Source organism: Agelaius phoeniceus, chromosome 2 (genome assembly GCF_051311805.1).
Source record: "Agelaius phoeniceus isolate bAgePho1 chromosome 2, bAgePho1.hap1, whole genome shotgun sequence".
Classification (NCBI taxonomy): Eukaryota; Metazoa; Chordata; class Aves; order Passeriformes; family Icteridae; genus Agelaius; species Agelaius phoeniceus.
Genome location: NC_135266.1, coordinates 48203535 through 48347713, shown reverse-complemented (window position 1 = coordinate 48347713; position 144179 = coordinate 48203535).

Here is a 144179-nt window from a genome sequence, read left to right as displayed (position 1 = left end):
TGAAATAATAAAACATGCTTTAAACATGCTTCCTTTGGTACTTCTGAGCAAGAGAGATGCATAGACTATCTACCATGCAGTAAAGGCTGTGTACATGCAGACAGGCCAGCCTGTTTCTGAATTGTTTGTTCAAAATTTCTGCTTCTTTTTCCTTCTGTGAAGGCACAGATTGGGATTTCTCTGTATGCCATGGTGGCATTTGTCACAGAAGTTTTAGGAACTTAATTATGTTTAAGATTTCTAGCTCTTTCCAAAATGTGATTGAAGCTGTCCCAGAGATCAAAAATAACTTGCAGATGTAAAGCAAGACAGAAAATTGTATTACTCATGCGTGTAACAGTTAGATAAGCAGACTATTACCAAACATGACAAAAATAAAGGTTTTATAAGGCACTTAAATAAATATATACATTAGTATACTATCTAAATTTACCTTGCCAGATTCAGAAGAAAAAATAATGATAATTATTAAAAAGAAGACGGAAACTACAAAAAAATAGCACAGAAAAATACTGTGTACCACATATTTTATTTGGGATGTATGATGCAGTATTTCCTTGACTCACAATAATACTTTTATTGCCATAAACAGCTCAGCTGTGGTCTCCATTATCTGTTCTACTGCCTTTTGAAGTTGTGTATAATTTCACACTCAGTTTCCTAAATTGGATTAGCTGAAAGACTTTTTTAGCCAGAAAAGCATGTTCATCTCTGTTTACCTTCTTGTTTTCCTAAATGCACCCCTGTAGAACCTGACTAAAACAAAAGGATTAACTGAAATGGAGCCAACTCAGCAGATGAAAACTGCAAGAATACTGGCAGAAATAGCACCCAGCTTCCCAAGTTTGACAACATAAATAATTTTAACTGTTATGCAAATTTTTTCATGAAACTGTTGTTTATTCTGCAAACATTTGTGCAATTCATGGAGGCAACAGCTGGTAACCATTGTTAAAGCACTTGAAAACCTAACTGGGAATATTAAAAGGAACTGGACTTAATGAATACACCAATTTGTGGGTTTATTAATTTGTTTCCTCTAAGCACTTACTGGATAACATCACTTCTTTGTGAATAAAGTGATGCTGATGAGTTTCTAGACAAAAAGGTTTGAAAGGATATAATTTACAAGCAGCTCACATAAAACCTTAAATTGTCTTGGTCTAACAGGGGCAGTATCAAACATTAACTCCAAATAATGATTGGCACACTAAAGTGCTTTTGGAAAAAAACAGAATAAATGGTGACCTGCAAGATCCGTGTGTCTCCGGGCTGTTGTATGGGTCCAATCCGGCTAGCTCGGGCCCTGGCCCACACGGTCTTAGATGAACAAAGTTACAGATGAGAAGCGCTCTTCTCCACGTGGGGACGAGTGTCCTGTTTATTGGCTTGGGACTGGACCCTTCTGGTTGCGGTGACCACCCAACTAGAAAAGAGAGTGTGATGCACCTGCAGTGGAGCTTTATACCCGAGGGGATGGGGGCGGGGAAAGAGGACTGCGGCCAATGGGATACCCTTGGGGCGGGGCGAGGGGCGGGGTAACCAGGGAACAAACCACCAGGGGGTGTTGTTTGAGGGATAGACTATGTGATGTGGGAGGGGAAATAACACTCTGCATGACATACCATACTCAGTACAAATTTCCCAACACCCAGTGCAAAACAACAACTAAATAAACTATTTAGTGCAATACAGCAGTGACCTACCTACCTCAGACAGTTGTCTGACGTTTGAGAAAGGTTTATTCTGCCACCTCGATATCCCATTTCATAATATGAACTCACTTCTCTGTCTTGATGATCCACTCATTTGCAAGATTTTTTAGAGATTTCAGATGGGTAGCTTCTAAGCTAGCTCTTTGGGAGGAAGATAGGAGGTGGGTGTTGTTCAAGAAGTGCAAGGAGCTGGTATATAAATTGTGTGCATCTCATGGATGTGAAAATGTCCATTTATGACTTTCCCCCATCACAGAACAAGTGCCATAAATACTATGTGTACCTCCTATGCGCAGCAGTGGTGAAGTTGTTTCAGTGACATATATTTTGGAAACAGTAATTCTGAAAATAACATTCATACATAGCAGCAAGAAAAGGAGAAGATACTTCTTACTGCTCCTGCAGGAGTCAGAAATAGAGAAGAGACCAGTAGCAAATTCAATTTTGATGGAATTTTTTTGCAGACTGCCTGATCAGGGCAAAGAAGTGGATGAAATTTTCTTAAACAATTTGAAAAATTTCTGTATCACTGCACTGGAATAGATTGACCAGGACTACACTTTTGAATATCTCCAAGGGTGGATATTCCATTTTCTTCTGATAAAAAGTTATCAGTGAGAACCTTGAGACAGGATCTGCTATTCAGTGAAAAGGAAGAACTGGTCAGTGACTGTCTTGTCAGTAGTGGCCACAAAACGCTGGAGTTCATGATCACAGATTAGACATGATTCTTAGAAAAATATCAGCTGGACTTCTGGATAATTTTTTTCTTGCCTTATTCATCATGTGAATTAAAAGACAGTTACAGTGCTAGGTTAAGATCTGCATTTCATATATCTATTCCATGGAATTGAAAGCAAGTTACTTATTTCTTACATCATTATTATGGTGGAGATTTTTAATAGGTCAAATTTATTGACTCTGATGTTGAAACCTCTGTTAAAAAAATCCAAATGATACTGCATGCTGTGGTTTGTAAGATCAAGTTAGCAGTTCAGTTTTTTCACAAATAAATGAAATGTGTATTAGTCATCTTGTTAAACTCTCACATCAAAAAATTATTATGTAGAGATGAATACTGAGAAATCTAGCCTGACTTGCACTGATACTCTAGTTGTCATCTTAATGCTCCTTATTCCAAAATAAGACAATGTCTGTATCTGTTGATCCCTACAAAATTTAATATTTCTTCATTGTAAAAGTTAGTTTATGTTCATAATCTTGGTTGTCAAATTTTGCTTTTCAGCAATATATGACAGGGGATAACAAAATTATATCTAAAGAGCAAACACCAGTTTAATAGAAGTGCTCATTCTTCTTTTTTTTCTACTGTGTTTAATCCATTTCCAAACACAAAATAAAGAGACTAAAACCAACCAAACAAAAAAAATTAGTATAAGGAATGTATTCTTACATGCAATCTTATAAAAATATCCTTCATGGGGGCATGAAATGGTGTCAGACCTGTGTCTATTCGGTTTTCAGATCCATCATGATAAATTTTCCTTTATAATTTAATTAAATTTACTAAATTTACTAAATTAAATCTCTATTCTTTGGTTATGAGATCAAGTAAAAGTAGTTAACCCTCCCTGGTATGGATCCCAACAAAAGTTTTACATGGAATTAGACAGTATTCTGTTCTTTATTTTGCTATTTGTGAAGGTTTTTAGATGGTATCATGATCCCCCTAGAGTCTAAAACCATGATTTTCTTATAATGAAAAAAATTCTATGCATAGTGGAAGAGAAAAGAAAAGCTGGGCAGCTTTCCCTTTAGCTTTCTACTTTGAAATTTCAGCTAGGAAATATATCTTGACCCAGTACTTCAAGGTTCCCCAGTTCAGATGAGACATCATAGAAGTGTCCATGCATTTTTTTTCCTGTTTCATTTTGTTACCCCACTATAACAACTTCCCTAGAAAATCTCAAATTCAGCAGCAGATAGCAAGTGAAAAAAGTTATTTCTAGTACATATCACATACTATATGTGTAGATCAGTAAGGAAAACGTGATATTTAAAAACCCCATCTTTCATTATTACTGCATTTTTGCTGCCTCCATTGATTCATGACACAGTACGCAGCACACGAGAGCATCAGTGACGAGAGATCTGGTGTGGTATCATAATGAAAACTCTAATCCTAGCAATAATAATAGAATTGATTTAAGGTTGCTTAGTAGCACCTTAAGGAGTGCCATGTAACTCAAATTTCCTTAATAGAGATACAGATAAGCTACATTTTATCTGTATGCGTTTATTGCTGAGACCAGTTTTTAAGGGCTATAGATACTGAGAAGTGTACACTTAAAGATTAATAGCTAGATCCAGTGTTAACATAACATGATTTCCACCAGGGAACTATAAAGCTTCAAGGAGGAGATTATAATGAGGTAGAGAGATATTATGGGTATTATTTACTGTATGCTATAAGGTGTTATTATCTTGTACATAAACAAGGGTGTACTCATTATTTTACTGTCCTGAACAAAGGGAAAGCACAAGAGAGGCTGATGTGACTTGGGTGCTGCCAGAAGCACCTGTGAGAGATTTAAATGGCCCTATGGAGCACCAGCAACCGGGAGCATGGCAGGCAGGGTGGGCAAAGAGGGACTGAGAGGCCACTGCAGCTTGTGCAGAATACACACAGAAGGGTGTGTGACAAGGGCTGTGCGCCCTGTGCAGCAGGTCCAGAGCCCCGCAGGGGAGGGCTCCACATCTCTGCCATAGTGGTGGGCACTCACCTTGGAGCAGAAACCAATAGTTCTACACAGAAAGCTCCTGAGATGTCTGGAGATAGGCAAGGCCCCAGAAGACTAGAGGAATATCTACCTCCTCATGCCCATCTACAAGAGCATAAAGGAGGATCCACAATACCATAGCCCCATCCATCAGTCTTACTCCAGTTCCTGGGAAAGTTCTGGAATGCATGCTTATGCGGGCTGTTAGACGTCCAATAAAGCATGAATGGCTGGGAAAAGTCAGAATGGATTCACCAATGGCAAATTGTGCTTGACAAACCTGTACATCTCTTATGACAAAGTATCCTGCTGAGTTATGTAGGGCAAGTGGGGGACACTGTTTTCTTGGATTTCTCCAAGGCTTTCCATATGGTTTCCCACAGCTGCCTCTTAATGAAACTGATGCATTACCTGTCTGGGGAGCAGATCTGTGGAAAGGGACCTTGGGGGTCCTACTGGATGAACAGTGTGCTGTTGTGGCAGAGAAAGCCAACAGGAAGCTTGATTACATTAACAAGGACATCACCAGCAAAGACAAGTCATTATCTCGCTTTGCTGCTCAGGGCCTGCCAGGCCACACCTGGAATACTGTGTTCAGTTTTGGCCTTGGCTCTGCAAAAGAGATGTGGACAGGCTGGAGAGGGTCCAGAGAAGGACCACAAAGATGATCGAAGAAATGAGAAGCCTGCTATGCAAGGAAATACTGACAGAACTGTGTCTGTTCTGCCAAAGACTTTGGAACATCTTACCACCATGATCCAGTTTTAAAAGGGTGACTAGAAATAAGAAGACTCCTTTTAAGAAAGGAGTCACTTGGTAAGGGATAACAGCTACAAATTACTCCTGTGGGGATTCTAACTGGACAGAAGAGGAAAAATTTTCACAAGAGCAATTAGCCATCATAATCTCCCCAGCAGTGGCAATGTTGGACACTTGTATGATTCAGCTGGCCAGGGTGTTGGGACATATTGTCCAGACCATACTTTTGACAAGAAAGGTTGGTCCAGGTGATCCCTTCCTACCTGGTATTCTATGATTCTATCAAACATTAAAGATTTTCCTGTACTGAATTTATATTAAATTCAGAAAAAGCACTGCAAGAATTTAATGTAATACTAGAACTTCAATTTCTTTTCTTTACTTTTAAGTGGCTGTGAGGCAAAATAGCATTTTCATATATATGGGTATTTTAACAAAAATTAGTGTATCCACTTGAATAAATAAAGAGCTAACCTAGTATTTGTTCATTCCTTGAATTAAAGTCCTGTTGATATTTGGAAATGTCATAACATTTTCATGTTTTCAAACCTGCATGTTGTCTGATCTTGACTCCTGCTTTGGTATTATCAGACCAGAATACTGTGAAAAAACTCTGTGTTCCTATACCCTGAAATAAATCTGGTTTTGTCCAAAAAGGTACAAATAGAATTGAGCAACAAAAAGTTTGGGTTATTATTTCCAACCTACAGCAATTCCCTACTGTATAGCAAGATGGATGCCACAGCTTTCAAAATTTTATTTGGAAAAACAGAGGCATCAGACAAGGCACTTGCCTGGGAGATTTTGCTCATGTTTGTCAGTCTCAGCCAGGTAAGCGTGTATTTGAAGTTGACTTTTCTAATTCCATATAATCTATTTGAAGTGCTAAGGATATCCTTTCCTTTCCTTTTGAATAGAAATATTGTCCATATTGTATATGAAGAAGTTTCTAATACTAGCTACTATTGAAAACCCTTTCAATTTGATAAATTTGTATTTTAGATTAAAAACTATTCATTGGAAAAAAGTCTATTTCTTCATCTCAAGAAAAATTTTCATATATGTCACAAAAAACCTTAGTTTAGTTGGGATTTTTCATCATATTAAATGAAAACCAAAAAGATCTTGATTATTATTTCTTTGAGAAAGAAATGAAACCATATAGTAAAAAAAGCCACAGATAATCCAACAAAACCCAATAAACTTACCTCTCTCTCCCTCAAGTTATTTGGAAGAACAGGTTCTGATCAAGTCATTTGGTATGAGTTCCACCAATGCTTTTACAAATCTTGTCTGCATTATAGATGAGAGTTATGGTGGGCCAAAAGTACCAGTCTGGTGCTTCAATAATGTGTCAGTCATAGTTTAATCAAGTTAAATGCCAAACTGTTTTTCCTGGGAGAACTGCAAAACTGGCTTCTACTTTATATTAAGTTTGAAAAGTAAATAAGCTTTGAATAGAGGATGCTCTTCATATACCAAATTTTTAGTGGTGTTTGAAGGTTTGTTTATTTGTTTTGGAAGCAAGAAGAAACCTGTGCAAACTCATAACTATTTTATTTTAGAGCTATGCTCTAAAGTCAAGTTCTATTTGGTCTAGAGTAAGAATTTTTCCCCTTGTAATTCCATTTGGTTTTTTTTTTCTTTTTTTTTTTTTTTTTTAACTGTAACCAATTAGAATTATCATCTTAATAGTAGCCAAAAGGGTTGGACACCTGAATCTTTACAGTTGGGATTTACCATCAGACTTCTAAGATTTGTTTTCATGGGAAATACATGGCTTTTGGAAGAGAACTCTCAATTTGTTTTATAATACTGAGCCAAGACTAAACATAGGAAAGATAACAAAACCAAATTCTTTGGCTTTGTGCCATTATTTCTGAGCTATGAGCAAGTGCAACCATTTACTGCCAAGTTTAAAGGAGGAGAAAGAACAAATGTATTTATCAGCCTCAAGCAGAAATAAGCTGGAGGGTTTTGCATCATTATATTAATTTCTGGATGAAAATCCACTATAATAAAATTTGAAAACATAATGTAGCAGACATAAATTGGATCTGAAATATTTATTTTGGACAAATGAAATATAATGGCTACTAAAAGACAAAGTGAATTTGTGCATTGTATCTGTTGCCAACTTCAAGAAAGGGGTTTTTCAAAGAAGGGGGTCTGTTTTTTTGTCTTTTATAGGCATTAATCTGAATTTGATTTTTACCCCTAATTTTGTACAGATGACATTGCTTTTTTTTCAGGTTTCCCAAAGAAACTGTTCTGCTACAAATGGAAGGAAAAGGATGAAAAATATGAATAGTTAATTTTTGTACAAAGGAGAATTTATTCCTGCCTGCTCATTATGAAGATTCTGAAAGAGGTTCACTTTTTTGGTCTCACATGTGCTTCTCACAGAAGGCACCTTGATACCCTGCTGCTACCAAAACCTTGCCATGCAATCCCAATACAACAGAAATTAACCATTTAGAGGATCATGTGAATAATTCATCTAGGACAGCAGCAAGCTGAGGTAAAGATTTTGGAGGATTTCACAGCAATGAAAAGGCCTTGTTTCTGTGTTAACACTGCTCAGCACTACCAAAAACATCTCTGTAATCATCACTGCATTCAGCACAAATCCAAAACAAAGACCCATATTACATATTGTAGCCACTGTGAAGAAAATTAACTCTGCCCCAGCCAAAACTACAACAGTGCTTAACAAGAGCATCCCATGACTTTGGCATTGTTTCAATGATTTAAATGGATAACGCAGGTGTTTTATAAAGCAACCTTTGAGTTCTTCAGACTCCTGTTGCTTAACCTCCCTTTTGTATTCCTCAGTTGAATAAAAAAACCCCAAAGACAAGCAAAAAATAACCAAATGAAATCCAGACAACAAATGAACAAGAAATCTGAATCTCTTTCTTGGCTTAAAATTACACTGCAATCAGTGTTGCTCTGGATTCTACCATGTGAGCACAATACAGTAATGTCCTATGCTTGCACTCAGTTGTTAGGCACTATGGTGTGAAATCTGCTATATTAAATGTTAAATAAAATACTTTCAATACCAGAGTTTTTTGACAGAACCAGGTATAAAACCAGTACCTATTAGAATATTTTAAGTAGTGTAAGTGGAGAAAACTCTTTTAGAAAAGGGGTTAAAATCAGGTGCTGTGGGGCAGCAAGAGCCACCTTCTCTCTTGCTTCAGTTGCAGCCACAGAAACATTGCTTCTTAAACCTGTAGTTTTATCAGGAACACCAGGAAAGTAAATAAGATACCTCTGAAAATGCATCATGAGTGACAGCTTAATGGTATGCAGGAAGACCCAAGAACTTTGCTACTCTTGAAACCAGCTGTAGGTGCATGCAGATGCTTATAGTGGTTATTATACTAAATTTCATGACAAGCAGCAGAAGCACTGCTAGCAGAGCCAAAGCTAAACTACAAAGAGGGCTACTTTTGCGAGGCAGATTGACATTTCCTTCATCCTAGCAGAGCTGATACTTTAATTTTTTTGGGGGGGGAGTCTTTTGGTAATTCTACTGAAATTTAACAATCAGATTATCATATGAACCAAGGAATGTTAGATTGAAAAAGAAGTATATTTAAAAAGAAATATATTTTAAAAGAATAAAATTTTAAATTTATAAATTATAAAGAAAATGCAGAAAACAATTGAAAGATGAGCCTTTGAGACAATGGATTAGTTAGAATGGCATTTATTTAGTCTGTGGAGTGGTAGAGAGGAGAGGGGAAGTGAGAGGAGAGAGAGAGAGAGGAAGAAGAAGAGGAAGAGGATGGGAAGGTCATGCCTAAGTTAAGGTCTATTATTAAAGCCTATGTGTAAAAATACAGAGAATATATATATAATTATACATATTAGGAATAAAATAATTAGCTCTGAAGTCACCTTTTTTCTCATTTTTAATAAATGTGTATATACACAAACAAAACTCAAAAGAAAAGTGATATGAATGAGGAAAATATCACTGATCTAGAGCAATTGCTGCTGAGAGCCCTTGGTCTGACAGGTAGTTCATCAGATGGTGTCTGGCTCATTTCTCCAGTCTGTATTATGACATGGCTGAACTTTCTGGGTCTGAGCAAAACCCTGTTGGGTCTTTTATTGTCTTTTTTTTTTTTGTTGGTTTTTTGGGTTTTTTCAGTAAAGCATCACAAGCTAGTGAAAAGGAGACAGAAGAAAAATGGCCCTTTTCTCCTATATGACATTTACTCTATAAGAAAAGACAACAGTGAAACTCAGTGTTTCTTACTCGTATTCTTATGATTAGTTGAGTAGTTTCAAGTTGTTCCCACTCATCAGCCAAGGTCAAGATATAGCAGGAAGTCCTAGTGGACTCAAAGAGGGTCCCAAGTAAGCCAAGACATCAACTTTTCAATCCTCCTGAAATTTTCCCATCTTCAATTTTTCCTTTTATGAGAATTCTCAAATTCATGAGAAAGAGAAGGTCTTATTATTTTATCTAATGTAGACCTACTTTTCATACCTTAACTTTCAGAGTTTTTACTTTTTAAGAGCAATCTAGATAGAGAAGATATACAATTAATAAATATTACGTAGATACAATTAATAGATATTATATAGATATTATGATTTTGAATTAATATTAATTATTATTAGTAGGTATTATGATTTTTAATTAATATGTGTTGCTTCTAGCTCTGCCTCTCTTCTGAGACATTGAGATGCAGTCCCAATTCTGCTGTTTGTGTTGTCTTTTTTTTTTTCAGATTTCTCATCCCCCCTTTTTCATTATATTTACTTGGGATATTTTAAAAATTTCCCCTTTTGTATGCAGAGTCCTCTTTGCAGACTGAGTCTTCACACAATGAAATACATCCTTTATCTCTCTGTGAAAGCAGGGCATTAACAAAGTTTCATGTTCTGTCCTTCCACACATAAACTAAAACCTAATTCATTGCTTATCTAGCTTTCAGTGATTTCTAACCTTAGATTTCATCTTAAAATTTTTAGACCTCCTCCTAAATTTGCTCAGTGCTTAAACAATAGGTTAGAGGAATTAGCAAGATAAACTACTACTGTGTGAGAATTCCAGCTGTGCATGCTATTTGAGAAAGCTTGTAATTACACTAAGCCTAAATGATGAATCAGTAATGTTCAGAAGAACAAAGACAGCATTTCAAATACTGTGTTACTTTCAGCTGTCATCTAATTTTGTACAGAACAGAATAAATATCTCCTACTGACCCCATGCTCCTGGTGAGTCTTGAGCTCTTCTACAGCTCATCACAGAGTATATTGATCAGGACTGCCATCTCAGTGTTATGCTTAGAGTTTAGACGTGATATGGGGGTTCAGCTGCAGCCTCATGCAAGCCCATTAGTGAAGGACTGATGGAATAGTCACATGATACTTCCTTTAGGAAGCATGAAAAGACAGACAATGATCCCACTTCAGACAGCTGGTCTTGCAGAGAAATGCAAGATAATTAATATGTGGGAATTGATGGATTCACATTTAGTTTAATTATGTTTGAGAAACCTATATCTCATAAAAATATTTTAATGAAGATCAGAGAGGATAACAGTCTGTTTTAAGAGACTGTTATGACAGTCTCTTGGGTGAGCAGTCTCTCAATCCTAAACAATAGCTTCTAGAGCCAGAGTGTAAAAGCCATAACCTGAAAAAACTCCGAAGACATTGACAAAAAGTCATCAATATACTGTGAGGATACTGTGGCATGAGAAGTTATTAAAGAGTTCATGTTCTGTGGGACTGCCAGCTCTCTGTGTTAGATGTAGTCTGCCTAAGAGCAAGAGGCAGCAGCTGCTGGCAGAGCTGTAGTGTGGGAATGGTAGCAGAGGGAGAGCAGCACATGAAATTCAGGCTGTTGTAGCAAAACTTCACAACCACAATATTCAAGTCAAGTGTCAGTGCAGGAGAAAGCAAGCAACCAGCTGGCCTCAGAATTGCCTCACCAAAGGAGAAGACTGTTAATAATAGATTATGTCATAGGAATTAAATATGTTCTGTCTACCTTTAAATATTTTCTTTCCCTCCTTCATGAAATATTGTTTGCTTAAATAACTGACTTCTATTTGCAGTAGAAGAAAAATGATCTTCACACTGTATAGTTTAGTCCTCTGATGTCTTTGGGTGGAGTCCTGAACCAGTGCTTTATCAGCTACTCAAATTACATGAAAATTGTTGTGTGAAAATTGTCGTGCTTGTTGCCAATCAAGTATTGGAAGAAAGGTTACTATTACTTTGTACGCAAAAAAGGGATGAAGCCGACTTTTTTTCCCATTCTATTTATCTGTAAAGTTTTTTTTATTATTAATATATTAGCAAAAAAAGCCTTCGCATGAAAACAACAAACTGGCAGAGATGTGAGAAGAATAGAACAAGGTGTAAATAAAAAAAGTTAAAATCTAAATGTTATGCCAATTAAATGAGAAACAGAATACTGTCAGCAACTGCTTGCTCCCCATTGTTGTAGAAAATGATAGTAGTGATTGGAATTGAAAGGAGGAAGATGCTGTAAATGAAAAGATGCACAGGTGGTAAAATGATTAATGTTGCATCTAAACAGTACAGGTGTCTGGCATTTCTTGAAATGCCCGAGAAATAAATGGGATATATATTCTCCTTGACAGGAAGAGGAAAAGTTTGTGCTTGATTCTCCATCTCAACAAATGAAGTGTTGAATGAACTGTTCTGTTGATTTATTATAGTGGTATCAGCTAACACTGTTATTGAAAAATTTCCCTTGGTATTTTCTGTATGAGCCACTGTTTCACATATTTCCTCTCTAACCATAAACATTTAAATTTAGAATACACTGCATTCAATCTGGTAAAGCAGATGGACATGAGAGATCTCTGATAGAGCTAATTCTGCTCTGTCTCTGTCTCTCTCTCTTACATTGTGGTTTAATCCCAGCTGGCAACCAAGCACCATCCAGCCACTTGTTCACCTTCCCCATGCTGAGCAGGATGGTGGAAAGAATGAGAAGGATAAAAGTGAGAAAACCTGTGGGTTGAGATAAAGACAGTTTAATAGGTAAAGGAAAATGCACACACACGCAAGCAAAATAAAAGAAGGAATTAATTTACTACTTCCCATGGGCAAAAAGGTGTTTAGCAAGCTCCAGGAAAACAAGGCCCCATCATGCATAATTGTGACTTGGGGAAACAAATGCTGTCATTCCAAACATCCTACTTCCTACTTCTCTCAGCTTTATATGATGAGCATGATGCCATAGGGTATGGAATATCCCTTTGGTCACCTGGAGTCAGCTGTCCCGACTGTGTCCCCTTCCAGCTTCTTGTGCACTCCCAGCCTTGCTGCTGACAAGATGATATAAAAAACAGAAAAGGCCTTGACTCTATGTACAAAGCACTGCTCAGCAATAACCAACTAATCTCTATATCATTGACATTCTTTTCAGCATAAGCACAAAATATAAACCTGTGAAGAATATTAGGCCTACAGTAGCCAAAATCAGCACATATGTAAAGCAAAATATGAATCCAAAGCTTGCATATTTTCTTATCATTTGTTTTTGTAATTATTTGATTTAGAGGATCTTGATCTTGTTCTTCTGCTCTAGATCAATAGGTGCATCAATATCTATTTAGATTTTAGTACAGACCATAGTCCTCTTCCAATGACTTACTCATCTGAACAGTTTTTCTTCTGTTGCTTCATCATGAACAGTCTGGAACTCAGTCACTTAGGAATTCTGCTAAGGGAAGTTAATCTCCACCACACTTTCTAAAAATTCATATGCTTGAGAAAATTGCATCAGTTCTTGGTTTTACTAGTCCATTTTTGAAAAACAAACAAGCAAACTACTATAACAAAATCATTCTCTGATGTACAGTAGCTTGAAATTTCACTGAGAAATAAGTAATTCACAGATGTAGATATATGTTAAACCTGCCATCCATTAATATTGTTGTAGACTCACAAAAGGTGTGCATTTCCATTTTTCTATTCAACAACATAGAAAATTAACTTTTGTTAGGAATATTGTTATGTGAAAATAAATGTGGAAATCTTGGAATAATTCATGAACCTGGCCTGATAAATCTGCTAATGTAATTGTCATTTGCCTTTGTAGCAGACAAATATTTCAGAGTATTAGTATTTCAAACAAAAGTTATTTGTATTAGGTTTGTTTGGTATTTTGTAGTGAGTTTGTTGTTTGTTTGTTTGTTCTTCTAATAAGACATCTGTTCCCTTTTTGGATAAATCTTTAATATGGAGTGTAATACCAAGAGTTGGGAGTTCATTTATGTGTTTTGCAGGATTTTCTTTCTATTCAGGTTCTGTTAGTTTCTCAGAGAAACAGGAAGGAAGGAAGGAAGGAAGGAAGGAAGGAAGGAAGGAAGGAAGGAAGGAAGGAAGGAAGGAAGGAAGGAAGGAAGGAAGGAAACAAGGAAGGAAGGAAGAAAACTATCTATTAGGAATCTATCTCTTATCTATTAACTATCTATTATCTATTTTGCTCAGAAAGGTATATTGTGTATTCTGCTCAGAACCTACCAGAATCTTCTGGAAAAAAGTTGTTAAAATGCTTTATTTTAACAGTTTGATACTAAAAAAAAGAAAAAAAAAAAAGAGAAAGCTTGTTTTTATTAAGAAAATTAATTGAATAATTGATTATAGGCACATTTGATGAAATAGATATGTTCTAGCAAAACAGTATTTTAATCCAATTATTATTTTCCAAAGACAAATCTCTCCACACAGACATTTTAAATTACTTATTTTTCTAATATTTAATAACATTTTTGAATTATTTTGAGTGTATAATGATTTCTATATTTTTCAATATAACAAATGCACTCTCTAGATACAACCTTTTTCTCTAACATGCATTGAAATAAGAGTTTAATTGATAATGCTAATTAATTTTCATGTAGTACTAATTCCTTGTTATTTGAAAAGGATCTCTACCACTGCTCAATTTTTGAAGTAACACATCACATATACCCTGTTTACAACAGTCCTGTGAAACACCTCTTAGTGTTATTTTTTCATAAGGATGATGAAATTGTCATCCTGTTATATTATATAATCTCTAAGTAGGAAGCTCTTCATAACCTTGCTATTGTTAGTCTGATTAAGTCCTATAATTAAAAACCTTTAAAGATAGTGATTGACAAAGGAAACCTGTTGTGAGAAAATGACAGATGCCAGCAGGGCTTTCAATCAATGTATTTGCAAAAGTTTGGTGCATAGTCCTTTCTAGAATTGCCATTTGCTGACTTTGTTATTTGATATTGGTCCCCTTTCATTACATTATTTCCCAACAGCAACCACATCCCATGATACTGTCATGACCCACTTTTTTCTTGACAGTTATCCTGGTTGCTTTGTGTTAGTGTCAAAGTAAACTGAATCACTGCCTCTGTATTCCAACCTTCTTCCAATCTACTGAGCAGATGGTTTCACTATAGCTTTGTCTAACATTTTCAGTTGAAACGCCAAACATTTTGGAGAACAAGGCTAACTTTTTAGCTATTCTGTCTCTTTTTTCCTTTCTTTTTTTCCTTTTTCTTCTCTGATTTTAGGATGCAAAACTAACACAAATCAGTATATTTCTTTTTATGCTTCATTAAGTTTGACTCAGCTCATAGTTATAGCTCTTTTTTTTAGAAGTTTTCCTTTTGTATGCAGGGGAGGCAAAGTTTACCTATGGATACAACAAAGAAGTGCAGCTTTTGGTGATGCTCTGATGTCACCAACTCTGTAGAAATCTGAATTTAAAAAAAATTAGCTAATTATTGTGTTGGATACTAAACCAAATCCAGGTTCAGTCAGGATTGAGAGATTTGAGCAAAGGTGCATGGTCACAGATTCATCGTAGCCAGCTTTATTCTCTCATTATCCTTGTGCTAGTGATTGCAGTCTCCTGTCATAGTCCACGTAGAGAGATCAGTTCTTCAAAGAGAGATAAAATTGGCTTAGGAAGTTTCTGAAAGTTTGTCTAGACTGCAGAATTTCTGAACATATTCTCAAACCTTATTGTGACCTGCAAGATATGCTATTAGACATTATAGAACAGTCTTTATCTAAGTAATAAATGCACACTCTATGCTTGTACATCATTCTCATATTAAATCCAAAACATAGCACTGTACCACTTACTAAGAAGAAATTCAATTCTATTACAGTGGAAAACAAAAAAATCTAGGAGTTATGTGACATAAATTATATGACCATTTAGGTGTTGACAAGGTACTAATAAGACAACTATTTAAGAGTGTTGTGGCAGTTTTTCATAGTAATATTTCTGGAAAGCTACAGGGAATTTATGAGCTAGTATCCTCTATAAAAGATTTAAGTGTCAGTTAGTTTTTAAATCATGATTGCAAGTAATTCACGGTAAAATGACCTCTACAAATATGACCAAATCTTAGTGCTATTGCCCACTCATCAGGGATAATACAATGGGAATCATATTCCCTCCATCATACATTTCACTTCAGCATTTTGTAGAATTTACTCCATTAACTACAAATACAAATCTTAGGCATGACCTTATGGGACTGAGGTGAAGACTTGATATAATTTTTTTATTATCCTTTCACTGTAAATAGTAGATTGAGGAAACTGTTTAGGCCTGGCAGTCAGGGACAATAATTTACTTAATCACCCTCTCAATAATCAACAAAGCCTGTCTCCTGGACCATTAAAAAAAATCAAATCAACAGATAGGAACCTGAATATTAGACAACAAAGACAAGATCTGTAACCTAAAACATTTTAATGAATCTTTTTTCTAGGTTTCAGAGAAATGGCACTTTGCATGGATTTGAGTGAGATATGGTGTCATTGCCATTTTCAGACAGTAATACTGAATAATTCTTTACTGTTTGTATTGGTGTAAATGGGAAGATGTTAGCCTGCAGGTGTGGCAGAGGGAACATGAAGATCAGAGCCAAAAAAGAGAAGGTGCTCCATGACACAGGAGATACTACAGCCAATGGAGAGAATGAGCTAGAGCAGATTTTTTCCTGAAGGATCTGTGGCATGTGTGAGAACCCACTATGGAGCAGATATTTTTTTCCTGAAGTACTGCAGCTCATGGAGAACCTACATTGAAGGAGAGGAAAAGTGTGAGGAGAAAGGAGAAACAGAGAGGAGCTATTATGGACTGACTACAACCCCATTTCTTATTCCCTGCAGTGATCAAGATGAGGACAGAAGAATCAGGAGCAAAGAAATGAAGCTGAGATTAGAAAAGAGTGAAGGAAAGTACTTTGTCTTTTTCTGTTTTCCATGACTCAAATTAATAATTGTATTTTTCTTTCAATCGCTTGATTATTATATTAATACTCCCCTAGTAAAGTCTATTTTTCCTGCAGTGTCAAACTTGTAATCTCTCCATCTTTCAATCTGTGATCTTTTCCTACTTGTTTGTCTTATTTTCTCCTGCTGTCATGCTAGGAGAAGGTGTGAGCAAGCAGTTGGGGTGGGCATTTGTTATATAATGGAGATGCTCTGGATAATTTTCCCTCAGAAGATTTTGTCTGCATTTAGAAACTTTAAAGACACTTTTACCCATTTTTTCCGTCTCCCCTTTGTGTCCCACTTTTAGTTTTCAGCAAGTATATACATCATGGTGAATAAACCCACCACCAATAGTACCTAAAGGAATATTTTCTAAGTTCCAGTTCTGATGCAGTTGAAGGAATACATGTAAAATGTAAAATGTATTCTGCTTTTCTCTGTCAGAGACATGCATCTGATTTGGACTGTTTTATCTTACTACTTGTGCAAAAAAATGCAAATAACTTGACTTTAAGATGTAAGAATAATAATACCTCATTAATATTGTTGCCTGTGTGCTTAAATACTGAAGCTTAAAAACTGAAGTAGTTTAAGACTTGGGCAAATATATTGAGTTTAAGAAGTTAGCAGGATCATAATTTTTAGAGCAGCATGTTCATGCCACAGTATGTGAGATGGTGTTACCATTTCCATTATAAATAATTTAAGCGGTTTTAACTCAGTAAGAGAAAAATCAGTAGTCTTACTGCATTTTAAAGAAATTATTATGCTTATGGCATCTTCCAGGCTGCGGGGAGCATATGATAAAATTTGACATTTTCCTCTAGGGGCTTTAGTAAAGAATCTAGACATTCAGCTTTAACCAGACAATTTAAAAAGGTTTCTAAATACTACTTTAAATGTAAAGTTTATTTAAATGCGATGCAGTTATGTGCCAGGATAGGATGATTTTGAATGTATTTCTACAACATACACTGCAATGACTACCACTATTTGTCAAACAATGAGTGATAAGAGTAGCGTTACTCAGAGGACAAGAGAGAAGTCACAGGAAGGAGAGGATATTTCTTGTCATCCAGGAATCATGGGTGTGCACTAAAAAGGAGAAAATACAATTCCAAGGCTTTAAAAGAAATACCAAAACCACTTAAATGTTGATTTATTTGTGTACTAGTAAAGAGTCTTACTGATTTCTTCTGAAATACTCATTTGGCTGAAGCAGACATTTAAAGAATTCCTGGATTTTTTGCTGACAGTGAGATGTTTTCAGTATTCTCATCCATCTTTCCTAAAGTCTGGAACCAAAAGGGAAAAAGCAAATCAAGAGAAATTGAAGAATGAGTGCTTGCCTGGCAAGCAGGTTTCATGCTTTGGTCTACTTTTTTAACAAAATGAGCTTCGAATTAGAAATAATTTAAACAGTGTAGAGACCTTCTTAAACGCTGAAGATTCTTCTGGAGCCATCTAAAGTTCAGTGATATGAGTTCTCTATTTGATTCTAAAGCCCAATTTTTTAAATTCTCACTTTCTTTCATCAAGGCTCTGCAGCAGGATTAATGAAGGTAAAGTTAATATTGATAACTTGATTATGACTGTTTAGAAACAAAGCTGGAATGTTTTGCAGTGGATGAGTTATTGTTGGTCAAATGCTACCTGTGCCATTAAAACAATGACACTGACTACACCACAGTTTCTGGATTTAAACTTGACTTTTCTTTTTTTTTTGGTCCCTAGAGTGTTAATGATTATACAAAAATTGTACATACAGTGCTCTAAAAGAGCAGCAAACACTTCAAGTAAGCTTTGCATTAGGTAAATACTAGGATAAAAAAAAAAGACCTGCAGTGGGCATATCTAGCCTTCACAAAATCTGAGCAATTACGACACTATTCTACATTTCTTATGAGAGGTTTTAGTTCAGGAAACATCAGGTGTTGCATTTTTGTATGGTTGGTTTGGAGCTTTTCCCTCTCTCCTAAAGAGACACCGCAAAATCCCATTTTGTTAAACACCCTTTTGTTTTGTCTTAAATCACAGTCAGTTTTGTCCACTTGGTATGCCCAAATCACTTGAAGGGCTATTGTATAAAAAATTTAAATTATTTCAATCTATTGAAATCAGCATGGTCAGATAAGAGGTTTTAATTTGTAGACTTGATGAAGAGCTTATTGGATAACCTCAGAAAAGTTTTGCAGACCCTGGGAGGTTTGTAGTACCAAATTCTTGCACGTGTTTCAGGTGGACCACCTAAGGAGCTAAAGGGGCACACCTGCCTTGAAGAAAATAAAGCTTTTGAGCTGTTTTTTTTTTTCATTTTTCTCCCATAACATCCTATTGAGCCTTCAAAAATAGCTGCAGCTTGCTTTACTTTTTGATACAGTATCCTGTCTTACTGTAATTATATCTGGAATTTTATCCTCCACAGTCTTTGAAAATCTCTAACCATATTTCTTGTTTGTGAAATAATCATCCAGGTTTAGGGTTTTAATTTAACACTGCTTTTGTACTTTTAGAAACACTCCATTTCTAATCACAGTGCATAGAGCTGTGATTTAAGTATCTATTCCTCTTACAAGAAAGATTACTATAATGTTAATTTGCCTAGTGTGCACACTGCTTTTAAGCATATAATATAGATTTTAATATCCTATTTATCCTGATTGATTTTTCAGAAGAAACTATCTAATTCTCAACAAACTCACAAGAAATGGTTTTCTCAATTTAAAAAAGTACATTCTCATCTAGTCCTGGCTTTAGGAGCATGGCAGCTAATTTGTAACAGTGCTCATTGATTCTAACCTGACTCTGATTGTTACTGTTAAGCCTTACATTTCTGGAGAAGGTTGGAAAAGCAATAATATAAAATAAAAAAATTAAAAAAAAAAAAAAGGGAAGCAAAGGAGATTTAGGTTTGGTCAGTAGATGGCAGTAAGAGCTAGCAAGAAGCCTGTAGGCTCAGTTCAGACCTTTAGCACATTAATCATACATACAGCAAATTCCACACAGTACAAGCTGACAAAGACCTTGCTTTGCTACAATCAATCTTTATTCACCACTAGATTACAGTGGTTAGATATACTTGATTGCCTCAGATTCAGGATAAAGCTTATAAAAAACTATATATGCAATCGGCTTAAATTTTTGCTATTGTATTTTAGATTTTGTTTTTATTTTCAACCGAGCTTTGGATGAAATTGGTTTATTCTTATCTCTGCTGTGTGACCAGACAGTCCATCTGTTACCTTGACTGAGAAGTTGTAATTTTAATGTTTGGCTCAGTAAATGTTTAAAGTGTCATTCTATTATTTGCAAAGGGAAGTATGCAGCTAATAGACTGTGGTTGAAGGAGAACGTCTTAGCTCACTTGTCTTTATTCCAAGACTTTTACTGCTGCATGTCTATGCTATAAGCTGAAATAGCACCACAATTGTGAACTAAATGCTATATTGCACTGCTGAATCCATTTTGTTCAGCTCTATTCTCTGCTCTCATTTTCTATTTCAAAAACTCAGAATGTATCAAGGATGTTCACTTTGGAAAGTTAACAATGCAAACATTCACCGAACACACACTTGACAACAGGAACTGCATATATATATTTCAAACAAAAAGGAAAAAAATGGAATAATGATGCAGATTTTTTTGCATTTCATTCTATAATGAAAAAACTTATTTAGAAATATATATTTAGGTTTGTGCAATCTTGCAGATTTGAACTGCTTCGATAATATAAAATTGAACTCCATGTTATATTTCTTTATTTGGTTCTATTTGTGCAATCTATGTACTTGTGTAGCACTTCCATGATGTTTGGTTATTTAACAGCCCTTTCTCCATGAAAGAAATAACTGTTAGTTCTCTGCTTCTCATTTAGTAATGCAAATATGCAAAATAAAAGAAAATATAGTCCCAAACCATCTTGCTGCATGCAGTAGTGCATTGTATTTTCACATAATAACACCTAAATAACATTCTGTAAGATTAAAAAACAATACAAACATATCAAATGTTAGAATAGAAATTATTTGTTCTATTCAGTTATAACTACAGAGGTTGATGTGCGGTATAAGAGAGAAAATAATCACCTTGGGTCTATTGAAACAGATAGATAGATAGATAGATAGATAGATAGATAGATAGATAGATAGATAGATAGATAAATGTAATTAGAGATGGTGACAGGATAAGAATTCTTCTAGTACTTTTTCAATATTAGGACTCCCTACAGGGATTCTGAGTACCTGCCTTTTCTGTTCGATGCTTCCTTTAAAAACTCAGCTGCCACAGTTCAAATGCAGATGCACAAGTGAATAAGCATCTTCCCCAAACCCCTCTCCCTGGGCTACAATGCTGTTTTATATTCTGCTGAAATCAGCTGAAGTGTGTCATACTGGCATAGAAAGAAAACAACAGGTGGTGATTTCAGATTTCCCAGGTGAGGACTGCAATCAGTTGATCAAACTGCAATTGCTTTTTACTCCAGGGTAAACACAAATACATTTGGATTGTTCGTCGGGGTGTTGTTTCTCTGGGGTCTGGTTACTTCTGAGATCATCAGCTTAAAACACATCTCCTATAAAGGCAGATTATGTTGTCCTTTTGCCAAGGACACCCACGTAAGTCACAGTGTTCTGTGCATGCCTGGGCTGTAGAAAAATCATTTGCTTTAACTCTTTGAGAAATAAATATTTTTTACTGACAACTTCTCCATTCTAACATCTGTGAATTGTTTGTTTTTCTTTACTCTTTTATTTGTCAGTTTCTCGTTAAACAGAGTGTTCCTTAAAAAAAAAAAAAGGACAAAAATGAAAAATTGTCTTGCTGATCAATTGCTAAAGAAAATACACAGTAGAATTTTAGTAAAACCTGTGATTTATTAATTGCAATTATAAGCAGTATTGAGCAACCTGTAATCTAATCCTTTGGTTTGTTTATTTTGATTTTTGTTGGTTTCTTTGGGTTTTTGTTATATTTGGAGTTTTGTGTGCTTGTTTGGTTTGTTTTTTTGGGTTTTTTTTGTGTTTTCCTTTTCCAAGAGATTGGTAGGCTGTGAAAATCTCTATCCATTTTCTTGATTAATACAGTAAAATATTAACTTTGTTTCTCCACCAGCATGAAGGTTGACAGACAACATTCAAAGAGAAGAATGATAAATATGTATAAAACTGTTGATGCTGGGCTGAAAAGGAGCGTGAAACACCATAATAATATCAAAACTTTGTAGGAAGATGTTATAATTTTGTTTGGTTTTTTTTTTTTTTAATTTAGGGGGCTTTCTCTTAGCCTGTTTGTTTTTTAAATTTGTTTTACACCATCAGAATGTCTGGGGCCTGAGTCTCTTAAGAAAATGTAAAAATCTCACTAATACCTCTCCTGAATTTGTAATCACAGCTTGAAATTGGTTGGAATTGTGAAGGTCAGCAGATCAGAGTGCACTTCATTAAGTTTATATGAGCAAGAATAATCACATGGATTGAAATTAATTCCACCTTATTAATTCTGAATGTAATCAGATAAATATGGGCTTAACAGCTTCTTTGTTTAACCCCAAATTCAGAAAGCTGTTCTGCTAGGAGCTTGTTATGATGGAGATATTTAGAGTCATCTTCTTCTCCATTGCAGGTTTTGTATGGCAATATTATAATGCAGTATGCCTTGCTTGGGAAAAAGGTGTGTTTATGATGTTAATTTAGTTCACTTTAGTATCAGAACTTCAGAGCTAGTGACAGAATGATGTAACAAGTTAATAGTGTCTGAAAAGAACAAAGTAAATAATGACCTACAGTTCAAGTAATATCAATACTTTTGAATATTAAAAAGGTAAAAGGTATCTCAAATCCGAAAACCCACCTTGAGTATTTGGCAATGAAAGAAAGTACAGAAGAAAAGAGAGAACTGCAAGTACAAAAAGACTACAGAGAAGTGATTTTCATGTAGCATTCCAAATTAAGGAATTAGTGTTCCTCTTTATTTCAATACAGTAAAACAATCAACTCACTATCAAGAAAACTGATTTTTTTAAATGAAGGTTCAGGTATCAACAGCATGAAACTATATAATTATTTTGTCAAAGAGAAAAATATTTGAAGCTTCATTAGTCCTTCTGAGAAAGTTATACAACTTTTTTATTTAACACAAAGGCACTTGCTGCAATAACCTCCTGCAATAACTTCCTGTGACCCAACTGACAGTCCTTTATATACACGGTTCTTTGTGTTGAATGCCCTTGTTAAGACAGGTAATTTAGCAGTAGAAAATACCTTTCTCCACCTGTTGGCCAGTGTATTCATCCATCATTTGTGAAATATACTGTCTCTGCTTTAGACAGAAAAATTCATTGTAATAGTGTATTGAAACCACTGTGACTTGTTAGGTTGTTACAAGAGTTACAGGAACAAAATATGGTATGTTGTGATTAATTATTTTTGCTTGTGGATGCCAGAGCATCTAGGCTGCCTGCTTGCAAAAACAATTCTGTTTTAAGTGGTATTCTCTGATGAAAAACAATATGGGCTGGGTGTAGGACAAAAGTGGATAAAAAAGCAGGTGGCAAAATGAATTCAGACGGTCAACTGAATAACTGGCTCACAATTCCTAGTGATGCCTCATAGGGATCAATAACAGGGTCAGTAGCATTCAGCAACATTTATAAGGGCCAGTCTGCTCCCTCAATGAGCTTGTTGAAGATACCAACCTGAGGGAAGCTTCTGACACTCTGGAGCTTAGGACTGATACCCAGGGTGACCTGAACAACCTGAAGAAGTAAGCCAATAGAAAGGTTCTGAAGATCACCAAATGTAAATGCAAAGCCCTGTACCAGGGAAGAAAGGAGCGCCTGCGATAGTGCAAGATGGGGACTGGTGGGCTGGAAAGCCACATTTCTGAAAACATACCCAGTCTCAACAATAAATTGAAAGAATCAGGAATGTGCCCTTCTGGTAAAGAAGGCCAAATGCACCGTGGGAAGAGCTAGCAAGAATGAGCCTAGTGGGCCAAAATATGCCATTATTCCTTCCTAGCACTTGTGAGATTGCATTGGATTTATGATTCTGCCTTTGGGCTACCCATTCCAGGAAAGACATTAACATATCTGAGGGAGTACAAGAAGAGTCCATCAATATCAGGAGCTGGAGCACATGAAGCAGAAGAAGATGAAGAAATTTGGTTTGTTCAACCTTACAAAGGGAAAGCTGACAGGGGGATCTTATCTTATATTGTCTTCAAACCCCTAAGAAAAGAGTGTGAAGGAGAGTTAAACTTTTCTCAGAATTTCACAGCAGAAAAATGGGAGGCAACAGATTCAGGTTAGAATATGGAAAATTCTCAGCAAAACAAAAAATCAGATGGGTCACTTTAACAGTGATCAAAAACCTTGCTATATTTCCTGCATATACTGTGGAATATCCATCCTTTAGACACATTCAGAATTTGACTCTAAACAATGTTCTTTAGCTATATGAGTTTATAATTCTTTCTATAAGGGGTTTAAATTAGAAATCCTTTGGAGGTACATTCTGAGTTTTAGAGAGGGAAACTGCATTTGCTGGTTCTGCATGTGAAAAATTGGGCTGGAAGGGAAAAAGAGCTATTTCTTCTCCTCTGAACAAGAGAGATCCGAGTGAAGATGGTGAAGAGTTTTCAGAGGTGGGCTTTTAGAAATGCCAGGACAATGAAGCTTTATCAAAAGTAAGTGCTAGCTGTTTCTGTGAGCAGTAAACAGTCTCTGGTGAATTTAAACAACATATTTCTGTACTGTAAGTGACTCAGTGAGGCATAGGATATTTTAATTTTACTTTATGATTAATGAGTTGCTTGTGAAGATCACACTTCTACATATTACTGAACTGCATTCTTAAAAGCTTTGGTGCATTGCTCTTGGCATCTATAATTACTACAAATATTATGAGAGCATGTCTCTCTTACATAAAGCAATACCATGTGTACAAAAATATCCTACTGTTTGACATGCCAGGTTCAATAACAGTTAGTCTGTATATAATTCCATATGCATATAGTGTTGATATCTGGGAAGTTGAAATATCGCATAAAGATAAGGAAGACTTAAAAAAAATGAAGTTAGAATTGCAGTAGATTGGAAAGGTACATACTCAACTTTCTTGTTCTCTACCTTTTTATTGCAATTATTCTTGGACTTTTTTTTTTTTTTTTTGCCTAAATGTCATCTGAGACCCTTTAGGTACGCAAAGTATTCACCCAGAGCTCACAGGTATGAGAGAAGACTTAGAGGAGACTCGTATCTTTCTGAGCAGCAACTTGAAATCTGAAAGACTTCTCCATAGCACCTAAAGCTACTCCAGATAAATATACTCAGGCAGCTGATTCTCATCCTTCCTCTTCTATGCTTTGAATGTTATTTTAGATGTAAGCTCCTTAGAGGTCTTGGTTAGTTCTTTCAACTATTACTGTTAGTCAAGCCACTGTGAATGTCTGAGCTGGGAGATAAAGTTGCACAGCTTTCCAGTGAGATCAAGCCTGCTTTTGTCCATATTAGTTTGAAAAATCTCAAAGGCAAGATAATAGTTTCTTTCCAGAAAACACCCTGCAGCCTGTTGTTGCTGTCAGAGCAAATGCTTCTAACAAAATGGTGGGAGATGAGACCTCAAACTTAGTGTTTAACTGAACGATACAATAAAGGTATTTTGGAATGTGAATTTTAACTACATGGAAAATTTGAAGCAGCAGCTTATATTGAAGGGAAAAGCTTTTCCTTTTGATGCAAGATATGCTGACACCATAAGATAATAAATTGTGCATTATGACAATAGAAAAAGAAATGCATTCCCAATTAGCCATATACAAGTCTGCAGTTTACGCCCTTTTAATCAACTAGAACTCTAAGTTGTCTCTCAAGCTCTTAAGGCTCTCAGGGGCAGAATAGCATTTAACATATGCAATAGAAGAAAAGTACTGTGGAAAAGACAAATATAAGTGCAAGGTGACTCTTCTATTAAGCCCTGAGGGATTTTACACATTCCTTATATATTTTCTTTCAGTAACATTTGGATAAAACACATTAAAAAAACAGGGAGAAGAAACCTAGCATTCCCTATTTCAGAGGTATATCACTTTTCTTTCCCTTCCTTCTCTCCGTTTTTCTGTATTCTTATCCGTTTAAGTCCCTCATAGTAGAATGAGGGAGCAGTATTCTTTGTGAGCTCTATTACAGTTTTTTACTGTTTGATAAATGTTTTCGACCTGAAATTCATGCTTTCTTGGCAATCAGTGTTAGCTAGCTATAAGCTTTGCATAAAAATTATTTAACTGTCTATGAGAAAATTTGTTTATGACTGCTGTGTATCATACTGAACTCAAAGTTAGTATGTGTTGGTGTACTTTTTACTACAATACCATTACTGACACTTTCTCAGGAAAAAGGGCCAGGAGCACAAAATCCTGAATGATTGCTGTGATGTGTTGACCTCAGCTTTTTGCAGGCACACACCTGGCTGCTCTCTCACTTCCCCTTCTCATCAGAAAAAAAGGAAGAAAATAAGATGAAAGAGATTTAGAGTTGAGATAAAGACAGTGAGATCATTTATGATGTGGGAAAAAAGAAACTGATTGATAAAAATTTATTTAGTTTATTGTACATTAAAATAGATTGGATAGTGAGAAACAAGGACAAAAGTTAGAACAACACCTTTCCTCCCCACACACTTTACTCAGGATCACTTAGAACTTTGTTCCTCACCACTTTGCCTTTCCCTTCCTCCAAGCTAAGAGGAATAAAGGGAATGGGGAACTGGGATTTGCAGTCAGTACCTAATGGTTCATATCTTCCCGTCCTTATTCTTCCTACTTTTCCCCAGTTCCAGTGTGGGTTCTGCGGGGGAAGAAGGCCAGTCTGACTGAACAAAGAACTTTGGCTTGAAGTCAGGAGAAAAAAAAGAGTGTATCACCTTTGGACAAAGAGCAGGCAACTTGCTAGGACCATAACAATGTCATGAGTTTATATAAACTTAGAAGGTCCAAAGCCCAGCAAGAATTTGCTCTGGCCAGTGTTATAAAAGACAATGAAAAACTTTTTTTACAAATACATCAACAAAAAAGCATGGCTAGGGAGTATCTTCATAATTTACTGTCTGCCTGGGGAAACACAGTGATAAAGGATGAAGAAAAGGCTGAGAAACTTAATGCCTTCTTTGCCTCAGTCTTTAAGAGCAAGACTAGTTGTCCTCACGGTATCCAGCCTCATGAGCTGGAAGAAAGGAGCAGGGAACAGAATGATGCTCCTATAATCCTAGGGGACATGCTGCACTACTTAGACACACAAAAGTCCATGGGGTCAGATGGGATCCACCCAGGAGTACTGGGGGAGCTGCAAAAGTGATTATCAAGCCACCCTCCATCATTTAGCAGCACTCCTGGTTAACTGGAGAGGTCCCAGTTGACTGGAAGTTAGCAAATGTTAGACCCATCTACAAGGGTTAGAAGGAGGATTGATCTGACCTATTGGCCCCAGAGCCAGGGAAGATCATGGAGCAGATCATCTTGAGTGCCATCACACAGCACATACACAGTAATCAGGGGATCAGGCCCAGCCAGCATGAGTTTATGAAAGGTCCATCTTGCTTGACCAAACTGATCTTCTTCTATAAGAGGTTTACCTACTTAGTGGCTGAGGAAAAGGTTGTGGATGCTGTCTGCCTCGACTTTACTAAAGTTTTTGACTCTCTTTCCCACGGTTTTTCTGGGAAAAATTGCTCATGGCTTGGATGTTCATATTCTTCACTGGATGAAGCACAGCTAGATGTCCAAAAAAGGATCTGGGGATCCTGTTCGACAGTCACTAGACATGAGCCAACACAGTGTCCAGATGGCCAAAAAGGACAAAGGCATCCTGCCTGTATCAGGAATAGTGTGACCATCAGTGCCAAGGCAGGGATCAACCCCCTGTAGTCAGCACTGGCCAGGCCACCTCTTCAATCCTGAGTTCTGGGCCCCACACTGCAAGAAGGACATTGAGGTTAAGGGTCTGGAGCACAAATCCTGTGAGGAGCAGCAGAGGGACCTGGAGGTGTTTATCCTAGAGAAAAGACTCAGGGGGGATCTTCTCACTCTCTACAACTACCTGAAAGGAGGTTGTAGCCACATGGCAGCTGGTCTCTTCTCCCATATAACCAATGACAGGATCAGAGGAAATGCCCTTAAGTTTCACCAGGGAGGTTTAGATTCCATAGTAGGAAAAATTTCTTCCTGGAAAGGGCTATCAAAAATTGGAATAGGGGCATAGTCATGCATTCCAGGAGTGGTGGTATCACTATCCCTGGAAGTGTTCAAAAGGTGTGTGGATATGGTTTAGTGGTCAATAAGACAGTGCTGGGTCAATGGTTGGACTTCATCATCTTAGAGGTCTTTTCCAACCTAAACAATTCTAGGATCCTATAATTCTGTATAGTGTATGGATTTCACTCTTATGCGCAGGTTCTAAATATTTCTCATGGATTCAAGGTTTACTTCATAAATCTCTCCATTCTTATCAAATGCTACCTCAATTCAGGAACCAAATGAAGGTAGAATCCTTATTTCATCACTGAAAATTATGTCTGCTTCTTGAATCTCTGTTTTTGGGTCCCTTGGTGAACAAATAATAAAGTGAAGGACATTTCAGAAATCCTAGCTGACAGACATACAGTGACTTGGGAAATCAAATTTTCAGTTTGCACTGCTTCAAATAGATCAAGTAATCAGCTTATTCCTTCTGAAGAAAACCAAAATAATCACATACGCAAGTGAATTTTTCAGTGGACCAAAGACCTGATGTTGCTTTCAACAGCAACTGTTTTACAATGCAATTCTGAATTCTTAACTTAGTTTGATTTGCTTCAACCTGAGAGGACTGTAAATCCCTAGGTTGTTCTATAGAATATGCAATTTTGTTAAGTATTCTCTGAATATTACAGAATAAGATAAGATGCATAAAGATTCTTTTTCTCTGCCTTAGATGTTCCTTGTGAAGGGTATGAAATATTTGCTTCAACACAATAAGTATCTTTCTAAGGGCTATAGTAAAACTCCCTCTGTCATTGGCTCTTTTGGTATTAAGAGTTTATTGAGACACTTCCTAAGGGCTTTCTACGCCAATAGATCCAGACACCTTTTTGCAGTATTTCTAGGTGATTAAGATTCTCTATGAATTTGTACTTACTTTGTCCTTTTCTCTGCACTTTCTGTGTTCAGGCTGCTTTTTATGCTACTATCTACTCTTTGACAGGTGATGATGCAGCTTAACTTGCAAAACAAGTTATTTACCCCAAAATGACAGCCCAATCATAACTCCAAAAGTTGAAACTCATAAAAGATGGAATGTGTTTTCTCCATAACTCTTTCCTTTTTTTTATGAACAACTTTAATTTAAAGTCTACACTTTCTGCAAATATCAGCTATAACTTTCTCATCTGAAAAATAGCTGACAAATTAGCAGTTAAAGTGTCATATACTTCAGAGAACACATGGCAGTTATTAAAATTCATAAGAACTTCACAGTGGTCACAGATCGTGTCTTTCATCTACGCAGTGCTCTGCACAATTTTCATCAGACATTAAGAGAAGAATTTCTTCAATCCTCTCTGCTCAGAGCATATGCTTTCTACCTGACTTCTGGAAAGTGAGCCTGTATAGGTTGCTGTGACTCATTGTAAAGCTCAGTGGGGACATGAGGCAAAAACTGAACTTGTAGCATGCTCTGAGTTCTTAATGAACTAGCAGCAACAGCCTGTGTGCTTATCAAAGTGCGATGTTTTCTCTTCCCAGCTTAATCAATTTGTGTGTTAATGTTCCTTGCTGACCGGCCAGCCTAGCATCTGTCTGGTACACTCACCTTCCATTGAAATAATCTAATCTATAAGTACAAAAGTATAAAAGGCCATCGAAAACCTGACACAAAGGGAATTTATATTAGATTTTTATACAATGCAAAAGTAAAATAGCAGTAGCTGAGAGAGAAGGCTACAAAATACTGCATCAGTAAAAAGCTTCTATTTAGGATTCTACAGTACTATATACCACAGTTGATACCTGGTTTAGTGGTTTATAAATCTGCTTATATTAGGTCTGTCTGGTGTCATGTATGTAAGAAATTAACCATTTTTTAGTTTCATAGACCTTTTTATTACAACTTGTAATTATCTACAGGAGGAATACTTTATTGTCAATTTCATCTGTGTAAAGGGAAATTTTGATACAGAGGCTTTACTGATGAAAATATTATTTTCTCTTTTGAAAGCAGTTGGAAAAGGAGATACCAGTATTTCTTTTAGTAATTTTTTGTTGCTGCTTGTAGCATATGACTAATGAAGCTCTCATTCTTTTTGTTTATCTGGAAATATTTGGCTGATTGTATTGCATCAGCAAGAATATCAACACTTCAAAATCACCAGTGACTCTCCTAAAAATGATGTTTTGTACTGATTTCTGCAATCAGAACAAGTAATATTCTTATTATGCATGCCTTGATTATCTTTGTGAGATTTTCCTAACATATTCCTCAATTATTATCAATTTCAGAATGAATTGAATTGACATGAATATGTATTACACATATTTACAAGCATCGAAGAAAAATATTTATAGAATTATTTCTTCCTGCTTTTGCCTTGTCTTGTATTTTTGTCTTAGTTTCTCCTTCCCCTCCTTCTTCTTCACCATTTTTTCTCCTTCCTTCCTTCCTTCCTTCCTTCCTTCCTTCCTTCCTTCCTTCCTTCCTTCCTTCCTTCCTTCCTTCCTTCCTTCCTTCCTTCCTTCCTTCCTTCCTTCCTTCCTTCCTTCCTTCCTTCCTTCCTTCCTTCCTTCCTTCCTTCCTTCCTTCCTTCCTTCCTTCCTTCCTTCCTTCCTTCCTTCCTTCCTTCCTTCCTTCCTTCCGCCACTTCCTTCCGCCACTTCCTTCCGCCACTTCCTTCCGCCACTTCCTTCCGCCACTTCCTTCCTTCCTTCCGCCACTTCCTTCCTTCCTTCCTTCCTTCCTTCCTTCCTTCCTTCCTTCCTTCCTTCCTTCCTTCCTTCCTTCCTTCCTTCCTTCCTTCCTTCCTTCCTTCCTTCCTTCCTTCCTTCCTTCCTTCCTTCCTTCCGCCACTTCCTTCCTTCCTTCCTTCCTTCCTTCCTTCCTTCCTTCCTTCCTTCCTTCCTTCCTTCCTTCCTTCCGCCACTTCCTTCCTTCCTTCCTTCCTTCCTTCCGCCACTTCCTTCCTTCCTTCCTTCCTTCCTTCCTTCCTTCCTTCCTTCCTTCCTTCCTTCCTTCCTTCCTTCCTTCCTTCCTTCCTTCCTTCCTTCCTTCCTTCCTTCCTTCCTTCCTTCCTTCCTTCCTTCCTTCCTTCCGCCACTTCCTTCCTTCCTTCCTTCCTTCCTTCCTTCCTTCCGCCACTTCCTTCCGCCACTTCCTTCCGCCACTTCCTTCCTTCCGCCACTTCCTTCCTTCCTTCCGCCACTTCCTTCCTTCCTTCCGCCACTTCCTTCCTTCCGCCACTTCCTTCCGCCACTTCCTTCCACCACTTCCTTCCGCCACTTCCTTCCTTCCGCCACTTCCTTCCTTCCTTCCGCCACTTCCTTCCTTCCTTCCTTCCGCCACTTCCTTCCGCCACTTCCTTCCGCCACTTCCTTCCTTCCGCCACTTCCTTCCTTCCGCCACTTCCTTCCGCCACTTCCTTCCTTCCTTCCGCCACTTCCTTCCGCCACTTCCTTCCTTCCGCCACTTCCTTCCTTCCTTCTGCCACTTCCTTCTGCCACTTCCACCACTTCCTTCCGCCACTTCTGCCACTTCCGCCACTTCCTTCCTTCTTCCCATTTTAGTGTCCACCTACTAATGATCTTCTCTTTGGTGTCATTACAATATTTTTCCTCATAGAAGATTTTGGAAAATCTTATATTTAGTTATGCCAACCCTGGTTTCCTCTTAATTTTTTTTCCTTACAAGTCCATTTGCCATCATTCTTAATTTATATTTAATTTTCCTCTTAGCATCTCATTTTCTTCTATTGTATTTATATTTTTAATTGCTGCCTTCACTTTAGAATGAACACAGGCTAGGATTTTAGGAAAATTAGCATATATTTATATATGCTCAATTTTCTATTAAAATTAATCTCTATTTCTTTTCCCTACAAAAGAGAAAAAGATAAGGCCTGTAGAAAGAGGGCTCACAGTCCTTGTCTTTTAGATATAATTTTAATATGAATTTGTGAACCAACTTGTGAAAATAAATTTTGGGTGAATTAATAGAGAAAGTTTAGCAAAATATCGCCAACAACACATTCCTATATTGGAGTACCTTGTTGCATATTGTGATATAAATAAGTGACTTTGTGTTTTTGCTTTATCTACTGAAAAGGAAAATATAGCAGGAAAATCAGTCAGTCATCCAAAATAAACTCTCTTTTTCCTCCTTATGTTTATATTTTTTTCTAAATATGCATGCTAATTAAAAAAAATATAAGGGATATAATCCGTCTTTTCAGGACTTCACTATTAAACACAAGGAATTTATGCTAAATGCATAATCTCTATTAGCTGTACTCTGAACCCTTACTGGACTTTTATTAAGGAGCAATTAAGGAAAGATTAGAGGGAATAAAATGTGAGAGAGGTTGTGGCTAAAAATATTTGACCCTCTTCCATGGAAATGCAAAAGCTAGCTGAGGACAAAAAGTTACTGAGCAACCTAGGAAAAAGGATTTATGGTTATCTAAAGATAAAGACTTAAGGAATCCCACAGCAATTATTTTTTAAGCAAACTGAAAGGCTGAATTGTCAAGAGGTCAATACTGATAAAACCCCACACTAATTGTGAATAATTTTGCTGATGTTGACAGTCACTATCAAAGGAAATTTTCTTATTAGTAGAATTTTTTACATCTTATGTCTATAACATTCATGTAGGCCAAGTGCCCCCTTTCTGAATATACTTCTAGCTGCAAGTCTTAAATATATAATACATAAAATATTTATAGATTAGGCATTTCATTTTCTTAAGAAAGAGTTGCAAAATTTTACTTCTCCTTGCAACAGTAAACTTCTCCGTGTTTTAATACTAGCCATGATTTTAACAAAATAAGAAAAATAACATCTCAGAGAGAACATTTATTTACCATCTACCACATCTCACAAAAAAAAAAAAAAAAATTGGAAGAAGCCTCTGTAAACCATCTAGACCAAAATCCTACTTGGACAGGGATATATTTGAATTACAGAAGGTTGCTTAAAGCCATGCCTTGTTTAGTTCTGAAAATCTCTAGTCAAATTTCCCTTAATGTTTATTTATTCTTTTGTTTTACTTACATGTGTATCTCAATATCAGTTGTGGCAACTATGATCATTGTCTCTCCTCCTTTTACTTTGCTTCTCTGAGAAAAAGCTGGCTTTATATCTTTCTGAAATGAACACCCACAGTCAGATCTGGTTTTTTCCTATTCTGTCTCCATGTGCGTGACGCTTGAGACAAACCCCTCTCACCTCACTTTCTCAGCACTGCTGGAATTCCTTTATTTCATCTTCTCCCTGATTTATTTTCCCCTTCTACTAGTTTTCTACTTCTTTGCTTATCCATGGGCTAACTTAATGTCATCACCTAGTATGCCAAAGCATAAAGTAAAACCTCACAATAATTAAGAAAAAAAACCCCTGTGTGGGCAAGTATATGGTAAATTGATAATCTCTTAAATCAGTACAAGGTTCAAAGTAGTATATGTGTCCATGAATTTACTAGAGCACAGAAAACATGCTGTTGCCTGAGCTAAATCTGAGGGGAGGTAAATCTACCTATTTTAGAGTAGGAATTCAGAGAAAATAAGTCATTCAAGGAGAAAAAACAATTAAATAGGAATACAGATTTTGCAGACAAGTGCAGACAATTGCAAAAATTGTCTTTATTGAGGGGAAGAGAAATGTCTAAGCCAAGATTTCCCTGTTCTCATATTTATTCACATATAAAGTGTAGTATCATAGAAGAAAAGCTGAGTTGTATCATTCATTTGGTAAGCACCTTGACATGAAGAAGATATCAAGAACAATAAACAGAATAATAGAAAACAGAACAATAGAAACTACACCTTAGACTCAATCTAAGGATGATGCTCAGGCAACCTCTCACTGGGTAATATTCTAAAAGTCTGTGTTGCTGGTATTTACCTCTGGAATATTTCCTAAACATGAAAAACAGAGAATGATTCTTGTTTCTTAAAACCCACCTAAAATCCTTTTTAAATCTCATGTGCATGAAATTAATATTATGTTAACAGAGAGAGGAGTTGGAAATATAGTGCATGAATTTTCTTTTGGCAGTAAAAGATTTTCTAAATTTATTGCAAGTAATATTCCTCTTAACTCATGTAACTCCTTGTTAGGAATGCAGTTTGTGGGTGACATTAATAATGCAAATAGCCAAACCAGTCTTTGATATGCAGGCACTCAAACTTTTTTGCTTCACTGCACCCAGTTCAATAAGAATATTACTCACAAAGAAGTTCTGAGCAATTTCCTATTTTAAAGCATGAAAATTAAACATCTTTCAACTAGGTAATTACTCTACATTTGCTTTTAGACTTTCTTAAATTGTGACAAAGTTAAATAGTGACATCTTTTGCTCTTTACTGTTGGAAAAACTATAAAATAACTATAAATACATACAAAAATATATTAATAACAAATATTTGCATCTATTATGAAATAATTCAATTATTCCGGTTCTTAAGGTACTTCCGTATATGTTAAATGGGGTAAATATCTGCAAAAAGAAGAAAATATCCACTTAGTTTAAAATAAAAATAGAATTAACTTTATTTCTGGTTTCCAGAGCATGGAAGGTTTTTCATTTGCCCCTTTTTTTCATTTGCCCCTTTTAAAAGTTTTCTGTGAATCTCAATAGTATTTTGCTGACATCACCAAGCTGAACAATAATTTAAGAAGCACAAATGCTGAAAAATGTTGTTCATATTAACCTAAATTTTCATGGTTATCTGAACAAGTCCTGGGTTTTTTTTGTTTTTTCTTCTTTAAATTGCTACTGAAATTGGTGAAATTATAACTGTGAGATGACTTTTAGAATAAAAAACAATTCAGAGTGAATTTCATCCCTGTCTTTCTTCCAGCCAAAACCTTTTGCTTGCCTTACTAGCACATCCTGTCCATCTGTGAAGAAAAGGTAAAAAACAATTAATTAAATATTACTAAAATCACAGAAATAGTCTTCATATTAGAGACATATTGTAAACTAACACACTATACACATGATTTACCCATATTTTATTTTGAAGACAAAGTAGCACAGATTTGTCTCCAGTGAGAGATGAGACATCAGCTTTCCTTGGTATCTCTTTAGGTGTCAGGCAAGAGGCTGAACCATGAAAATTATCTGCTGCTTTTTTTCAAATACCCTATTTCTATACAACATGCATATTTCTAAAAAAGCTGGTCTGCTTTTGATCCTATTTTGAAAAAAAATAGATAAAATATCAGGGTACTTTCTTTCTCACAGATTATACTACAATCTTGATATTGTCAGGTTTTCTCCACTTGTAAAGTCTTCACAGATATACTGGTTTTATCTGCATGAGATATTGTAGTCAGTATTTTCACCAAATTAGAAGATGATTTCTCTGTTCTTATAAAGTCTAGTTAAAATATAGAATTATTATTTTAAATCCCATTATTCCATTTTAAAAAATAGCCCTCAATAATGATTTTTTTTTTTCATTTTAAGGCTTTTTTACTCATAAAAATGCAATTTAGAAGGGAAGGAAAAAGAAAAAAAAAACCTCCTAATCAAATAAGGAAATAATCTTACAGGTCTAACTGCATATTTTTCATTACTTTAAGAGACAGAAGATGGGTTAAAGCACATGAGAACAAGAAACTGACCTTTTATAGCAACAGATAAATAAAAGTTTATCTCTGCAGAGAATATTCTCCCTAAATCTTATTTTCAATTCTGACTTAATCAAGGAGTAAATCAGTTGTTTCTACAATGAAAAGATACCAGCTTTCTACATCACAATCACATCATGACCTAATACCATCTCATGGAACCATCCCCTAGTTCTGCAGGATCCTATATTCCATTACGAAACATTCTCAGTTCAGAAGGCTGAATTTGAAAGAGGGTAAGATGAAAAATACAAATGAGGAGCAAGACTAACAAATTTTCAGAATACTGTTTTTCTGTTGCTAGATCCTACCCATAATATGATATGAAGAGTAGATGACCCTACATTTACTTGTGACCCAAAGAGGGCTCCAGTTATCTCTTAACCTCTTATGAAATTCTGTAGTGCAAGGCTAAGGTCTTGTTCCATTTTCCATACCAGCAATACAGTTTTCTAGTTTCCCTTTTAATTTTTTATATAAATAGCCATTTATATATAAGCAAAGGAGAAGGACAGTTTTAGATTTTGAAATACTGTGTGACTTCTGAGAATTTGAAAAGTGTTGTAAAAGGCAGTTCAAAAAAATAAACCTTTGATATTGCTAAATCAATGCTGTGTTTAATTCACCTTCAGCATTTTTAGAGGCTTCCACTCACACAACTCCTCCTCTCCCAGAACAATGGCATTAGAGAAACAATCATATTTGGAAAGCAGAGGATGACTGCCTTCAATGTTTGTGAATGATGTCTTCTGGAAAAAGATACCTCAGAATGAAACTATTTAATTAAGGCTGCATCTAAATCTGAGATTCTGAGAAAAGTGCTGTATGTGCTAAGTCCATGTATTTTTAATAGACTGATCATTAAAATTTCAAACCTGTTTCATTATTGTGCTGCATGACTGTTGTATCCAAAAAATACTGAGTCTTCCTAATTGATGATTGTCCAGTAATTGGACCAAATAAGCTTAGTTTCCTTGGCTTTGTTATTTGCCTTACAGCTGAAAGTGAAAAAGTTATTTACATGACTGAAACTGAGACCCTTGCAAAAATCTTCCTCTTTCCATTAACTATGTGGGATTTTACTGTATGCATTTTTCTTTATATCCACTTAGATGACTAAATGTGGTGGTTTGACAGGAAATGTGTTTTTTGGGATGCTGTGTTTGGGCCAATGGATATTCAAATTTTAATATTGGCATCTAACCTGGCCATTAGGACATGGATCTGCCTCTGAGAACACGGGGTTAAAAGCAGAGCTCTCCCCTGGGAGGCTCCTCTTGCGTTCTGGTGAGGAGAGTTCGGGTCTTTCCCCCATTCAGCTACTGCCGGCTGGGCGGGGCAGGGGAGCCATGGGGCCGGGTGAGGTAGGCCGAGGCCTGGACCGAGAGGGGAGGCGAAGAGGCCCCCGAGGATGGAAGGGTGGGAGAAGCACCAGGAGGCATCGGGCAGCCCCCCCAAGAGAGAGAGAGAGGGAGAGTACAGCCTGTGCCTGAGACTGTAACCTTGAAACTTGGTAACTTGTGCTGGCAGCACGGCTGAGAAGGAGAAGTGGAGCAGGTGGGGGGGGGGGGGAGGGGGGGGGGGGGGGGAAGGGGGGAGTATGCAGCGAGAAGGCCTCCGGCCGCTGTGGGAGTTCCTGAGAAGGCAGAGCCCGAGTTTTTAACCCTTTTTGGACAATGAAAACTTTACAGAACATTGACCTTTCCTAGAAGAGAGATGGAGTGGAAGATGAGGAAGGAATGTGCAAGTGTGAGAGAGGTCTGGGCAAGTGAGAGGTAGTGGAAGAATAGAGAAGAATCCTCGTGGGAAGAGATGATGGAGTGGCTTTTGCTGGACTCTTTTTGTACAGCCATAGACAGAACCATGTTCCTTGTGATACAGAGACTGCATCTAGAGGGAGGCAATGGCTCAGAACCAAGAGGGTTCAGTGTTGGTGCCCCTCGGCCCCAGGGGGTGAAAAAATATGGGGGGGACAGGTGTCTCAAAGGAGAGATTGTGGGGACAGGTGTCCCAAAGGAGAGACTGTGCCTTTTTTGGATCGGGACAGAGCATCCTTAAAAAGACAACCCTAGAAGCAGCTCTGGTCCATGTGCAGTGGTGAGAGCACTGGACATGAAAAGGAAGAGGTCACGACGGCAGATGTACTCCGGGCGGTGCCACAAGTGACACGGAAACACACGAGGCTTCAGCTGTGTTTCCAGGGGAAGCCCATGGCACAAGAAGGACTCCTCTCCTCTTGATGAACTGAGGACTGATTGTCTGAAGGGTGGTTCTGGACCAAGAGTTGGTGATTTGGGGAATAGATGCATTGTATTGGAAATTTGGTGGGGGGAGGAGGAAATGTATTTGCAAGGTTTTCATTTTTCCTGTGTGTGTTCCTTTTTACATATAGTTGTAGTGTAGTTAATAAAGTTTTTTTTTCTTTTCTTTCCTAAGTAGGAGCCTGCTTTGCTTATTCCTGGTCACATCTCACAGCAGAAACCAGGGAGAGGGTATCCTCATGGGGGCACTGGCATTGTGCCAGTGTCAAACCATGACACTTCCTAATTGATGATTGTCCAGTAATTGGACCAAATAAGCTTAGTTTCCTTGGCTTTGTTATTTGCCTTACAGCAGAAAGTGAAAAAGTTATTTACATGACTGAAACTGAGACCCTTGCAAAAATCTTCCTCTTTCCATTAACTATGTGGGATTTTGCTGTATGCATTTTTCTTTATATCCACTTAGATGACTAAATGTGGTCTAGTGCAAACATATGAATATATTTCCCCAAAGTGGATGCAGCTGTGCCAAAGGGCAGCTAATGTCATTCCCAACTGCAGACTGCTTACAGATTCAATAGTATCTTGGAGGTGGGATGGGGATAAAATTTATTTTGAAGATTCTGACTTCATCTCTTTTCATTTGTCTAAACAGATGAAATGTTTCTTTACAAATCCATTTCTCTCATCGAACAAAACTTAATTTTGGTTTTTGTAGCAGTAAGCAGAAGCAGATTGCATGCAGGAATTTCTGCTTCATTGTGATTAAAATTAATTGAGACTGTTAAAAATAAATGTTTTCAGTATGTGGGCATTCGTATCTCTCTTTTTTTAGGGTTTTGTTTGAGGCCTTTGCCACAGCACCTACCACAAAGAAATCTATAATCTCATACAAGACCTCTATTAATGGTCACTATAGCCTCATAAGAATCATTAGAGATTAACATTTTCACTTAGCAAGAAACTCTCTAAGTGCTTCAAGTGCATTTTTTCAAGCACTATAGCCAGGATTCCAATTTCTGCTTCTGAGTCACTATAATAGAAAGAATATATAATATCTGTTCAGGTCACAAAGGCCTGACATACAGTTTTAACTGCTTCTGCATTTCCTAATCCTGGTTATCTCCAGAAGTGACAGTGCCCAAATTTTCTCCTGGTATTCGAAACCTGAATAGAAAAAAATGTCTTAACTATTACAGATCCTGCTTTCTTTACACTATGGCTGTTTTCTTGCATAACCAGGAAAACTGAAAAATTCATAAAATGTTTATAAAGGCACTGAAGTTTTAGAACCTTATGGTAATTCAACTACCAAAATCTTTGAAGTTCAGCCATGACTGTTGGGGCTTAAGTCCACAGTCTGTCAACAGCTTGTGTCAATAAAGCCAAGTCATTAATTACAATGTCTGTATGAGGGGTTTCCAATTAAATCCACACTGTATTTTCTGCATTAATGGCATTGACTTTGAAAACTGACTATTCAGCTATGGGCTAGAGGCAGGGGGAGAGAGGGATTCATGTGAGCAAGATAATAGAAGCCCAACTGACTGGATTTAACATGCAGCAGACAGATTTCTACATTGCTATCTTCACATTTTTCACATCTAATTATTTTTGAAGTTTCTAATGCATATCTGAAGTGACTTTGGCACTAGGGGTAGGAAACCTGATTGAGTTGACTACTTTGATCCTAGATGTAGGTATCAACTGATCAAACTGACAACTATTCAATAGATATTTCTTCAGTTTACTTAAAATATTGAACAGTATTTCAAAGCCATATTTGAGAATATGAATCCTGGAGTTTCATTTGTCTTCTATTAGCTTTAAAACTTTTTAGAAATGTCTAGAGGTAGCTATATCTCTAAACTTCAGAGTAATAATCATGGGATACTGTTACCCCAACTTACTTATGAAGTCCTCTGAATGTAATCTGAGAGCCTGAAAGAGAGCAACAGAAAGTGTGCAAAACCATTACCAAACAAGGAAACGTCTTTTAACTCCTTTCTTTTAGACTCACCTTGTCCCAGGAAATTGCAAATATTGAGTGTAAGAGAAATTTTATCTTTATTACTCTATATTGGAATTCAACTTCTTTAGCTAGAACATAATAAATATATGCTAGCTGTAAAATAAAAAATAGTAATGTAATCCTGCAGCAAATGAGGATCCTGGCAACAGAGGAACTGAAAAGTGGAGACAGTTCATTTTAGAGGATAGAGAATTTGTAAACAAGAAAGTTATTTGTTTACTAACTTAAGATCTTTGATAATCGTTTAGAGTAGATTGTGATTTGGATTGTACACAATGTCCACTGAAAACACTTTAAGTCTGTGGTGATTTGACCGCGTTTGCATGCCAGCTGCCCACCAAAGCCACTCTAACATGCCCTCCTCAGCTGGACAGGGGAGAGAAAATATAAGTAAAGGCTCATGGTTTGAGACAAAGGTAGAGAGAGATCTCTCACCAATTATCATCACCAATAAACTTAAAGACTTAACTCAGAGAAATCAGTTCAATTTCTAATTAATTCAATTTCTAATAATCAAATCAAAGTAGGATAACAAAAAATAGAAAACAAAAAATAAATAACACCTTTTCTCCAACCCTCCGTTCTTCTTGGATTCAACTTGACTCTCAATTTTCTCTCTCTCCTGCCCTCAGTGGCACAGGGGGATGGGGAGTAGGGGTTGCAGTAAATTCATCCCATATTGTCTCTGCTGCTCCTTCTTCCACAGGAAGAGGGCTCTTCACACTCTTCCCCTGAATCACCTGTGAGGTCCCTCCCACAGGAGATAGTCCTCCATGAACTCTAGGAGTTCTTCCCACAGGCTACAGTTCCTCATGAATTAGTCCAGCATGGGTCCCTTGCATGGGATGCAGTCCTTCAGGAACGTATTCCTTCAGCATGGTCCCCACATTCTCACAAGTCCTGCCAGAAAACCTTCTACAGCACATTCCTACACTCCTCTGAGGGCCAAGGCTCTGCCAGGAGGCTGCTCCAGCAGAGTCTTGCATGGATCACAGCCCACTTTGGGCATCCATCTGCTCTGGTCTGTGGTCCTGCATGGGCTGCAGGTGGATATCTGCTTCCCCATGACTTCCATGGCACACCTTTCCTCATCACGGTCATTGCCACGGGCTGCAGGGGAATCTCAGCTACAGTTCCTGGAGCACCTCCTGCTTCTCTTTAGGCACTGACCTGGGTGACTGCAGGGTTGTTTCTCTCTCATATTCTCTCCTCTTTCCTCTGACTGAAATTGCCCCTGCACAGTGACTTTTTTTTCCCATTTTTTAATCTCTAATGCCAGGGGCACTACCAGCATTGCTGATGGGCTTGTCCTTTGCTAGCAGTGAGTTTGTCTTGGTGCTGGTTGGCATTGGCTCTGTGGGACACAGGGGAAGCTTTCTAGGAGTTTCTGACAGGAGCCACCCCTGTAGTCCCCCACTACTGAAACTTTGTACATAAAACCTGTACAATGTTGTTAATAGTAACAGCATTTTTCTATGCTATATAACTGTGTGAATGAGCTGTAAACAGGTTCATTACTGATTAACCTTTTTTAAATAAAAATTAGACTATTGGGTTTTAATTTTGTTCTGTCATTTTTTCCTCCTTTTTTGAGGGAAAAAATGGCAGCCTTGCAGATATCTTTAGACTCTCTTCGATTCCCAAATAGCAAGAAGGAGACACAGCCAAATTATTTGAGTCCTCTGCTTTTGGAATGTCTATCTAGTCTGTAGGATAGATTGCATTAAAAAATAACACATTTACATAGATAAGGGCATGTGTCTCAGACCACAAGAATCCAGGTGTCTGAATTTGATCCTATATTTTATGGTTTTTCCTGTTATTCTATGTCTTGTGTTTGTGAATGGAAATAAATGGCTGAAATGGAGATGAAAGCTAGAATCTTAAACAAGACACAAGGGATCTCATTCTCTTTTAACTCCTGCAACACTGTAGAGGCTGTTACCATTCTCATGCTTATTGTAATACTTGCAAATGGCTAATTTGTTGTCTCAACTGTTTGCTCCTGACAGATGAACAATCAGACAAATAGTATGCAGTTTTTTATCCATTGGCATTTTTCTTCTGGCTCCCTAAGAACTTCAGATAAAAGAATATCTTTTCACTTTCACAAGAAATGGCAGAAACTCACACTGTGCTTATAGATAACAAACAGTAATATTTTTTAAAGCAGTACATGAGGAATTGCTGTTCTGCACCTTCTGTTTCAGTCAATGCATTACAAAAAGTTTACAGAACTCATCTTAGAGTAAATGTACTGCAGATTGAGTCTCTAGTCACAAAGCCGTAAAAAAATTCACCAAAACAAAACTTTTTCAGTCATCAACCAAATATGATAAGAGCTTCTCTGATCCCATGTAAGCATCACGTTTGACTTTGAAAAATGACACCATAAAATGAGAACTTAGACTGTATGTTTGTCTGAAAGAAGTTCTGCCTATAAGTAAAGAATATTATTGACTTTTCTTTCCACAGTTAGTTGACAGTTAGACAAATTTTGGTTTTTTAGTATAGCCTTTTAGTGATTGAAATTAAGTATGTTAAAAAAGGAGGAGGGCTTTAGTCTTTCCTTAAAGGATCAGTTGGAATTGCATTGCTCTCAGTCAAGATATTGTCTGATTTTCAAAAATATCTTTTCCTGCTCCTTCTTGAATTTTCCAGGAATTTTCAAAGCATTTTCTTTGCTTCTTGCAAAGACGAGTAATGCCCAGAATCCAGAAACGCAGTGAAATATGAAAAAAGAAAACTAGGCATTCCTCCATTTTTTTTCTTCTTCTTCTTCTTCTTCTTCTTCTTCTTCTTCTTCTTCTTCTTCTTCTTCTTCTTCTTCTTCTTCTTCTTCTTCTTCTTCTTCTTCTTCTTCTTCTTCTTCTTCTCCTTCTCCTTCTTCTTCTTCTTCTTCTCCTTCTCCTTCTCCTTCTCCTTCTTCTCCTCCTTCTCCTTCTCCTTCTCCTTCTCCTTCTCCTCCTTCTCCTTCTCCTTCTCCTTCTCCTCCTCCTCCTACTCCTTCTCCTTCTCCTACTCCTACTCCTACTCCTACTCCTACTCCTTCTCCTTCTCCTTCTCCTCCTACTCCTACTCCTACTCCTACTCCTTCTCCTTCTCCTTCTCCTTCTCCTACTCCTACTCCTACTCCTACTCCTACTCCTTCTCCTTCTCCTTCTCCTTCTCCTTCTCCTTCTCCTTCTCCTTCTCCTTCTCCTTCTCCTCCTTCCCATAAGACTTTGAAGATTCTATTGGGGTTTTTTTGACTTTGAAAAGAAAGCATGGGGAAATAAGCAAGGCAAACAGGACATGAACATCCTCTCCCAGCTTTGTCCTAATTTCTTGGTCCTAAACAAGTCTTTCCATCTTAGAACATGTATCTACATGAATAGATGCAGGCAGAATCAAGACCACCTGCCCACAACTTCATTCTGAGCTGTCTGAACTGCTTGCATATGTGAAACTTACTAGTGCAGCTAGCAAGGGATGTTTCTTCCTGGCCCATGGGCAGCTCTGCCTTGAGCAGCATGCACAGGGTTCAAGGATATGTGCACTTATTCATCTCCTTGCATTCAACATGCTTTGATTTCTATTTCTCCTGGCTCATCCAGTAGAAATGATCTGCACTGCTTCAAGACTGACTTCAGCTTTTCATTAACATGAATGACTAGGCTTGCGCATGTTTAGGAGTTTTGAAAACTCCTTTGAGAAGCTATAGTTAAAAAATTGCAATTTTTACAGGAGGAGGATTGGGGGGAGGGGGGGAACTAAACCAGGTCTTTACACCACCATACTGATAATTTTTCATGTCACTGCAATTTCCGTGCGTGTTTGTTTAATTGTGATTGACTGTGTTTGACATTGCAATAAGGAAAATTGAAATTAAATCTTCAATTAAAGGAAGTTCAAGCAGAAATTGATTTTTTTTTCTTTAATTAACCTATTCCTCAGGAAAATAGGGCCTTTGCAAATCAAACACAACAGGATTTGAAGAGCATAAAAAGACAGCAAATGCTGTCTTTTCATGGCTATAATTTTTCATGGCTATAATTTCCAAACTGTTGGTGCTCTCTTGAACTTCCTTGGGAATGAGGAAATAGACTAATTTGCTATCTTTGTTTCTTTACAGAGTATTCTTTATAACTGTTCACTAAACAGGACAATTACAACACCAGTCTTTACAGGAAGCAAGTGATGTAGATCTATTTAGAAAATATTTGTTTCAACATTAATATTTAAAGTAAATATTAATGATCTCCAGTGAAAAAGACTTTTTTTATTATTTTCCCATTTAAATCTTGCCAATATTTTTCAACACGTATATCAAGGAGACTCTCATGCACCTCTAATATTTCAAGCTCAGAAGACATTGCAAAACTCATTTATTTTTGCTTAAAATATTTAGCTATTAGGCATAATAAATTAAATGCAGAAATTAAACATTAAATTGATGGTTTTAATCACCTAGGTACAAAAAGAGAACAGTTTGCTGCAGTGCTTGCAGGTGGGCATGTATTTCTTCTGTCTGACCCATCCCCTGAAGGGCCTCTGGGAAATTCCGTCTTGCTGTGCTACAAATGAAATGTCCTCTTGTAGTATACTGAACCATACCTCAGCAGCAGGAATCTTCCCAATGTCCTTCAAAATATAAAAAAACACAGCAATGATGTGCCTGAGGGGAAACCTGGGAAGCTCTTGTTAAAATTCCATCACCAAATTAAGTGGAAGCTTGGAGTGATTTTCCATCTTCTGATGCATATTGCAGGTTCATGCAGAATGTGAAACCATCTCTTTTAGAGATAAATTATTTCTAGAGTTTTAATACAAGTACCTTGGAAAAGCAAATATTTTTCCTGTTGGATAGGGCTGCACTGCACCAAAGGGCAGGTTAAAATACCTATCTACAGGCTTTCTTACATTGCCTTAATATCCTTGATACTGTAGCTGTTGGAAATTTTACTCTTTTTTTTGTAATACCATTGAATTTTTGTCTTTTTTTTAATCAGTTCTTAATAATTGTGGCCATTAAAATAAATTTAATTGAAATTGATAACTAGTTTGTGCATTCTTTCAATACCTTTGAACTACTAGCACACATATTTTAAATTAAAAAATCCCAAACCAACAAGCAAAATAATTAGTGCTATTGCAACTTAAGATAGTTATCTTATGTTCCCAGTTGTTATGGGGAAATGGAGTACATAAGTTTACATTATGTCTTTTAAATTAAAAATACACTAGCTAATGGTTTTAGAATGAAAGGGATTCCTTTTAGGGAAGGATGATAATGGAGACTATTTTTTCTTAATCTATATTGCAACTAAATTTAAATTTATGACGTAGAATGTCATATATTCCATCAGGTTCTTGTAGATAGATGATTATAAAGTAAACTTATTGAAACACCTTTTGTTTATTTTGCAAAGAAAAAAAAAATCTTTTCCAGAGTTATAAGGAAAAGGAAACATTTTTAAGACTTTTGAATAGCCAAAACCATAAAGAAAAAAAATTTATATAGCAATATAAAATTATATCTACCCTATTTAATGAAATCACTGTGGTCAAAGGTAATCTCTGTAAAATGTCTGACATAACCTCACTGCTCAGAGAATGGTTAACACATAATGCAGTCTGGTTTTGGATGTATATGACATCTTTCCAGCACCTTTCCTCATCACATAGTTAAACAAATAATATCCATCACTCCCTCAGTTCTCAGAGCCTTCTCCAGATCAAATAAATCAAACTCTTTCCTCCTTTCCTCATATAAAAAAAAATCTTCCAAGCTCTTGTTCATCTTTATGGCTCTTTCCTGGATGCACCATAGTATGTGCAAGTTTTGCTTCTGCTGCTGAGGACAGAATTAGACTACACATTCCATCTGTGTCCCACCAGATAAGAGGGGAAGGATCTCCTCTCTCAGCCTACTGGCAATTGTTTTTCACAATTCAGCCCAGAAGTTTGTTGGAACTCTTTTTTGCAGGGGTACATTGGTGCCTCATGAGCATCTTGGTGTCCACCTGGAGGTCAGGGCCTTTTCTGCAAAGCTGCTTCCCATAGGTTTGTCTCTAGACTGTATTGGTGCACAAGGTTGCTGGACACAAATGCAGGACTGTGCATTTCCCACTGTTGAACTTCATGAGACTCCTGTTGGTCCATTTCTTCACTCTGTCTAGGTCCCTCTGCAAGGCAACCTTACTGTTTAGTATATCAGTCACTACTCCGAGATTTATGGTGCCTGGAACCTTGCTGAAAGCGTACTTTGGCACCCTGCCATCTAGGTCATTAACAAAGGTGTTCAACATTGCTGAGCACAGTATTGGTCCCTGGGAAACACCAGCAGTTATTGGCCTCCAGATGGAGTTCATGCCACTGATCACAATGCTCTGAGCCCAGAAGCTCAGGCAGTTTTCAGTGCACCTCACTGTCCACTTAGTGGAATTTTATGTGAGACTATGTCAAAAGCCTTACTCAATTGAGAAAAACAGGCAGGGCTCCCCACATACTGGTTTTGCCTGTAGCTGAGTAAATTATCTTCACAACAGTCCTCATGGTGCTATACTTTTTTAACTAAAGCTTAAATGATTCTTTAGCTATTGCTGTGCAGTTCTTTCATGGTGTCAAGGACTTCTCTGTTTCTCATTCTGCTCCCTCAACAAGTAAACTGGGGTGCGCAAGAAATTGAGACAGCTGACCCAAATTGACCAAAAAGATATTTCATACTATGAGATGTTGTGTTCAGCAATAAAAATGGAAAGGCACTGGCAGAAAGGGAGTTTTTCTAAAATTGCCATTGCTCAGCAACTGGATGGACATTGGTCTGCTAGCTGTGAGCAGTAGCATTTACATCAGTCACCAAGGTTTTGTTTTGTTATGTTTTTCTTTCCCTGGTGAGTTTTCTTTTTGTGCTTTCAGTTCTCTCAGCCCTCTGACTGCAGGGCAGGGGTGTCTCTGTAAGAGAGGGGCTGTGTAGAGTTTGGTTGCCTGCAGGGGTTAACCCACCACACCAACCCATTCACTGAGCAAGTCATTCTGCTATAGAGAGCAACCAGACTGGTCAGGTATGATTTCCCCTTTGCCAGTCCATCTTGGCTACTCCCAATTATGGTCTTGTTTTTAATGAGCTTGGAAATTTTCTCAGGATTATTTACTCCACCATCTTCACAAGGATTCACAAGGTGGGGCTGATCAGTCTGTAATTCCTTGGATTGTCTCAAATTTCAGATCTTGAGATACAGCTGCTGCTTTCTCATTAATATTAAAGGAAGAAATATAGAAGAAACAAACTTAGATTTGATCCAAGTAACAAACTAATCCCAACTTACTCTCTCCTTAGTCCCTTTGAACACCTCAGCAGCACTGGAAAATTCTCTTGATCCTTCTTGCTATGAGCAAAGTGTTTGTGTTGAATGGATAAGAAAAACAAAGAAACACATACAAAAAAAACCCCAACATCCCCCTCCCCCTAAATCTCAAGAATGGAACATATAGAAATTTTCTTTTTAGAAATTTCCTAGTCAGCTGAGGACTTCTTGGTCACTGAAGCAGAGAACTCCACTGAAGTAAGGATAATATTGCCATATGGTCACAGAAGGTATCACCCTACATTTGACTGAGGGGACAGTTAGAAGTGAGAAGTGATGGGTCTGTAATATGGAGAATCAGGCACTGTGGGGTCACTTAAATGCAAGTGGAAGTGAAGGCTACAACTGATATCATCAGGTTTAAGAGACAATGACTTTGCTGTATTACCACAGCACAAAGAGTCACAGGGCAGGAAGAATTCTAATGAGACTACTTATCCCAAATACGCACAAAGCAGGATAAAATATAGTTAGAATAATCCTGATGATTTTGCCTTACATATTTTTGAAGAGTTCTACTGAAGCATATTCTACAAAAATAAAAGAATTCTTCATCACAGCCTTTAGCAGATCTAGTTGAAGTGGGGGTATAGTAGTTTGCCTGAAATAAAATAGTAGTTCATAGAACTGGGAATATTAGAGATGCTGTGAAGTATCTTTTATACATACATACTTAGAAGAACAAACAACAACAAAAAAATCCAGCTGATGTCAGTCAATAGACTCCTATTGACTTCAATAGAACTAAGACTATTTACAGCAGCTAAGACCCTGGCTCCAAATTTCGTAGCTCAATCTCACTATAAAACAGAGAGGAGAAGTTTGAGGAAGCAAACAGCCCACAAAATTAAATTGATCTGCAAATGTGGAGTATTTCTCACCATAAATTAATTTGTCAGCACATACTCGCTCTTATAAAGTAATTTCAAGAATCTCATTTAGCACTGAAGGAACTGAAGTGTCAGTCAATTGTAGTTTGTATGTTTTACCCTTCAGCATACCTACTATAAATGACTAAAAATAGGATTTTTAATGGAAATCCTGCAAAATCCCTGAAACAACAGCAGAACAAATTCAGCTGCAGTAAAAGAGCATAAAGCAAATTTACTAGAATAATATGTAGCCTGTTCATCATCACAAGTGTGGTAACATTTTAAGTAACGGGATGTCTGCTCGCTGGGCACACTGCAATTACAATGAGTCCACAACAAATGCATTCATTAAACTGAATCTGCTCCAACAAAAATGTAAAAAGAGCTGCCAGAGAGATTGCTTCTTTTAGTTTCCTTTGTTTGTCTTTTCCTCTTCTTTCCCCTCTTCTGTATTTGAAAGGGAGATAGTTTTCTTTTACAGCCACCCACTTTAGATGTTAAGTTATGTTCATTTTATGGATTTTTCCTACATGAGCTTCATATGGAAATTTGTGTTTCTTCTATTAAGGTTCATTTTACTTATTCATTGGACTAGATTATAGGAAAAAGCATATGAGTTAACTGCAAATATCTTGTGTATATTTTTGCGGTAGCTGCCTTTTTGTCAGCTGCGTGAGTGATGTTTTCTTCCAGTTGTATGATAGAATTTTATTGTGCTGAGAATAAAAAACGTGTCACAGGCATTTAAAATCTGTTTAGAGGACCTGATTAATCTAATAGAGGAGCAGATGAGCTCTCCTTTCTTTCTCTTTCTCTCCCTTCCACTGCTATATTTCCTCACCCACTAGTGGCTTTTATTATGGCAATTTATCTAGATTTAGCAGAGCTGAAGGGGAATATAGAGGAAGAAGTGCCTTCCTATGTAGTTAATAGCTACTCTATGACATGAATGGTTGTTTCAGGTTACAGAAAGAGTGATGAAGATAATGCAGTTTCTAGTAATTGAACTTATTTGAACTGGTTCTATTGTCTCTGATAAATGATGTAAATCAGTAGTAGATCTGGTTGCACATATAAAACTAGTGAAGGTGTATTGGAGATCAGGGTCAGATGCTATCTAAATAACAAACTATAAATTTGAGTGGGTTTTTTTACAGTTGTAACGAAATTTGGTGATTTTGTTATAGGTTATAATTATTTAATACTAATAAACAAGTCTTTGGAGTAATTAATTGCTAATGATTTTTTTTTACTTTTAAATAAACGAAGCCATAGTCTAACAAGAAATATGAGGTACTAAACTTCTGAAAAAGAATGCCAGAAAATAGAATTCCTACACCAAAAGTTTCAAAAGTGACTGATATTGCACTCTGAATTTTGACCGAATCAGAATGCCTACATTTAACCTCCTCCTTCATTGTCAGGAAAAAGGTTTTTCTCAAAAACTTCATATCATGTAATATTTTTGCTTAACTTGAACAGTCACTTAGCCATTGCAATTCTGTCATTCCCTGAGGTCAAAGAAGCTTCACAGTCAGCATAAAATCAGTGTACAGCCAGAAACTGAATATCTTCAGGAGATACACTCTCCAAGGTCACCTACTCACACAATGTAAATGTTGCTTATGGACTTCCATTTTTCCTGCACAGTGGGTTAGCTAGAGGAGATGAAAAAGTACTGGGGCTCCATGGGAATTTGAACAGGTCTAATAAGACAGTCTTAGGAACCTACCTGTACTTTTTAACAGTGTTTTAGCTTCTAGGACATCCAAATAGGGCATGTCAGACCTCTGAGCATGCTCCTAGCTTTTATTTACAAGTTAAGTTGTTCTTGATCACACTGTTGAGTCTGTTGATTATCCTTAAGAGAGAATTTTATCTGGTGGATGGAAACCACAGCCTTGGACATATAATTTTGAAGATCTTAGTGCTTAGTGTTTTCTGATGACTCAAGGCTAATTTATTCCTCAGACACCCAGGATTTTTTTTTTTTTTTTGAATCTTTGCTCTAAACCACATTGCTACACATATTGTAAGAAAGACTTGGGGACCACATGTGGTTCTGGATTCCTATTCTGTGACAACTCACTTTAAAGTGATAATTTGATATAGCTTACAGGAAACCTTGTTTCTTTATGGGATACAGAGAGGTGTAACTGAACTTTAGTAGTTATATAATATAGATATAGTAGTAACTTTAGTAGTTATATAATATAGATAGTATACCCTGAAACCTGGAGCCCTCAGTCAGGTTTACAGAGTCTTTGTACAATAAGCAAAAAGCCAGATATCTTTTCTTTGAGTGGTCTCTAAGTCAGACAGTGCACTGCACACATTGAAATAAGAAACACTGAGTACTGATTGAAGTCTCAAATCCTTCCTCCAGTTGTGCCAGGAGTTTCTGTGAAGAAATGCTAGCCATTTGTGATTTGTGTGAGATCCAATAGGGGAAGGCAGGTAATGAAATTTAGCTTTTTTTCCTCCCAAATAATTTTCTCATGCTCAGGCAAATGTTTTGATTTCTTCTCTGACTGCAAGACTCAATCACCTCCTGCTGTGCTAAAAGAGGCACCAACCTCTGAATGGAGCCTGCATTTTGCAGGAGGGCATGTGAAAATTGCTCCAGTAAGAAGGAAGAAGCCTAGAGTTTCTTGGCTTGGATCAACAAGAAGGTTGATTTCTGAATTTTTCAATCTGCTCCAAGGCTTATTACCCTACATAAGGCAATATTTTGTGTTTTAGTAATCTAATTATTAACAGAAAAAAGGCTTTAGCTTATAACAGATACTTAGTCAAAAATTTCAGCCTTACCTTCATTCTTCTGAGCACACTGAAGAAGAGCTACAGGTTAAAAAAGAAATTCTATTGTTTGCTAAGCTATAAATGGAACATTAAAAATAAAAAAAGGTTAGCACTCCAGCAGGGCAGGTGGATAAATCATATTTGCAAGAGTGTGTGTGTATATATATATACATGTGTATGTGTGTGTGTGTCTGTGTATGAGGGGTTAATGTGCATATCTTGAGAAAAAAAATTTTTACATAAATGTACATAGAGTTTTGTGAATGGCTGCAATAAATAATAAGGAACATTTAAAAAATTATCTTTAGCTATCTTAGCCCTTTATAGACTTTCTCCATCAATGGTTTTGGTTCTACTAAATTTAAAAGAAAATAATCTAAAATCTGCCCACTCCATCTTGTAAGAAACAAAAGCAGACATACTGCCAATTACATCTGTCATTATTTAATAAGTCATTCTGCAATTTTCTCTTCTGGTGTTCAGATGTCTAATAAAGTTTTTGACTTTTCCTTTGCAACATTGCACAATTAAATGTTTGTAAGTATGGGCCAGATACCTGCTCCTTCACATCTGATCAAAGTGAGATATATGGGTACTATTTAACTCTGAGTACTACTTATAGTTCATTACATTTTTCATGAATATTTTAATTTTAAATGTCCCTGTTGCTCGAAATAAGACAAAATTTAAAGTCAAATACATCTCAGGTACTGTTCAAAACATGAATATTTTCATGGTAGAGATTTTCCTGTTACAAAGAAAGCAGAACTGTTGGACCTCTGCTGACAGCAGCCAGAGTTAGCTTATCAGAAAGTGGAAGTAATTACAAGTGAGTTAGTAATCGTCCAGTACTCACTCAGAAAAGTTTCACCCATTTATTAGTGACTCAAGATTTGGAGAAGTACACTTCAGTTCTCTTTGCAATGGGTCTTTGAGAAAAATTTTTGGCTTGCATTGTTACTTTGATAGAGTATCATGCTCAAGGCAATGATTAATAGTCTGGATATTCCTCTTAAGATAAATTAATAGTAAGTGGCATGAAAGCATTGAATTACAGTGAAATAAACTTGTAAGATGTGAATGGGACACAACAGTGCTTCTGGAACTACTTTTCACTGTAGTGAGGAATGTAAAAATCCTTTCATCCTTCCAAAACAGGTTTTACTTGTTTGAACAGATAGATGCACCTGAGAAAAACAAAATTTTCTTTTTGCATTTGGTAACAAGGAAGAAGAATCTGCATTTGCTTAGCTTTCTTTATTTTCTACAAGTAGTACTCTTTAGGAGCAGAAGACATATTGAATTAGGTAACATATTTTAAAAGATTCCAATAAACAAAAATGAATAACAAAAACCCACAGCCCTTAATATAGTCTGTTTGTAGATTATACATACTAAGCAAAGTTCAGCCCACCCTTCCAAAATTTCATAACAGAAAGATATAAATCTTAATTTATATTTCATTTAATCATTAATGATGATCTATTACAGGTCATAATTTCCTTTCCTAAATATTTAGCTCTGGTTTTATCTTGAGCACTCCCTAATAATCAGACTATCAAAATTCCATAAAATATTTACAGAAGTCAGAGGGAAAGTAAACATAAAATTTAAGAAAACTCTTCAAAATGCCCAAGTTGAGGCAAAGAGTAATTTCTTGGGGTTTTTAGATAGCTAGTACATTTCAAATCTGGGAATACAGTTCATAATTTAATTTCTATACGTTATCTGCCTCTCTGCAATGTCTGAAAGGGAAGTCAGAGTGAGCAAACTTCACTTGAAATATATTTTCCCTGCAAAGAGGAGAAATAAAGTTTTTTTAAAGAAAGAAAGAACAAACTGCAAAAAAAAAACCCCAAACAAAGAACAGAATTGTAAAAATCTACCAAACTCTTAACTACAATTTAAAAAAAAGCCTGACTAGGCAGCTACACTCAGCCTTTAGAAGCCTATATATGGAGAACTGAGTTTTGATCAGGTGTATAACCTCTTGGGGCCCCTGACTGCGTGGTTAATGCTAATTTTTTATTATAAGAAAAAAATATGGAATCTCCTCTTGATGTCTTATCACATCCTGCCTGGCTTCCAGTAGTCCATCTACAAGATCAATCATCTCCTGTAGGTCCTGGTTTGTCAGGCTCACATGGCCCTCTTAGGTACCCAGGTCATCTCAAATGGCCTAGGTAGACACTTAAATGTAGCAAATTAACTGAATCCTCAAACTTTATTGTTACAAGCTCTTAGATTTTGATATTTTCTGTGAATGCCTACTGTAAAAACACATGAAAGTCCATCTTTCAGGCTGAACAAACTGCAACCCAGGGCTGGTACATACTTCCTATGGAGTGTCTTACCTTTCTGTACAGAAAGTTGGAGTTCAGCAGAATACTGCCAAATGGCTTTCATGCATCACCAGGAAGAAAGAAAAAGAAGAAATGGAACAATATATTTCAAACCTTATAACTTTACTGAATATTTTCTGAAAATCAGTTACTCAATCAGCACTCTTCTGAAAGAAAGACATTTTCTGTTCCACTAAGACACACAGCTAGTTACAAAAGGAAGAAAGGACCTAATCCCTGCCTTAAAGCTGAGCTATTTGTACTGGTAAATAAAAAGTAGAGAGACTCTTTAGAACTGCACAAGCCAATCAAACAGATCAATGGCTCAATTCAGCAAAACAAAACCTTGTAATGAGTGTGACTGTAACATAACTTCTATTGTGTCTACTATATCATACTTATGTAGTATGATTTAAAAATATTTCAGCATAGATGGTTTTGAATAACAAGCAACATGTTTATCTTCCCAGTACACAGAAGCATCCTACCATTATATATAAAAATAATATATATATATAATTTAAAATAAATATTTGCAAAATAAAACCCCCCAAAATTCTTACCTCCTGAGTTTTGTTTAGAAGCTACAAGCAGCATATATATTGTTGGATGAACATTTTTACGGATCTTATTAAGATAAAAAATAAGTGTTTTATTCATGACTGAATGTGGAGGACTGTAAAAATCCAACATGACTTCATTGATTTTTGGAATAGAGGTAGCACACCTCTTCTGCAGGATGCATTTAGAACACAAGGCATTAGTATGTAATTTTTTTCCGGGATAACTGTGAAAAAAGTGCTACACCTCAGTGCTTTTATTGGAACCTTAGACAATTTTATTCTTCTGTATGAACGTACATTTCTCTGATTTACTTCAGGATCTGTTTCTTATCAGCCTTCTGCCCCATATGGCTCAAAAACCAGCTTGTTGTTAAACAGGTGTCAATTTGTCCTGGTCATCCTCCAGCAGTGCTACTCATCCTGCCCCTGCACCGTTCTAGTGCAGACCAGAGGGTTTGACACCGTAAACCTCTCCTCATCTCCCTTGGCAAACCTGGCCTCAGCAGAGCACCCTGCCATTCAGTAAGTTCCTGGATATAATCTGGGGGATTCGTCCTCCATGGTGCCCTGTAGGGACTTCCTTGCCCGCGTGCAGGTGCTGGATGTGACCCCAGTCTCAATTGTGTTGACTTTTTGATCCCTTTCCTCGATGCCACCCCATGCTTTTTCCTCAGCAGATCTGTCCATCACTTTCTTGCAGCACTGCTGGTAGTGATGCTCTCCCCAGCCATCCTAGCTTAAAGCCCTTCTGATGAAGTCAACAATGTTTTCTGAAATTAAAGGAAAAAATTTTTTTTAAAAATTCTCTATTTTCCCCTGAACACTATTTTTATTTTGTTGCAGACACTGGAAAAAGAGGTTTATCATTTTTTCTACTGCCATAACTGTATAAAGTTCACCACTGAATCACTTTCTAAATGACCTCTTTTCCTGAAAATATCCTTCAGTTGTAGTAGGTCTGGCTGGAACAGAGTTATTTTTCTTTAGAGTAGGCTGTGCATAACACTGTTTTCGTTCTGTGCTGAGGACAGTGTTAATATTACAAGGATGTTTTTATGCTGTAGTGAAGGATAGAGGGCAGGAGCTAAACATAAAAATCTACTCAATTACTGTGTGGGAGGAGGTATTTTTCCTCAAATTCAAGTTGTCTCTATATAGACCCTGTGTACAATGTCTATATTCTTTCTTCCTCCAGGATGAGGATGTGTGGACATCTCTTTTTCTCTCAAATTTTTTCTTTCATTCCATACTATATATGTTTTAAAAAGACTAGATGTGGAGTACAGGGATTGCCTAAGATTTTCCATAACATATCCATAACTCAGAAGTCCATGACACTTGAAAACATACAGAAAATTTGTTTCATTGAGAAGTTTGAATCCCTTATTTCCTAAAACAGTTTCTACATGTCAGAATGGAGTATGCCACTGTCAAAACTGACTGCCAAAGAATAGAGCCAGAAGAGTGCCAGGTTCTCTCTTGGTGACAGATGTACCAGGGCAACAGTCAATACCATTCAACCCATCTACAGTGAGAGGAGAGAGGATATCAACTTTCTGGTTCCAGACCACAAAGATATTGCAGTGGATAACAATCATGAGTCATAAAATCTCTGCAGTGACATATTCAACATTCCTGTTTCCTCTATATGAATTTTTCATTAACTGACTTCTTTTTATAAAGAATTACATTGTGCATTCCTGATACAAATGTGCAAATAACTGGATTCTATAGAACTCAAAAGGAAGTTTACTGTAACTGTATGAAAATACCTTTTCTTTAATTACATCTGTTTTCAGATGTGTATAAAGAACATATTTTATCATTTAAGTAGGCAAAAGGCTTTCCTGGGAAAGAAAATATGAGAAGAATTCAAAGATATTTTCATATTCAAACCAAACCTTGAAACTGATACTTTCATATAATTCAGATTTCATGTATCTAGATTTCAGATGATACGCAAATACAGCAACAGACTGAGAAACGTAGATGGAAAAATTGCTTGATATGAATAAACAGAGATAATGAGCTCATGTTGCTTCAGATGTGCCTGTTCATGCTGTGCATTTGTGCTGATAGAAGCAAAATAAAAAAAAAATAAGTGCTGGACAGCTCATTGCCTTCCCCAAGGCTAGAAATAGCTACATTTTAGAAAAAGAAATATGCCACCTGGGTGATAATTTAAATATACGGACATAAAGTTTCTGACTTCTATGAGGTGTTATCAAAGTCAAATCCATCGTTTTGACAGTACATAATGTATGGTAGCTATAGATCTCCGTCCTTTTGTAATTAGCAAGTTTATGAGGAAGTAATGGTCCATTATTCTCTTATAAATTGTTTGAAATTTGTCCTGTCTTTAGAAAGGGTGACTTTCGAGTTCACAAGTATATTGGCAGGTATGTCTTGAAGTAAGCTGTACTGAAATCAAACAAGGTGATAGCGACAGCAGAACAAAACACAACAAAATGAAATTTACATTCTTTACAATTATCCAGATTTTTAAATCCTGGTTTAAATTGGGTATCTTTTCAGCCAATTTAGCTTCTTGAGGTAGATTAACTTTTTCTTTCTCTTTCAATTTTTGTTTTTCTCTTTTTTTATTTTAGAAACTGAAAAAATAAGCTGATTTCATTTCAGTGATTTTACATATCTACAAGTGTTCTTAAGAAAATATACTAACACAAAATTACAATTTTTTGTTTTAATGTGGTGAAGAAAAGCCTGATGGTTTCACATTAAAACATATGAACTGAAACTGGAAATACAGATATGTTTTAAAGGCAGAGTGGTTTACATACAAAATTAACCCACCCAAAGACAGATTGTAATCTGTACAAAGAAATTGTGGTGTTCAGATGACATAATTGATTACAGCTTCACTGAATTAAAGAAAAAATCCACTAGTACCACTTGGTTATCTGCCTTGACTATGTCATTCACCTGCATATGTTACAGTGCATTCAGATGTTTTTCCAATGTTATAAAACACAATTTGACATTTTCACAACCACATCACCATAACTGTTTTTTCCCATTGCCAATTCTAAAATGACTGATCTGTTTCTATTGTTTCACTCACGTTGTCATGAGAACAGATTAAATTTCTTTTTTAATGACAACTGAGAAAGAATGTTGAAATAGATACAAAATTTGCCTATGTCAAAAACACAGGAATTTTGTTAAGCTATGTGTATCATATTCTGTTACAGTGTAATTTTATTTTCAAAGTATTATAAAAATTGGACTGAAAAGAGCTTTTAACTAAATCTTTTACTTAAGCTTTTCTTATTACTTTTCCCAATGGACAGTAACTAACATCTTTTATGCTTTTGAAATTCTGTTAATTATTTTGTATTAGAATTCATGTTTGTTTATTTAATTCAAGCAGATTATTTCCTCTTGAAAAACTCCTATAATGACTAAAAACACTATGTGTATGCAGTATGTACAGTACATTTCATTTGTTTAGGCTAGAGAAGAAAAGCCTCCAGAGAGAACTTGTAGTGTCCTTTCAGTACTTAAAAGAGGGTTAAAGAAACATGGAGAAAGACTTTTAATCAGAGTCTGCAGGGACCGGACAAGAGGCAATGGTTTTAAGCTGAAAAAACTTAGATTTAGACTGGACAAACAGAATTTGTTTTATGAAGGTGGTGAGACACTGAGACAGATTGTCCAGAAAAGTTGTGGATGCCCCATCACTGTTAGTGATTTAGGTCAGGTTGGATGCGGCATTGGGTAACTGATCTTTTGGAAGGTGTTACTGCAAAGGGGATTGAAATAGATGATCTTTAAGGTCTCCTCCAATGCAAAACCTCCTACAATTGTGTGATTCTAAGACCGCAATCACACTTTCACATTCTTCAGCTGTGTAGTTTCATTCTATGATTTCAACAGATTGGTCATAAATTAAATAAATAATCTGTTCTTATATATAAAAACTATGACCAGATTTGAGTGAGTTACAGCTTTGAGTACTATGTGTGCCTCTATGTTTTTCCTTTTCAAGGGCAGTACATGGCATTTCCTGTTGCTGGACTTCATGATGTTAGCCTATTTTTTCCAGTCTTTTCAGGCCCTTCTAAATGGCAACATACCCATCTGACATACCTAGACTGAGTTTTGTAGAGCCTACAGTCTTGCTGAGGGTGCACTTTCCCCCCTGTCACTGAGGTGAAGCAGTACTGAATTACTGATTGCTGGGACACATCGCTAGTGACTGCGGTCGATCTGGACTTGATATTGCTGGCCACAACCATCTCAGCCTAGCAGTTCTGGTTGCTTTCAATCTGCCCATTTCCCTGTTTGCTAAATACCCTATGGATGCCAACAGTATGAAAATTCTTATTGACCTCTTGGCTTGAGCTATTTAACACTAGTTAGGGAAAACAGTTAAGTTGCTAGAAAAGGGCCTTGGCCAGTCAGGAATATAGTTCAGTTAAACCTCCTTTGCCTGATGACGATAGAAACACAGCTGAAGAAAGATTTATATTGATCAGAAGCATTTAATTTTATTTTTTTAATTACTTGGCAAAGATGATATCCTCAAGACTTAATGTTTTTTTTCCAGTTATTTAACTAGCAGTTATTTGATGAGTAGTTAGTTACAGTCACCTGATCAAGACTTTCTATGGATATGAATTCTTAAATAGGGTGTTTCCTGACTTCTCTTTTGCTTGATATAAAAAAAACTTAAGCATCTAAAAGTAATTGCTTCTAAATTCAAAACGTTTGTGCATCAACTTGTGTATGCAACTCCCCACACATTTTGTTCCCATTAAAATGCCCTGTGGAAAATCTGCTTTGAATAAAACTAACTAAATAACAAGGCCACGCTTGAGATTAATCCTCCTTTTTGGAAGAAGTACTTAATAGGGGTACCAATATGAAATCTATTCAGTCTGTCCACAATAATATTTGTGATCCTTATTAAGAATATGAAAACAGAAAATCATGAAACTTACTTTGCATTTTACTTTACATAAATTAGCAAAATGTCTAATGACCTGTGAAACTGTCTCAAAGTTTACATTAATTGAAAATATGAGTTTGAATAAGTTGAGTTTCATTGCTGACAGTAAACCAAAATTAAAATTCATTCAGAAAAAATTCTGAATTTGACCAATATGGTAAATTGCATTTCAGTCTCACAGACATTTATTTGCTTATTTAACTCTATTAATAACATAAAACCAATATGATATACTGCCTGGTAATTCTTGACACTGTTTTTTAGATTTTTTTTAAATGTAGAAGGGTTTACTTAAAAGTTGTGTGTGGAGATATATATATAATATACGTGTATGTATATATATATGCATATACATACACACTATCTTATATACATACACACTATCTTGATGCATTATAGCAAATGTAGTGTTTTCACTTTGAAGGAATCTTAACTTAGAACCAAGGTAGTAAAGACTGTTTTGAAAGGAAGATTTCCTCACCCTAGGATGATGATTACATTACCATTCCTCCTGTTTTTTCTGATGAGAGAGAACATCTGTGACACGTATCTAGGTTGAATTAAACACTTACTGATTATATTTTCCTATAAAAGTTGGGCAATTTGTCCAAGGGTCTGACACAAAAGTAGGGGGATATGCCTGAAGAAACTGCAGCCTACGGAAAACCATCCATACACAGGCTTATCTGGGAGGATTCCAGGCTGTGGAGAGAATTGATGCTTGAGCAGGAGAAAAGTGTGAGAAGGAAGGAGAACCTGAGTGGAGCTGTTATGGAGACAGCCCCCATCCTCCCCTCCACTTCTTGGGTGAGGAAGGTAGAGGAGTCAGGAATGGCAATACGGAATTCAGTCTGGGAAAAAGAGGAATGGGGTAGGGAGGAAGGTCTTTTAGGGGGAGAAGAAGAGGGTCACTGTTTCTCACCATCCTAGTCTATTTTGACAGATGATAAATTAAATTTATCCTTCTCAAATTCTGTCTATTTTGCCCATGTTAGTATTTGGTAAATGAACTCCCTGTCTGTCTTTACTCATAAATATTTTCATTGCCATTTCCTCACCTGTTAAGGAGGGAAAGTGAGAGAGAATCTGTGTGTGTGTGTACAGTGTGGCAGATGGCCAAAGTCAATCCATTAGAGACTTTTATTATAAAAAGGTACTCAGTCTGAAAAATATATTCACAGAGAAATTATTGTATAAGAAGTAGGTAAGTGTTCTCAAATTTATTTATTTACCTACTTATCTGTTTTTTACATATCTGTTTATCATTCTGGATATTATAAAAAATTGAAATCCTATGGTTTGAGTGAATTGTTGTTATAAACTGAAGGATTTATATAGTAAATCCAGTGCATAATCTTACCATAGGTATATAACTAGTAGTTTTGAACATAAAACTGTATGCTGTCTGCTCCCCTTGGTCTAAGAATTTTGGGGTTGTAGAAGATTTCTGAAATTATAATTGCATCAGGATTACTTAGCATTCATTTAGTTCTAACAAGAAATATTTTGAACATCACTTTTCAATAGAGTGTATATAGAAAGATAATTAGGAACAGAAAAAGAAAATAATTTTCAAAGTCATCTGAAATCTATAAAATAACATGAAACAGAACAACATGCAATGTTGAATTTTTGGATGGATCCTTAAGAAATAGACTCGCCCGTAGACCCATTTAGAGTTCTGTTTTGTCCTGACTTTTTTTCTCAAACCCTTATTGAACATTGGGCAGCTAATGTAATGTAAGAACTGCACAAGCTGGAAAGTACAGTGTAAGTAGATCATGACATTCCTCAGTGAATCAAAGAGAAATTGTCCTTTGTGAAAATCATACAGCATGTTCAGTGAAAAAAGCAAAAAGAAATAAATCTGGCTAAAAGGAATAAAGCAAAAAAGAAATAAACCTAGTTTACATTCATCCTGCATTAATTGAACACCAGTTGATGTATTTAAATAATGAGCCCAGCTCTTTTACACTTTTGTATGGTCACAAAAGAGAGTGAATTATCTCCAGAGAACAATTCAGATTTTAAATTAAAAAAAGAAAATCTGTAAAAATATTTTTGTGACAAAGCTTTGATAGAAGCATAAAAATCACACCACTGAAGAAAGGACTCAGTGTAAAAACTTGGTCTTGCTCTTGTCTTCCTTTCACCACACTATTGACTGACTTTCACCTACTTAGAAGAGTGTAATCTAGTTTTCAAAATCAAAGGCTAAAAATATTGGAAAAGCTGAAATGGAGACTTGTGGTACATATTCATTATGGTAATCTCTTTAACTGCATAATTTTCTGACATGTTTCCAATAAGATCTGCCATTCAATGTACATAGGTAACATAAAATGTATCAATGCTGTGCAGTAAGTCACATTTTATTCTGCATGTCATGAAAAAAACAAATTGCAAATCCCAAAATAACCCAACAAAAACAAAGCAAATAAACCCCCAAACACAAAGACAATCAACAAATCACAAATGCTTATAGTCCATTCTGAGTGAAAACTGAAGTAGAAGTAGGAATTTATGTCTGTTTTTTGCCAAGGTACACTGTCATGGCTCACCCATTTTAGCACAAATTAAAAAAAGAACAAACCTGCAGAACTCAGATACAGTGAAATTCACAAGCATCAAAATTTACCAATGAATTGTAGAATATTGCTGAAGAAGCACAAAAGAAGACCAAACTGTGAGATAAAACTGTGTTAATCTTAGAGTGATGCATTAATCATGTGCTACTAGCTGTTATTTAGATAGTAGTATTCAGTATAGGAGAAAACATTACAAAGTACACATGAAATACATGTATTTTGGGTTCACTTACTATATCCTATAATTTGTCTTTCCAGGGAACAGAAGTTTCATTGAAACCTCTCATACATGCAGTTGAAGCATTAATTGAATGGTGCATTCCAGGCTATCACAAGTGAACGTGGAAATACCAAGGGAGTTTTTCTGGGTTGTTCAGGATTTTCAACACAGAAACATCAAAATAGCTGAGGGTTCAAAAACCAATTTTTTTGGTTTTTCTTTGGTTTCAGTGTACTTTCAAGATCATTAAACTCTGTTCTTTGAACACTCAAATATTTTCTTGTCTTATGGATGTTTGCTCAAGTATGAAGAGAGGTATGGCACATACTGACTAATTAAAAGTTTATATTCCATTTACTTGTGCTAAGCAGCAGTCTTGGAAAACCTGTAGTAGAAAAGACATCTTTTAGCTTACATGGAAACTAAAATGTAAAAATATATACATACAAAATTATAATTTTAGTTGTGCTCTTTAATATTTTGGCAACTAGTACAACTCAGAAACAGCCATTCAGAAAGGAATGTTTCATGCTTGTCTTGATGCAAGTAATAAAATCAAAATTAATAATGTTGTTCTTGAACTGAAGTAAACAGGATTCATAGGAATTAGATTGACTAACTCTTGGTAAAATTAATATTTTTCAGCTGTACTTTCATTAAGCATAGAATATTGGTATTCACTTTTAATGGAAGCACACACTTGTCTATTTCAAATACATAGAAAATATGCAGCACATTTGTATGAACAAGATTCTCTGGGAATAACCTTGGACCAGAAGAGAAATCAAATTGCAAAATATCTGTGGTTTGGCAAATGTTACTTCAGCAATTTCTGTCAAAAAAATTAGACTGTCTGCCCAAAGAGGCATATAAATGAACATTGTTGATATAATTGAACTGATATTTTTTTCCTTGAAATGAAGACCATGAATTTTTTCTTTATGAAACTTTTTCTTAATGTGATGAGAAATTTATATACAAACCTCTAATCATTACAAATATTTTTAATTCTCAACTTCATTGTGGGCAAAATATTCTCAAATTTTGATAATCATGAAGAAAACTAATGTATGCAGAGCTGTTTCCTTGCATTGTTCTTACAAACACCACTGTTCAATTCCGTGGTACTATAAAGATGAATAGAAGACAAAGGTTAAACTTTTATTTTACTTCCTTTTATGTTTTATTGAGATATGTTGAGTGTCAAAGAGATGTAAATCCATTTGAGGTGGATGTGGAAAATGTAGCCTTTTGAGTCTACTAGAGAAACATCTGAAATGCAAAGGAAATTCATGCCTTGTTTTCGTTACTGTCATCACTGCATCAGTTCAGCGATGTGTGAGGATATGTACTGAAAGGCTACTGCAAATTCAGATTATGTGGCAATTTTGCAAGCTATCTTTTCTTGTTACAGTCCAGGTTGCCTAGAGGTGATTTGAAATGAAGAAAGCCAAAAGCAGCAGCCTCTTCTTCAGTAGCCCCCCTCTTACCCAGGAGAGCACAAGTGGTGAAACATGATCTATTTGCACAGAGGTGTCTTGAATTCTGTTGACTGAACTCCACTGACATATATATCAGAATGCAGAAACTGCTAATACAACTTGGACTAAGCCCAGCATTATGTACTACCAGCATTAGCTGGCTTCTGGGGACTAAAAGTCAAAGAATGGAGTTATGTTTAATCCTGTGATACACAGCCTGGTTTGGAATACTAAACTAGAGGAGACAATTTTAAATTATTACAACAGCTGTTTCAGAAGATTAAATCTGTCAGAAAAACAAAGGAGAACAGCTTACTTTGTAAGTCTTCATTAACTGCCAAAACAATTCCTAATCCCAGGAAACACTTCCCAAGTGCCACAATTTTTCTTCTTTTTCTGTTTTATTTCACAGAAGTATATATACAAAATTTATTTTGATGCTTTCTTTTCTGGACTGAGAAAGGCATAAAACCTGTAGCATTTTTATAACTCCTTCTGGTTGCAGTATTAAATGTGACACAACAACAAAAAATCCTGAAATCATTGATCCTCTATGGAGGGATGAAGTAAACAAGGTATTGGTCTTCCAAAACCTCTTTCACAAGCCATCTTTGTGTACTCAGAGTGTATAGTAACACAATAGGTAGAGATGAAGACTCAGTTTGTAGCAGTAAAACAGAGAACATCAAAAGGCAAAAAATAAAGCAAACCACAAAGAAAGAGAGAAAAGGTACAAGGAGTTTTTTAGGTCCTCTCTTCCATGTCTAGAGCAGAAAAATATATGTCACATGACTTTGGTGCTGATGTGGCCAGCAGGGAGAATGATAGAGAGAGAAATAGAGAGATTTAGAAGATTTCAATCTTCTAAGAAAAGCATCTTTGAATAAAACTATGGGAAGCTGTTTCATTTCTGCAGACTGGTAAATGTATGTTGCTATTAGTTGTAGCAGATCAGAGGTTTGTATTTAGCTGCAGGTTCTGAAAAAATTATCAGCTATGATTTGCCAAATTTCTGAAAGAGCCTGGAGTCTTTATTTTTTCCTTCTTATCTTTAAGGCCAGTTTCTTACCAACAGAAGACTAAGGATTTTAGTTTAAATGGTTTTAGCTTTGAATAACTGTGTGGTGTAGCACAGTGTTATAGACTCTTAATGTAGTTATGTAATTAACTGATAGTGAAACACAGCTCATCTGTGTAGTGCAGAGTGACCCCAGGATAATGATGTAATGTACAGGAGTGCAGTCACAGAATAACTGCAGAGGCTTCACAAGAATGGGAATAGGGTGAAAACAGAGATTCCAGGATTATTAACAAATTGTCAACACTCTATTATTTTTGAAAGGAATGCAACTTCAGGACCTGGGTAAATTTAGTCCTTTCACAAAGGAAAAATAAAGAAACAGAATAAAATGCAACGTGGAAATTCCGGTATACCATGGAACTGCAGGCCAGTGAATAAAAAATGTGTTGTGGATGCTGCAAATTGTGAAAGATTACTCTAAAAGGACCATAGGATGAGGAAGAAAGCACCACCATTGCTATCATCATCATTCTCTTGGTGAAGAGCTGCAAAAGCTGATGACTCACCCTAACCTTCCTTCTTGTTGAGGAAGAGTACAATCATCATAGAGGGGTACTTAAAGAAAGAGAATAAAAATAGATACGGGAATAAATATAATTTTCCCCATCCTGATCAAGAACTCCATTCATTACAAAACTGGCAGTTCCTTTTCCACAGAACATTGTGGTTTTGCTGAAACAACACTTGGAAAAAATGAATAGTTTTCCAAAGGTCTTAAAAACATTAAACAAAAGTATTTGCAATACTCCTGGAATGAGGCCACTAGATGTCTAAATGTTTTTGGGAAAAGATGTTTAGGGGAGGCAGTGGGGGAGCACATCTCTTATGAGAGCTCAGCCCTGAGAAGACTGAAAGGGGACCTTGGCAGTGTCTGCAAGTATCTGAAGGTAGATTGCTCTTCACAAGTGTGGAGCCAGGCTCTTCCTGGCTCTACCAAGCAGTAGGACAAGGGGTAATGGGCAGAAACTGATAAACAGAAAGTTCCATCTGAATATGATAAAGAACTTCTTTGCTCTAAATGTGGAAATACACTGACCAGATTGCTCAGTGTGGTTGTGGATTTTCCCTCACTGGAGATAATTCAAGACCCATCTGGTCCCAAACATGTGCAATGTACTCAAACAGGATAAGCCTGCCTGAGCAAGAGGAGTGGACCAGATGACCCACTGTGGTGCCTCCCAACTTTACACATTCCCTTGGTCACATTTTGCTTATGCACTATACCTTCAGAATAACCACAAAGAACTTGAAAAAAACCCTTGGAAATTTATCTCTCTCTGTACCCTCAGTGTATCTATTTATTTCCTTACTACTTAAGTCTTTCACCTAAGCAGTTTTTTTTAATTAATAGGAAGAAGGAGAAGCATCTAATCTGTGATCTGTCTCATATCTTAAAGTGACCAATTATATTGCACCAGGAAAACTTCTGATTTTTATTAACAAAAATTTTGTAAAAATACAACCAAACAAAACTCCCAAGTATTTTGGTATTGCTGACAATTACAGTGATGAGACATGACTTAACCAATGTTTGTGCACTGTGAACATGAGCAAGCAATAATGGCCATAAATATTGTATTATTACAGACAGCCAGTGGCAGCTTGCATGTAGTGTTTTAATTTGAAGGCTTGGAAGTTTGCAACTGTACAGAGAGGTTTCAATTTTATTGTTCTAGCCTAAATGTATATATTAAATAGCCTCTAAGTATTAAGTTTTATGATGCATACATAAATTAACTGGATTCTCGGATTCTCAAAGGAGTTCCTTTCTTGAGTAGATTTAGTCTTTATAAACCCAAAATCCCAGTGTACAGATTGGTGAGGTGCCAGGAAACAGCAAATTAAAAATCAGAGAGAAAAACCTCACCCATTGAATTTTAAAGTGTGGATATCTATAGCTGAATTAGCCATTCTAGGTGGTCTTTGGAGACAATGGAAAGAAAGAAGTGCTTTTAGGCATCTTCTTATTCTAAAGTATATGTTTAAAATAAGTGAATTGAATCTTAGCCCACAAGACATATTTAATTCCCCTTTAAACTACAAAGAACACATAATGTGACCACTGAGAAGTGGAAACTTACCTTGTAGATGGCTGAAGCCATTCAAGATGAATCCTTTTACTCTTGACTACTAATCAATTCCCAAGTCTTTTCCATGATTTCTGCAGTGAATAAAGAAATATCATTTTGTTAGGCTGTGCTAAGAGATGTTAGCATTTTTCACTTGCTACCTCCATTTGTGTGCCTTTTTCAAAGGCTAGGTTTAGAACCCAGCTTTTACTATGAACATGTTCTACTATAAAATCAGTCTAATTTAGAAAATTTCAAACTAACAAGTTATTAAGGAGGAAAAAAGGCATTAAAATATTCTTTGTTGATTTTATAAAGAAGGAAATATTGAGCCTAACTGCAGTAAACAAAGAATCCAGTTATAATCAGAGTATTACAAATTATTCTATTTTTAAAAGTGATTAACTGATACTTATAAAACTATAATGTTATAAAAAAATCCCCTAACATTACTGAAAAAATTATGTGTTCAAGAAAGCAAATATTATGAAAAAATATAATTTTCCTTTTAAATATTTCTATAAGGCTACAACCATAGCAATTTCAACAACCAAAAAAACAATTAGAATTTTTATTGAAATATGAAAGCACAAATATATAAAATACAATAAGGTTGAACATAAGAATGAATAGCCCAAAATAGTGTTGTTATCTTATTGCAAAAGTTCCATACCTTCTCAGTGATTGCTCATGCACAGCTCCTCACAGCACAGACTCCTTCTTCTTCACAGCACAGCCAACAAACTCCAACTCTCCCCTCACCCAGCTAACCCACTCTTTTGTAGCACTCGTCTTATTATTGGACACAGCTGTGGCCTGTTAGGGGCAGGCCTGTTCCTAATCTTTGGTGATTAGTACAGCTGCAACTCCTCAGGTGTGAGATTGCCTTCTGCGCTATCTTTATTTTCTTACATTCTATCCCTCCAAAAATTAGTATCCTATTTCTAACAGTGATCATCAATAGATACTATGAAAGAAGAAGAGCAGGACAAATACCTCTTCCAGGAATACATCTCCTAGGAATATTCTAGATTTAATCTAGTTTCACCTCAACTGACTTCTGCAGATATACTACCTGCTCAGCAGGTCAGTAAAAGTTTATTTGTTCTGATCCTGGTTTGTATTGTCTCCATCTGATAGCCTATAGTTCTATATTCTTTCTCTGGAGATGGCTTCTGGCTTCTCTGAGATGGTCAGCTTAGCAAAACTGTTAAAAGAAGGAGCATGCATTTAGAAATTCTGACCATAATTGTTTTGCAGCTGATGACCAGAAAGGATGCCTGATATAAGTGATGTGGAGGCAGAGAGCAGAATTGTGAAACATGTAGGGGCAAAAACATTTGGTATTGTACGTATTGGAGAAGGGTTTACAATCCCTGAAAATTCCTGTGTGCTATAGTGCCTGTTGTTTTTCTTCAAGGACTGTGGATGTTTTTATTCAGTAGCTGGGATTTTTGTAAGGAACAGAGGTTTTATAAACCAAGATTTTATGCCTGCAATAGCTGCATCTTTCAGGCACAGAACAAATTAACAGAGATATAATATCTCACAGATTTCCATCTCTCCATATGTATTTTAACAAACTTAATTTCTCTTCTGGGGCCCTCCCAGAAAACTACTGATATTTGAAGGCTCTACAGCATTTTCAGACTAAAGCTTTACTTTGATAGATTGCTGCCTGAGGGAAGGTGGAAAGATAATGAGCCAGAGAAAAGAGTGATCTGAGGGAAAGAATGCAAGAGAGGAAAGCTGACAGTAAGTCTTAATTTAAGGCTAAAATCTGAGAAAGAATTTAGGTTCAAACTGTTTCTTTATGGCAACTGAGACCACCAGTCAACCTTGAAGGTTCCTGTGTTTCTGCCAGGACAATTTCAGTGTCTGTGTTTCCACTAAGGGCATGAGCTACACTGTACAATTTATTCCTGATATAATCCAAACACTGCTTCACAAACTGGAAATTGGCCTTTACTGATCACACCTGCAGGATTGTAACTCACATATTCCAGTGTGATCCTACTAAACAAGCTAGGTGTGAAAGATCCCAAAAGGCCAGTAAGAAGATATTGTGTTGTGCTCCACATCAGGAAGTTATCTATCTTTTTTAAAAGCTGTCACTCTTATTCTTCCCAAATTCCCACAACAGAGCAATGTGAACCCAGAGGTCTGGATTTACCTGGCCACAAGGCTATAAGCACCAGCCTTTGTCTATTAAGAAGATCTGTTGCAAATGAGATGAAAGGAGAGAGTGAAACTAGTAAAGAATGTTTTGTGATTTTCCAGCTTGGAGAAAATAACTGTGTCTATGAGAAATAAAATTTCAGATGAATATTATGGAGAAAATAAACTGACATTCAAAATTAAATTTACTGCATTTTGGAACTGTTTTATTAAACAGTGTCAGTACCGTCTCTAGTCAGTGAGACAAGAATGTTTAGGAGATGTCCTTTGTGATTCTGTACCATATAGGAGGGCATGATATTTTATGGTTCATTGTTTCACTGGTTCTCTGGACTTTAGATTTTATAAGAAAAATCCCTGTTCCTTGTCTAAGAGCTAATGTAGGAATGTTCAGATGTGCTCTGAATTTAGTGTAAGTAACAAACTGGAACTTCAAATTTTATTTCACGTAGTAATCTTTTATTATAATACATTTATTTAAACTGTAAAAAAAGCCAACAATAAGCATTTCTGAAATTAGCACTAATTTTATTGAACACGTACACATCAAAGATTATGAATTTCATTTTATTGCTGAAAGAATGGAGAATTTTTCAGTGACATATTTTCCAGAAAATATACACTTTAAAGCGACAATTTAAACTTATTGTTGTTCTAAAATTGTGAATATATGTACTTGTTTTAAGCTCTTTTTCATCCTTTCACATTACTTAACAGTCTGCAGTAATAGCAAAATTATGGAGGGAGAGAGAAGGAAAACACTTAAAATTACAGTTTGATAAGAAGCAAAGAAGTGGAAGGAAATAATAGAAGATAGGAGACATATGCCATCATATTACAAAACATCTTGAGTAGCAGCTGCAGATTTTCTTTAAAACTGAAAAAGAATTGGCCAATATATATATGTATATATTATATAAAATGTACAAACAATACTTGCAGATCAGGTTTTCCTGTACAGAGTGTGTCTAGACTTTAGAGGATTTAATACCCCAATGAAATGAGTTGTTGTGAATAGAACTGCAATGTAAATGACTAATTTTCAATATATATCCGTTTAAAATGCTGTCACAGTTAAACAACTATCTGAAACTCTGACAGTATCTCTCCAGCTGTCTCTTCATATGACACTGGTGCTCATGTAGGACTGTATTAGCTTCTTAAACACTACATAACTTCACAAATGTTTCAGTTCATCATTTGAGCATACCTGGCTCCTTGATACACATTTTTGAAACCCATGATAAGCTGCGGAGACCATTTTATAAAGGCCAGGAAAGTGAATGGTGGGGTTTAAATGTAATTTTTAGGTAGAAGATACTAAACTTGAAATTTGACAACATATTTCTTCGCAGTTGCTCACTGGACATATTGAACTTGGTACATAATAAAATGCACATAAAACATCTGTGAACAGACTGGAATTTTAGGGGGTTTAAGTTTTTTTCCTAACTCCATTTCTTTCCTGACACAAATATATGATGAAAAAACTTGAGAAGAATGACTGTGAAATGCAAAAAATTTGACTAGTACCTTGAGGGGCTGTTAGTAGGCCTCTCTATAGTGAATAGAGTGTTGGATAAGAAATGCATCAGGGCATGGTAAATTGGTGCACACACTGTCTTAATGTGTCTGAAAAAACCCTACAGTCTTGTACAAGTAAATTTTTTTTTGCAATTCATAGACTATTCTAAAATTGTAAAAATATTCTAATAAGACTCAAAGAAGAATTTATTCTCTATCTTTTGATTAAATAACCCTTTTAAATCTTTTTCAGAAAACAAAGAGACTGTGCTGCTCTGTACTTCACAGTTTTCTGGGATATTTTTTGTTGTTTAAGCACCTTATAATAGTACTTTTCTTACAGTGCTAGCACACAAAATAAGAGCGTGCAAAAACAGAGTGAGTGAAATCTATCTGTAAGTATTAATTTTAAAAAATGGAAGGAAAAAATTACTGTATTCTAAAATTTGTACTCTTCATTGTCATAATCCCCTTGTTACAAGCAACATCTTTCTATTTTTTTTTTTTTCAATCCTTAAAATCATGACTATAGTAAGACATCAAAGTTTGAGTTGACATTTTATTTTCTGGAGTGCAGATACATATGCACTTCAAAGAGGATTTACTATAACATTAATTTCCTAGTTAAAGGATCTTAGTAAGAGACTATTCATAACAAAAAAAAAAAAAAAAAACAAGGAAAATGTTCTTGAAAAAAATTTTCTGGGAATTGGTATGGTGCGTTTTAAATCACACTCTCATTTTTATTGGGCAGCAGTACAACAGCAGTCCAAAACAAAGCTGACAATTGGTCTCCAGCAGGGAACTATAACACTAGTTATCCATCAAGACTTCCACTGAGAGACTCCTCTTATGATTTCACTGATGAGATTTTGTAGTCCATTTGCTTTGAAATCAGTTTATTTCCCTACTTGACTATCCCTGGTCCTCACCAAAACTTTAGACTGTCATTTGTCAAAGCTTTCCAAGTCTGGCAAAATAAGAACCAATTGATAGCAAAATTTTATCTCAGTGGAAGTTCATGTGAATTGCTACTACATGTGTCAAAAATACTTGCTATAAATATGAATATTATTCACACTTTTCTTCAATACCAATCCATAACTTTTTTCCAACTCTCTTAGAAATTTCCAGGATATTGACCAGAAGGAATGACGGAACAAAACCTGACAAAAAAAATTTAGGAGAGCACTTATGAGGGGAAAAGCCTGTGGCCTCTATTGCACACTGGGGACTTTTTATAAAAACAAAACAAAAATAAAAAAAGGTCAGCATGTCTTAAGTGCCTCCCACATCTGATGTTATTGCTCTGAGACTGAAGTGAGTAGTCCATAACATTGAAGTCACTTGAGAAGACTTGTGATGCATACTTAATTCACCCTTAACAAGAAGAAATTAATCAGAACTGCTATTATATAATATTACATAAGTCTGAAAATAAATTTGCTATCACTCTAGATCACTTGAGGACTCTGGGTACTCCCAGAGTGGTTTGTGACAAACTTCTCCATATGTCTCTATACTCCCAAAAGGACTAAAACATTGCAAACAAGTTTGTAAAAATAGTCCCTCAGAGGAGATGGTGACAACAGGACTGAACACCTACAGTGGTAAATGTCCCAGTGCAGTAGTGTGATTTACATCCTTACTGTGAAAATAGAATGGTCTTGTCAAAATTCCATACCCTTGGCAGATGCCAGTCGCCAGTCCATGCTGTTGTCTGAACCACATTTTGAGATGTTCTAAGAAAGTAACATGGCAGTCAAAATCACATTGCGAGGGACATTTAATAATTAAATAGTGAGGTCCCTGGCTTGCTATGGATACCCTGGGGAAGAGAAAAAGTATGTGAGTATTGTCAAAATAACCCACATCATCTGATATTTACTGGCTGTACGAGTTTAACAGAGATTTAGTGGTCTCTTCATATTCAGTGCCACCACCTAATTTTCTCTGTAAGGTTATTCAAATCTTTTTTCAAGTGGTTTTAGTTTTCAGCATCCACAGCTACCACAGCAAGCCTAACTCCACATTGAATGAAAAAGTCCTGTCTATTGAACCAGTCTGTATCATCTGGTTCACTCTGTTCCTGGTGCTAGAGAATTGAACAAGTTCAAGAGAATTTTCCCTGTGGCACTGGGCAGATCCCCTGGGTTGGATGTGATTTCAGCAACAGGGTGGCAGTTAAGGGTAAATGATCAGGGAGAGATCTAGAAGAGACCCTGAGAGAGCCTGCAGAGAGAACAGAGGGGACTCCACATCTGGCCCCAGACCCGTGTGTGGTACCCTGGTGCTGTCCTACCTGACCATGCTGTCAGCCCTAAAGGACAGAGGAGTCAGCTCTTTTCTGAACTTACCTGTGACTAAGTGTTGGGTATCTGAGCATTGTACTACTCACACTACCAATTTAGCCCAAAACTGTGACAGGGATACAGGATTTAGAGTCTGTTTTATAGCCCACTTCAGTAATCTGTCTTCCATGCTGATCTACCTAATCTAATGATGTTTTACTTATATGAAACTATTATAGTTCATAGATCATTCTTTATGACTTCTTTATACCTCTTCCATCTCTACCTTATTTTGAGAAATACTCATGGGTCATCACAGAGGTACACAATGGTTTACTTTCTGTTCTTTTACTAATAATCATATATTTTTGTTATTTCTTTTTTGAATTGGGTCAATAATTCACAAAATTATCTGTCACACCCTACAATAAGATTACTTCCACCAAGCTTAGAGCCAAATATTTGTAAGATTGAGATTTATTTTTTGTAGGTGCTTGCTTTACATCTATTTATGCATCCATTTATTTATGTTTTTCATTATGTCTCTACAGAAACATATGAATATCTCTGTGAATTTTATCACTCTTGTCTCCATTTCCTTTTCCATCAACATAAAGAGGAAAGCTCTATTATTCTACTACACAGAGATAATAGTCCTGTAAGAAGAGTAAATCAACAACTGCAAAACCTGGACATGGGTTAATTCTAGGTTACATTCTGGAAGTATTGCTTCACATTCTAAAATGAGATATGTTATCAGACCTTAAAACATATAGTGATGAGTTGAAAGGTTTAGTTTTGTGGCCACTGCCACTACAAAATGTAGATTGATGTGGGTCGTCAATGTAAACTAGAAAATTATCTTCCCCACAAAATGAACAGTCATTAATGGTCTGATGCTCTGGACTATTACATTCACTAATATGGTAGAACATAGCCAAGGTCATGTTTAACACCCAGATTGATGAGGCAGTAGTGTAAGCAAGAGGTGTTCTTTCGTATAACCAGAAAACTGGAGCAATCAAAAACTAGAGGCAGGTAAGATTTAGTAATCTAATTATCACAGATTTGGAAGGGATTAGAAATGAAGGAGAGTAAGATTACCCAATTATATGGAACTTCTTATTCATAGCTGGATTATGGGCCGACAATATAATTTAATCAATGGTGACCTCCATTTGATTTCTATTCATACCGTAAAGAAGGGTTTTGAAAAATCCTTCTTTACTTAAATTAAAATCTGCACTATTATAACCTAGACATTTTATTAAAAATTTCCCTATTTGTTTTTTTTTCTCCCTTTTCACAATTGCTGTTTAAACTAGAAAATTCCTTGTTTTAATCAACTTTAACTAATTGTTGAGTTTACGTTATATCTTTAATTGATTACATCATATCATTTTTACTAAAAATGTATTTTCTTTGTGTAACTCAATAAGAACAAGTGGAGCTTTAAGAATAAAACTGGAAGTAATGTCCCTACTCAGAGAACCTTAAAGTCTAAATGAGATAGAAAACACAATGATAAGTGGCAGCATAGAGGGAATGAATAAACAAAATGGAAAGAAGAAAACTGAAGCAGGAAACTGTCCTTGGGAATGCTATTTAGGAACGTAGAAATAGTTCTTACAATTTTTTAAACAGTTTTTCCCCAACTCAACTCATTGTACTCATACTGTCAACTCCCAGGAATCATGAGCTGGAATGAAACGGGAGGCAAAGCCACATTGTCAGTACAAATATGCCAATAGGAACTATATCTAATTTTCAAAACTGCACAGAAGCTTGTCCTCTCCTAATGCTGAGTTAAGAGTTAGCTTCATCATTAGCTAACTCTTCATCATAAGCACAGCTTTTATTAAGGATTTGATGCTTGAGTCATTTAAAGGCTCCAAAGGTGATTTTAGAAAGAGTGAGTTTTGAGACAGTAGTCAATATTGTTTAAAATTATTATTACTGTCTAATTCATAACAATATATTTCAGACTTGAAAGCAATCTGTCACAGACATCTTTTCATGAAAATCCTTTCCTTAGGATTTTTTCCTCCTGAGAAGCTGAGAGGCCTCAGGAACAAATTGCAAACAATGGTTATCTGCAGCTGTGGAATGCAACAGGTGGATCCATGATTGGCTCATCTTGGATGTTTATAATTAATGGCCAATCACAGCACAGCTGGCTCAGACTCTCAGCCTGAGCCACAAACCTTTTTTATTCATTCCATTCTATTCTTAGCTTAGCTAGCCTTCTGTGATGAAACCTTTCTTCTATTCTTTTAGTATAGTTTTAATGTAATATATTATATAAAATATGTTACATTATTTTATATATTTATATATTACAAAATATATATTTGTATATTTATATATTTATATATTACAAAATATATTAAATATAATATATTATAAAATAATAAATCAAGCCTTCTGAAACATGGAGTCAGATGCTCATCTCTTCCCTCAACCAAAAACCCCTGTGAACACCATCACAGCAATCTTCCCAGGAATTTAAAAAAACAATTATGTTGCACTTGCTGAGTATTCAAGACTTAATAATTTTTAACTGGATAAATATAGACATGTTTTGTTACATTGGTTTTATTTAAAATTAAGTGAATTTCCATATTTCAAGCTAACAATGAAATTATAGACAAGGGTTATTCAAGTTCTTCAAATAATGTCAGTAACATATAGAAATTCAAAATCTGACAACAATCAGGATAAGTTTATTTCCACCTTCAAAAGATGTTTTTGTTTTAAAATGTTCTATTCCATTTACAGGAGTTATGTTTTTATGGGAAAGTATTAGAGTATCACCCAAGCTCTAGACTAATTACTATAGCATGTAAATCCATTTCATGTACAGTAAAGTAAAAATAGATCTTAAGCACTAAGGTGTGAGAAATAGAATACCTTTTTTAAGAACTCAGCAATGTCTGGATCACTGTTCTACAATTCTACTGGTGTTATTGGAAGAGTTATTTTTTATGGCAACAGAGATGAATAAAAATTTCTTTTTCTCCTTTTCTTTTCTTTTTTTTTCTTTTCTTAAGCTCTGTTGCTCCTGCCTCTGGCTTCAAATCCATGGCAACTTTCTTTGTGGCTTTATTGATTTTCATCAGAAGGATTGACAAGGAGATGTGGAAAATAATCTCTCCTTTTTCTATGAAAATTCTCTAAACCCATGACAGTTTTCAGAAATAAAACACATACATTTATAAATTAATTATTAGATAAAATTATTAAGTTGATTATAAATAATACCCATAAATCCGTATTTACTTTACAGGATTTTATTTTGGCTTATTATATTGGCTTGTTAGTTTAGCAAAGCATAGCCCACCACAGAGATGTTAGCACTCTGGAGCTGGGACAAAGACAGCTGTGTTCAAGTTCAACTTCCCAATCAAGCAAAACAACACTTAAAGCACCTACTAAATGAAGTGCCATAATTGCAATAATTTAGTGATATAAGCCTGATATTTACAACCAAAGTTGTATTTTGATCTGTCTTCTGACAAAGGCTTCATCAAAACTATCATAATTTTCCGTACTAGATTTCAATTTTAATTTCAATCCTAATTAAAATAATGACAGCTTTTGCTGGCTTTAGCTGGCTCTTAATGTACAATTAAGACAGAAGCAAATTAGTGTTAGACTAACAAAGGACACAGAAAAATACCCTAATATGAGGCCAGATTGGATGGGGTTTTGAGCAACCCGGTCTAGTGGAAGGTGCTCATGACAGGGCAGCTGGAACGAAATCATCTCTAAGAACCCTTCCAACACAAACTATCCTATGATTCTATGATTCAATAATGATATTTTAATATTCTAGAAAGTAAACAGTTCCCTTTTTTTATTATTTTTTAAATGAGAACTAGAGAGCAAACAGTAATAAATAGTGTAGCTCAATACTCTATACTGGGACCAACACTCCATAAGATCTCCATCAATGACAGTGGGATTGAGAACACCCTCAAAAAGCTTGCAGATAACATCAAACGGGTTGATCCTCTAGGACAGCACAAGGTCATCCAGTAGGACCTTAACAGACTTGAGGAGTGGGACCATGTAAACCCAACAAGGTCAAGTACAAGGTCCTCTGCCTGAGCCAAAGCAATATTCAGTGTCAATAAAGACTGGGGGATGAATGGATTGAGAGTATCCCTGCCAAGAAAGACTTGGTGCTGGTGGATGAAAAGCTGGATATGACCCATCAGTGCACACTCACTTCCCACAAAACCAGCTGTATTGTGAACGTCAAAACAAGTGTGACCAGTAGATCAAAGGATGTGATTCTTGCCCTCTACTCCAGCCTCGTTAGACTTCACCTTCAGTACAATATCCAATTCTGAGGCCTCCAATACAGCAAAGAATTGATATGTTAGAGTGGGTCCAGAGGTAGGTCATGAGGAAGATCAAAGGTCTAGAACACTTCTCCTATGAAGAAGGGCTTTGAGAGCAGGGTCTGTTCACAAGACAAAGATCTCAGGGGAGACTTTATTGTGGTCTTTCAATACTTACAGAGGTCTTGTGAGAAAGATGGACAGAGATTTTTTTACCATTAATGGAATCATAGAATGGCATTCCTGATTTCTCATCTTCTTCACTGGCATATCTCTTCGATATTACGAAACACATGGATGAAATAGTACTTCCATATTGCAGTGACAATACAAAGTGTCTTTGAAAGATCTAAATCTCATTCATTTAAAAACAGACTCATGAGTCATTAGTATATTCAGGAGTTCTTTGGATGACAGGACTGAAATTAATTTCAAGATGGTGACATTTAAATTGTCTGCTTCCATTATCATCAGCAGAGATCAATGGAGCCCACAGAACAAACGCCATGTGAGGGCCAAGTCAGTCAGCTGCCCAGACATAACTCATAATACCTTTTGAGAGGCACCAGGATTTATTAGATGTCCACACAGAGATGGCAGATATGACACTCAGGAGACCAGCATTACTTCTGAATGGCAGCTGGAGGACAGCCAGTATTTGCTATGGTATCACTCATCTTCCTGGACAACTCTGTTGAGGCATTTGAACAGAGTCCAGTGTATCTGTTAAATGTCTTCATGGAAGGCCAGGGAAGAATTACAGTTGGCAAAGCTGAACTTCAAAATTAATTTAGTGGCTCATTTGCAGTTTATAGCCAATTCTCTTAATGAAAGGTTTTTACTGATCAGAATGACTGGACATCAGAAAGGCATAAAACACAACAGAGGCATACAGAAAAAATTATATGCACAAAAAACTTACTTGAACAGAAGAATCCAAAATTTTATTGTTTTACTGGTTCACATCGTCAAAAGTCCAAGCTTTTTCATTCCTGCTTGACTAAAATAATCTAGAAGAAAGTTTATATATATATATATGGTGACGTAGCATTATGGTGCAAATACAATGTACTAAATTTAGATACCAAACACTCAAAAATGTGGCCAAATCCAAATATCTGCTGATGCAAGCAGTTCTTTAGAGAGACATAAATAAATCTTAGACTTCTTAAGAAGTTTTTATCACTGAAGTAGTTTAACATTCTGCAACCCTACTGAAAAAAACCAGAAAAATCAATATTTTAATTTTTAATATTGGTAGATGATAAAATTCTGAAATTCCATATTTATTTTACAACATTCATGAAATTGTAATATTAATTTCTTATCTACAGTTTCATTTTTCTCAGCATAACCACTAGACAAATATGCCACCAGGAACAAGTGTAATTTGTTGTGGAGATGATGTATCAGCAATTTTATATAACTTGTTCATTTTTTATGATAACACAAAAATGAAGATCACATTTCTGACTATAGCTTTGACAAAGATATATTTAGGTATGTCTAAGAAATTTACTGTTCATTTGTTCTGTTGCTCAGATATTTTACTCTAAAGATACCACCAAAATGTGTTTCTCATTACATTGAAATGAAATGAGTCCCTCTGATTTCTAGTTTATTTTCAATGGCTATTATTAAAATGAAGATCATCTTTCAATACATTGTTATTTATTACCTTTAGAATATTTGATTTCTAAAATTTTATTCTGTGTATTTATCTACAGAGAATTACACTTATTTTTCTTTAAAGTAATTCCTGGATGAACGTTTGGGTTAAGAACTCTCCAAGAATTACTCTCAAAATGCAATCTGAACATGACTACACCAGCTTCCTCTGTCCTACACAATTATTCAGTGTGCTCTGAAAGCTCCTCATCTTAATACAACTCTCTAAAATTCTCTTTAGACAACAGTTTTCCACAAAAATATTAAATTTGTTGTATCCATGATGTAGTTCTAGCTCTATAAGATTAAATACCAATTAAATTCTTCATTGCTTTTGGTATTCTAGGAGTTCCTTTTGGAAGCTAACAAATATGTTTCAAGTTTTTAATAAATTCTGTTATTGAGTCATTCTGAATCTGAGCCATTCTTTAGACTAAGGTCTGCTTATCTTTTATGTCTACTTGAGTTACACATTATTTTCTTAGAGTCTGCTCCTGGATCCATTCTGTAGGGTTTATGGCGTGCTTACCATAATTAGAAATTTTTCTGGTTTGTGTTCAAATTCTTTGTCAAAGTTTTCCAGTACTGGAAAACTTCTGGAAAAACTCTTTACACTGAGAACAAGAAGTATACTAACTTTTTAAGACAGAGATTTATTTCCATATTTCATTTTGTAGACCTTCATGGAAGACAAGAAAAGCCAAGTAGTTGTTAAGACTAATGAAAGGCCTCACATATTTTTTCTGAGGTACTTAAAAAAGGATAAACTGTAGCTCAGAAATAAATCATATCATAGGGTCTTCTATTTTTTAAAGTTTTTGATCAATGCTATTACAAACATGATAATTGAACTGCAGTTTGGGAATTCATGTTGTGAAAAATGAAGTAGCTGTTTTTATTACAATTTCTAGTTAGAAATTGGACAATTGCAGCTATTTGAATTGGCAGAACTCAGATTTCTGTAAGGCCTACTGCAGAAATAGTTAGAAATGTCACCTTAGGTACTTTCAACTTCTAATTTACTCATTACAGGAGAAATGAAAGCGATGAATTTAAAAGTATCTGCAGGCAGAGAAGTTTTACCACTCTTAAGGAATGAAATAAAAAGTTAAGGATGTCATCTGCCTGAAGGTATGTTCAGAGATGATAGCTTGACTACTGAGATCCAGTACTGTCTGTAGATAGCTCTGTAGACTGACAGACTTATTCCATCTGTTACTTTTCATTTGCCTCACTGACACTGGATTCTGTAGTTAGGCGCTGGGACAGTTACAGATCTGTTAGGACAGACCATGGGGCTTTTGTTCTCCTCATAAAGGCAGATTTACTTTCTTCTTAGTCTTTAGGAACATACACATTTACTTAATTTTTTTAAATTATTGTTTTCAGATACATCTGGGTGGATGGATCTCCACATCTTAGGATAAAGGGAGAAGAGAACTACTCCTTTTTCTATCTTTATGTACTGGCCAATTCTCCATTCTGAAATAGCTATGCAGACTGTCAGTAGAGAAGTTTCCATGAACATTCAGGGCATATTAAAATTACAGCACAAATGTAAGCCATGTCTCTTAAAATTATCACTTCAGTTAAAGTACTAGCAAATTTTTATTTTCATGTCTAGTCCTTAGACATAGCTTGTGGTGGAATTTCCTGCTGATGATATTAGAAAATTTATTTTGAAGATTACTAATAACTAATAGCTAAAATAATCAAGTTAACTTTATATTTTATATATATGTATTATCAAAATTAATTAAGCATTATTTTAAATAGTAAAATAGGTTTTATATTTAATTGTATTTAGATTGTGGAGATTAATACAAAAATTCTCCATCTTCTACTTTCGGAAAGTAGAATATAAGAGAGCAAATTGTGATTTTTTTCTCAAATTTAAATGAACTGAGCTAATGTGATATAACCATATGAGTCTTGATATCTTTGACATATTGGAGGTGTACATTATTTCCATAATTTTCACTGTCTACACATCTACAGTATTATAATACAATGACCTGTCTCTAGCAAGAAATTGCTGTAGTGAATTATTAGGAAACAAGCAATTACACAATAAGGCAGACAGAGAAAAGGCCATAAAATGGAAGAATAAATGTTTTTCTAACCAAATACATATGCTTTGAAAACCAAGATGTAGGATTGATTTTCATGTCTTCTGGGGAAATAATTTAATTTAATTATCTATTCTCTTAGCCTTGAAACTCAAATTAATCATTATGCACCTGATAAAAAGAAAGACAAATATGACAGCAAAGCAGACAATTATTTTAGTTTGTAGTGCTGAGTAAATAATAGTAGAATGCAGTGCATAACTATTGTTATATCAAACAGCTGGTTATTTAAACTGAAAGATAACTGAAGAAATTTTTGCACTGCAGTGTACACATTATGTTCAGAGGGGGCTATCCTTCAAAATATTATCAGAATGTCTTCATAGCAACAGGACTGGGTAAATCACTTTTATAAATCATTTACTAATCATTTTTATAAAAGTAAAAGAAAACATTCCTTGATGCTGTATTTCTAAAATGGAAGACCTAACTTTCTTTTTTTTTTAATGCTTTGTTATAATTAAAACATAACTAGACAAGAATCCATGCTGTAGGTCAGATGGACAGTTGATGAAAGGTTTTGTAAGTCCATTGACCTCACCAAGAAAAATGTTGTATTGAACTAGTAGAAAAGATCTGTGAGAAGAAAAAAGCAATACAAGTCTTCCTTCTCTTTATTTGTCCAAAATGTAACTGGAGAATGCAGCAATAAATGACAAAGATACACATGCATTTTAATTACTTATTATTGAATTTTCACTATGCATTTGTGAATTATGGAGGTATTGCATCTTGATTAGAGGGCAGGACAGATGGTGAAAGCTTAGTCTGTGTTAAAATAACCTCAGGTGCCAGCTGACTATGCACTTCAAGCAACATTTCATAATAACAAAGCTAATTGTCCAGCAAAAATACAAAAGATGTTCTATGTAAATATTTAGTACAAAGAGTCATTGAAACAATGTGTCTTCATTTTTTTTTCCTTCTGTTTTCATACTGGCTGATAATTTTATTTAATCTTTTACCTATGGGCTAGATAAGCATTAGGTTGTTGAGTTTAAAGAAAGAAGGCAAAGATTTAGTTTGTGTCTGAAAGAAATTTCATCTCCATTGCATACACGTACTTTAGCCAACAAAACATGTACAATACTTTAAATTCTTTATGGCTGTGATGCTCTATGGAGTAACACAGACAGAAATGTGCATCTCCTAACCAGAGTCTCCTCTATGACAAAAAGTTGAATTTTTTTTCTCCTCTCACCTACCATTTCTTAGGACACAGCATCAACAAAGGCATGGGTAAAACATAACAATAGGAAATGGTAATTTAAAAATAATTATTTATGGGCCAATTTTATCCATGGCCCTGTTTCATTTTTCTGTGGCATACTGAAGCCTTGACATACTTTCTCTAGATATTTGAGACAGCAAATTCCATGTTTTCTGCCTGAAAGAGTCCATTATGTTAATGTAGTATAACCTCTTCAAAGCAAAGACATAGTCCATCCATAAGAGCGCAAAAGGAACAGTGCCAAGCACTATTGTAAAATTGGGCATTCATGCACACAGAATTTATGATTTTGTGCAAAAATAGTTTTGCCCTGAATGTATATGGATAGACTGAATCTGTGACAGGCTAGTAATGGTTCTCTCTTCTAATTGGGAAATTGGTGAATGAACCTATGGAGGAACAGATTTTGGAAAATAACAGTACCAAAACCACCACAACAGAAAACCTTCCTCTGGTCCATTGAGATACTAAGTACAAAGTGCACTATAACTCCATCAAGAGTGAGATAGAGAAATGTTACTTAGCTCCCATATCTGGTTGAAATTAATAACTATGCATGTCACAGTAGCTGTGAAGGAGATATCTATATGGTATTGTTATCCAAGTGTAATGGGTTCTCGCCAGAAGAAAAATTCTATATATGGGCTAGAAGGGACTGCAAAGTATTTTGATAACCGAGTCCAGATGACAGCAAGGTACACCATGATATTCACCCACCTCAACAATATAGGACTTGGTTTTAGATCAGTTTCACCATATTTCAAAAGTATTTTTCTATTATTTCCATATTCTTACACTGCTATATTTTAACACTTGAATTTTTTATGATGGGGAAGTAATAATTCATAAGAACAAGTCTTCTGAAGGTTCTTATGAGTTTGTGTGCTTACTTCCAATCCAAGATATTCTATGATTCTATGGTAACTGAACCGCACACTAAAGCAAGTTTTGAAGTAACAGCTGTGATCTGGATTGCTTCAGCAAAACACTGACTGATACATTTTTCAAGAAATTTCGTCTAGGCTTCCATTATTCAAATATTTTACACACAGTGTACAATGAAACATGTTGCTTCAGTGGGGGCCAAACCCCAAGATGAACAGTAAAAAAATCAAAGCAGGTATAAAAGAAGAAGATAACAATGATCTGTCAGTAATGATTAAGCTTGCAAGTCAATAAACTTCTCATGCTTCTTTGTTGAGCAAGCAAAAGTTATTTTAGCATTTTCTGCACATTGAGCATATGCTGTGCTTTTGGAAGGTTTGTGCTAATTTCAATAACTGACAAGCAGCATTTTTCAAGTACACTTCTGAGGACAATATTCTCCACTTTATTTTCTAAGGAAAATGGGTTTGCAAATGTAAGTTCAGAACAGCAAAATTAATATAATAGCATTTATCACCAAGCAATTAGAATAGATTCAAATACGCATATGGACATTTCCCCTAAAAAATAACAGAAAGAAAGCTTTTACTAATTACTTCCCTCCACTGCTGTTTTTTTTTTTTTTGTTGTTGTTGTTCTATTGGAAATATATACTGCTTTTCCCAACAGAGTTGCTTGTTTTCGTTCATCTACAGGAAACCTTATTGCCCAGATTCTCTTCAAGTCCAAACACGTGCAGTAATGCTGAAATGTATGGAGTGCTGAGGAAAAGAAACACAAAAAACTCAAAAAGGAACCCAAAAAGAAAACAGTAATAACAAGAATATAAATCTCCTGAAATTGCTCCTAAATTAACAGATTTATTATTGTTATATTTACCTCCTTAGCACCCAGTGATATGAAACAGACTGGTAGTGTGTGAGCACAATTAGCTGCAGGCAGGCATATCCTTTAAACATGGTTTTGTGATAATTATTCCACAGTGAGAATGGATCCCTGTTGCTTATAAATTTAATCATAAGGTGGAGGAATTAAATTACAGAAACAGGGGTAGTAAATGAAAGGAACACATGAAATTCACAGCAAAGTACAAATAACAGAATACCAAACTCAGATATGCAGGGAACACTATGCCATTTGAATTCAGCTCAGTGAGGAGACCATGAAGCTGTTTATGGCTGCCAGAGAAACTACAGAGTAGCTGAACAGTCAACAAACACTTCCTCATTCTACCTGCAAAGGGGGTTTTCTAGAGATGATGCAGCACCAACTTGAAGTATCATTGGTAGAGTTAAACTGATATGCGTATTGCTAGAGTGATAACTAGAAGCAGTGGTCTATATCAAGTCAGGGATGTTATTCTATGGAATGCTGGCTGTTTAGTTACTGTGCATGTATGGAGTTAAGAGTTTCTTGAATGACTAAACAAAGGTATTCTTTACAAATTTAGAAAGTATCTCACTCTGATGAAACAAATGCCTACTGTCCCCTGATGTCAAAATAGAGGGTTTTGCTTGCATAATCCAGTCTTCCATAATTATGCTAATGCCATGGCTATCACTGATAAGAACAATTTCAAATTGTAGAATAATTTGGATTGGAACAGATCTTTAAGATCACCGAGTTCAACCATAAACCTAGCCCTGCCAAGACAACTGAATAAAAAATTAATTGAGCTGAAAGTCAACATAAGGCAGATAGAGTGTATGTCCTGAGACTGACACAAACAAAAAGGTAAAAGCTGTACATATTAGAAATCACTGATTATCAGAAGACTATGCTCCTAAGATAGACTACTACACATAATAAAATTAATCTAACCAGAATAAATATGCAATGTTAAGGTAAACACGTGAGTTTTGAGCCTAAATTAATTTCAACATGTTGATTAATAAGCTAAGTTTTCTTAAAATTTACAGAATTCAAGCACAGTAAGCTTGTCAAAAGCATTTCAGTTCTAGCTGACATGGCTCAAAGCTGATGACTAACAGGTGGTGATGAGCAAATTCTGAAAATAGTTTTCAGCTGTTTCTGACTATATAACTAGTTCTAGTTTCCAAAGCTCAGAACCAGAAGCTTTCACAGTTTCTTTTTTTCCCCTCCACTCTATTTATAGACTATTTAGGTAAGCTCACAGTTATGTGACAGAAGTTGGGGTTTCTTTTTTTCAGCTAGGGTTGCTTGCTTGAGCACCATTATTCGTACGAATAAAAGGAGTATTTAGGAACTGATAATCTTTAAGCCATATGGATCAATGCAGGTATGAAGGTAGGAGGAAAGGTTGGTATGCAGGTGAGATAGGGGCAGGAATATATGTACAACCTTGCTAGTATTATAACTGCTAAAATGTTATTTATGCTCTTGTATGAAATTAGGGCAAGTGATTACTGACTTACTGTTTTCATTATAAAATTCTCTTTTATCTTTAAAAGACCCTGTTTCTCTTACTTTTAACTAGCTTTTTATTCTTAAATTTCCTTGTTGCTTATGCATTTGAGAGTCTTCTCCATCCTTAGGATACTAAATTAAAAGTTCACAGACCTTCATAAAAGCATGAATGAAGAATATTGGCAGGATATAAAAATATTTTTATTGCACTGTAAGTTATTCTTACAAGGCAAAACTCAGACTGTTTGGTTAAAATTATTATTCATCCTAGCACAATGGGACTTTAATATCTGTCTCACGGTACTGTCTAGTACTAGCTCTTTACACAGGTGTAGTGCATCAGCTTAGCTAGTTTATCTCCCTGACATTTGTACAGTATTTGCACATAACTGCATGCAAACATAAGCATAAAGTTTTGGTGGAAAAGTGACTCTTCTTTTTTTTTTTTTTGTTTTGCTAAGATATCATTTATTTTGGCTAAAGGTCACTGAATCTTACCTGTTAGTATGATTTTTTTTTGGTGTTATAACATGGCAATAGCTGGAAAACAGAGCATGACTTTTTTTAAAAAAAGGAAGACTATCTTATAAACAAATCCAAGATCTGCTTAATGATGATAATAAAAGTAAGTTTAAATTAATTTTTGGTATTTACTTCCATTTCAACAGCAACAAAACCATCTCAATTTTTTTTGCTTATTTTTGTGGATTTTTTTTTTTTTAATTTTTGTTTTTAGAGGGGTTTTGGTTTTTGGTTTATGTTTTGGCTTCTTTTGCTAAGTGGAATTAACCCATTTGACAAGAACCTCAAAAGTTTATGAAGAAGAATGCTACAAGTCTTGAGGAAACCAGTGGTACACTGGTTTCAGAGAAAACTTGTGGTTATTTTTATGATAAAGATTAACTGCATCAGCACAGACATGAAATCTTGTGCAACAACAGATTCACATGGTCACAAGCCAATGATTAGTTATGAAGACGTCATGATCCACACCAAATCCAAAAGCAGGTTTAGATATACAATATTAATAAAACAGCTTTTCTATGTTTGCAGAAACTAGCATAAGAAAATGCATGTCTACTAAAAGAAATAAGAAAAACACTCAAGCCAAAAAAACACTCAAGCCAAAAAAACCTAAACAAACCAGGAGAAAATCTATGGATTTACTTCTTGCTAAAATACATTTTCATTGAGTTTCATTCAGCTGTTATTCACTTGAGTTTCTAAGAATAAATGGATTTTTTTCTTACTGTCTTATACCAAAGCACCAATCATATTAAAAAAGAAGTTCAATGCTCTTTAAAATTACTTTCTAAGGACCTATTTTATTAGAATGAATGAAATTTCCAGATTACATGATGTTCCTTTTGTGCCTCCACACTCAAATTTTTAATGTTATTATTCCATTCATGCCATTCAAGGCCTGATTAAAATATTTTTTCAATTTTTATGTCATTTTCATTGCCAGTTCTGCAAAACATAAGAAAGTCCATGGTGAAACACTCTCCCTCAATTAGTTCTTTATTTTATAGCTACCATTCCTGCTCACCCCACATATAATTAATGGAAACAAAGACAGTAAAATCCAGTAATACTTTATAGTCTACCTTTTTATTATTTTATCTGGTGCATACCAGTCCTATTTGTCTCTTTCACATAGTCCATAATTCTAAAAGATTAGTCAGTGCACAATACTGCCAACTGTGTAATATTTTATATTAATCTCTACCCAACCTGCAACAATAATTTATAGTTCAACTCCTAGCATCTGGACAGAGTCCCATCTTCTATATTTAGTCCTTATATCAATATTATTATCAGCTTTTCAATGCATTTCACGTAAAGGACATGATCCCAATTTCATAAATAACATAAATAACTTTTCTTCATCACCACATTTGGACAAAATACTTCTAGTTACCATTGTTTAGGGAATTTTCTCCCCAAAATATTCTAATCCATTCATTTTGTGTTCTTCTTGAATAGCTTGCTATCACCATCTGCTTAAGGTCCAAAGCATCCCTGAGTTCTCAGAGTCCTTTTCTTCAATCCTGCTACTTTCTGGTTCTTTCCAGACCTCCTGTTCAACTCCCTATGACTAAACTTTTTAAGGTTACTCCTGCAGTAGAATACTATGAAAAAAGAGAGAGATGGGTGCTGATTATATGAGTTAACTGAACTTTAATTTGAAGAGATTTATTAATCTCTTCACTGTTTGTGTTTGTTTGTTTGGGGATTTTGTTACCTTTATCTTTTATGTTTTCATCCTAAACTGGTTTTTTTTGAAAAATACTTGCATAATTTCAATGGTTGTCATTATTTCTAGGACTATTGTTTCATTATCCAACTTAAGTAAGGGACAGATTTCACTCTTAGTTCTGCCACTACACCCAGCTTTGTGCCTATGAATGAGACATTAAGTTGCCTCTCCTTTTAGTTAGCAGACATTTAGTCATATAGATATTTCTAACTGTTAGCATTGGGTGCACTTGAAGCCTGATATAACAGTGAAGATAACAAAGAATCACTTGTAGAAGCATCATTCTTATTTATGATGTTTTAGACAGTTTTCTTTACATATTGCTGTGTTGCTCATTAAGGTCCTTCATTTATGAGTTGGTTTTTATTTGTCTTTTTTTTCATCTGCCAGGAATCTGATTACAGTTTGTGTTTGTAATTGGGTCTGATAGTTCATTATACATGCTAAGTGGAGTGGTAGCCATAACCTGCAGTTTCTAATTCTATATGTTCAGAACTGTCTACTCTGTGAAGGGCAAAATTTTTAATACCCAAACTAGATATTTCTTATCAGCTGTATATGTTTGGGTTACTAATGAAGTTCCCTAGGAATTCTTCAGCAAACTCTTTAATTTTTAAGATGCTCTAGGTAAATGCAAGAAACCACTACTTTGCTTTGAGAAATAGAAAGTTTAATCTCATAAAAAATTAAGGAGGAAATATTTTCCTATAATTAGAAAATATATGATATGTAAGTATGCATTCACTTAAATAGTTACTTATTCTTTCTTGTCGTACTTAAAAGATAAAAGAGTTAAGTACCTAAAAAATAAAAGGAAGTTTTAATGAATATTAATATGATGAAACCTACATCTCTGAGGGACCAAAATTTTCATACATTTCACTGTAACATGATGTAAAGTCCTAAGTAAATGCACAGTTAATGAGAATTGGAAATTGTTTATTTTTTCATTATGAAGCATTTTTGTTCAAAGATTATTACAACGAACATAAAATGCAAAACTAAACAGTGAAAAATCTGAAAGAAAATTATTGGTAATATCATAGAACAGTATTGATTGAAATTAAATTGAGTTTCACTGCTCTTGTTTTTTTAACAAGATTCTTTTATATTCCAAATGTATAACAAATTTCTTCTGTATTCCAAATGAACTCAATTTCAAGTCCAGCAGAATACATTCCAGCCTTTTCTGCAGATTCACAAGAGTAGTTACACAGTTAATCCTATGGAAATGCAGATTTACTTATTTTTTTACTTATGTTCTAATTCAGCTGAAATTTGCACAGAGCTTTGATTTTTTTTCCTATTGTCTTACAGCTTGAGATATAACTGTAGGTTTCCGTCTTTCCATCTTTATTAATATACCACTGTATAAAAGAGAAAAGAGAAAAAGAAAAAATCTTGCATGCTAATTCTTGTAACCCTCCCAAAGAATTAAATGGAAAACTGATTATTCAGCAAAGTGTATCTATAAACAAAGGATGTCATAGACAAAACAAGCATAGAATACTATGGTTTTATGTAGTGAGCCCTGTAAAATTCTTACTATGTTAAAATATTGGTGAAAGAGCCTCTAGGATTCACCTAATTTCCTAACATTTTTCCAGAAATATGATCTATAATATTCAAGATTCAAATAGCATAGAGCTGAAAAATGCTCCAGAAATTACCAGATTATATCTACATCTATAATAGGTAAACAATTCCATGCAGCTAAACTTCAAATTCAACTAAAGCTGACATCCTACCCTGTGGTTCACTCCACTTCATGAAGATAAATATGTGAGTGTTTCTTGCTGGCTAGCTTTGCTGACAAAGATAGGTCTGTATAAAATAAGTAGCATGCTTCAAGTCTTAGCCAGCTGGAAAGCAGGTATGTAATCATCTGATAACCTTTAGCAACACTTCAAGCCCATATTTATTCTCAACAAAGAAAAAAGAAGAAAGAGTGCTTCATGGCACAACTTTTATACAGAAATCCTGTGGAATTTTATTAATGTTTAAATCTGCTATATTCATATGAGCATCTTTTCCTGCCAGCATTTTTGGATGGTTGATTTAACACTTATCAACATACACTTGGAGGTTAGGTGAGATATCAAAATGTACCTGAAGTTTCAGTAACTGAATTTCACCCTGGATACTCATCGACTATAGCTGGGATTTAAAGACCCAGAGTTTAATTCAACTACATAGTTGAATTAAAAGACTTAAGGCACAAGAGCTAGGGATCTGTAGAAACCTAACTTTTCTGAATGAAAAACTAGAAGCCATACTGGGTGACCCTAGCAAATGATCTTACATATATCTGACTGTACCATTTGTCAAGCCTGTAGGTCAGAAGTAGATATCTTTATGTAGGCATTTAAAAGTAGAAATTCCAGTCTTGAGCTGAAACCTGCCCTGAGTACTGAACTAACAAGAACTTAGTGTGCCAGAACATTTTTCTCATGTATTTACATTCATGTTAATTGCTTTTACTAACTTGAGAGAAATGTGACTCTTTATTAATGCATGATCTGTATGAGAATTTTGCAGACAGTGGATCCAGATGCTAATAGATCCCTAAATGTGTCTCAACAGTGATCACTTCCTGTGAAACTAAATAGTTGTTGTCAGAATCAAAAAGGAGCCATTAGCCTTGAACCCTACATTAAGACATTGCTTAGCAGCACCTATCAGAATGCAAATTAAATAAACCTGCTGGTAATCCACTACTTGTTCAGAGCAGAGACATAAAACTGAGCTTTTTTTTTTTTTCACTGTCATTTTATAATAAATTAGTGGCTAAATATGTCTCAGAAAGTCACCTATCTTTAATGCCTCTTTTGGCTTACTCTCAAATGTTCTACCATCCCAGGAGAGTGTCTTTACCATTGAATCTGATTTCCTTTTTCTCTGTGCGTCACTACAAAGGCTAACTCAAGTGGGAAGAGAATATAGGAAGACTCTAGTCTGACTTCCTTCTTGATACAGGGCATCTCTGGGGTTCAAAGACATTTCTGTCCAGTTGGGTCTTGAATCTCCCAGAGCACCATCTCTCTGGGAAACCTTCTACACTGCACAGTGGTCTTCAAGACATCAAGCCCTGGTCCCTCAGTCGTCCCTCACAGGGCAAGTGCTGCATTCTGTTCCGACGGCCTTCTGCTGAACTCACTCCACTTTACTGATGTCAACCCTATTCTGAAAATGAAAATGGATGTAGTAATATTGGTGTGACCTAACAAGTGTGGAGTAAAGGGGATGATAATCACTTCCTTGGACCTGCTCTCTGTGCTGCTGTTAACACAATTCTGTATCCTGTTGCTATTTCTGCTGCCGGGACACATTGCTGACTCCAGTCACTATCTTCAGGGACTTTTTTCCCTTTCCCAAAGCTGTTCCCCAGGTTGTCTGTATCACTATTGGATTTCCTGATGTCCCTGTTGGCCTATTAGTGTCTGTCACAATTTCTGTGGTTGACAGGAGCCCCAGCCTCATATTACCAAGTCACTCCACTTTGCAGTCAGAAGAAAACTTCATGAGAAGTGAATTGTGTCTTCACCAGGTACTTGACAAAGATTTTGAGCAAGATAGATTGATGTTTCCCAAAACACTGCTAGAGCTAAGTGCTAGTATTCTAAAATATTTTGTAAATAGATGGAATTATTTTGTGTAAAGCAGTCTACTTTCATGCACAGTGATGTCTGAAATTTATAAATATGCACATGTTTAAATGGAAAATCCCTAATATAATTTAATGAATCATAACATTTTGATTCGGAGCACACAAACATAAGTAGCTTAATTCAAACTAAGAAAACTATGAAAAGCATGCTAAGCATTCCTAAGAGATGTTCAGAATGTAACGATGCACCATTCAGACAAGTCAGCATTAAAGCTCAAGTCTTTGAAATGAAAATCTGGAAAAGCATTTTGGGTCGTTTGTAAAGATTTTTTACAAATAACACAGATGTTGTAATTTCCCAGCTTTAATGGCAATATGCTGGTGAAAGGAGAATTTTTTTTAAGAAGGACCAAGAAGAGAAGGAAGGAAACAAGACATGAATAAAATAATTTTTCAGTTTAATCCAAGAATTAAATTTTATTCCTCCTACTTAGTACCCTCTAGATTTCTGAAACTTTGACAGCATGAAGTCCTCAGCTGTGTAATTATGTCTCACTGCATAGACTGGCACTGGTAGCAAACCATTAAATCACAGTAAATCTTTGAAAGACCCTTTTTTCCCCTCATGGAAAATATACACTACACTTGGTAGATTTCCTTTATTTAAATCTGACACTTCAGCATCTGTAAATTATTCTTTGAATATCTGAACATATTTTTGTTGATGTTGTCAATCAGCATATTCTTACTGTGGTGCCAGAAGGCAACATAGGCATCAACATTAAGGCATCAACTACATCCTGCTACATCAGAGACCTGTAAAATATCTAAATAGATTTCAGTTCCACACAATGCTCCGAAATCATTGAGCGGTTTTTGGACTTCCAATGTAGAACAATTAAACAAAACCCTCTGTAAATCAGGAAGTATGAAACGGTTCATTATTTTTGCATGGAAAATAAGGGTCTTAAGCTACTAGATATTATAGTTTGATCGGCAAGGTTGTACTTCTGAGTTTGCAGAGTTTTTCAAATGCATTTTTACTTTTAAAAAATATATTTACACCAGATACTTGAGTTTAGATTTCTCTGATCAGCTACATACTTCTCTTCATAAATTGGTCCCTTTAGGCACCCTTTGAAAATAGTGAGAAGATTCATCATTTTATTATTATTATATCTGGTTTTAAAGTAATCTTTCTTACATAATGAGTGGTTCAGAAACACATTTTCTTTTCAATGACTACAAATAACATCTGATTAGTCAGATATAGATATCTACATTACACTTGTCTAAAGCTAGGTGAGATGAATCCCACCTCAGCTTAAGAAATCAATGAAAATTTTAATGTAGTCATGTCTTGTGTCCTTCTGGAGCAGGAGTAGGAATTGCTTGAAATAAATTAATTGAAAGGTAGTAAATAAGCACATGTATACATAACTTTTAATAGCTATAGTAATATAATATACATAACTTTTAATTTAATAGCTATTAGCTCTACAGGCTGTTGCTAGAATTTATTAAACCTTCTGCAACAAACACAATTCTTTTTGTATTATTTCCCATTCATTTCATTCATTATTTGAAGAAAAAAGTCATATTTCAAAATCTCCTGAAGCGTTCTGTAAAAACAATACCTAAATTTTAAGAACATTTTATTCCAGCATTTTTATCTCCACTTTCAATATATACTGTTCAGAGGTGGCAATGAGCAAGAAATCAGAGCTTTGATGCACCTTTAGTACGAGGTCAAGTGTTTCAGTAAGCTAAAATGAAAGCTAATGTGTGGAAACATAATGGTTACATGTATTAGGCTGCTAATACCAGCTTTTCCTAGCATAAAATAATTGGTTGAACCCAGAACATGTTGCACAGGGTTACATTTCTAAAACCACCAGTAGTCCTTGCAAAAATGCACCTTGACTGCAGGTGTTATCATTCTGTACACAGAATGATACAGAGTTCAATACACAGAGTTCAAAATAATTAGTGATCCACTATATCTAAATAAGCAAAACTTTCAAAGCACTGAGATAAATTCATTATCTTTTAAAATTTTTAATGGCAATATTAACATCTAATTAAAATTTGTCTTCTTCATTTTTCAGTTTAGCTCCTGCTGTATTTCAAGAGTTTATTCCATCTAACTCATTTCCCTAAATTATTGACTTATATCCTAAGCCATTTAAAATCACACTTCTCTTTGAAGTCAACAGACTTCAAAAGTGGGAATACTAGCTTGAAAGAAGGCCTTAAGTTTATCATTCAGAGTCAGGCACAAGTCCAAAAGATGAAGAAGAGTACTGATATAGAATTCTTTATTCTTGATATTCATTCTTTGGAAGTAGAGATTTTGATAAATTTTGATAATTTATAGTAGCTAGCTAACACATTTGCTAGTTATTAAAATGTAAATGCAATGGAAGTAAGAGGGAAATAAAGTCATTGATATCACCATATAGGAAGTGACACAAAGTGACATCAGTGAAGACTGTGACTTAAGGCTCCTGTGTAAAGTGATGATTGAAAGTAATGCATGCAGAGTTAGCCAGACTGAGTCCTACTTACCCAATTTCCTGTTTGTGCTCACTCAAGAGTAAGTGACTATCAAGTGGAATAAAAGTGGATATAGACTGAAGCTGGTAATTTCCACAATATTCACAATATCAGCCTAGGGCTCACAGACAAGACCTACAAATACTCAAACCTTTCTGGAAACAAAACTGCATTCCAGATGGGGAATCTCTGTAGCACTAAATACATGTCTTTAGGCAACTGTCATATGAAACCTACCTTAAATGTCATTGATATCTCCAGGAGAGTCTTTATTGTTACACAGTTGTGACATCTATATAAGAAATTCTTTAAACTAGCAGTGCATATATTTTTGGCTAAGTTACACCTAACATTTCAAAATGTAAACCAAAGAACTGTGTTTTATACATATTTCCAGTTAAAAATCAAACTTGAGAAAACATAGCCATAGATTTTTATGAATAGGTTTGACTGGAAAAGATTTTGATTTTGTGATAATCAAAGCCTTAAACTTGTATCCATTAATTCCGAATGAAAAGCATTTAGTTTCTTCTTGAGTGAAAACTGGATGAAAAAATAGCTAATCTTGTTTTTTAAAGGTATTTTATTTCAGTTCTTAAATATCTTGAATGTCTTGCCTATTTTTTTAATTTTTAAAAACCAAACTAACTATTTTACCACGGCCTAACTGAAATAGAAATCAGAACTGTGAGAGATATTCAATTTTAAATGGACATTGTTATTACCTTTTTAAATGTAACAAACATGCACTTGATCTGATGCCTGCTATGAGACACAATGCAGAAGGTCTCCAAAATCAATCTATGTTACTTTTTTCTTTGTTGTTATCTTAACAAGCACATTACATCCAGTCATTTTCTGGCACTGTGAATGCATTAGTTCTAAACTATATTCCTTTGCAGCTTTTCTGCACAGTCTTTATTTTATTTTTCTGATCAACCAAGAAGCTTTGACAGATATAAGGGAAAGGAAAATATAGTATTTGCTGTATAAATATGTTTTGTTTATTTTTTGATATAGCAAGTGAAAAGGGAGAGTCCACTTGAGAAGATCAAGGTTCAGTGCAAGACTGAGTTTTCAAAAGAATAAACATCTCCCTCTAGACTGCAGAGAGCAGCAGACAATTATAGCAAGCTTAGCAATGTCAGAATTACTTCTCAGACAGCTAGAAAACCTTAATCAAATCTGGATCAAGTTGCTCAGATGAACCCAAGGCCTTATTTCCTGCATCAGGTTTATCCAGTGTCGAATGCAAAACAAGAGTTATGCTGATGAATCATTCCATCATTTAGTATGAGAGATTTTGAGGACTATTCCTTCTACAAAAAAACCAAAACAAAACCAAAAACAACAACAACAACAAAAAAAACCCACCCACAGTAATTTGTATTGGTTTTCTTTTTTTTGCCATCATGACTATATGTGAAAATGTACTTTTTCATTATTATTGGCATGCCCTTCTGTGTTACTTAATTGAGTCCTGGCCAATGTACTAGCATTTAAACACTGCCATTAATAAGAATACTATTTAAAATTTGTTGAGACAAATGAGACTGCACAAAGTAGCACATGTATTTTACTGTGTAAATGTACGACAGACTTCCTTTTAAAGGTAACAATGAAAAAATATGACTGGAAGTTTCAGGGTAGAAACTTGGACACATTATGTGCCATCTTCTTATTTTTATTTCATTATACTTGTGAGAGATAGAACTCAAATTAGTCACTGAACAATGTGTTGTACTCATCTGGAACCTCCACAACAAACAGCTTTCCAAATAGTTTCACTTTTTGTTTTGAGATAGTTATGGTAAACCAAGTGTCTTGAATGTTCTAAGGTGTATCCTCCATAATAATAGAAAGTGTCAAGTAAGAAATCAGGATTCTATTAAACACTGGTTTCAAGGGAGTTTTTCTATGAGCACATACAGACTGTTGTGGGGTTCTTTTTATATTTATGATTTTAAGCTTTCTTTGTAAGCTTTTAAATACTTCACAAAAGTAATCTTCAAATCTGTTCTGCAACCCTGAAGGGACTGTGTGGTCTGAGCAGTAATTGTGCCTCCTGGCTGCTGTGAGGAGCTACAGTCTCAGCTGCAGTTCGTGCCAAGGCAGACTGAACCAGACAAATTTTATGGGGGTGTGGTAGGATATGGTAGATATATATGGTGGTAGATGGATGTGGTAGATATAAGTGATGATCAGAAACAGTCATCATCCCTGCAGGAGCTGGGCAAGGTGGGAAGAAGATGTACGCCATTTTAGAGTCAAATGTTTGCAGGGAGCAAGTAAAACTTTTGTATTACCCTAAAAATAGAACTAAAGAGCGTTTGTCTGTCATTACTGTGATTACTGTGCTTATTCTACTCCAACTTGCCAAATAATGCATTTCAATGCATTTAAAATTCCTTTAATGAAACCTTTCTCTCACCTCGAAAGATAAGTGCCTTTTAGACTTTAAGCTTTTCAGGGCAATTTTATTGTGTATGATCGTGGGGCTTTTTACACCATGAGCCCTCCTTGAAAATTGACTTTAATCAGCAATAATAGTACTGCACAAATTCTTAAAATTTAGCTTTACTGGAAAGTTTCCACTGCAAGAAAAATGACAAGTGAAACTTACTCTGATGAATAACAGCTACACAGAAAAGCATCAGAATAATTGTAATGGCTAAGTTCTACTGGCTTCTGTGTAATGTAATGAAGTCAGTGCCTGCTGTGGCCAGATAAATCAAGTATTGCTTTATAGTTTGCAGCTGGACTTTTTAGTCAGATTGCTCACAACAGTGCTGCTCCCATTATGGCCATTATGAACAGCACATTTGAAAAATAAATAAATACACAATATGCTAATGTAATCTTGTGATGATTTAGTAGCAGCATGCAAAATGTGCCCAGTTGCTGCTGGGGTAGGCAGAGGAAATTTTACTGCTTGCCAGAACAAGATGATCTATCAATCCTAATACTTCAGTTACCCAAGGTCAAAACAAGAATTTTATCAGATTTTTTTCTTCTTCTGTTATTTTTGGGACAAATACCCAGGGGTAGAAGACACTTGCTGGTGTTTATAGTGCAAGTGAAAAAATGCTTTAGGTACAGTAGGAAGACTTCAATCATTTTATCACACACAGAGGCTTTCAGCACATTTAGAATAAGCAAAGCCTTTATACAGATTTCTCAGGGCACAGTTTCCTCTAAGGTAAATGCCCTCTGACTATGTGAATTCAACAGCTACTTGCAGGAAAATTTCATGAGAGGGCTACAAGTCTAAATTATATGGAATTCTTACAAATTTTATGCCACTGTAGCTGAACACCAAAATTTTCTATTCATGCAGTAAAGATGTAGTTGTGTATCATCTTATTACCAAACAGACAGCACCCAGATGGCATGGCAGCACCTGCTCAGGCTGGTACAGGCATACCTTCAAACCATACACATCACATATGTCCATTTGTTCAAGAAGGGGATATAAAAAGAAAATAAATTTGTGGCTTTCAGTTCTAAAAGAGACATTTCTTGACATCTAAGCCAGATCCAAGGGTCCTTTATACTTAATCCTGCATAGCATACTGTTACTAATCCTGTGCAAATTTAGATAAAGCTAATTTCATTAATATAGATTATTTGTAGATTCCTTTGCTGAGTTCTGTAAAGTGATAGAGGCCTGAACTTTTATAACTTCTTACCTTGGATCTAAAGAGAAAATACTCTTTAGATAGGCATAGCATAAACCATAGCTATTTCTAATAGTAGCATTGTTATTTGTGTCAGTTTTCTTTTGCCTAGATACAGAACGAGAACTGGTTCTCCTCCTGTACCCTTGCAGGAACAGGATCTCTATTCTAATATTACTTTTTTAAAATTAACTAACTTGAGTAGTCCTAAACCACTTTCGAATACCTAGAACAGCTACATTCTTTCCTCAGAGAGAAAAGAAGGTTAGAGCCTATAGTCACAAGCACAGTCCATATTGGAAAGAGTCAATGTTTTGATGGGAATACAAGAAAAAAGAGAGTGTTTGAGAAAATTCAACCAAAGATACACTTATGCTTGTGTCAATGATTCTCACAAGCTGAAAAAGCATTCTGAGAGGCAGGCTTCTGTTTGTTGAAACTCTCACAGCTTCTCTTTCTGCTGAATTTGAGTCTCAGTTATTACCTAAGCTTAGCAAAATGTTTGTTTATGTAGATAGTCTTTCTTGATCTTCAGGAGGTGTTTTTCTTGCTGCAATCCTGAACTGCTGCTGCATTTCATGGGCTCTTTCTCTGCAACCATTTCTTCTGGATCACCAGGTGATTCACAGTCCTCTCTGTGACTGTAAAGTCTGACATCCATGAGGCTTACATCAGGACATTCTATCTCCAGAGTTCACTAAGATCCGTCATCAATGTGTGAGTTTTTATCAGCAACAGTCCAGTTCTGAATGTCGTCTATATTTCATCAGGGTCAAGCTGATTTTTGAGATCCAGAGTTGGAAGTAGGTCAGCAAAGCAGTAAGAATTATCAGAAACTGAAAGCTGTCAACAGAATGTGGCAGTATATATGGGGCACTGCAGAGGTGCCAAGGACCATTATCAGTTGGTAGAAGTAGAGGAAGAGGGGATAATCTGAATAAGCAGAGGAACTATTACGGATAGTGGGAATAACTGCTATTTTCATCAAGTCCAGCAAAATGCTGGAGAAAAAGGTTTGTCCTGGGTCCTGTGAAAAGAGCATTTAGGAAATAAAAAGCTAAGAACTCAGTGCTATGTCTGGCTTCCTAGAAAAAAAGCTTTTGTTATGTGTGAAGTTTGTTTGGAGAGAATTTTCCCAGCGAAATGGTGAAATGTACCAAATAACACTACTTTCTGCAATGTGCTTGAATTTGCTACCTTTGGCTTTGCCTCCACAATTTACATTGCATCTCCATTAAGTACAACAGTAAACAGATGACAGTTCATGTCTGCCTATAACATTCTGGAAATAATAGCTCAGAAACAACTGCATCTCAACCATGTCTGAGAAGAAAATGACAGAACCTGCACTCCACAGATGTTACTCCTGCCTTTAATGCATTGCTGCTCAGATGCAGAAGCCACGAGCACCATATAAAACCTTGCAGAGAATGTAGTTAGGATATTCTCAAGCGGAGTGCAATCCCATTCAGAAATGCAAAACAAAACCCATGCTCCATTTAACCTCCAGTAAAACCCTTAGAATGTGACTGAAGTGGAGCATGAATGATATACATGAAAGTCTCTTGGCTCTCTGTTCCAGACTGAATTTTACCCATGCTGATTCTATGACAGGCCTAGTCTATTGTCATTCATAGTTAAGTGACTAATAATCTCTTCATAACAGTTCCACTTGTAAATTGAAGTTCCTATCACTCACAATGATAAATAGCAAATCATAATCAGTCAGGTATTTCCACATAAAGGATATATGTTTTAACTTGGCTATATTCTTTATTTTATGGCTGTGAAGAAAAGCTATCTCATACACAATAATGCCATGACTGCTTGATATATTTTCATTTATTGTGATGTTGATCTTCATGTTTTTTTTTTTACTCTGGATACTACTGAAAATAATTAAAAACAAAACAAAACAAACAAAAAAAAACCCCAAACCAAATCAAAACAAAACATAAAAGAAGACAGAGAAAACCTTGAAAATAAAGCATCTGTACTTCTGGTGATTTTGACAACCTTGACAAATCACAGTGAGAAAAGATGTATTAAACTATCATGCTGAAGTTTGCCCAAGGAATAAGGATGAAAATTCAGTGGGGAATAAGATTGTTTCTTTTCTCTTTCACTTGTTTTCATAAAACCAAACAGAATATTGATGACAACATACAAAAATAAGTACTCAAAAATACTTTCGCAATGATCTTTTGCATGTGACTATATCCTGTCCTGGATTTTTTGACCTATTTTTTATGCTTTTGGTTCCAGCTAATGAAACACTCAGTAACACAAATCAGAAAGCCTTAAAGACTGATTAAACTTTAAATTATTTTACTGTTTTCAGTAACATAATCATACTTAATACCTGGAAATCTATTGATTAAAAAAAAAAAAAAGTGAAGGAAAACAATGGAAATAGCTAAATGGTGAAGCTGTACTCAGACTTATTGGAGCCTTATTATAAACATTTTGAATATCTGTTTCTCATTTCAAGCATCCAAAGGAATCTTTTTGACTCCTTAGGTGTAATTAAAGCATATTAAAACAGCTAAAGACTTCAAAGTTCTATTAAATTTTCAAAAAAACCATGTCATGAAGAATGGTGTATATTTGAATCTTACCAAACATTGCAGAAGTTACTTATAGGTAAGCTGCCTATGAAATGATTTGCTTCAGCAACGATTTTGACCATGGCTATGGCCTATCTTACTTTCTACTCAAAGACCTAAAGAGCTGTTCTTCATATTTATCTTTGCTTCAATTTTTATGTGTTTTCTTCTATTCTCATATTATTTTAAATTTCTTTTTTAATCATTATTTTTACTCTTACTATTAATATTATTACATTAGAAAGCAAGAGTGACAGGTTGGACTGCAACTCTTATTAATTGTTTTTTATCATTTAGAGGGTGTTTACCACTCATTTCAGTTGCCCATACAGAAACATATACTGTGTGTTTAAATACCTCTGGTTAACCTGCCTGTGCTTCAAGCCCTGTTAAAAATGAGCACATAATTCCTGGTAGGCCCTACTTGGTGCCTACAAGGTTTGTCTCAGATAATTCTTGCCATCTTAAAAGAAAATAGTTGCCTGGGTGTAGACAATTAAAGTCCACCTCTCAATGCATTTGAGCTTAACTTTCTACAAAATGCTGGTGGAAGATAGCACAGGCTGTGCAAAGAGACAGGAAATATCCAGAGCAGTAAATCAGATGTGGTCTATAACCACTTAAGCTCTCTACAGCTTTTGAAATATTTCACTAGTAATAATTTCAGCAGTGGGTCAAAGGATGTCCTCATTAATTATATCTTGGCTGTTGACAAGCTATACCATAATTTTAACATTGTTCTGCCTTTTCTGCTTGCAGTATTGTTTAATGCCCATAAATATAAAAGCTCTCTTGATACGAAAAAAATCACTCCTCAAATCTCTTTTTTGTATCGTTATATACAAGCAATAAAAGTTAAAACTAAAAATGATAGTTAAAAGTCAGCAGCAACTGATAAATTTTGCTTACAAGATAGATAGAACTTCAAACAATTTATGTTAATTTCTGGATGGCCATAAATTAGGGCAGTCTCCTCCCTACCAATACCTTACTACATGAACCCAATACAAATATATTCTGCTTTTCATTCCATTTTATTTTTCTGCAAAACACTTTAACAGAACAGTTTAAAAGAGCCCTGTAGTTTCTAGTTTCAAGTTCCAAAAAGTGAAAATGGAGCTGAGATAGAGGAAACAATGTTAGTGTTGGTACTGTTGATTACATACAAATGTGTGAGATATATATATAGAGATTTAAATAGAGAGAGAGATTTTTTTTTCACCTTTATATGAAGGCCTAGAAAATAGAAAAAAATGTAAGCAGCAAACTAATGCATGTAGTTTTGTAATCACCTTTCTCTGCATGAACATATGTCATCGTGCAAGATAGGCTCTGTTAGTCTCTTTAACCTGCAAATTTCTTTCCTAACTTTTGCTCTAGCTTATCCTTAGTTCGTAAGACAGTTTTATCCCAGAATTTAAGCAATAAAATCAAAGCACATTTAAAAGAGAGCTGTATCAGGCCCTTCCTTCCTTGATTTCATGACATTACACATAAAGAATGTTCTGTGAGGCTTGTATTATTCATGGGAGAAAATATGGATTAAAAAAATTCAGTAGTGCAAGTAAGGATAAATATAAGAATCATAAAGACATTAATACAGGTTCATAATAAACAATCATGATTGCTTCACTGTGGGACATATAGAAATAATTTTCAATTGAAATAATTAATGTAGTGACCAATACAAGAGATAAACTCAAAACAACATTAACAAAGGAATGAAAAAATTGTAAACGGCTCCTTTCTTTGAAATAGAAGAATGAAACTATTTCTAGCATCATTAAGGACAAAACCATTCTAAGTGTATTTTTTGCAATAATAACTGCAGTAATCTGCAGTTACTTCAGATTAACAGACACAGTGGTAACAACTGATATGTATACTTTCAACTCAGTGTCAATATCCAAGCTGGAAAGGGCCCATCAGTACCAAATCCAACTCCTGGCCCTGTGCAGGGCACCCCAAGAATCACACCCTGTGCCTGAGAGCATTGTCCAAGCCTTTCCTGAGCTCAGGCAGGCTTAGTGCTGTGACCATTTCCCTGGGGAGTGGTCTCTCAGAAACCTCTGTCTTTGCTGCTAAGTCTGCCCATTCACGACAGAATGAAAAGCTCAGCAAACCACACAAATTATCTATAACCGCTCTCTAGGCTACTTACGGGTTACTGTAGCTCTTAGCCTATAATAAGAACTGAGAAATCTGTTCTTTATTTTTTTTCCCTTATAGAGTAATTCTTATTAAAAGGGCATGAGCTGAGCGTTCATAATGAAAAAAAAAAAAGTTCAGAGTAGTCTTTTACTTTCCTGAGAACTGGTTAACAGCTAGTTACAGCTGTGTAACTGATTGTTTTTGGAGTTTTTCCACTTCCTGTAAGTGATTTATTATTCATTTAAAATATCTGCTGGAGTAGACATGAGAGATAATATAGAAATATAAATATATAATTAGATTGGTCCCATTATTAATAAATATTTGGCTTGCATAATTATTACACTAGAAGTGGTTTTGCTTCTGCTAATGATTAGAGAATTGGTGGCATTTTTCTGTCCTTTCAAATTTAATGTAATTCATATTTAAATGCACTGAGGAAAAAAAAAACCCAAAAAACAACTCTGGCTCAACTTTTTTTCACTGAAGGTGTAAAAACTAACAACAATCAAAACAGAACAAAATGACTTTATACTAACTCAAACATCAAATTTCAGGGTCATATTTTCTCAGAAAATGAGAAATCTCACAGAACTCAGGCTTAGGCCTTTAGAAACAATAATATTCTGGTTAAATAATCATTTTCATTAAGGGGCTTGTTTAGAAGAGCAACCAGACCAACTTTTAATGTCCCCAATACATCATAACAGAGCCTCTTTACCTCTACCATGGGACTTCTCAAGATCACCTCTTCTATTAGAGAGGAGTTTTTCTGTGTCATTTCCTAACTGAATGTTAACAGACTGCAACTTATAAAACATAGTTTATGATCATGCACATAATTTACTACACAGACTATTTATTACTTAACATAATTTTTTCTTTTTAGGCAGAAGAATGATTTTAATGTGCGAAGTTAAAAAAAGTGTAACTTACTGCATCATATCTTAGCATAGCAGAAAAGTTTTCATATGTGTGTAATAACAGGAAAACATATTTAATGGTAATCAAAATATTTATGCAAGATGAAATTATCTAATACAGTAAAACTAGGTACTCAAACATATTTCCTTGTTAAATGATTTAGTGATTTATACTATTCAATGGATTTAAGAGATTCAATGGGTAGGTAGTCAGTGTAATCCATATTTGAAGCATTAATAAATTCTTTTATTTTTTAATTACAAACTATAAAAATTATAATACATTAATATAGTTTTGTACTTGAAAAAGATTAACTGTGACAATTTCAAATTTAGCACTATGTGAATGTATAGTCAACACATATATAGACAATTATTACTTGTATTACATAAAAATACACATAGAAAGAATGAAAACAGAAAAAAAACCCTAAAAAAACAAGACCATGATAATTTGAATGTTAATTTGATTCTGATGATCAAAAATAAATATCTTTAAAAAGGTCTACTGAAAACATAGTAGTGTCTTTGTATCTTGTTGATGTTGAAGCTTTTGCTTAATGAAATTTTGATCCTCTCTGTATTATATTTTTTTACTATTTTGCTATATTTACTACTTACACTTGATAAGTATTTCCTATTCACCGAAATCTTTTCCCCTTCAAGTTAGGTCAAATTTTCAACTACATCATCTTTTCTCACTAATTTTTATGGATGTAGTTCTTCTGTGGAAGAGTTGTTATTTATTAATTTATGAAGTAGCCAAAGTAGAGCCCTGGTGCAACTATAAAGTATGGGCAAATATTAAGTAAGTTGTTAAAATATTTACTTTAGACCCAGGCACAGACATACTGAAATAATGTAATGGAAGCAGTTCACAATCATTTTGTAGCATGCTAACAATGCTAATAACATAATTATTACTCAAGAATGTATTAATATTTTATGAGAAAATTAAGCATAGAGAGAGAAATATATTGCATAGTCAGTCACAAAGGGGAAAATGGAGATTTGTGGTGGGACAATCAGGAGTGAAAGAAAGGGACCATTTGATTCTAGCTTCCTTCCTCGAACTGCTCTGAAGTCTTACCACCCCAACCTCAGCAGCTAATGACCATCATGGACTAAAGACATCAGTGTTGACTGCACAGGATGAACACAAGAGTGGCAGAAAAAGAAGGGTGACTAAGCAAGAGACAAGGATCCCCCTCATATTGCAAGCAGAGAACTTCCCATTTAAGCTTGTGAACATGAACTTTTTACTTTTATATATGAGATACATGAGCATCCAGATGAGACAAACATAATGCGGGAAAGATAATGTCTCCATCTTAGGCTGAATGCTTCTTCTTAATAACAACTGTGAAATAGCTTGCATCTGAAGTACCTTTGTATAAAATAATTTTCTTCACTTCTCTATAGCATTTTCTAAAAAAATATCTCTGAAAGTATACTTTCATCCTTTATCTTATAAATGAAATTTTAATAAAGTAGCTATAAACCAGCAATGTTATAAAAATACACATTATAAGAGTGGGCAAAATGTAGCCAGCAAAACCATTTTTCATAATGCTTTTCTTCTCTTTTTTTTTCTTTTAATTATGACAGAAATTATAGCAAAATTGTTTGGTGATTAATAAACCACTCCCTAAAGTCTCTTTTGAAATGAGTAGTGAAAGTAATTAAGGGTGATGTCCTCTGAAGACAGCACTGACAGCAAAAAATCCATTAACCAAATATAAAAGGACTAACAACTAATGCATGTTTTTCATGTTTTTGCAGGCTATGAAAAAAGTTGAAAGTATTGATTTACCATTAGGCGAAATTATGCTTGATTATTTTTTAACCTTGTAATTTTTTTTTTAATAAACTGTGTATGGATCTATAGATAAGATTTAAATGACACTTCATCTATAACTCATTGCTAAACTTCTCTGTAGTATTTTGATCAATTAAGATATTCTAAATTCCCCAGTATAATCTCACAGTGTTGTAATTTTTAGGTTTTATACAAACAGAAGTCATACTTAGTAGTTGAAATTCATATTGGTACTTCAAAAAAAATCATGTGTTTCATGCAAATTTCTGACATGCTGTATGAAGTCATGTTGTTTTTTGGTCAGAATATGTCACATTGTATCATGTCACAAAGTGTCCTGAATGGTACTACTGCAACAGGCCATGACAAACCAATGAGACACAGATAAAGAAATGAAGTATTTTTAAGACTATTTTGCAATCACTGGAATCACAAGTATCCAGTTTGAATATTACACTTCAAACAGATGAGTGTAATTTTAGCTGCATTTGTGCCTAACTCTCATGTTAAATCTCCTTTCTTTATACAGAATTATCCTTCATGTATGTGCAGGTTTAGGTATATAAATACACATGTATATATATAAATTTTGGTCTGTGTAACTTGTTATATGTAGCCTTTTGTAGTAACCTGTGGTAGCAAGGTGCTCCCACTCTGCCCCTGCATCAATGTTAAAAAACACTGCTAATGAGTTAATTCTAATGGGTAGAGTTATGTCCATAGCAGACCTGATGTGTGATGGTGCATCTAATCCCATGCTTGGAGCTCTGTCCTGTGGTCTTCATTATTTCTTTTTAGGGACAAGGACAAAAGGACTTATTTAAAAGCTTCCTTTCAGCCACAAGTGACAGTTACTATACTGTTCTACCCTGCAGGGAATATTTTAAAGAGAATGACTGTCACATTCATGATAACTTATCCAAAAAGTCTGGTCAGGAGTTCTGATCAGCCTGTAACAAGTGTTCTGGTGGTTTTCAGCAGAATTGACATAGGAAATTTTTTTTTAAAGATCCATTTTCATGCATATCCAAGGAAAAATTGCTTCAGAAAAATTAATAAAGACTATGAAAGACTTAAAAAATTTAGATTCTCTCAAGAGTGTATATCACAAGTGGGAGTTTTTGATCTGCCTCTCCTCAAGTGTCGCAATTTCAAACCCTAACGGGAAGAAAATGTTTTCTTATAACATTGTCAGAAGCCAGCACATTAACTATGTCCAAGTCAATTAGTTCTTTCTCATACAAATCTGCTTTAGAAGGAAATATCTGAAAGCCTTGGAGGCATGAGAAGCTGTATCTGTACACCTCAGGATCCCTGATTGCCTTTGACTTTCATATATTTAGTATAATAGACATATTCTGTTGAATCCCATCATTATTTTTAATTAATTACCATATAATTTATTTATCAAAATCAAAACTGCTATCATCGTGGCTCTTTTTTCATTTATTGTAGACTCCTTCCATAGGAAAGAACAGAATTTCTAAAAGTTAGGCACTAACAATTTTACAAATTATAGTATATATTGTTTGGTTTCAGTGCACCCGCATCAAGCTGATGGATATAACTCAGTTTAGTGCAGTAGATGAGACTCTAAACATTAAACAGTGAGGGAAGTGGGGCACTAGAACAGTTTGCCCAGAGCAGTGGTGGATGCCCCATTCCTTAAACTGTTCCAGGCCAAGCTGGACAGGGGCCTGATCAATTTGACTAGTGGAAGGTGCCCCTGGCCACGGCAGGGGGGTTAGAAATAGATGATCTTTAAGATCTTCTTCAAACCATGCCATTCTATGATTTTATGATTCTCTAAATAAACAGTAGTTTAAATATACTCAATGACTCTGTAGAGTGTTGCTTACTTTTGTTCTCAAGTTATACTGCATATATAATCCATAGATGAGATCAGAAATAAATTACAGCCCTAGATTTAAAGCTATAATTTTTCTGTTGGCATATATGTACACAGTGATCCAATAGATTTTGATCTTACAGGTAGATCTCCAGAAATCTTGACTTTAGCTGCTAAAGAACAGCATTTAGCCAACAAATATAAATAACTGATAACATCATAATACCATAGGCAAATGCCTTCCTGGAGAGAAACACTGACCAATGTAATCCACACCATCTAGGGAATCAAGCACATACTGATTCTTGAGTCAGAAATTGTCTGTGTAAAATTTGTGATTTTCATCAGACCAGCATCATGCATTTTGCTTCAGTGCCTATAAGGCCTCTGGGACTTACTAACCTTTATGGGAAAAGTCTTTTATAACTTACTACCTCTTCTAGGGGGCTTTTTTTAGCTTCCTGTAAAATTTAATGGAGGATAGAAGTGCTATAAAATCCTACAGGAGATGTGACATCTTATAGGAGAATGACAATTCTCATTCAGTTCCCTAGGTATAACTTCTACTCTATTACTTCCCTATATCACAGAATCACAGGATCAATTACCTTGGAAAAGACCTCTGACACCACTGAGTTCAACCTACGACTGAACAACTCCTTGCCAACTAGGCCATGGCACTAAATGTCACATCCACTCTTTCCTTAAACCCCTCCAGAGATGGTGACTCCACCCCTTCCCTGGGCAGCCCATTCCACTATGAAGTGCAATTTCCCACTCATTTATATTTTGTCCTTTTCAGTTTTGTTAATTTGTGTTTTCTGTGTATACATAATAACATATTTTCTTCAAGCATACAGATAATAATTATATTGTGTGCTTCTTAGTGCATTAGATTCTTAAAAAAACGCACCAGACATAGCCGTAGATGCTTTTAAAGAAACAATATATAAATATTCCATATTTTTTAGAGTCAGTATTTTTGTACATTGATTTCTTCCAAAAATTTTTCGTGAAACATTAAGCTCCCTCAGCTGGTTACCTGTGCTCACTCTTTTTTAACTGTAATAAGAGTAAGCTTAATAAGCTGACTCTGCATTTTTAAAATGATAATGTTTCATGAAAACCCATTTTTTGAACTTGTTGTTAAACAATTCAATTGACTTCCATTCAAATAAGTCAGATGAATGTCTGTACATTGTCAAGTACAGCCATGGAAAGACGTTCATAAAAGAATCCATGTTTTCTCCTGCACACCTGCTGAAGACAGATATATTTTTTAGCATAAATTAGGGAGAATTAGGGAAAAAATGGCAACAAGCTGTTTTGAAAATGTTCTAAAAGGTTTAAGCTGAATTTCTTGTCATCACAATAGTTAAAGATGAAAATACGTTTTCCCATAAATGATCAATTATTTTTGTAAATGGAATTTTTGATCATAAAAATATGACCATTTCATATAGAATCAGAATTCAGGTTAAATTAAGATATGCACGCAGTGAGGCATATTAGGCTAATCATCTCAAAGTCATTCTGTGTAAGGCTGCAGCATAAGGCCCCAAAGGGGCTGCAGGTATTTTCCCCCCTCAAAGGGGGCAGGCATTTTCTGTAGTGCACTCCCTAAGTTTTGATTCTCTATGCACATCCTGCTTAGGCCAAGACTGCATTACCCAGATAGCCATTGATGACATTATACTAGGCACTTAATTTTTTTTCAAACTAAACTCAGAATATAAAAATATCTGTAGTTCTTTGTCATAGCAGTATGCTTAGGGAATTGTTGATAAGAACATTGGCCCTGCAGCTCAAGTCTGTCATTAGTGATCAGAGACTAGAAAGGGAGCTTTCTGCAGTTTATCTGATAAGCCTGGCAGTAAAGCCCAGAGTTCCTTACCTGAAACAATATGAAGAACACAAGCTGTTTTCAAAAAAACTAGCCCATCTTTGAGCAAAGCGCCAGGCCCCAGAGATGCAAAAGAGAAGATGCAAAGAACCAAATTTGGAGCAGATATTCAAGCTTGTCCATTTTAACATTAACCACACTGAGCTGACAGACAAAAATGAGATCAAAGCAGGAGTGGTATCTTAACGACTGTTTTCAGAGATGTTTATTAGGGTTAAAGTGTCTGGGTAAGCCAATATTTTTATTTTCTTTAAAAGCTACTACCATCTTACTTCAAGAGCTGTGTCCTAACCATACTTAAGGGCTCAAAAGATAGTTGGAGAGAGACTTTTTACAGGTGTCTCTGGTGAGAAGACAAGGGCCAAGTTTTACATTGAAAGAGGGTAACCTTAGACTGCACAAACAGAATAATTTTTTTACAGTGAGGGACGTGAGGCACTGGAACAGGTTGTCCAGAGAAGTTGTGGATGCCCCATCCCTGGAAGTGTTCAAGGCCAGGTTGGATGGTGTCCTGAGTAACCTGACCAAGTGGAAGGTGTCCCAGGCCACTGCAAGGAGGTTGGTACTTGGTGATGTTTCAGGTCCTTTCCAATGCAAACCATTCTATGATTCTATGTGTCTCTTAGTGAATGGTGAGAAAAATGTTTTGAGTTTTTTATGTGAAAGATTCAGAGTACAAAGTTCAATAAACAATGTGACTTAACATTTTCATAACTTATCCCCCTCATAAGGCCCAACATACTGCAAAGCATACACACATCCTTACTTATTTCACCACTGAGTTGCACAGATACGTGTCTGGAAACTCCAAAGCAGCATTAAAGTCCACAACACTAAAAGATGGAAGTTCCCCTTTTCAGCTAAATTGAGTGGAAACTGCTATTACATTCTGTAGTTTTGATTTTTCTACTGGTCAAGAAAAATGGAAACATAACAAACAAAGTTTAATTACAAAAGGAGATATTTCAAAAATGCATTAAGGCTGAGAATAGAGATAGCAAATATTTTTAGGTAAATTAAAGAAAAAAAAATCAAATAATCCTCAAAAAAAAAAATCCCTTTCACATAGGACAGTCTGTATTTCAATTGTGTGTTTTCCAATATGTTATACCGAAAATGCAATGACAAAAGTTTGTATGATGGCAATAACCTTTTAATGACTAGAATTTTTTTTTTTGTTTTATTTAAAGTAGCTATACAATCATGTAAACTTAAGTTACATTTATATAAAACATCAAATGATGAATGTAGAATTTTTATACAATCTGATCCTGATACCTTAAATAATCCTGTTATGTTATGTATAAGATCCTTACTGGGCTAAAACGAAAACTACGCCTGTCTCCATTAAACAGAAAAAAAACCATTCCTCCTAAAAGATAGCATTCTAAAAGCAGAATTATTAAAAGGAGTAAATAGTAGGCAGATTGTGAAATGACTATAGGACCAGAGAGATGTACAGATGTATAAATGAAGTGCTAAATTTTATGAGCAGACTTTGTGGAGCCATTTTGTTGGATTTGAGTCAGAAAGAGCCATTTCAGTGCATTCAAGAGACAGGAAAAGAAACCTCCATCAACCCAACGGCCAGCAGAAAATTTTCTTCAGGGAAAATGTATCCACTTCTCATGTTTCCCATTTTGGTATTTAGTTTAATGCATATCATGTATTTGGCTTCTGTCTGTGGTTTTCTTTCCCAGCATAATTTTTGCAGCAGATTTGCCCTGAAGCATTAACTACCCTTGATAGTTTTCTCCCTTACTGTGTGATTACTTGCTTAGCATAATGACATTTCTGCTTTTTTAAATTAGTATGGTGTCACAGGAACTACTGTCAAAAAGTTGACTTTAATGCAATGTGATCATATCAGTAATGGTAAGGACATGTGGAATGTTAAAGTAGCTACATTTCAGGTGTCCTGAGTAACCTTTCAGAATTTCCATGCTTTATTTTGGACAGAAAATTTTGACAAGGCATTTAAAAAAATCAGAAAAAAATCAGACCTGTAATATAAATATAGCAAAACACAGCTGAATAAAATTTCCCAACAGAAAAATTTATACTCTTTAAAATGAATTGTACAAAAATCCCCAATATCTCATTAAAAATACTAATTTTATCTGTGTTCTCCTAATGCTAACCTGCCTTACTATGATAATATCAAATTATGATTTTCTTCACTCATTAACTGTATACTAATATACATTTTATTTCAGCAACATATTTCCTCCTATAGTCTTCATTATGCTTATGTTATAAATTATACATTATGTTATATATTTTAAAAATTGAATTATTTTATATTATCAGAATACATTTTTTCAAGAGACTCTTGATATTAGGTCACTTCTTTTATTTATTGGCAAATTCTTTACTTTTAGCTCAAACACACAATGCATTAGTTTTATTAACTGGAATTTGAGGTGACCTAAATTAAAATTGCTGACTATTTATTATGTGACTTTGTAGCACCATAATATTGAACATTGCTCCACCACTGCTCTGATTTTATTAATGTACTAAAACCATGAAAGAATTCTGGAGCATGGATAATTTTTGAATCAATAACTACAATCAACAGTAAAGAAGTTTTAGAGTTTTACTGTTCTGAGCAGTGAAAAGTTTAAGCAATATTACAGCAAAAATAAACCAGCATAATACTAATATTTTTTTCTTTACTATTGATTCATGTTGAAAATAATGCAGTGAGGAAGGTACTAAAGGATAGGAAGGCAGTCTTTTCTTTAAAAAACACTGAGCAGTTAAATTGTATAATCCCACTAAATATTTTGAGTAAATCTTCATATAAATTCAGGGATTAAGTGAGAAACAAATGAATTTATGAATATTTGTTATTCTCTTGTTAGTAGCAGATATTCCCTCAACACATGCTACACAAATACAGAAAGAGTGCTTCTCATAAACAAGCTATTGAAATTCTGTTCTTTTGCATAATAGAGCTGGATTAGTTCTGTTCTGCTTAGTCTCCAGGCCCAGGGAAATGCAAATGCACATGTGGGTGTCTAGCTCATAAGCTATACTTAACTGTATTTAGGAGGTCATATAAATGTTATGTTAAAATTTCATCAGCTTTCACCATTTAATACCACATTATTCATATGAATGCTGATATTCTCACATTTTTCCTAATATCAGAAAGAATCCAAAGACATTTATATACATTAATCAAAATATTTCAATGTTAAACTGGTTAATGTAGTTCAACTTTATTGAAATTATTACTAACTTTCAAAAACAGGGAATGCTGAATATGGTAATTATTATGCCTTGAAAGAAGTTTGGAACAGCCTATGATCTAAAAGAAAAATAAAATCCACTCCTAAAATAACTAACCTTCACAAGGTTTTTATACTTGGTAAGGATAATGAGGTTCTCAGTATATACTATCTACTTCATTAATTATGGAAAATTTCATGGTTTGGTTTTTTTTTTTAAGGCTATTAAACTGGAATATAATTAAAAATATAATAGCTGAGAACAAATGTAAATATTTCTGGAAGTAGGAGATTAATAACTCTGTCATAAATTAACCATTATGTGGAATATATTGGTATATTTTTCACTTGCTTTGCCACCACACTTCATTTCTGATCTACAAGATCACTTCTATTCAGCACTTGTGTCTCAGCCAATTAATGAGCGGTAACTGTGTCACGTTTGTGAACAGATTCAAATAGTTACTTCAGGTATTAAGAAAATATTCTCTAGCTTTAAATAATTTAAACTCAGGAATTCTGAGGTAATCACAGTGTTCTTGGGGCTTCTGTGTCTCTTTTATGTCAGCAAAAAACTGGGGTTAGTCAAATGCTGTTTGTTATATTTTTCTGGTGTCTGGGTGATTTATACAAATGCATTCCTGTATTTTCCTTATCATCCTTTCTGCCAACTAATTTGAATATTTCTCTTTAATTTTTCATTATATAAATCTTGGTGAAGAAATATGGGTGCTTTAAGGCTTTTATGCACCTCATAAAAATCCTTCAATTATTTTTCACAGTATAACATCCAGAAATCTCCAGCACACCCTGCGGCTGGATCTGCATTTCAGTACATCCTGCTCTAGGCAGATTGGACTTGTTGGCCTCATTTCATTTGCAAGGAAAATATGCTTCAATTATCTCCATGAAGAGACCTGCTAGAACATATTTTTTTATTTTCCCCCTGTGGAAGGAAATTTGCATGTGCAGTGGAGTGGTGAGCTAGCACAGTTCCCCACAACATGGAGCTGAGACTGAAGCAAAATACTCTTGTGCCAGAAATGAAGGATGTAGTGCCGGGCATCCTCAGCTCAGAGGCATAACCTTTTACTCCATAATATATAATGGATAGATACATCACCATCCTGCCACATTTTTTCATGTCTCATCTTCATGGATTACAAAACTACTAATAAATTAATTGAGTTTGAGTCACGAGGTAAACAGACACAAAGTGATAAAACACACAAAACCCCCAAAAGAGAGAAAAAAAGTGTCCTTATGGTCACTTTTTTTATAGAATGATCTTATTTTTCAAAGCATGTAAATATCTAGAATTATTTACCTCTGGTCAGTATTAATGCTCAAATAATAGTTTGGAATTTTCTGAAAGAAAACCAGCTATCATAGGTTAAATGGTTCAAAATATCATTGCAGCAATTTTACAGTATAGTTGATTGAATTCCAGTGCCAAGGTAGTTTCCCTGTTTATGTATAACTTTGCAATAGAAATGTAGCCACTACATATTTTTATATGTAGTATAATATGGGATGCTGAGCTCAGAGATAGATGGAAAATAACCAACATAGCTTAAAGATTTCTCACACTTCAGTTTATGAGGCAGATTTTTAATTTACCATTCAGACACCAAGACATCTGTTCAGCACAGTCAAGTGGAGCAGACACAGAGAAGGGGCAGAGCACAAGCAGGCAAATATATGTCTGGACAACTTGTCTCCTGGCCAGAACCTCTTCCTGAGCAATTCACAATCTATATATACCCATTTAATTTCATAAGTTTTTAAAACACAGAAAACAAATGGGTTATTTTTAGTGTATTTCGTCCCCTTTTTTTAGGAGATTTAGGTGAATAAAGATAATTAATTTCCCAAATTAATATATGTAATAGCTAAGCAAGTACAAATAGATTTATCCATACATTAGTATAATTCAAGTAATTTACAATTCAGCTGAGACATTGTAGACGTTCAACAATTAACTTTTGACATGATTAATCCATGAAGAATTTATAAACATTTTCACCTTATATGGCCACAGAGAGTTTAGAGCACATTTACAGAAGACTCATGGACAGCTCCCTTTTTTAGTAATGCTTATTAATTGCAGTGGTAGGATAAGTTAAGCCTAATTAACATAACTGCTGCCATAAACCCATGAAATTTACCAGCTGTTTCTATAAGTAGTCGGTACATGACCATCCTCTAGTTATGAATCACAGAATGAAACTTGGATATAGGAAATGAATAGTGAAACTATACAAGCTGATCATCAAAAATGGCAGCAGGTGCAGAAGCATTTTCTTTTGACAGCCAAAACAGCAACACCAAGTCAGACACCACTGCCTTCTGTTCTTTTGTTCTGTATCGCTATAAAAATCTAACTCAATTTTCTGTATTGCCATATATTGGAGCCCTGAAGGAAGAAAGTAGCTTTCTCCTTGGATTTCCCACTCCTTAATTCCTCTCCTCCAGGACAAACTAACCACTACTTCTCCATGTTTTCTCTTCTGTATTTATTCAGTTCATGCTCTAGTTGAACTTTTACAAGTACAGAAACAAATAAGTGAGAAATTCAATTGGGGATTCCTGTCTCAGAATGGAGAACTGGGGATCATCTGGTTTTGTCTAGGATAATTTTCTTAGCTGCAGATACAGTGCTGTGGTTTTGGATGTAGTATGAGAATAATGTTGATAATACATTGTTTTAGTTATTACTGAGCAGTGCTCACCCTAAATCAAGAACTTTTCTGTTTCCCAAGCTCTGGCAGTGAGGAGTTGCAGAGGAAGATGGGAAGGAACACAACCTGGACAGCTGACACAAAGGGATATTCCATGCTACAGAAAGTCATGCTCAGTATATAAACTGGGGAGAGCTGGTTATGAGACAGGAGACGGAAGAAATTTCTATAACCTTTCAAAATATATGTAAAAACTGTCTCATGATATTGCCTGAAAATTCCTATGTGGAAGATTAGCCGTGGCACACTCCCCACTCAATAACTTTTTCAACAATTTATGATTAAAAAACTTGAAATGTAGTCCCACAAAAATTCTTTCTTGCCAACTATGCAAGCAATTAAATAAATTTTCAGGCAGTTAATTTCGTGAAGGAACTTATTCTTGGATCCTATTTTTAGTGAATTGTCACTCTAGTATATCTAGCTTTCTCAGTCTAATGACCTGTTGTTCTCCACTTGGTCTATATGAGAATAATTCAAAAGTTTTCTAAAATTTACAGTCAAAAAGTTTAAAGCTTTTTCAACCTAACCCAACTACTCTGATTTTTGAAGCTAAACTTTGCATCTTAATCTCTTATACAGACTGCTCACTAATTTATGGGTGAATTTCAAGTTGACTTCTCAAAGATTTTTTTTCTTTTGGAGAGAAAAGGAAGAAAGAGAAAGAGTGATCTTGTAGAGCATGGAATTAGGGATTAAGTCCCTTTTAATATTTTAATAACCTAACATAAAAAATGCATGTTGCCCCATTATTCTGAAAGAAAGATAATTAGAAATAATATTAAAAATGTAGCTTGAAATAATACAAATAAACTGCCTCTAGATGCAAAAATTTCTTCTTTTCCTGCAGTCACTGAAACTACTAATTATCTGGGGAAAAAAAATCTGTGTAATCCTGTTACTATTCAGTAAAGTTTTCACTAAGGGAAAGATAATAGTATACAATACTGTGAGAAATTATATCTGATCCAATGAGCCTGAACTTCTGTTGTATTGAAACCTAATTCTGTTGCACAATGTTATGCAGAAATAAGGGAATATGGAGGAAATCAGGTGTTTCATCCCGCAGGGCTCCTTCCACTAGGGGGAGATGAAACTGCATGTGAATATCACACACTGTGATCACATAAAAATGCTTTATTGAATAATGGACCACTACTTTCCTTGCTCTACTTTGGAATTCACAATGTTCTAGATCTCCAGTGTCCAAATACTATCTCCTGATGGTATTTTTTGCTGAGGTTTTCACCCTTTAACAAATATTTTGCCTCTTACTAGGCAAAAGATAACATAGAGAAAATAGTCTATATTATATATATATTCAACATATACATATATACATACATAGCCAGTACTGTGAAACTTCAGTGATATTATATCAAGCAATAGCACCAAATATTTTTTCTTTTTTAAAATCCTCCATGTTCATGATTCTTATAAATATAGACAGAATTTTTACGAAAGTATTAATTGTTACCAATCCATAAGTCACTTTTAATAATTCAAGTTATGCAACATACAGCCACTTCTACACAATCATTTGTGTGAAAGTAAGAAAGAGTTTTATTGCGCAGACTTGTAACTACTTAGAGTATCTAAGAACACTGTAGAGAAGTACTGAATTTTTAACTTCTTATTTTGTATACTAAAATAAGATACTAGCTCTAAATGCCAGATTATCTTTGTAGACAGTGAAGAAACATTATTACTTTGTTTCTAGAATTTTTTTGTCCTGCTTTGGCTACTTTTACAAGGTGGGTCTAGTAAGTGCACTTGTAAAATATTCTGTCTTCCCTCTCCAGCCCTTTCCTTCTTCTTCCCCTTAGATTTTGTTGCTAGTCATGATACAAAACGGTCTGGGATATCCCTTTGGTCAGTTTAGGTCAGCTGTTCCAGCTGTGTCCCCTTCCAACTTCTTGTGGTCCTCCAGCCTCCTTGCTGGAGAGGAGGAGAGAACAAGAAGAGCGGAGAGAGAAGAGAAGGCCTTGACTCTGTGTAAGCACTTCTCAGCAATCTTTAAAATATCTGTTTACAAAACTGTTTCCAGCACAAACTCGAAGCACCATAAAAGCTGCTGTTTAACTCTATGTCAGCCAAAACTGGTGAGATCTTTGCCCTTTTTTCCATACTGATTCTTTCAAGCTCACATCCCATGCTATCTAAAATATCCCCAGTAGGCACTACCCGCTTCTTGTCCTTTGATGTATTTACAGAGCTATCATTCCCTTAGTCTGTGCACCAGCGCTACAGAATATCCTATCCAAAATATGCTCAGGACAGAAGAGGTGCTGTATTACATGGAGTTACTGGGCTCCAAAAGCAGCTCAGCTCAGGTTGCCACTGCACTTACATTGCCTGTCCATGTACTGCACTTTCTCCAGGATAAGAAAAAATAACTGCACTCATGATTTCCTTCTTTTAAATCTTTCTTAAACTAAAAGAGAGACTCTATGCTGTGTTTTCTAGGATTGCTTTTATCAGACAGCTACTTGTCTACACATAGGTCTCCAAACTTGTGCATTAAATGGTATAAATTCTCTAATTTTCCCATTATATTCTTTAAAACTCTATGAAACTATTTGGCCTCTTTTATTTTTTTTTTATTTCCTTCAATAGTCAAAGTTTAACAATTTTTAAACTGTGTCTATGTTTTGCAGTTTTCAAAAAAGTTATTTTTTGTCCTGCTTTTAATGACTTTAAGGAAGCAAATTAATTTGTTTCTTCACAAAAATATATGTTACAGTAAATATTGCCAAGTCTTAAAAGCAGTTCTATCCATATAACTTCTGACAAAAACAACTGATTTAAGAAAAGGATGTATTGTCCAAAGAAAAAATTCCAAAAAATTTCTTGATCACAGTCAAGAAAAAATATTTTTTTTAATTCCTAAAATATACAGATTATAGGTTGTTGCAAGTACCCACTCATGGGCACTTGAAGCAGAAAGACATATAGATTTTAATCAAGCTTCCTGACTTTTGAGAAACACTTAAACCCTTTTTTTTCTTTCCATGTAATCAGGGTTCATCTTCAAAATTAAATTCATTATTCTCTTTCATTGCTAATCTTGGCAGCAGTATTTAATTCCTGGTATTCATTAATTCTTCAGTCAATATGTTTTATTCACACAGACATTTAATTATTGGATATCTGATATCTTGGACATGTTTGTGCCTGTTGTCTGTGAGTACATGCCAGTGCGTATAAAGTGCACGTATTAGGAATATGTAATATAAAAGTAACAATGAGAGTAATTTTTAAAAATATCAGCCAGAAGGTCAAGCTTCAGAAATAATTTCCAGAGGAGATTAAAGTACAGTAGGGCTTTGACTACCCCTGGGAAACACTGAAACCTTCCTGCTTTGAAGAAGTTGTTTCACTCTAATCAGAGTGACAGTCACAGCCTATAGACTACTGATTTCCCCCAAATATTCCAAACTGGAGATCAATCTATTTATTAAAAAAAAAAAAAAAAAAAAAAAAAAAAAGGCAAGAATCCAAACCCACAGCATGACCATTACTCTAACACGCATGCATTTTCTGAAAACAGAGTACACCCTTGCCTCGAAAATCTACTAAGGCGCTGGAAGTCATCAGAATTTATTTCACAGGAGGAGCAAGAATTGAGTAGCAGAAAAAGAAAAATAAACAAAAAACAAGCAGATAGCCTAGCCTTTGGAGTTGGATTACTCATGTGTAAATCAAGCACATACATAAATGAGAATTTTCAGGTCTAGGGCCCTAGGCTACCATTTGTGATGTCCGATTTAGAAGAAAATTATTTTCTTCATTGCGCCAATTACTTTTTGCTTAATTTACAATAGCTTCAAAATAGATCATTAGCCAAATAGCAATTACCTTGGGCAAAGAACACCTCTTAACAATGCCCAAATTATTTGGCTCATGGAAGCAGTCCTACTTGTGAAATTAAACTGCAGCTAAAAAGGAGGTTTTAACAAGAGGCTTACAATTTTAAATAATTTCAAATGCAATTTTTTTCAAGAGTAATATTTAGTTCCAGGCATGTTATAATTTCAGTATTAGCAAAATGAGATTTAAATTAGTACTGAATCATTTGTTTTGGAAAAAATCTACTATCCTGTAAACTGAATGTACCAGCTGCTGGCTACCTGCAGTTTTGTTTTAATAAGATCATTAATTATAAAACAAGGCAAGTGCTAAAAATTCATCATCTTAAACTAAAAATGGAATAATCAATAAAACTGCTGCATATACACCTGCCATCTTCATTTAAATTTGTGAATGTTTTACCATTCAAGTTCGGGCACTTATTACATAAAATAATGCTACAAGTCCAAATAACCAAATTCTACTAAAGAATGAGAAGCAAAATTTAAAGTGTAAGCTTATAAATTAATGTATAACTTGCAGAAGAATAGGAATTTTTCTGTAGTCCTTAAGACCAGGGCAAATTCTTTCTGCATTAAAGCTACAGATACTTTACTGCTGAATATAGCGAAGACTAAAATGAAACTAAACTTTTCATAAACAGGGCCAGGAGTAGAATGTGACACCATTTCCATTCCTTTATTTTATTGCGCAAGCATACCAAAGAATGTGAATTAGTTTTTAAGGAGCCACTGTCAGTAGACCTTCCAAAACACCGCCCTTAGGGCCCATGGGAGCAATGAAAACACAATTCCCTTTGATCTAGGAAAATGGATGCTAAACAAACTCAAAAAGCGGTCACCTGTTAATTAAAAATTAAGAGGAAAAGTCAGACTCTAACTTGTACCTTGGGTTCTTCAGGAGAGATTGTGGAAAATTGCAGCAGTGCGACTCAATTGTCAGTGTCCGGCTAGCTCCAGCACTGCCAGGAGCACGAGGGGGCGCTTCTCCCGAGAGCTGGCTTCGGGATAGCGCCTAAGGCAGTGCCCAGCTTGCGGCTGCAGGCACACCTTGTGCAGGACAGAGTCTAGGAAAGGCTGCAACCAGCGGAAAGAAGACGGCGGACTCCAACCGCGGCTTAATCCAGCCTTTAAAAAATCCCAGGGGGACCACCAGGAGGAGACAAGGAGGAGGGGATAACAGCAGGTTTTAAAGGGTAGGGAGAACAAGGGCGGTGCCGGGCATTGGGCCAATGGGGGTACAGTGGGGAGTGGGGTCCAAGGGATTGACACGTGGGCAACACCAACGGGAAACATTCTGGGGAGAGGCCCCGGTTCCTCAGCCAACCATCGAACTCCCCTGCTGGAACATTCTAGCAGTAAGGGTGGGGAGTGAGAGTGATTGGCGGGGTACTGGGGAGGGATCAGAAGAAAAAAATACAAGGGTTTCCAGGGAAACCAGGGCGGAGTTTAGGGGATACATTGTTGGCTGGGGTGGAGCCAGGAAGACAGACAGCTCCAAAGGCGGGAAGGGAGAACTGGGGCAGAACCATTTTCAGCCAGAAGGGGATTGGAACAAACCAACCTAATAACTTAACAAAACACACTGCAACAGAAAATAAATTCCTAAACTTCATTTTTCTTTGTCTATTCTGGAAGCCAGGAATATTTTCCTTCTAAAATTATTATCAGCCTGTCTCTCTGAGTATTTCCTGACCCTTCTGCCCTGGCTTATTATGGCAGGAAATTATGAAGTGGCACCCTCAAGCAGGGGGAAAAAGAATATGCATTCTCCTGAGGACTTGTCTGCTTGCAATACTTTAAGCACGAGGCAGTAACAGAAGTCTCTGCCCATCCCATCCCTTTGGGCCTGAGGAGGGAATGTTTTTGTCACAGAGAGGGAAGGAGGGAGGTTGTGAATCATGGGAAGAGAGGCTTGGCTATCTGACAGTGCTACATTGAGACTCAGATTTCATTTATTCATATCTGAGGGAACTTATCAGTCCTATCTGAGGCACTTAGTATTTACTGTAATGATGCTTTGAATACATTTCTTCAACATTGTGTAATTACCATACATAATATTTAAAATCTGAGTAGAATCTGGATCAAAAAATAGTGTCAGATAAGGTTTCTTGTTTCTTTTTTTTTTTTGCTGTTCTATTGTCCAAAAGGTCAAACATTCAAACCCATTGATTAAAATGCCAGTCAATGTTTTATTTTATGTCCTGTCTTGCTTCTATTAGTTCACACAAAGAAAAACAGCTCCTGCTTGCTTTTGGTTACTCTGATGTCAGCACAACTTTGGAAAAAAAAAAATCTTTACTTTTTTATTTTAACTTGGAGAAAAAAATAATCATCAAAAGTTGAATGAAAATGCGGACATGTTCTGAAGTGGTTTTTATTTTGAGCAATTACTTTTGGCAAGTTTCAGCTGATTGAAAACATCATGACTGTAAATATATATAATCACTATTGAATAATAGATTTATTAAAGAGAGACTAGAATGATAATTTTCAAATGAATATTTTTGTTCCTACGGATCTTTTTTTAAGAGCTGTAACTAACAGAATCTTTTGGCATAAAGCTCATGGTATTCTTAACAAGGTAATTGAAAAGATTAATGGGGTGAATAGATGAATGGTGTGAATTCTCTTGTCAATAGTAAAATTTGGAAGGCAACATTTACATACTGTACTGCAAATACATCTTTGTGCTCAGTTTGGTTCAATACAGTAAGTATAGAACTCATGGGGAATATCACTACTGAATTAACCTACCTTTTCATTTAAAAAATTTGCTATATATGAATAATCATCTTTTAAGCAGTGCAGTTTGATACTTCCTCAGTGCTTTTCACAAGTTCTTTTCACTACTATCTACCTATAATACCTGAATTAACATAGGGCAAACAAAAAAAAAAGTAAAATCAATGAGACTCACAGTTACATTCCCTTTGTTTAATTTTTTTGGTGTAATCAGTTGAAATTAAGTATCAAAATAGTGCAGCAGACTTTGTACCTAGTAAAGATACCATATGATGAAAAAAAAGTGAGACAAAAATTCTAAATTGATATTTTGATAAAAATAACACTTGTTACATTGAAGATCTGTCTGCTAACTCACTATTATTTTGAAAAGTATCATATTGTAGTACTTTCATTAGAAATTATTTTCTAGAAAACATGGTGTTTTTTGAACTTGCTTGAGAGTTATTGTCAGAAATCTTTATGACCCCAGCTGCACTAACCATCTGCCAATATTGTGATCAGGAATAGCTTGCTGCAGCACAAGCATGGGAATTCCATTTTGCTTGGAGAAAACCAGCAAGAGTGGGCAGTGGGGGTTTGCCAGGTCATCTGGAGCAGATGACTGGTGGCACCCTTCCTAGGGGTGGTAGCTTGTGTTCTGCTGAGATTGAAGATCCAGTTATTTCTTCCTCTTTCCCCTTCTATTCACCATGTTTTGTATCTTATCTATCCTCACCTGCTCCTTTAAAATATATTCTTTGTATTTTCACTTTTGTTTTTTAAATCCTATGATTCAGGTGATAGATCACAAAGTTATAAATGTTCCTTTTAGATCCATGCAAGTCTGATGGAGCACTACAGTCTTGCTGTCTTCTTTTGTTCTCTGAGAACTTTTGTGACAAATTCATCTCAGAATGAGTAGGAGGAAAGGATTTGAAGCATGATTCTAAGGGAAAGAATGCTATAGTAATATTTTGTTTCTGCTTGGTGCCATGAAAATAATTTGGAGAGTTTCCTCATGTTCTGAAGATTTTTACCTCTCTCATGCATAAATAAATGTGTGCCACAAACCAGCTCATGCTGTGAGCCCAGATCCATCTATAATGGCCTGCTTGTATTATCTGCCTGGCTCCTTCTGGCCTGGATATTTGCTTTTTCTGACTCCTCTCCCTGAACTGCATATTCATAAAGCTGTCTTTAGGTTTGTCTCATTTCATGAAGCTCAGGGTTTGGGCCATCAGCTGACCACTTGCCATGTGCTTGAAGGCTTTCAGGACAAACGTGTGGGATTACATACGAGTAGGGACCCAGTTTCTGGAGCACTGGTGAGGAATATTCCTTGCAGCACGTAACTCCTGACTGCAGGAAGCTTCCATGACTTCATTGTTTCTCTCTGAGCAATTTTTTTTTTTTGTAGTAGGAATTGATGGGTAGATACTCAACCCACTGGAAAACTGCAATCTAGAATGGAAAGGGGGCAGTGATTTAATGCTGTAAGGAAGATAATAAGGTGATACCTGGCAGGCAGGCAATGAATATCAAACTGGGAGTATGAACTGTGGTCAGATTCAGGAACATAACAGGCAAGTGTATTTAACTCTCTATGTCTGAGTCTGGTATAAAGGCACAAACTATGCTTAATAGGCAGACATGTAGGTCTTTTCCCAAAAAATCTTCTGCTTACCTTCTCTCTGGAGCAGCTATATAATATGACTTATTTGTGCTATATTTGCCATTGAGACCATGATACCCTTAAAAAAATGTAAATAGGCTGAGCAGGGGGACCTTATGGGTGCAGGGAAGCAAATACTTGACTTACTATACTAGGTGCTATCTTAACACAGTTAATTATTTTCTGAATAGTTTTCAGGGTTTTTGTAGCCAATTTCTATCTCTTGAAAAAAGATATTTTGATTCCCAGCTGTTTGGGTTACTGTAGATAAGAAATATATGCTGAAATATGTCTGCAGGCTTCTAACACAAGGGCTCATTCAGTATGTGTCAACAAGCAAAACTTTCAGAGCAATAATTAATTCAGTCAATACAACTATTTCTGGCTTTTAAATCCACATTTGCTATTCACTTGGAGATTTGACATTAATTAACAACTGTTAGACTACGTACCTCAGACTGGTAAATTCTGCATAATCTGAAGTGTTTGCTACATATAAACACAGGTTTTGTGTAAACTATTTCAAGAATTTTATAGCCAGTAGCAAGGTAGTATGAAGAGTATGCTGAAATTAGAAATTGTAAGAAGAAACATTGCATCACAAAAATACAACTTCATATGGATTGCACGTTGTCCTTTCTTCAGGTTTCAGGATTTACTTGCTGCTTAAAAAGGTAGGAATTATAGGATACACACCTATCTTGCTTTCAGAAGAAGCATGAGAATAAAATACAAAATTTGAAGTCATGGAGTTGAGACCTTAATGGCTCCACTATTCCCCCCTACCAAAAAATAAAATAATATTGGTAGATAATTATTAAACCATTTCACAAGGTATGTTGGTTTTTATACTGCTTTATTTATATTATAAATTGTTTACAAAAAGAGAAGATACTTAAATACATCAATACGTACCTTCAAAATATTTGTAACATTTGCAAAGTTTGTCATTCCTTTGTTAGTTCCATGTGCACACTGTAGCCTTTGTTACTTTTTTTTAAAGTAACCAAGTAACTTTATAGCTAACAAAATAAATAATGCCTAAATTTAAATGTTCATTTCATATGCAATGAAGTTATCAAATCCATTAGCAATTTAGATAACTGTGTATGTTGCCAGGGCAAGACTGGCAGCACTAAGACAACTTTGAAATAATGTGCCAGGAATTTTTCTGAGCATTATAAACTTTAACAGACTATCTTCAGCATATCAAGGCATAAGTTTTTTGTTTGTTTGTTTGTTTTCTTCCTAGAAGGTTTGACTATGAGGCAAAAAGAAATTTGCATAATGAATAGATATGTTCAGTCTACTGTGAGAAAAAATCATCTGTTATGTTCAATAATATATGCTTCATTTAAATATATTGGGTTGCACAGACATTTGTCTAATAATATGTTTGGTTTCTTACTACTTTTCAAAATAAATTTTCAGTTTCCACTGTTAATGTCATATGATAATTCTTCCTTTTTTGAGACACTGTCTTTATTATTTTATTCTTGCCTGTTCTTTTTAATGGTGTCTGAAATCAGGGCTGTTAATTAAATTTTTTTAAGAAAAAAAAACCCAAAAACTCCCTAAGGAATAAAACAAAGTTCTGAAAGAGATATATAGAAATATGCTATAGCTTAATATTGTTAAGATTTCAACTGACCCTGGTGTACTTCACTAAGATGATGTGTACCTACTTTTCCTGTTCTGATATTGTTTATTAAAAAATAAAAAATTTTTTAAAAGTCTAAAAGTACATGATAAGTAAATATGTTGACATCATTAGTAAAATGAATAACAAGCAAAAATGTAACTAATAAATATATTCAAATCAGCAATCAAGTATGTGTGAAAACCATGCTTAAATGTAAATGGTATAAGCACAAGCACCTGCCTAAATTTCAGTGAGGAAATTATAGCTGTGAAAATTAAATTGAAGCACACCATTACTTTACAGGTTCATCCTTTTAATTAAACAAAATCAACATAGGAGTCTTGCACATAATGACTATGAACTGAGGCAGGGCTAAATTCCTTAAATTACTTGAAAGATCCCCACAAGTATGTGATAAATTCTGTGACTTTTGGGGGGAGCTGATTGTTTGTTTTCTTGTTGCTGAGTCTCATGCTAATTCGTGACAAAATTTAAATCCATTTTCATGTTGAAAAAAGCTGGTGGCTTTTTTCCTTTTTTTTTTCTAGGGAGAAAATTCCCTTTTCTTCATTTAATGAATTTAATTTAAGCATTCATACAAATAACAAATCAATATCATAAATTGCAATATATATAAATGTCTAGAAAAAGCTGAAAAAAGGAGAAGTTTATCTGTTACATATTTTCTTTAAAAAATACTTGAACAAAAAAATATGTTTTAAAATAATTTTCTTTGGAATTCACAATTTGAAATGAATCTTGGAACTTAAATAAAATATTCCCAGTGCTCTGGATGCTTAATAAACACATAATAAGAGTTTATATGCAATTTCCTGGTTTTCTTAAAAAAGTGAATTTCTCTCTGATATTTTGAACAATGTTTTTCATGCTAAATAAACTAAAAAAGTCTCAAAATGCCAAAATTAACATGCTTTTCTTGTTAATATTGAAGAAAAGAAGTTGCAATAGATTGGAGTTTTATATTCCTGAATGGTTTTGAATGAACTCTGGCTGGTATTGGAATGTGGTCTGCTAAAGAACGATACAGCAAGGAAGTTCCCTTCAATTTCTACAGTATTTTATCAACAGTCTTGAGTTTTTTCTGACTACTAAAATTGGGGAAATTTGCTAAAGTAGATCTGTTAAAAACTGTGAACACAGCATAAACACTTACTAGTATATTAGCATCAGGGTTTAGTAAGAATGCAAAGGTTGTATTTTACAGTTCCTATGAAGAAGCATGCTTGTGATTTCTCATATCAAAAATGGGTGTGAAACATTACAGGACTACTATAAGTTTTTATTCTAATCAGTCTAATGGAAATGTCTGTAGATCAGGAAACTTGATTCATGGCAAAAATGTTCAAATCAGTGTGCACTTTATTCTAAGATGTGATATATTATATAAAGAGTAATATGACAACTGTCCTTGGAAATTTGGACATAATGATTTCAGCTCTGTGGAACAAATCCAAAGATTTGTGAGGCTTTAATGATTAATTTTTAGGGGCATTTTGAAATATTTTATGTTCTTTTTTTAAAAACATTAAAAAATTAACAAATAAACAAGAGGAAACTATTTGAATTATTTCCATTCTCTACTTATACAAGTATACTCTGACAGACACCAATAAGACAGGAGTTTCAATCTCTGGGCTTTATTTTGTGCACAGAGACATAGGCATAAAATACTGTAAAACCACAAATTATTAAATAATTTCATAGGAACTTGTGAAAGTTTTGTATTTAAATATTTGTCTCAACAGCTTTAGGAGTGTTGTATTTTAATATCATGACCAAGTCAATGGGGTATAGAAAACTGCCCATCTTAACAGCCAATTGTCCTTTGTCGCAGACATCTTTTCACTAAAAATCCTTTCTTTAGGATTTTTCCTTCTGAGAAGCTGAGAGGCCTCAGAGACAGAATGTAAACAATGGTTATCTGCTGCTGTGGAATGCAACAGGTCCACCTGTGATTGGCCCATCTTGGATGTTTATAATTAATGGCCAATCGAGGACCGAGCTATCTCAGACAGAGTCCGAGAGAGCTGCCTTTGTTATCATTCTTTTCTATTCTTAGCTTAGTTAGCTCCTGAGGAAACCTGTCCTTCTATTCTTTTTAGTATAGTTATAATGTACTATATATATCATAAAATAATAAATCAAGCCTTCTGAACATGGAGTCAACATCCTCGTCTCTTACTTCACCTGAAAACCCCTGTGACCACGGTCACAGTCCTTTATTGTCTGTAAAGGGAATTTCAATCTGTAATGCATTGTAGAGACTGGCATAGAGAGTCCTGGGTCTGCTTGTTTTAGTCTGTATCCCCAGATGAAGCCAAAACCACTAGCATAAGTCTTTCGTGACAGAGTCTAGACAGATATATATATATATATATACAAAATGTCCCAGCTTTGTACTTCACTTCCAGCAGCTGATAAAAAATTATTTTAAAAGTGTCTGTTGCCTTTTTGCTAAAAAATCAATGTAGCTGTGGGAAGAAATTCAACCATTAATGAAACAGCAGTTTATGTAATTGGATCAAAAAAATCTCATCTATAATTATTTTTATATATTTTCCCCAAATATAGAAATTATATAACTATCTGAGGATGATACATTATATGGACATTTCAAGTTATCCAATTTTTTTCTCCCTTTGGACTTTTTCTCCCTTTGGACTCCCAATAGATTTTGGACTATTACTAGCCTTAGGTTTCCATACATAAAATAAGTGTAATAACTTTTGCACTATCTTAGTGCTGTTCTTCTTTCACAGTTCTGGTTTGATTGCTGTCTTCGGGCATTGGTCGATCAAGAATTCTGTGTTACATTTCTGGGCTTTTATATATATATATATTTTGTCTGCTTCTGAGGCATTTAACAAGGTTTTCTTAGCCTTTCAGGTTCATTGAGCTTGCAAAAGTTGTGGCAATGTCAGCTTCCAATCTTATGCCTTGGGAAGCAGAGGGAATTGGAGAGGTCAGGGGCTGCTAGGCAGCAGTCAGCTATTAGAGTATAAAAAGTAATAATAGTCATGGCTCACTAAAGAAGGTAGCAAGAGAACCCAGAACTGAGCTCACAGCAGAGCAAAGAAATGCTGACGTTGTAAAAGTAAACAATATATATATAAAATACAGAATCTTTCTTGCACTAGAATCTTTCTAGTATAGAGATTAGGTCAGACCTCAATTTATTTACTACAAAACAAGCAAATTAACTACATGAAATTATTTCTTTCCTGTTCTATTTCAGGATATTAGACTGCAGATAGCTTTTTCTTTGACTCCCTTTCACTAAGTTACCTGCACAGTGTTATTTAAAAAGCTGAATCGTATTCTGTCTAACAACTGGTACATTAGTTGAGAGAATGCTGGTAATTGTTAACAATTAATGTAAGTTTAAAAGTCAGGGAAAAGGTATCATCAAAATATCTTGGGATGGAACTAAACAGGTAATCACAAGGAGAAGGCCTAAAAATGAGGAAAAAATATTTTTAAATGTTTTATTTTTTTAGAATGTGTAGTGGTTTTTATCAAAGATGAACTAGAATTGACTATTTTCTTATCAACTGTTAGAAATGGTGAAATCATCAAAATGAGAACAGATCATTTACTATAAATGCCTACAAAAACATTGGGCAGAGTAGTAGCTTCTCCATGTAAAAATGTGACACAGCCCTTAGTGTGACACCCAGTATTGCTTTTTTGCTAGCAGAAATAAGTATGCCCTTATAAAGAACAATGTCAGTCAGGAACTTTAAATGATGCATATTGCCTAATAATTTTCCTTTTTATATTATTTTTGAAAAATAAAAACCCCAAAACAAAACCAAAAAACCTCCTAACATTTTCAATTCTACTTATAGAAATTATTGCCTCTGATACATAGGAGGTAAATGGAGCACAGCAAGCCATAGAACCATAGTCCGGTGTGTGAAGAAATGGAAATCCTTGACCTAAGGAATACAACCTGATGAAGCGATCAGAATTCCAGTTTCTATTCCATGGCTTTATTTGCTCCCAGAATTCTAGAGAAGTATACCAATTTTGACTGAAAGCTAAAAAAATAATTAAATGTTAAATAAATTCAAATATTCAAAATGGGATTCATAAGGTAAGAAGCCTATCCCTAGATAAGTGAATTATTTCAGTATAAGCATGTGTTAGTAGTTATAAGGAATTAATTACTTGATTCGTTGCAATGCTTCCTATACAGAATTCTATCGCTGACTTGGCATCTTAACAGGATAATTTTGATTCAGTGGGTGATTTGGGTAAATTTTGCCAGGGCAGCTTTTATTGTTCAGTGCTTTCAGCTGCTCAGAATCAGCATTCCAGACATGCTGCTCACGTATGTTTCACAAGTGAAAAAGAGGGAATTTTGAGCTGTAAATTGCAATCTAAATAGTGACCTACTGAGTAAATCACTATTCCTCTATTGTCAGCACCTCTTCTTCCCAACTTTGGGGGCAGTGTTGCCGTAGCCACTCTGTTGAATGTTTGTGTAACATTGCTTTTCTAGTGATAATGCTGCACAAGGTGTCAGGATGTGACTTACTTTGATATGAATCTGGAGGTAAAGATGATCTTGCTGTCCCCTGATTTCCCTTTATCTCTGTCTCTTGATTGCTGCAGTCTTTTTTTTTGATAAAGTTTTTTTCTATTTCTCACAGAGTTACAGCTGGCTGTGACAGGCTGGACAAGAAGGGAGACAAATATTGCTACAACTACTACTGAAAGGCCAGGTGAGAAAATCTCATTTTAGGTAAATGAGAATGGCAGGCGTATCATGGTACTATAGACTCTGGGTGTAAGAGTAGTAATTTTGGAACCAGTGATTTACCTGCTTATGTTGACAGATTGTTTTAAACTTTCAAATTGTAATAAGGGACTTTGTAGCCCTTGAAAAAAAGACAATTTACTCAGTCAGACCTTCCACACAGGTACACTCAAGACATATGTTCTGAGAGATTAATTTTTTTTTTTAAACAATAAGAGACAGTCTTTTCTTCTGAAGTAATTAAAACATTTATTATATCTTAATCCAAACCTATTATTTTAGGTTATCAAAGATTAAATCTTGTTTTAACAAATGTAACTACTAACACACATACTGGCAATTTTTTCTATATGGATATCTATTCTGTATGACTTCCCATTTCTTATTTATATTAACTCATATCTTTAATTGTTTGTCTTTGAATTAGTTAACCTGGAAAAAAAAACAACTATGTGAAACAGAAAAATCTCAAACATAAAATGAGCTGTACTGTACACAGCATACCACCATTACTTTAAATGTTTCCTTTTATTGCAATTTAGGTCTATGATAAGTGTGAATGAACACTTGACTAACAACCTAACAGTCATCATAATGAATCTTTTGCTCAAAGTGAAGTCAGCAGACAAAAAAAAAAAAGCTTTGCCCTTCTGATTATAAAGGTGGATTTTGAGATGAGGAGGTGGTTTTCTTTTGTTTTTATTTGGTGTTGTTTGTTTGTTTAGTTGGTTGGGTTTGTTTGTTTGTTTGTATTTGTTTTGTTTTTTATTGTGGTATTTTGGTTAAAATTAAGATTAAAGATTGCAAAATATTATCTCAGAATCAGTGGGATTTATGAAAATTGTCCCTTTTCAAAAAGATGCTTCTTTACAATATCATGTCTATGTAAGGTTTTTTCTGATCAACATATTGTCTTTTCTTTCATTAACTTCTCAACTACTTTCTTCATTCTCCTTAACATGCAAATATGAAAACTTTTCCCCTGAAGGAATGTGTGTTCTCACTCTCTTGTAACACCTACAATACCTTGGTTTCAACATCTCACTTTAATATTCAGTTCCTCTGGATCTTTCTAGTTTCATACTTAAAGCTGGAAAAGTAATAATTTCTTGTCCCCAACAGTCTATAGTTTTTGTGTGGTGGTTCGCTTTTTTGGGTTAGTTTTGTTATTTTAGGCTTTTTTTCCATGAATAGGTGATTAGGTCTTCCTTGCAGCGATGTCATTGCCAAAAATTATTTGTTGCTATATTTATCTCATTTCTAATTCAGAAATCAGTGAGAAAAAGTCTATTTCAAAATGTTTATTTTTTAAGTTTTCCTACCTAATGCTGGCCAAATGTGTATTGCAGTACTACAGTTAAAACCCAATTCTTTATATCTCTACCACTCTGGAGGAAAATAAGCTTCAGTACAATTCTGATCAATGCAGATGTGTTTTCTTAACTATAAAGCATCTAACTCTCTTTGAAGGGATGAGACACGCAGAGACTTATTTTTTCTCTTGAGTCCTCATACTGCCTTTTGTCTGAATTATTTTGAGTTTATCCTGCTCATCTAACAAGTTCAGATATTTAATCAAATTTTGGATGCTTGGTCACAGCTTATCTGAACCTCTTGCTTTGGAAATCTGACATAAATTGTATGCCACTTGAGATTCTCTCTACACTTGTGATTTTGGGCAAGTCAGATATGCTTTGCAACATTACAGAAAGTGTATTAAACATATAGTACAAAAAACCTCAACAGAACTCCTGCAAAGCACAAAGTCTTTCCTATCTCCTTTAGGATTTGGGGAAAAAAATAATGATTTTCAATCAGAGGACCCAGAGTAATGATGTCATAAAGATGCTTATGGCATGGATACAGTGTAGGATCTTACATACAGCCCTCATTTCCACTGATGTTTTGTTACATTTTACTGTTATTTCAGAACATCTACTTATTTTCTATATTATGTATTGCTCTGATGAGGTCTGATGTTTCTTTCCACGCATACAGATTAGAGTGTGCGAAAAGTTAAGGTAAACCTAGATACCGCTCTAAAGAGATTTAGGCTTGAATATATAATGGAATACTGGAACTATTGTTGCCTAGATAAGAGCCAGAGGGATGACAGTCTTCCAAGGTTTGACTTGATTCTCCTTCCTCTAAGAGTAGACTAATTAATTCCATGCATTTATTTTGTCTCTTCTCAGGAAATACACACTCGCATCGATTGCTCCCTCCCCGTCTCTTATCAATGCAGGATGACTCCTCAGGTGGGGAATAACGTGCAGTGACTCCATGATTTCAGAAGGCTGAACAAATGTTTTATTAAGCTATTCTACACTACACTCTACTATACTAATACTATACTATACACTACTAAAGACCCTTATAGACAGCCATGACAGAGTTTGGCCTAATTAGTCAATCAATCCAAACAGCCATCACCAGTGTCCAATCAAGAAATCCGTTTTGGGTAAACAATCTCCATAACAAATTCCACCTGTGCCAAACAACAGATGCTGCAAGTGCAGATGGGAATTGTTTTTCTTCTTCTCTGAGCTTTCTCACTGCCTTCCCCAGGAAAAATCTTAGGGAAGTGCTGCCTGCTGCTCTCTGTGAAGAGAGCTGCAGCCACAGTCTCCCATATGGATTTCAAGCTCAGATTTAAGAAACAATCCCAACATATGAGAAATTAATCTGTCTCTTTGCTTCCTTATTGGATTACCTTTAAATACATTTTATCTGTTGTTATTTTGTTCAGTGTTCTATAAAACATCTAAAATGTTTGGAAATTCCTCATTTTACTGCTAGAGACAGTACAGTTAGTAAAGCACTGGGACATCATATTAATTGAACAACAAAAGAGCATATAGTCCATTCTTTGTACACATGTATTATTTCTTCTGGCAACAAATCTCTGTGAAATTAAAAATGATAGCACAGCAAAGATGACATCTATAACATTTGATGTTTAATTTTTGAATTTTTTAAGCCATTAAGGTAATTCCACAAGGTCATTTTGAGTACTCCAAACTTTATTTCTGTTTCAAAAATGAATTCACTAGGCCACAGGTACAAGAACTGGTACAAGAACAGGTACAAGACAGGATTGCACAGTAGTGCTCTTCTGTGTCATTAAGACAATGCATAGTCATGTTTTTTAAACATCTATAAATAAAAAAAAATCAGAAAAAACAGCAGAAATGGATAAAAATTGTAAACTATTAAGCAATCAAACATGAAAAAGAACAATAAATAAACAACAATTTAATTATATTTTTATTTAAAATTCATTCCATCTCATCTTTCTTAAACAGAAGGGTTAACTTTATATGACAGGATTATTTTATTCCACATATCAAAACTAACAGATACATGCTTTGTATGATTTTTGGCCTTGAAAATATTTTTCACATAATCTTGAAAGTGTTTATTCTTTTTTTACTACTTCTCTTTCTTGTCTTTTTGACACCATAATTCTGTATAACAATGTATGAACAACATAAATTTTAAACACTTTCATGCCTGTATGACAGTATGAATATTGATTCACTCTATGCAGTGAAACAAAAACAAATATTGTGTGTTTAATTAGTAAATACACAATATTTTATAAAACATATTCATCCTTAAAAGAAGTGTCACGGATTTCCTTTTTCTGAAATAGCACATTTGAGCTGATTTTAGCACCTACTAATAAGTTTCTACACAAGATTCTCCTGAATAATCTTTTTTTTCCCTATACTAAGCAGTATGCTCTCCTTAGTCCTTTTTCCTCCCCTTTTTTCTGGTTTTTGTTTTTTTTCTGGATGTAATATATTCCTTTCTGTTATCATCATAAACATGTTTGGAGGTTTTTTGTTTTATTTTATTTACGTTTAACTTATTCCCTCCTGTCTCATCATCTTTTCTTCTAACATTATGCAATATGGTTTGACTGCTGCTCTCCTACTCTATTATCCTTCTCCTGTCACTTCAGGTCTTTGTTTCATAATTTCTTTCCTACCCTTTATATTTCCACTTTCATCTTCTCTTTTCCCTTTTTAAAGGAGTGTTCCACTACTTTGAACTGTTTCCTGCAACTTTCAATTTTTTCCCCAAATAAAAGGTGTGCACTTTGTCTCTACATTCATGACAGCCTTCTGTCATTTCCCTTCTTTTTAGATTTTCACTTTATTTTTTTCTATTTATGAGGGTTCTTATCAATAATATTTTTAAGCATTTGTTGATACATGTGTTTTGTTTCTGACAAGTACATCTATGGACGTCATTTACCTGACCACTTTCAGATGCAACAATGTAAATCCTTACAACTGTTTTTGGTCAGTTTGCAGATAAAAGCTAATTTTATGAAGGAATTCTCTGATTGATAAGTCAGATACAAACACCCATAGCTGTTCTTTCTTTTCTCTTGGAGAAAATCTTTGCATTTAGCCTCTTCTGCTTTCAGAAAACAGTATCAGAGATGATAAGAAATTCCCAACACATGCATACTGCATGAGTACACATTTGGGTGAGTGGACAGTCCTGCATAAATCTATTTACAATTGAAACCATATTTGTGAACCTTGTTACATGAAATTAGATACTCTTAGTATGAGACTATACATTCAGTGTGGTAGATATTTACTCTCCTTATTTATATCTGCTTTTTGTGCCAGATTGCACAGAGTAGTCTTGAGCCACTGACCTTGGAACCTGATTGATGAGGCAACTACATTTCTCTAGACTGCTTGTATTTCCTTGTATTTCCTTCCTTCCTTCCTTCCTTCCTTCCTTCCTTCCTTCCTTCCTTCCTTCCTTCCTTCCTTCCTTCCTTCCTTCCTTCCTTCCTTCCTTCCTTCCTCCCTCCCTCCCTCCCTCCCTCCCTCCCTTCTTCCCTCCCTCCCTCCCTTCTTCCCTCCCTCGTTGGGTGCTAGTTCTCTCTCAAAAAGAGATGTCTCTTTTGATGCATAGTCAAAAGAACATGTCTACTGGCTTATACCTACACTCTCAGAAAACTCCATGTGCTTCTCAGTAGGAAGAAGAACTGTTTTCTATTTGCTTAAGACAAGTAGAAGCATATGTGTTTAAATTTATGCATGTATTACATATGTGTCTATATTTAAGCATGATTAATAGAAGACAATCTTTGTTTCTAGCTTATAAAGTAGAGGGGCTGATTTATGCCGGACTACTGAGCATCAAGACATAGGTAAATAAATGTCTACACTATCATTTGATTGTGGTAAGATTCTAGGATTCCTCATTTACTAGTGTCTGCCCTTGCCCTTGAGTGGATTGCAGTAGGTCATTACTTGAATACTCCTGATCCATTTTGATAAATAAAAAGAAATAATTTTAATTTTGTCATAGTCATTAATCTCTTTATAAAATGTAAAACCTAAGGAGATGGCAAACGAAGCTGATGTAAAAATAAGCAAGTATTGACTTAAGTCAGAAAGAAGAGTGCTCACTAGCTTGTGAACACCAAGTTCGCAACCCATGTTGTTTTCTCATACTTCATCTGAGCTGCAGCAACCAGGTAAAGAGATTAGAAGCCTTGTTTTAATGTATCCAGTGTTTTAATGTATCCAGAGTTGAAATGAGTGTCAGGGCTTGTAATGAAATGTAGAAAACCATTAGAAGTATTTTGATTTAATACTGGCCAAAAGGCTTTTTTTATAATTTATAATGATGAAGTTGCTAGAGTTTGGATCAGTACTGGAACACAGAGTAACTACAACCTTCCAATCACATCAGGAAAAAAAACCCCTAAAAATTAGGAGCTGTCAATATTCTAAGGTCACATAAAGATTTAAACTCTTCTAGGCCCTGTCTCCTTTTGGAAACGGTGTGGTTGGGGTCAATTAGTAATGCAAAACACATTTTGCATAGCATCTACAAAACTTTTGCTTTGCAATTGGCAAATCAGCTGTAAAATAAAACTGGCAAGCACTGTCCATACTGTATGATACCTTCTGACAGTTTTTCAAGATTATTTAACTTCTCTTGCCATTTATGTGTAAATTTAGGGAGCAGCTATTGGAAAAGCTGCCAGTCTGTTCCTTGCCACAAGAAACCTGCATTTACTTTTCTGAAAGGGAGAAATTCAGGTAGCACTGAAGACTAAAATTAATCATTGCACAGTTTTTGCAGGCAATATACAAGAAAGACAAAACTGTGTTATGTGTTGTGATAAATAAAATATTTTTTTTCAAAACTAATTTAAAAATGTATTGCCTTGTCAGACTGAGATGCTGCAAATTTTTACAGAACAAAAAGGAGCTTCTTTTGACAAGTATAAAATAATTCTTCTTTCTCAATTATTTTGAAAGGAGTTTTTTAAAAGGAAAATTTTAAAAAACACATTTAACAAGATTGCAGATGCTGAGAATTTTCTTTTCTTGAAAAAATCTACCATTTTTCCTTCACCAGCCTGTGCCTGATCTTGTCTTTATTAATATAATTCAACTATATTTATAAAATATAGCTTGAAGGAATATTTGAATGCAGAAACTAGGATATAAAAGCAGTATCACTGAAAGAAAAGGTGATATATTATCTTAGTATAACTTACAATTATAATAGTTCAAAGAAACACTGAGATTCCAGTTTAAATTTCTTAAATAACTTCTAATGAATCCATAATATTTTACAACAGAAGTCCCACACTAACAAGTTTTAACAGTTTTTACCTCCAAACAAGCCTAAGTGGTAAAGCCAGGCTCATCATCAATTTCCATAAACTAGTCAGATTATATCATAGCCTAATTTTCAAAAATATTTACATGCATTTTCACACATATGCAAGAAATAAATACATATTCTATGAAAAGAAGTTCCATTGTAATGACAAAGTTTAGTTACTCTGATAAAGATTAGCACCATACTATGAAACACAATACAAAAGAGTATCCATGTGAAAAATAAGTTTTCTGGAAAAACCATGATCCTGATTAAATCCTTTTTGTTTTTGTAATGCCTTTTTGGTTTCTTTGCTTAACAAAGAGCGGAATTATTTTCTATTATTTTATTCAAAATAAAAAGAGAAAGTGATATTTGCCAAACCCCCTCCCAATTATTTATAAAATAAAATTTTAACTTTATCACACAGTATAAAATTCTTTAAAACTCATAAACTCTGTAGTAAGTGACATTTCCAAATATCAAGTCTGGTTTTTGTTCTGTATGAATAGGGGTTGGAATCTTTAAGGAATGTATGATATATATGGTTAGGACATCAAAGAAATACGGTTTTGATGAATAGAATAATATCAAAACACATGTTAATTAGGGTAGAAGAATAAGAAGGAAACAGTGCCAAGGAAAGAGGTTGGTTTTTGTTTTTTGGTTTGGTTTTTTTTTCAAAATGACATCAAGTAGGAAAAATGAGGAAGAGAGAAACCTGACATATTCTTACCTACCAGATTGGCAGGTAGGCTGCTTCAGAACATTTTTACAACTCACCACTGTGCAAACACTACTGCCAAAGGCAGATGGATGAAAATGCCAAGCATATGTGAAGAAGGTCAACAATAAAAATACTAAGAGAATGGAAATACAACACTCCTTTAAACATTTTTATGGCACCCTGTGTTACAGCTACAAAATTCTGGCTTCTTAAGATGGCCAGGAGGAAAAAACTAGGAGCAAGAAGATGCTTTTGGCATGAAGATAATTAATTGGCTAGTCTACTATAAATTATGATCTCCAATGTCAGCAGGTGGATGTGCTCCTTAAAATGTAGTATAACCCATTGTACATATAAAAATTTTTTGGGCTCCAGAGAGCCCTAAAGTTCCTGTTCAGCTCTAGTACTTGGTTTTCTATGATATGAGCCAATATGTGGAGCTGTTATATGGGGTACACATGCTCCTGGGTTTTGGCTGATTCTGGTTACAACATATAGCTCCTCTACCTATGCCAGGGACACCAGGAGTGTTTCAAAGTATATTGGTTTGGACATATCTCTGGGGCCAGTGTTGCTAAACACTTAATTTCTTATTCCTTGGCATGGGCTTGAGAAATTCTTCAATGGGGTACAAAGTTCCTTTATGACCATAAAGCATTTCTTTTTAGTAGGTGGTTGTAGTTTATTGGGTAGTTCAGCTAGGATAAGAACAGGGGAAGTCTGCCACTGCATTGGGTGATGGGTTGTTTATATCACAAGGCTGCATTAATTGCTATATTTGCCCTTGAGGAGACAAATTCTGCCAACAGCAGGCTGGAGTTTCTCTGTGGCATGAAACAATGAGGCTTGGCAGAGATCATGCTGCACTGCCTTAACCCACAAGATTATCAGAATTGCTAAATTTAAACTGGGAGGAGAGGGAAATCTCAAAGGGTTTTTCTTGTATCACTTTCTAATGTATTGCAGTGAAACTTCAACATCACAGTTAAGAGTAAAATGGAGGAGGTTCAATAAGACATCTTCTTACTGTTCTCAACTCAATGTATCAATATGCAGAAGCATTTGTTGGCTGCAAAACCAACATATTTTTCCAGAATAGATTTAAGGCATCTATCATGTGTCTCCACTTGTGCAAAGACTTTATGTAAAACAAGAATGTTGTAAAAGACTGAGAAAGGGCATTTTTTTAAGGATGAAATTTGTGTGTACTTCAGGACATGCTAGGAGAGACAATCACAAAGACCACTATCTACTTTATGTTTTCCATTATAAATGGAATAAATGTCAAAGTGATGCATTCTAATCCAAAGGATCCTGCATTCACAAGATTTTGCACTGATGTTGCAGTTTTCTATATGATTTTGGGGCAGAAGAAGGTGATGAATGTTCTCTAATAATTTTTAGTTCGATAATATAGTTTTATTATTCATTACAGTATTTCATAATAAATTTATACAGTGCCCCAAAGGAGACATTGTGACTTCAAGAAAAGTAGTAGCTCTTACCAAGCCTTCCTAAAACACCTTACAAAATGAAATTCCTCAAGGCAACAATTTATAAAAGTGGTTTCTATTGCTAAAAACTCTAAAGCAGAACATAATCAGTAACACGATGAAGTAGATGTCTTTCCTTAGTCCAGAACAGTTCTCCCTATAAAGTATGTGTTGTCAATAATAATTTAGTCTTAATAAAAACATTTCTATAAAATCATTCTTTTGAAACTTTATGGTTTTAGACTCCAAACTCATTAATTTTCATATCTACATACAGAGATTTTGGTGTGTGTGGGAACTCAGCACATCCCTCTGGATGTCCAGAGTTGCCAAAAAACCTTCTCGGGGGGCTCGGAGACCCTGGCATGTTGCCCAGAACACCTGGTGGCTTGACTTTGATCCTTCCAGCGAACTGCCACCTGTGTATGAGGACATGAGAGCCACACGGGTCTGAATGGTGCAAGAATGATGTATTTACAGGGTGGAAATATAGATTTTGGGGTTTTTTGGTATAGGAGACAAGATGGAGGAACCAGGGCATGTCTTGTCCTCCTTCTTTCTTCTTCTTGTTCTCCATTTTCTGCTGTGATGTTGGCACTTGGGGATTGGTTTAGAGTAGAAGTGCATTGTCTAACATAGGTGATAGGTATTGGGAATTAAAAGTAAATGTGATATACGTAGTTTGTAGTATAGAAAGACAACACCGCCTCAGGGGCAGTCAGAGTGCTTGTGGCTGCCTTGCTGTGCAGACCTCGGCTGGGCAGAAAGAAAATTTTGTAGATAAGAAATAATAATATGAAGACTGAAAAGTGAAGAGTCCAGACTCATTCTTTGGAGTGCAGGCTGCCTCAGAACCATCCCACGCGTCTCGGGGCAGAGACAGACAGCTGACCTGAGAGGTGTGAGGTCACTAAACCAGCAAGATCAAGGGTGCAATACTGATCATTCAGTGGATAACAATATTTATTTGAAGTTATTAAGAGCGTTTATTTCAGGAAATACATCTACCTCTTTTTTCTTCTTTTTTTTTTATTTCTCAATTTTTCTTTAAATGTGAATATAAATATTTAATTAGTGCTTGTGTGTTTGGTTTTTTTAATAACTTGGCCATGTTACTTTTGACTGATTGTTTATATTTTCTTTCTTTCACTTCCATTTCCCACAAGATGCCTAGGATTAGTTCTCAGAAAAGTGGTAACTGTGTGAGTAAATTTGTGTGTGCATTGGGATGGAGGACATCTGAGACATAAAATTACACCAAAAGGTGGATTAAAAGCTGACCTTTGTTTCCTTTTATCTGCTATTTGCTGAAGTTTCCGTAAGACTCTGAATGAGCAGTGCATGTCAAAAGGAGTTCATGCTCACTGAGATGGGCTGTCACTCCTTTGACATTCTCTCAGAGATTTTTCAAAAACAGCTAGAATATTTCCAGAGATGAGCAAGAGCCTAATAATAGGGTGGTGATGAAACTAGGTCTCAAAACTCTGTTTTAAGACTGGAATTAATAGCTGAGCGCTTTTGATTGACAGATATATGAACTCATTAAGATTTAAGGTATAAGGTTTAAGTTACAAGGGTTATCTTTAGAACTGAGGAAACTAATAGCACACCAAAGATAAAGACTTCAAGAGAATCCTACAATAGCAAAAATTGCCATAAAACCATATTCTTATTTTATATATATAAAACAAAAAGTTGTCAGAATTTTTGGAGATAAAGAAAAGTAATAGAGGCTCTAGGCTGAGAATCAGATAAGGAAATATTCAGGAATATTAAAGAGTAGGAAAATAATAAGGAAAGATATTACTCTGTAAGAAAACATGTTTATGTATGTGTCTACAAATTCTGTAAGACTATGATTCTGACTACCAAAGAACTTGAAAATCTTTCTATGGATCAAATTATTTTTTAGACAGTTTGTTTCCTGAAGAGTAACACTGTGTTAATAAAGTAATACAAATTCTTTACCCAGCCTTGCTCACACCTGTCAAATGGACAACATGAGTTTGCTAATGCTTTCAAAAAATGCAGTGCTTTAAGCTAAATTTAGAATCTAAAACTATAACATCTTTAAAAAAATGTAGTTCAGCTTGAGTTTGTTGTATCTGATAGATCTCTAGTTTTGTTTATTTAAATCAATAGTGCCATGAGGGAGCTCCTTTTGAACAAATGTAAAAATCTGTTTATCCTGGTGTGGCTGAATATTGTGACACACACATCATGTTTGCTCATTCAGAAGTAAACATTTTTGTAATTATTTTGACTGAATGGATTCAGTGTGGTAGACTTCCACCCGTGCCCCAGAAAGTGAAAAGGTGTCCACCTATTTCTTTTCAACTATGCAGATGCTTCCATGAAAAAAATTATTCTCAAAGCCTATCTACTTCTAGTTCTCATAATTAAGTACAAATGCACTTAATGCAGATCTGTTTCCAAGTGTAAAACTTAATTCAGCATACAGAAAATGATAAAATATCCAATCAGGTCTTCAGCTTTGGATACTTCAAAGAACGAATGTTAAAGCATCCGAAGGGGGAGAAAGAGGCATTTGAAATCTCTCCAAAAGTCAAATGGTTTATTTATGGTCAGATTTCAGGGGCTGGAATTTCTTCCTGTAAGTACTTAAGCCATATAAGATAGGAATAACTTCTCTTTATTTTTCCCGTCTTCAGGACTTACTGAAAGGAAGAATGGCATGTTGCTTTCTTACATTCTAGAGAAGTATTTAATCCATCAAAAAGAAAACTAAACTTGAGAACAAGAAGATAAGATAATTTGCAGAGGGAAGAAGGGCCCTCTACTTTTGCTTGATTTAGTGCTAGTAGCTGTTTTTCAGGGCACTGTATCTCAAGTGGAGCATCTCCAAGGAAATAACATGTGGAGACTTGAAGGAAAATTTCTCCATCCTTCCCCAGTTTCTATCTTTGAATGGACCCTCAACAAGAATGCTGGCTATTGACAGCTGCTGCTAATTATCCCGTTCCTCCTGGTTGCCATTTTGAAGTCTGTGTCCCCATGTGCTTTGTAACAGAAGTCTACGTTCTAATAGTGGATTCTGAATTCTAGCCTGGGGAAAACAATACTGCAGAATTCCTCATTACTTGCACATTTATACATAGATTAAGATCTATATTATTCTAACATCACCTTGGAAACTAAATTTGTACAGAGTTGAAAATCTCACCCAATTTTTGCATTCAATGAAGTGATGCTTGTGGTTGATGTTTAAAGCTTATGATTGTTCTCCATTACAGTTCAGTGGTCCTGTCCCACCAGGACACATAAAAATATAAATATATATATGTGTTTGTGTATCCACATGTATATTACACATCATATTTTGTTGTCTAGTTTAGCAATATGTATAATAAAATGGTGAACTGCTATTCCTACTTTGGAAAAAAATTTTCCCCATTATGAAATGCATGGTTTACTAAAAATAGGTGGGTGCTGGTCAGCATTTGCATTACTTTTTTAAAAGTAACAAATTTGTATAGAATCTCAGATTTGACCTGGACAAAAAAAAATAGTGGTAAAAAATGTAAACGTTGAGACTCTCAGAGCCATTAAATCACCTTCCCAAATAGATTTTCTTTTAGACTAAGTGTTCTGATAGTGTTTGGTGTCAGAAGAGGGAGCTCTTGAACTATGTCACGTTTCTAATAGATTCTAAAGAGTACACCTTTATTCCTAAGAGCACACCTTTGTTCCTTGCATTATTAAAATTTAATTTCTCAATACTTAAAACATTTTCAAGTAGCCCACTTAATCAGAATGGTATATCCAAGATGTACAAGTGCCTTTTAAATACATATAACTGTGTGAAAAAAAAGGGCAAGAATGGCAAAAGCTGAAACCAAAAATTAAATCAGAAATGGTTTGCATCTCCCATTAAATAGAAACCACATAAATGCACACAAGCTGCATATAATGAGATGTATATGAACCTCATAAAGCATGCAATGAGAGCAAGTATTCACATATTTTATTAAAAGTTGTATGACATATCTAAGGAAGGTTATTGTTTGTACATCATAATAATTAAAACACCAAAGCTTGTCAGAGAGTGCCGGTGTGTTATCTTCATCAATCAGTCAATAAATAAATCTTGCTCACCTTTTTAGATTGAGGCAAAAATTGTCAATAGAAACACATCCACAACACAAATTGAATGATATTCTAATGTCATTTCTCAGGAAGATTTTTCAAAGCCAATGTGTTGGAATTAAGCTAATGCTCCTGACATATGTAGGTCATACAAGATGGGATTTAGTTTACCTGTTCCAGCCACCTGGGAGTTAGGCAGTGTAATGAGACCACTCCTACTAATGAAGGAATAATTTACCCATCCTGAAAGAGGTATTCAAGAACAGAAAAAAACCCCTTTTTTTGTGAACTTAATGTTTTAAATCCTTAGACATCTAGCTCTAAATACTTCAGTCCTAAACTGGTAAATTAGGCTGAATACAATGACTTCATGACACTGACTGGACTGGAACTCACCCCTGTGCTGCTCAGGCCATCCACACAGGGCTGTAGTACATTATGAGACCTGTGAGTGCCCCATGTTCTTCTGCCAGGTGGAGACAGGTCTCATGTCTAGGTCACATCAAATGGCATCAGATGTCCCTATTACTGAATTGTACACCTGAATTTGTCTGTCTGAATCAGGAATAAGGTGTCAATATAAAGAAATAGTGAGCTTTTAAGGAGGTGGTGGCACATACAACATACAAGATACCCAAATCTTAACTGAGAGGGATTCTAGGCCATCTGATCTACTTCTGAAGTTTCCTCTTTCTTTGAGGAAAGAATGGTAGAATGGGGCCTCCAGAGATGCCTTCCAACCTAAATTATTTTACATTTTTATGATCTTATAAAGACCTTGAGGGTTTATTCTGAACCTGTCAGGATGCTTGCGGTTTATCTAAACGTCTGGGTGTCTTCTCTGAGTTTTGTTAGCAGAAACAGGGGAAATCAGGGTTGGAAGAATATCTGCCCTGTATTTCTAAGTATTCTCGGCTGACAGCATGCCAGATGGATGTGTTTACTCATTTGTAAGTGTGTGAGCACGGCAGGGATGGAGAGGGCTTACTATAACAACTGATTTCCCAGGTAGTTCAAGTCACTGTGTACTTCTGCAAGGATCTATTTACATTAGAGCTCCTCTTGTGCCAGTGTCAGGCTCAGGACCAGGCCCACTAACTTCTTTTCAAAGATATCAGTAAGTATTCGCTACCAGATGTGAAGCAGACATAACTTCTTGGGAAAAAATTATTATGAGGACAATTCCCTAAAGGAAGAAAAATACCATAAGTTTATATAATGAAGGATTCTTCTAAGTTCAACAAAAATACTCTTGAGCACCTGAGGGAAAAAAGAAGTCAGGTAGATCCAGAATGCAAGGCCAGTCTCCTGAACTATTATATAATTTGTGTTACATATTATGGTTTGAAATGAAACATCTATTATTCTAATAATGGGTGATAAATGAACTAAATCCTTCAGAAGGAAATTGTTTAATGTAGTTAAATAATATATTTAAAGAAATAACCTGTATATTTATAAAATATTAATAGAATTATATTGAAAATATACCTTCTGTTATCAGAAAAACTTCCTCAGTGAGATTTATCTTGTAGCACACTATCTTGTAGTGGCTTGTAAAAAAGAAGGTAATTTCTCATAAAAGGAACATGTCTACCTAATCAGTTTTCAACTAGATTTCATGGAAATAAAATAAAAAAATTCTGAAAGCTTTTCTTGGAGCTACCAAACTTTGCAGCTTGTGTCCCTCAGCCAAAATCCTCATTATGTGCCACCGATGTGGAATCTAAGAGATTAACTAGAAAAATGCTTTGTTAAAGTGAATTCCTATATGGCACTATCAGTTTTTTGCTCTTTGTATTAAGAGATTGTGACACTGGTAAGTCATTGTGAACAATCATGGAGGAAGAGAAGCACTTCAAAAAATACTTCTGCTTTTCATAATTAACCTCTACCTCTGCACAGTAGAGGTGATTGGTAAAACTCACCCAACCAAGCTAGATAAAGCAAGCTCTGTAAAATTGTGAGGTGGACATCTGGCAAACCACAAGTGCATATTAAAGACAAGTTTTAAGGCAATTAAAGCTTCACATTTATTTTTTATTAGTTTAGGATGCTTAAGTAAGCTGAAACAATTAAGAAGCTTATTCATATTTTCATTTTGATTTGGAAGATTTAATGGAACCCACAATCCAAGTAACAGAATTTAGAATAAGTTTCAACTAGAAATCAAAATTCCTTTCTGGAGCAATTGAAACAAATGCAATGATTATTCAGATCTTGTGTTTGTCTGTGTGTTGTGCCTTATACATCCTAGTAGAATACATGGTTTACTAGAAACTTTTGTCTTAAAGTCTTCACCAGGCTAAAGATTTTCCTTAATATCATTATTTCTACTGAAGGATTTCTCCATAGAAGACAATGATAAATTCTTCTTAGGCAAGACTGAATGTTCAAATTCATTTTCTATTTTGAAAATTATAGTAAAGTTTAAAATTACATAATAAATATATGTAGTATTATAGTCTAAAAAATCTACAAAATGCTTGTCATAAGACTTCTATACATTAATTACAGAATATTTTTTA